Source organism: Sebastes umbrosus, chromosome 6 (assembly GCF_015220745.1).
Source record: "Sebastes umbrosus isolate fSebUmb1 chromosome 6, fSebUmb1.pri, whole genome shotgun sequence".
NCBI classification, from domain to species: Eukaryota; Metazoa; Chordata; class Actinopteri; order Perciformes; family Sebastidae; genus Sebastes; species Sebastes umbrosus.
In genome coordinates, this window is record NC_051274.1 from 11,299,144 (window position 1) to 11,421,713 (window position 122,570).

Genomic DNA, 122,570 nt, shown 5'->3' on the forward strand with positions numbered 1-122,570 from the left:
CTTAGTTTCATATATGATATCAGGTATCTTCACTCTAGCTTTAAAACTTAGCCTGGTATAACCTCTGGAATATCGATTGCTAGACTTCTGCACCTCCTCATGGCTCTGTTTTCAGGCTTTAAAAAATCGTTCCTATTGGCTGTTCATTCAACGGAAGCAGCTGTCAATCACTCGCGAACTCTGATCAAACGGTCAAACTAAGCAGCGCTGATCAAATATGAATCAATATTCTGTTACTGTAATGCTTATTTCTCGCCTGAGATGTTTTCAGAAACATCTTGTAGTGTACTGTTTAGCTGTAAAATGAGAAAGTTTGCTCCAGCTGGTGGGCGGGGCTTGGTATTTTTACTAGTTAGGAGCACCGGAGGACACAGAGGCACATGATTGTTTTCAGATTACCTGTCTCACGCACAACTGTCAGGACATAGTGACCGTTTTATAAAAATAACTTTTTAAAATCATATCTGGCTACAGCGGGTTTAAACTTGTCAGCTTTAGATGCAGTTTTGAAATAACAGAAACCGTTGATGGATGACACCAAATCATAAAGAAGCTAGTGGTTACTACACCCTGTTATGGCTCTGTGTAAACACTGGATTTTGGCAATGACATGCCCCCTCACAGAAACATCGCAAAGCATGAACACACACCCTCCTCTGGCACTATTTATAGCTCCGCGGGCCTGGAATGCTTTGATTTGTCTCAGCACCCATGACTGTTAAAGAAGGACTGCAGATGTGTTTCCCTGCCTCTCCCTACGATCTCTAATGACGCTGGTTAATGCTTCCCAAAACAACCGAACCAAACCGCCCAAATCACTTTAAGACCGACCGGATTAAACACGTTTTTTTTGTAACTGGTGCAACAAGTGATTAATTGTGATTGTTTGAGGTTGAAATACAGTCAGTTGTTATGAATGAAGTTGCAATGGGAAGAGTGAGTTTACTCCACTTTGTTTTGACTACCAAATATTGACTTTTGTGCATCCATATAGTGCTGATACTAGATTCAGAGAGATGTTGAAGTTAAGAAATACTGTAGGATGGAATCGGAAACCTGGACAAGACAGAAAATAGTGTCGACAAGAGGGGAAGGGGGGGGGTGATATTGTTTCATGGGATTTCATAATGCCGTGCTCAAAAGGGAAAAATCCATGAGCTAGTCGGCCACTTTTCCACTGGACTTAAGACACGTGAATTCTTTCTACAAACATTCAAGCATCGATCAGAATCCTGTTACATAACGAGGCGGTTTCATCCGCCGTGGATGTATGTAGTTTCCATGTTGATGGAACATTTTAGTTCATTCATACAATTCGGAAAAAGAAGGGAAATGTTTTCCAGGGATCTCAAGTTGTGGCAGGAAGGAAATACGATTCCTTATTGCACAATGACATGCCAGCACTGCAATCCTGTCAGGGGCTACAGCGCTGCTCGTCGAACGGCTAGTGATAATTATGAAAAACAACTTAATTTCATTATGCTACTTCAGCTTTAATACCCACAAATTCCTGAATTGTGGAATAGTTAACCTATAATATTATTAACCTATGATAATTCCTCTAAAGAGGGAGAGGGAGTAGATGAGCTTTTAAAGGAACAGTGTGTTATATTAATCAGTATGTTTTCTTTCGTGTATAATTACCTGAAAATATTTTTTTCAGGTAAATATACTTTTCAAAATAGTTTTCGTTGCCTTAGAATGAGCCGTTTATATCTACATACAGAGCGGGTCCTCTTCACGGAATCGGCTGCCATGTTTCTACAGTAGCCCAGAATGGACAAAACAAATACTGGCTCTAGATAGAGCCATTCACCATTCGTTTTTACGTTTTCACGTGGCCCACCGTAGTTTTCCTAGGCGCTTAGTACACGGAGGAAGTTTAGGTTGGTTGCAATCTGCAACCTCACTGCTAGATGCTGCCAAATCCTACACACTGCACCTTTAAGATTTTTTTTTGTGGAAAAAAAAAACAACGGCCGTTTTGAAGCCTCGAGTTCGACATTTTGGCCGTCGGCATTTTGTTTTTTTGCAACTAGAAGTGACATGAGAGGGTGGAGCTAAGTACAATTGAACGCTGAATAAGACATTATTAAGCGACCAAAAAGGTTATAATTTACTTTCACGAACTGAAAACACTGTGAAAGGGTTAAGTTTGTTAAAATGCGGACAACACTGTGGTAGCAACCTGTCAATCACAATGTAGCCACGCCCTATATCATAACCTGCTTTATCGGGACCATAATTTACTAAATGAACATCATGCTGTATTGAAGAAGACTTGAAACTAGCGATTGAGACCATAAACTCATGTTTACAATGTTTACTGAGGTAATAAATGCAGTGAGAAGTAGGGTCATTTTCTCATAGACTTCTATACAATCAGACTTCTTTTTGCAAACAGAGGAGTCGCCCCCTGCTGGCTATTAGAGAGAATGCAAGTTTAAGGCACTTCAGCATTGGCTTCACTTTTCAGACCCAGAGGTTGCTGCTTGATCAGACACAGTTTATTATTTAAAGGAACATTTTGACATTTTGGGAAATGCACTTAATAAGTTAGCCAGCTGCTGTCTGTAGTATGATACAATATTTAACACACAAACATGAGAGTGTTATCAGTCTTCTCATCTAACTCGAAAGTGAATGAGGGTATTTCCTTTAAAGCACATTATGTTTGAATGCCTTGTAAGTATGAAGACATATTTAACCACTTAAACTAATGGTTGTGACAGACTGCAAACTGTCCAGGATGTACCCTGCTGCTCAACCAGTGCATGCTGGGATAGGATCCAGCCCCCTCTGAATGGGGATAAGCGGTATAGAATATTAAAGAATGGATGGAGGCTTTATTCCAGATATTATCACGACTTTAAATGTTTAATCAGAGTTTAACGTAAAGGAGAAAAGTGCAATGTCCCTGGCATTGCTATAAGAAAGCTGATCAAAAGTCCATGCTTCACTTTGCCCCCTGAATTTCCTCGGAGAGATTTCCATGAGACACGATACAATTTACCATTTCCATATCAAAGTTCCACTGCTTGGATTTAAAAGCTTAATCACACATGTTACACTTGGAAAACTGAAACAGGGCAATTCTCTAACCCAGACAACTCTGCCTCAGTGAGCTGTTTTTACAGTGATGGAAAATACTGCATGAACTCGGAAAAAGTGGGCTCTCTGAGAAAAGAAAAAAGAGAGACGGAAGTGCAAACTCGGCCGTCTGGACACAGGCGGTTTTCCTTCTCTTAAGCGTGTGCCGTATTCATTTACTCATTCATAATTTGAGTTGCATAAGAGTTCCGTAACAGTGGAGGAATTTACATCTGGTAGACCAGGCTGCTGGATGGTTAGTTAACGAAGGCTACTGCGGTTTACAGACTCATCGCAGTCACCTTGTTCACCCAACAGTCTGACACAGGCTCCCTCACTCAGACTAATCCATGTCTCGATCCAAAACAGATCCTCTGATTACTCCCCCCTTTCTCAAGTACACACATTTTCCTATGGATGGCCTTGGGTCTGACATGACTGATGTAAGCACAGGATCAGTCACTGGGGCTATGCAGAGGACTTAGCACATGAAATATATAGTTAAGATGTTTTACTCTAAGCTGAGACATGATAAATGATGTTCACTGGATTTGTATCAAATCGCTGAATGGTTCTACCACATATACCATGTCAGGGACACAGGATGTCTTTCAGAGCTGAGAGAAAGTATATAAATATAATGACGTCATACTAAATGCTGGCTGACATTCATGTTGTTTGTATTCATTTCAATGGCCAGGATTATTTTTAATTGTTATAAACAACACTTAACAACTTTTTACAAACAGCAAACTTGAACACCAACACAGGCAATGACATGGAGTATGTTTTAAAGGTGCAGTGTGTAGGATTTGGCGGCCTCTATGGTGAGGTAGAAGAAATTTCTCCCATGTGCCAAGTGTGCAGGACAACTATGGTGGCCAACACACACACAATGGTGAGGGTTAGGATAGGTGGTTGGGCAACGAGTCTTGTGAGAGTTTTTGCAAGTTTTTACAATTTGTTGGTTACCTTCTAGACACGTATGTCGATATAAAGCTAACGGAAACACAGCTATTCTTATTTTTAGGTGATGATATACACTAAAGAATACATTTACCAAATCTGTTTTATAATCAAGAGCTATAACCAAATCACATTGTACAAATGGCCTAATAAGTGTCTTTGTACAGCAGCAGCACTTACAGTTATATTATGTACTCTAGCTATAGCTGGTTGGATTGAGCTCTCTCTCCAGGGGTTGTATGACATGTGATTAGTGCCTTGATGACTTTCAGTTACTTTGACTCAGTGGGACACTTGAAAGTCCACATTTCAAGGAATAGAATAATGGAGCTATACATGTGATAAAAAAACTAAGTAAAGCCTCTTTCACACCACAACTACTTGTCCATCCAGCCATTATCTGTAACTGCTTATCCTATTCAGGGTCGCGGAGAGGGCTGGAGCCGATCCCAGCTGACATTGGGCGAAGGCGGGGTACACCCTGGACAGGTCACCAGACTGTCACAGGGATGACACATAGAGACAGACAACCATTCACACTCACATTCACACCTACGGGACATTTAGAGTCAACAATTAACCTAACCTGCATGTCTTTGGACTGTGGGAGGAAGCCGGAGAACCCGGAGAAAACCCACGCTAACACGGGGAGAACATGCAAACTCCACACAGAAGGGCCCCAAGCTGGGTTTGAACCTGCGACCCTCTTGCTATGAGGCGACAGTGCTAACCCACCAATACTTGTATACTACACATATCGCCTATATCCCAGTCAGAAAGAGGGAAAATACAAATTTTAAATAATGTTTTTTGGTTTTGCTTGATTCTAGGAGGTGCTTCACCCCTATACCTCCCGCATCCATTTGTAGAATATGGATGGCATGTGTGAAGTATTATGCTATACTTTATATGAAAGTTAGACATTTTGGGAAATAGGCTTTCTTGCCAATAGTTAGATCTCCATGGTAAATATGAAGCTTCAGCCAGCAGCAGGTCAGCTAAGCTTGAGCACAGCCTGGCTCCGTCTGAAGGTTTGAAACGTCTGCCCTAACAGCACCTCTAAAGCTATAGCTGGAGATGTGGAAAGTTGATTCTGTAGATTGGATAAATTCAAAAGTGGGAAATGGTTTTTGCTAAATCCAATCACACATTTCTGTATGACAGCTATATTTTGGAATCTATTCTATAAGCACAGCACTAAAAGCCCCGGAGCAGGCATCAACTCACGGCAGTGAAACAGTAATGTATAGTTGAACTTGGCTACAGCTTCCTCTCTTGGGCAATATGGGAATTTGTTAATGTTAAAACAGCTTCAGCGAGCTGTTTCTTGACTTGAAGCATTCAGTATAGCCTTTCTGCGTGTTGTCGACTACCTGCAAACACCTCCATTTATTACTTTGTGATTGTAAAACAGTGGCAGTTTACCAAAAGCAATGATCTGCTGTATAAATGTTTGCTTTCCTGCTCGGATGAAGCACATAAAGATTATGTCGCTGGCAAGTTTTATGCTGCCGGATGATTGAAGGTGTCAGAACATTTAAACTCATTCCTCCCACACTTTTCATTCATTATCTAAATAAAAAAGGGAACCTCAACAGACCAGACAGGCCTTTTTTATTCCCTTCACCCAATTCTTGATGAACTGACAAAGCTATTAATACACTTGACAACAGCACATAAACTGAGACATGACTCAGACATGTATATTGGATTTACTCACGGATTGTTTGTGAACACTGGAGTGAGGTCGGGGTGAGATTTAAAGTATACATGACACGGTTCACCGAAATGTCACCATCACCACTGTTATACAAGATGTGATTTATAGAAAGAAGTTCAGTCTGAGACTTTTATGGTTTAAAGTTTGTAACACAAGCAGCTTATGAAGTTGGGAAATGAAAAGTCTGTATTTTTTGGTACACTGTTAAGAATTTCCCAGTAAAATAACAGTAAAGAACTGGCAGCAGAGTTGCCTTTATGTTACTGTAAAATTAACATTATTATACTGTCGCTGAAATATACAGCTTTGTACTGTTAATGAAAAATACAGTTTGAACTGTTTTTTTTATTAATTTCACAGTATTTTACAGTTAATTTACTGTTTAAAGATACATTATATAGCTGTTTTTCACCTTTCTTTTACATTATCTTACTGATTTGTTTTAATGCACTATTTAGGTTATATTTTTTACATACGTTTTAATAAACATTATTTTTTTGCCTAGATGAATAGACTTAGCAGGTTACAGACATAGGAAAAGTCACATTAAATACAATTAAAGGCACTTGTTAGGAAAAAGGCTATAATAGACTTGTTGACACTTTTCCCAAAATGTCTGTCTATAGCTGGCTACAAGCACAGAATGCAAACCATAACAACATGTGAGTGAAGATCAGAGCTAATTCACTGATTTTACAATCATGTACAATGTACAAGCCTCATATTGACAGATCAGGTCCCAGAATTAAAAAAAATACTGTATGAAACTGTTACTGATGATACTTTAGACAGTTGATCAGTTAAGAATGCATTATAGTTCATTTAAAAAACGGCCTATGAGCGTAATTTAACAGGTTTTCTTTTGTATTTTGTAAGCACTGCTTTTAGCAATAACAGGTTAATACTGTTGAAATCCTGCTGTAAATAAACAGCAATTGTTTACAGTGTAGGAAACTACATAAAAAGACAGTAAATATCAGAATTGTGTTTCACCTTGGATGCTCTTATGTAACTTTTTATTGCAATGGAGAATGTGTCCTCATGGCTACAGGGGTCAGTCTATGTAGTGGTCTTGTTCAGCCTTTTTTTCCTTCTTTTTTTCCAGAAGATGCTGCAGATTTCCATGAGGAAATGGAAATGGATAGTAGCTTATTCCTTCAATGGGAACAATGGAATTCTCTATATTCCATGTTCAAAACGTCAGCTAACCTTAAACTGACTCTAAACATTTTAAGGTTGTCTGATCTACATTTTCAAAAAATCTGAAGATATAGAGTGAACTGCTTAACAGAAAAGTCTAAACTGTGTTAAATAAATTTAATGTCCTGTAATCAAACTTTCTCTTTTTTCTCCCTCTCCCTCTCCCTCTCTCTCTCTCTCTCTCTTTCTCTCTCACTCTCTCCTACAGTGTCCTACAGTAATTTCTTCATCCCCACAATGAAGTTCTTGTGTGCTACTGTCTGAGAGAAGCCGCAGAAATGCCTTGGCAGCAGGAGCCGGAGACGTCATGGATTCCTGAGTGTGGGGCTTTGCAGGAAAGCCCTGAGTCTCCGACATGGACCGGCTCCAGGTTTCCATGGCAAAGGCGCACAAACAGGAGGAAACACTGAGGGAATCCCGTTATTTTACAGCATTGGAGCATTATAAACACCCAGAGCGAGGAAGGAAGCCGCTCTTGATACACAAGTAATCCTTGTAGAGCTCTAGGAAGAGAGAGGACTTCATAGCAGACCCGTCGCTGGAGCTGCCGCGGACGCACGCTTTTTGGAAAAGAAAAGGAGTTTTTACGCAGCTGCTGATGTGTCGCAGCTTGAAGTTTTTTGAACTTGTATAGGGAACAACAGAGAGTTTTTTTTTTTTTTTTTTTATTCAACATTTTTTAACTGAAGACTTCTGCTATGAATATTAGCAGAAATTAAAACATTTTTTTTTGTTTTTCGCTTTTTTTTCTTCTTCTTCTTCTCCAGATGTTTAGAGAGACTTGGAGGCTGGCACAGTACCACACCATGAGGTCGATGGATCAAGGTACTGCTGAAGTGTTGTGATTATCTGGTAATCAAACCATTTGATTTTATAATTGATGGGGTATAGTGTTAAGGCCTGGAGCTATGGTGTTTAATAATAATGATGATGATGAGGATGATGATGATGATGAGAGCCGTAATGTCATGTGTCAGTTTAACAGTTCACAGATGGTTGGGATGTTGATGTTTGGGGAAGCCATACAACAGCATAATTAATAATGAAATACTTGAAAAACTTGATTTTATCGGCGCAAAACAGAAGAGACACTAATAAAAAAGAAAGTTATTATAAGTTATGACATGCTATTAAACTTTAGAGTTACATTAGATGACATCATATGAGAGCAAAAAGAGCAAATTTATATATATTTTTTATATTAAATTCATATTAAATACTGTATATTGGGTGTGACTATAATTAAGATATGGACTCGGATTGATACAAAAAAAAATTACAATTTTCTGTAAATGACATTTCCCCCCCAATAACTTTCTGCTTGTGATCCAATATTTTCTTAGATTATATCCTGTCTGATATGTTTTTGCCTCTGGTTCATTTTGGTTGCATGCCCAAATGAACCCAATATTATAGAAACAAATATTATCTAAAAAAATGAAATTGTAAGTTAGAAAGTTTGCTATGAATGGTGTGAGTGTGTTTGTTTTGCTGACTGAGCATAATATATTATGGAGGAACGCCCTGGTTGGTATCTGCTGCGTCGTGCGTAAAATCAGGGGATTCCCTCAGGAGCGCGTTTTTTTCATGAACTGTAAAAGAGCGCATTGATTTCATGAATTCACTGAAGGAACATGATGTATATCTATCCATCCCATCTACCTGAGATGATGCCTTCATGGCCCCCTGTATTTACTGGCTACAATTGTTGGAACAGGTGATGGACGAGCACCCTGCTGTGTCACTGTCACGTGTCAGACACCCGGGGGCAGCACCAGGCTGCTCAGTCTGTCAAAAAAAAAAAACACTCATCTGTTTCAATGGAGCAGTCAAACCATCACTTCCAAGCTGCACTTTTGCTTTTTTCCCCACTCTTCTTCTTTTTTCTTTCGACGCATCAGCTCAGAGGAGAGCAGAGAAAAAGGAGAGGTGTGTTCAGATCAGATCAGATCAGATCAGAGACACACAGGGGTGAACTCGAGCGTTTGGGTGTGAAAATAGACCCGCCTTCCTCATCTGAAAATAACTGCGGCGGGGTTAGAAACAGGAAACTTGTGCGCTTCACCTTTTTGCAGGCTCACCGATGCATCATTTGACACTTGAACAGGTTCCCCAAACAAACCCTCCACAGCAGCAGCAGCAGCAGTGCCGTCAAACACCGAAACGAGGAGTCGTTCGTTAGGACAAACTGAGAACAGATGACCTCTTTTTACGACGAGAAAGATTTGGAGGAAGAGCTCAGTCGAGTCAACTGCCCCGATGAGGATTTGGAGTTTGAGTACTTGTTTGAATATGAACCACCTTGCAGCAGCGACTTCGCTGCGGGAGATCAAGGTTTGTCCGGAGGGCTGGAGTCGACTCCTCTTCCTCTCTCTTCCTCTTCCTCTCTCTCTCTCTCGGGTTATTATGAAGGCTCAGAATGAATGTGATGAATGACCATGTGAGGCTTATTCATGTGAATGAAAAATACAAACACGAAGTAAATCTGACAGGCTTCTTGATCAGGGGTTTATGACTTGTAGTAGTCATGTGAGAGAAAAATGCCATGATGAAAGATGTGTTTTTTTTGTTTTTCTTAAAATAAATCGGAATCTCTGAATGATGGTTTGAAATCATGGGAAATATCTTTGTTGTGATGATTTCTCATCTTCCCTCCCCTCCTGCAGATGACCCCAACCTCGCATCTCACAAAGTCCTCAGCCCTGAGTCTGAGCAGGCTTTCCCTCTGGTGCAGGCGTCCCCGTACGGCATCAAGTCCTGCAGCCCCTCCTACGGCAACCACAACACCGAGGTTCTCTCGGGCTATGAGAACCAGGAGGCCAGACACTACCTGGACAACAGTACCCGGCCTGCGGGCCTAGCCCTGAGCCCGCGGATCGAAATCACCCCCTCCCGTGAGCACTACAACCATGGTAGGGACTCCCTGCAGAACCACCACCTGAACATTAGCCCCAGACCCACCCTCACCGTGCCCGGCCATGACAGCCTTGCGTACCGCGAGCCACAGTGCCTGAGTCCCGCCAGCAGCAACTCCTCCACCAGCTGGCACTCGGAGAGTTACTCCCCCTGGGCGTCCCCCTGCGTGTCCCCCAGCAGTGGCCAGAACCCTGGAGACCTGTGCCCCAGATTGCAGAACATCCACACTGGCTCCCCCCGCACCTCCCCGGGCACCTCTCCTCATACCAGCCTAGCCGAGGACGGCTGCCTGGGAACCCGCTCGCCCTCCTCCAGACCCGGCTCACGCTCCACCTCCCCGCAGGGCAAACGCACCTACGACATGTACAGGAACCCGGGCCTGGTCCCCGGGCACCGCTCCCGCAGTCCCTCCCCCCTCAGCGTCCACGAAGATCACAACATAGCCGCCCACTATACACACAGCAGCCTCGCCGATGCCATGAATGGCTTTGGCGGCGGTCAGCCAGGCCTGGTGCCCACTAAAATAGTCAAGACGTCCAACCAGGTTTACACTCTGTACCCAGAGAACCACGTGGAAGGGAACTACTTGGTGTCCTGCGACCAGGACCTAAAAGCCAAACCGGCTGCAGAGCCTTTCTTTGTCATCCCCCCAATCTGGTCCAAGCCGCTGGTTTCCAGCATCTGCAGGTAAATTAGCAGGAAGGCCTTGAAGGACTTGTTGCTTATGGTACACCACCCAAGATACATATCCATCTCCTTTAAGCAGCATAACTTAAATGATTTATCTCCTTTTCTGTATCCTTCATGTTCTGTAGCATCCCTGTGGCTTCTCTCCCCCCGCTGGAATGGCCTATCCCTAGACGCACGGACCAGTATGAGCTCCACATCGAGGTGCAGCCCAAGCCACACCACAGAGCTCACTATGAGACAGAGGGAAGCAGGGGTGCAGTCAAAGCCCCCACAGGAGGACATCCTGTTGTGCAGGTATGGTCAAAAGCAGGATTAAAGAGGACCTGTTATGCTTTTTCCCCCTTTCTTTTATGTGTGTACTATATTTTTTTTGTGCATGTAAAAGGTCTGTAAATTTACAAAGCCCAAAGTGCACGCCAAAGGGAGTTACTCTCTCCCACAGAAACACTGCTCCTGAACTGCCTGAAATGCCTTGATTGAAGCCCCGCCTTTTCTTCCGTAACATGGTGATGTCACCAAGTAACACATTTACATTAGGGCTGTCAATCGATTAAAACAGTTAATCGCGAATAATCACACATCTTTTATCCGTTCAAAATGTACCTTAAAGGGAGATTTGTCAAGTATTTAATACTCTTATCAACATCAGAGTGGGCATATTGTGCTTGCTTTATGCAAATGTATGTATATATTTATTATCGGAATTCAATTAACAACACAAAAAAATTAACAAATATTGTCCAGAAACCCTCACAGGTCAAGAGACCCCTTTGAAAATGGCCATGACGGTTTTTCCTCGCCAAAATTTAGCGCAAGTTTGGAGCTTTATTTAGCCTCCTCATGACAAGCTAGTGTGATATGGTTGGTACCAATGGATTCCTTAGGTTTCATATGATACCAGTATCTTCATTCTAGCTTTGAAACTGAGCCCGGTTGAACCTCCAAAAGATTGATTGCATTAAAGAAATTAGTGGCGTCAAAACAATTTACGTTAACGCGTTGTTATCGCATTAACTTTGACAGCCCGAATTTGCATAAAACCTGCCTAGCGACTAGTTTGGCAAGCCCTCAAACACAGCTAGTTAAAGCGGAGCTTGAGCGAAGTCCGAAGAGTTTGGTTCAGTTGACCAATCATAACAAAATGGGCCAGCAGACCAATCAGAGCAGACTGGGCTTTTCGGGGGTGGGGCAGCACAGCCAGTATGAGGACAAATAAAACGTTTTTTTGAACATTAAAGCATGTAAACATGTTCCGGTAGAAACCCAAAAGTACAAGTATGCACCTGAATGAGCATGATAAGTCCTCTTTAAATGAACAAAGTACTTGATGTGTGTGTTGAAAGTGCTGGACGACCATATGAAGGCATGCTGTCCATTAAATTACAGTAGCCTTCCAGTTTGGGAGCCTCAGGCAGCCCTGATGGGAGGGCTGGCGTGTAATGGTATTTCCTACTCATTATGCACTCAGTGGTGGTGTTATTGCCCAGGGCCAGCTGTATTAAAATGACTCTATGTTGAGTTACTCTGGCTACTCTCATAGCACCTTTCCTACTTCTCACTTTCTGAAACAACCCCAGACGCATGACACACTGTAACCCCCCCTTAGCCTCGTGAAAACGCTCACAACTGAACTCAGGTCAGTGAGCAACGCAAGCTTTTTATTTTTTCTGCCTTCCAGCTTAAAATAGTTTGCCGTTGTGCACTCTCGCCCCCATGGTTTTAACCGCACAAACAGGCCTGTGTTCGTGTTTGTCCCCGACTTCCTCTTACACACTGGTGTGTTGACTGCGTGGGTCTCGTTATATTAGGAAGCTGACTTAAAGTGTTGAAACACTCTCTAGACACGTGTAAAAGCAAATGAACAGTGCCTGTGGTTCAGATAATTGTAGATGCAGGTTAAAAAAAGAAGTTTGCTAATAATTCTCTTACAGTCACAACATGGAATTCAAACGCAGCGTGTTGAAATGAGCCGTGACACAGTTGTGGCTCGCCATGCGGTCCGAGAATAGGTTCGACTTCCCTTTCTCTGTGTTACCGTGGCAACGTGTCAAAGCTGTTTTTGTTGCTTGATAGTAGGGACTTGTTGGAAATAAAGCTTCTTTTCCGTTTTCTGCCCATCCCCGAAGGCCTCACCCTGAGGTCAGTTCTGCCCGGTTTGCCAGGCCAATCAGATGGTCAGGCCTGGCTAGCCACGGCTGCACTCCTTCACCTCGTCTTTCCCTTCCTCCTCTCCTCCGTCGCTCCCTCTGTTTTCCCTTCTTCCTCCCTCCTTCTCCCTTTCCCTCTCTGAGCCCTGTACCCTCCACTTTACTTTTCCTACGCTGCTTTCTGTCATGACTCACTGCTCCTGCCACTGCCATGACAACGGGCCGACTGCTCACATGGCCTGTTGAGTGTTTGCAGTCGGCTTCCTCTGTTTCACTCCTTGTGTGTCAGCTGCCTGGATTATACGGAGCCAGCATGCTCACATTCATGTCGCCGTCGTTTCTGCTCACATTCAGCAGCTGCTGTGAAGTCTGTCAGTTAAATCCAGTCACATAATCATTTCTAGAATGTGACTGATGTACATATGCTGTACGTAGCTTTTATCACCACTATTAAAAGAAACAGTCTTAATTGGAAAAATACCTTCTGGTGTGGAAAAACATCTGATTTTAAATCTTAGGCAATAAGACTTACTGCAGTGACATTTTCTGTAGTTAGAATAGATCAGCAAACTTTTTCCTTTGAAGTGCCAAAACTTAAACTTAATCCTGCAGTAGGCTGAATATTTCTGGCATCATTGGGCAAAAGTTTCATAATAGCCTTTCAGCATATTGTAATTCAAGTGTTCTGAGAGATAACTAGACTTCTGCACCTCCTCATGGCTCTGTTTTCAGGCTTTAAAAAAATCTACGGGAGACTTCGGCCAATCACAGGTCATTTCAGAGAGAGAGCGTTCCTATTGGCTGTTCATTCAACGGAGGCAGCTGTCAATCACTCGCAAACTCCGATCAAACGGTCAAACTAGGCAGCGCTGATCAAATATGAATCAATATTCTGTTACTGTAATGCCTTTTTCTCACGTAAAATGTTTAGCTGTAAAATGAGAAAGTTTGCTCCGGCTGGTGGGCGGTGCTTGGTATGTCCTCAACTGATCTCAACATGGCTGCCGAGTCACAAACTTTCTCATTTGACAGCTAAACAGTACACTACAAGATGTTCCTGAAAACATTTTACACGAGAAATAGTCATTGCAGTAACAGAATATTGATTAATATTTGATCAGCATTGCGTAGTTTGAGCGCAGTTCCCGAGTGATTGACAGTTGTTTAGAGACAGCAAGGCTCCAGCTCGGCTCTGATTGGTTGTTTTCCTCCGGTCTGTGAAATCTTGCAGATGCCATTAGGAGCACCGGAGGACACAGGGGCATATGATTTTTTTCAGATTACCTATCTCATGTACTACTGTCAGGATATAGTGAGCATTTTATAAAAAATACTTTTATAATCATATTTGCTCTAATTCTACCCACTGCTGCTTTAATGGTGGGCCAAAAGCAAACACCTTTTCTATTTTATTGTATTGTTAAGATGCAAAATGGTACTAGCATAATTAATAATTATGTCAGCCAATATATTTAAAGATAATTTTTACTTCCCAAAAAAATAAAGCACCATAAACAGCTATTTATATTCTCATTTTTAAAAATGAATAGTGATTAAAAAAAATTCCGCTCAAAATATCTGGCGGGCCCCACTTTAGGCAGCTCTAGAATAGACAGTCTCTCAAAAAAAGTTACCTGTGCTGTCAGTGCCACCCCTCTGCAACCACTTCATGGTATATGATAAAGGTTATGCATTACACTGTTTGCACAAAAACAGCATTTAGATGCAAGTCGATGCTTTGTGGTTTTTGCAGGTTTCCTCAGGAGGCACCCTCAGGTTAAAAGTAACATCTCTCTAACTCTCTCTCTGCCTCTCTGTCTATTTCCAGTTTACAGCTTTACCTATCTGAATACTTCTATGCCAGATGTGTCAGTCAGGCTGGATGTTAATGACAGTTTGAGTCAGGACCTCTGCTAAATCCTTCATCCAGTTCTGAAAGAACTAGCACAAGGCTGTAGGATGTGAGCTCTCTGCCAGTTTCTGTTCAAGGCTGCTGAATGAAGACTCATGCTTTTACACGTGGGTCTGACACTGATTAGCCACCTCTTGGGGGGGGGGAGCAACATCTGGAAAGGCAGAGTTAGAACGAGCGACTATGGAGAAACACAACCAGTTTAAACATTTCCATAATACTGTATCTATGTTTTATCGCCAGTCAGCAGAAGCTTTAAAGCTGCAGTAGGCAGAATGTTTTTTGGCATTATTGGGCAAAACCTCCATAATAACCTTTCAGCATATTGTAATTCAAGACTTCTTCACCTCCTCTTGGCGCTGTTTTCAGGCTTTAAAAAAGGGAGACTTTGGCCAATCACAGGTTATTTCAGGGGGAGAGCGTTCCTATTGGCTGTCAATCACTCGCAAACTCCGATCAAACAGTCAAACTAGGCAGCGCTGATCAAATATGAATCAATAATGTTACTGTAATGCCTATTTCTCACAAAAAATGTTTTCAGAAACATCTTCTAGTGTACTGTTTAGCTGTAAAATGAGAAAGTGTGCTCCTGCTGGTGGGCGGGGCTTGGTATTTCCTCAACTGATCTCAACATGGCTGCCGGGTCACAAACTTTCTCATTTTACAACTAAACAGTAACTGCAAAATGTTTCTGAAATCATTTTATGCAAGAAATAGGCATTACACTAACAGAATATTGATTCATATTTGATCAGCGCTGCCTAGTTTGATCATATTTGCTCCAATTCTACCCACCGCTGCTTTAAGTGAAATAAAACAAAAGTGAATTTTTATGATTCCTTATGTCTGCAGTTACATGGCTACAGAGGCAAGGAGCCACTCGGCCTGCAAATCTTCATCGGTACAGCAGATGAGCGCATCCTCAAGCCCCACGCCTTTTATCAAGTCCACCGCATCACTGGCAAGACAGTTACGACCACCAGCTACGAGAAGGTCATCCACGGCACCAAAGTCCTCGAGATCCCGCTGGAGCCAAAGAACAACATGAAAGCAATGTGAGGATATAATAATGTGCAAATGTCCATTTGAACGCTTTTTAAATTTTTATTTTCCATTGTCAGTTTTGCTCATATATTCATCCCCTCTTACAGAATCGACTGTGCTGGGATCCTGAAGCTCAGGAACGCCGACATCGAGCTGAGGAAGGGCGAGACGGACGTCGGTCGGAAAAACACCCGCGTTCGCCTTGTGTTCCGTGTGCACATACCTCAGCCTGGAGGACAGCATGTCTCTCTCCAAGTGGCCTCGCATCCTATCGAGTGCTGTAAGCAGACACACATAAAACACTCTTATGATGCTATTTTCACCTGGTCTTAAAAAAATGTTTTGATTCAATGAAAGGTTTATAAATGATATGTATTATACATATGCTTCCTGTTGAGGTCCAACGGCTATCAGGTATCAAAACTTTATACAAAATAAACATTAAAAAAAGGGGAACCCACATTCAAATGAGTTTGGAGCTGGGCTGATAGTCCAGAGTCCTGCACACAAAGATGTCTTTATGCAACCAGGGCATCCATCCAATACTGTAGGTGGGCGCTGCATGTTTCAGTGTCTGTGTATCTGTTTGTATGTGCACAGTAGTAAAGTCTGTGTTTGGGTACATCAGTGCATGTGTACACAGCGTTATTAAAGCGCCTGGTGTAATCAAAACTCTAACAAGAAGGCCCTTTATCTAGATTGTACTAACACCCTGGTCAAGATAAAGCATTCATCATATCAGTGTGACACGGGCTGCGTGCAATATGCTCCTGTCATTGTAAAAAATCATGACGCAGAACATGAAATATCATTTTATAATCGTCGTTTCCCGTCTGTTTCCCGATCACAGAAAAGGGCAGAACAATAGTTATTACCTGTCTGCTGTAACATGAACAATTGCTGTCAGTGAAAACCAATCAAGCGTAAAGTTGCTCACAATGACACCTGTGGCACATCTGTGAGGCCCGTTGATAAGCAGACTGTGTCAGCGATGGTGTGTTTGAGGAGGCAGGGCCCCTGCTGGTGTCATCCGCTTTGTTTTATCCGCTCGTGGTGTAGTAGGGCGAACAAACCTGTTCAAAGGTCACGGGGCTGTTTGTCGACACCTCAGCTCGCCTCACTGAGTGTGGACTTTCAGCTGATCTAATGAGTGATAGTAAGGTACGACACAGGAAAGCAACACTGACATTAACTCCTTAACATATCTTCTATTCAAACCCTGTATCCATATTCCATCAATTGGGAACATTTGTGATGCCTTCTGCATCATTTTATGCACATTTCACAAAACTTCAGCCTGACATATTTAGCATCTTTGGACACTTTGGGATGTCCACTAGAATTAAAAATGAAGTCCTGTGAGGTTGTTCAATGTTTGACTCACTGGTAGACTCGGGCGGGGCACGGCAAACCACACGCAGCAGAAGGGCCCTCTTGGATGCCCCTATGGTAGAAGAGCCCTTTCAGTAGAGAAAACGTGATGAAGTGCCCTCTTGGGTGTCCTTCCAGAAGAGAAAACGTGATGAAGTGCCCTCTTGGGTGTCCTTCCAGAAGAGAAAACGTGATGAAGTGCCCTCTAGGGTGTCCTTCCAGAAGAGAAAACGTGATGAAGTGCCCTCTAGGGTGTCCTTCCAGAAGAGAAAACGTGATTAAGTGCTCTCTAAGGTGTCCTTCCAGTAGAGAAAAGTGATGAAGTGCCCTCTAGGGTGTCCTTCCAGTAGAGAAAACGTTATGAAGTGCCCTCTAGGGTGTCCTTCCAGAAGAGAAAACGTGATGAAGTGCCCTATAGTGTAGCTTTCCAGTAGAGAAAACATGATAAAGTGCCCTTCTAGTAGAGAAAATGTGATGAAGTGCCCTCGGTGCCCTTCCACAGTGGAGAGATTGCGATGAAGTGCCCTCTAGGATGGCCTTAGAATTGAGAAAACATGATGCAGTGCCATATAGGCTGCCCATCTGCCCACTGATGCCCCCCGGCGTGCAGGTGGTTCCCTTTTTTTTCACTAGTTTAACTGCACAGCATATGTTTGCAATGACTGAATTTCTTTGACAGTTCTTTAACATTTTAGGCGTCACGTACAGTAGTTAGTATTTATTGCAGGGCTTTGTTAACAGATTGCATCAGACTGTTCCTCTTATTTTGTCCCCTTCCTGTACAGCACTTAACTGTATGTAGACCGAGGCAACCTCTCCTGTTACTGTACCTCTCCTGAGTTGTGATGCGACAGATTTACATTGCTGCTGCTTATTAAAACTGAAAGCGGGGGCTGTGATTGTTGCCTGACTCAGCATCACCTCTTTATTGTAAAACACAGTCACTTCTTGGTAATACATTGTTTGTGCACTTGTGAGAAATCAATGCAGAGCTTTCAAATGAAGTGTCACATGTTTTTTCACTGTAGTTAAGGACTGCAAGTAATGATTATTCTCGTTATTGATTAATCTGCATATTAGTTTTTTTGATTATTCAATTTTCGTCTATGAAATGTCAAAAAACTGCCTGGAGGTGACGTCTTCAAATGTCTTTTTTTGTCTGACCAACAGTCTAAAGCACAAATATATTCAGTCTACAATGATATAAAATAGAGAAAAGCTGTAAATCGTCACATTGGAGAAATTTAGCAGAGGATTTGGGGCAATTTGTCTTTATTTTTGCTTGAAAAACGATTATCAATATAGTTGCTTATAGTTTCTCCATTAATCGACTAATCAATTTAATCCAGATAGACAGTAAATGTAACACACCGCCCCTCTGTGTGTCCCGGCAGCCCAGCGTTCAGCACATGAGCTTCCCATGGTGGAGAAGCAGGACATGGACAGCTGCTCAGTTCTGGGAGGCCAGCAGATGATCCTGACTGGGCAGAATTTCAGCTCCGATTCCAAGGTCATTTTCTTGGAGAAAACCCAGGGTGAGTGGCATCGAATCACATCATCCCCAGCATCACACACAGTCTGTGGGAAAGAGTCAATCTCTATTTTCAAACAAGATTTTTTTTATAGCCATACATTACCCGGAAACCTCTGACTGAATCTATGAAATCTTTACGGTCTGTGCATCTGTTAGTTCTGCTATTACACAACACTGTCTCACAGTAACACCACAACACAAGTGATAACAATGACTCATAAGTATCCATGTCTGTTTAACACGTTCATAGCTTTCACATTTCACCACCATCGTTATACCAAATGATAACACGGCAGCCTCACTTCCCTTTGCCCTTTTCTTCCTTCCTGACTTCCATAATGTCTCATCACTACTCAGATGGGCCTTTTGTTGTGTTATTAAAGGGGACATATCATACTCATTTCAAGGTTCATACTTGCATTTTGGGTTTCTAATAGAACATGTTTATATGCTTTAATGTTAAAAAAACACATACATTTTTCTCATACTGTCTGTCTGAATATACCTGTATTCACCCTCTGTCTGAAACGCTCTGTTTTAGCGCCTGTCTCTTTAAGAACCCCTCCTGAAAAAGCCCAGTCTGATCTGATTGGCTTGCGAGAAAAATATGTTGCACCTTTGCAAAGGTAGTTCTCAAACCGTGGGTGGTATATTCTAATGAGCCTACATGTGACATAGGAAGTAGGGGCGTAAATCACAAGTTTCATCACGATACAATATTATATTGATTCTTTGGACAACGAAATTATATTTGCTGATATCACAAAGCCTCCCAAGATACGATTCCGATTCACTTAAATTCAGGGGCCTGCGGTCGTTATGAGATGCCTATTTAACACAATTAGTTACATTTATATCAACTCACAAAAAGCGACTAAAATATGATTTAACAATTTTATCACTGGGCTCTGTAGGAAGGAGTTGTGCTTGGAAGGAAATGGTATCACAGACATTTCAAAATAAAGGTGTAAAGATGATATGTATGTAAAGAGTTGATGTGAGTTTTTCATGATATGTCCCCTTTAATAGTTCTGTGTCACGTGACATATCACATGTTTGTTAAAGCCCCTGGTTGACACTTAAAGGTGCAGTGTGTAGGATTTGGTGGCATCTGGTGGTGTGGTTGCAGATTGCAACCAACAGAGTACCCCTCCTCTCATTCCTCCCTTTCCAAGACTGCGGTTACGTGAGCCGTCGAGTGCAAAACCCGCGTGAAAGCTGTTTGCCTCGCTCAGTGGCCATCCTTACCATAGTAACACTACTTTAGGAGCAAACATGAGAACCAGTGTTTGGTTTGTCCGTTCTGGACTACTGTAGAAACATGGCGGAGCAACATGGCGGACTCCGTGAAGAGGACCCGCTCCCTATGTAGATATGAACGGCTCATTCTAAGCTAATGAAAACATAACAATTCTTGGTTTGAGGTGATAATACACTAATGAAAACATAAGCTGCGTTCCGATCCACAGTGTAAATAAACAGTAGTTCCCGCTCCCTTTTCAGGGAAGGTCAGTTAAGGGAACTTCCCTCGATAAAATTCCTCCATTCGGAACACCCTGCTATGTCACCAACACAGACATCACTTCCTCCGTAGATACCTGTTGCTGCTACTGTGGATATTTTACACTACTGAAATATAATATTGATCGGAACGCACCTATAGTCCTGAATATTATATTCCATTTCTGCCGATAGATCCCCAGAAATGTTACACACTGTTCCTTTAAGTGCATCTGGATGGAAGGAAAGAATTTATTTTTATGTCCGTTCGTGGCAGTGAAATACAGTTTTTTACTTTTTATTATGTAATGTTCGGTTCTGTCAAAGGTAGACAGTGATGTTAAAATACTTATGTCTGATATTGTGACTCACTGACTCCACTGCTGTCTGAGAGCTTGGCTGTTTAAATGCACAGGCTACCTCAAGTAAAACTAAAAAAGGACCCGCGTGCCCCGGCTGCTTTCTGTTTTTTTTCTCTTCTCCGGGGTTCCCTGCCGCTGTGTTACGACACACCACAGTAATGGATAGTAAGACAGAGACGGAAAAAGAAACCTTACGCAAAGGGATTGCCATTGTTTTGGAGAGTTTCTCTATGACACAAAGTTCTGGACCAGTGCAGCTGTGAGATCCCTCTGAATTAGAGACAGCTGCCTCTGGCCGGAGCTCCCCTGGCTCCTGTGCTTGGACGGGGAGGGTTGTACGGAGAGAAGGAAAGCTTCCCCCCGGCCAAGCCAAGCCTGCTCGGGCTCGCTCCCCAGCTCTCTCACTCCCCCTTTTCCACCTCCGCACACAATTATCTCCAGAGGGAGAACAAGAGCCGGGGTATCCCTGAGAGTAGAGTTGCAACAAAACGCAAACAAACACGAACGCCAAGAAAGCAGTAGTCATCACGTTTTGTAACACGCGGAGAGAGTTGATCATAAAAATAAAGTTTGGATGAGAAGTTGGCTAGATGGGTGGAATCCCCCTTTCTCCTGCTGACTCATTTAAGCCATGTGTTTTTAATTTGACAGAGGGTTTCCCACCTACAGTAACATTCAAACACAACTCCCTGCAGCACATGTCCTATCATTAAGGCACATGGAGTTTACATTTACCAGCACATTTAGCTTTCTGCTTTTTCACCCAAAGGGTAAATATAATTTGACGAAGTGTGACGTAACATCACATAATCGTTACAGACATGAAGCAGAGTGAAGCCTGCCGTTTCTCATCACATCCCTGCTAATGTTGTGTTTTCGTCGGTGCTGCGTTCAAGAGCACACAGGTGTGTCTCTCACGGCCACGTGTCTCTCTGATTGATGGATGACTGTGCGTGTGTTCTGGGTAAACCTGTCGATCATCTCTACTTTTTTTTAGGTGGTGTAAGAGGAAGTGGTTTTAAAAGTGATATCATCTCCACACACAAAGAAGCCTTTTCTGCCCACGTAAATATTAAATCACATGTTGCCAGACAGACGTTATGGTGGCTTCAGATCTACCATATATAATAGGGCTGTCAAAGTTAACGTGATAATAATGTATTAACGCAACTTGCGATTTTTAGGTTGTAGCGGGCTCAGTTTTAAAGCTAGAGTGAAGATACTGGCATCATATGAAACTAGAAAACCTAATGAATCCATTGGTACCATGTCATACTTATGTGTCATGAAGGAGGTTAAATAACGCTACAAACTTGTGCAAAATTTTGGCAAGGAAAAACTGTCGTGGCCATTTTCAAAGGGGTCCCTTGACCTCTGACCTCAAGATATGTGAATGAGTTATATGGGTACACACGAGTCTCCCCTTTACAGAAATGCCCACTTTATGATAATCCCATGCGATATTCGATTTAATTAAATGAAATTTAAAAAAAATACAAAGAATTTCACAATAAGCTGATTTCTCAATTGCTTGGGATTTTTCAAATTTACAGGCTAAAGACTTGCAGAATTACCACCGTCTCTGGTGCATCTTGAAACAATCAACCTTACTTACTTTACCGCAGAGTTAATTACCACATTGTTTAAGACTCAGAAGAGGTTTTAACTTTCTCTTTTTTCTTCTTTTTAGATGGGCAACAAATCTGGGAAATGGAAGCAACAGTGGACAAAGACAAGAGCCAGCCTGTATGTATTATACTTGACTGTTTGTTAAATACTCATATGATAACCTGTAGAACACCCTAATCAAATCAATTGTCCTTTAGTAGTTCAGTTCAAACAGTTTCAGTACATATCATAACAGAGCGCTGTCTTATAGAGTATGCTGTTTGTGGAGGTGCCGTCCTACCGAGACTCGTCCGTCTGCCATCCTGTCAAAGTCAACTTCTACGTCATTAACGGCAAGAGGAAGCGCAGCCAGCCTCAGCATTTCTCCTACACACCACTGGCATGTAAGAATGCTGCTCAGCCTCTTTGTGGTATTGAATGTACAGTCATTATAATGATTATTACGGGTCCACGGAAAGTCTTAGTAGACAATCATTTTTAAAGCACTTCCTCTCACAGCCATCTCTTTGTTTTTTCCAGCTCCATCCATCAAGACGGAGCCCTTAGATGAGTATGAAGCAGACCACATGGGGTTCGCCATGCCTCAGATCTTGGGTTTATCCCCTCATTCCTACTACCATAACCCACGCGGCGTCCTCCACCCGGACAACGGCCTGGTCTCCGGCATGGCCTCCTGCCAGCGTCTCAGCTCCAGCCTCCCGAGCCAAGACGTGCGTTTCCAGCAGCAGAGCTCGGCCATCGTGTATTCCCGCGGGGGCAAGAGCATGAGCGGCAGCCCCGGGCTTTACCAGCAGACTGGAGGGATGATTGCCGACCCCCACCGGTCGGTCCTGGTCCACACGGGCTCCCCGGCTCAGTCTGTAGGTCCCATTGGTGCGGGCCAGCACCCTTCCATCATCCAGTTCTCCCCCACCAACCACCACCTGCTCCGGGGAGGAGACCCTCAACCTCTCGTGGCTCCGCAGCCTGACGGAGGGATCATCTACTGCGACGGCTACTCCCCGCAGGCCGCCGCCGCCGCCCACTCGCCCGAGCCCCCCCAGGTTCAGGTGCCAGCGACCCACCCTCAGCACTACCCCACCGTGATCCAGCAGCAGCCCTACGCGCCGAAGGGGCAGCAGAAAGGCCGGGCACCGCCTGGCACGGGGCAGATGGAGGCTCCGGGTGACGGACAGAGGAGGGTGACGGTCAAGGAGGAGAACTTGGACCAGATCTACCTAGATGATGGTGAGTGTAAGTTCATGCTTTCATACTCTGTGTGAGTGAGATATTGTCTGTGTGTGGCTTTCACAGCTAAGTGTAATGAAGTGGAAAACAAGCAAATGATGGATACTGTATGTGTAATTCCCTTATTTTGAAAGAGATGGATGATAAGAGATTTTGACTTCTCCTAAGAACAATTCAAGGATATTTACAGTATGATCTACGTGCTATAGTATCCCTCCGAACAAAGCCAACCGAAAATGGCTCACACTGTTAAAACAATCCTTGCCAGGAGGTGTAGTTATGTTCCACTCAAGGTGGAAATAACAGGGATTATGAGTCATATGTTTATACTTACTCTTGTCAACCCCATTACCCTCTGACAGAATTAATGTCAGGCCACATCCAGCAGCAGGCGCGAGGTTGAACCTCTTCCTTACTTTGGAGTTAAAGGTTCTCCAAACTATATTATGTTTTAGTCTGTGTCAAACCAGGTGAAGTTTAAAGGCAGTTTAAGGTTGTCATCGTCCCGTCGCTCCATTCAGCAGTGTTCGTTCTGCTGGTGGCAGGGGTTCGTCTGGCACCGCCACACACCAGGAAATGAGCTTTTTTTTCTCTCTCTCCTTCTCTCTCGCATTAAAGACAGAGAGGGAGGGAGAAAAAAGTGTCACTCTCCTGACCGCCTCGACATGTTGACACTGTTATGAAGTGAAAAACAACTTCCATGGCAACCATTGTCAAACAGTGGAACGGGCTGCCTGGGAGAGCTGGGGAAAGCCTCTTTGTTTGTTATAGTTGGCCGGGGCTTCTCCTTGGCCTTACGCCCCTCGATTCTGTGGGGGAACCCACCAGAGGATTAGCTTTTTTTCCAACAGCGGGATTCTGCCAATCTGGCACAAGAAATTCCTATTTGCAGCTGCTCTCCAGAAATCCAGCCTGATCCCTGTAAGATAGCGGGAGGGTGGAGAGTAGTTCGCAGGAAAAGGGAAGGGGCTATGCGTGTGTGTGTGTTTCAATGGAAAAAATGAAACGAAGAAAAAAGAGCCAGCAATGGAATTTGTGTTTTTTGGATGGAACTTGCAGGGTTTCCCTCCGCAGTAAACAGCAACAGGGCTGTGAGCTTGTGAATTAACACAGAGTCAGAGGAACCGTCTAACTGTTTGATCCTCCCATCATCAAACAGTGATGACGGCCAGTCGGCGTCCCAAGGTGCCTCTGCATCTGTTCAGTTTCAGCTTTTTAAAGAAACAGTGTGTAACATTTAGGGGTATCTATTGGCAGAAATGGAATATAATATTAATAAGCATGTTTTCTTTAGTGTATAATCTCCTGAAACTAAGAATCGTTGTGTTTTCGTTAACTTCGAATGAGCCCTTCTTGTCTAAATATGGAGGCGGATCCTCTTCACGGAGTCCGCCATGTTGCACCACCATGTTGCTACAGTAGCCAATAACGGAAAAAAACAAACACTGTTAACTTTTCCTGCTTGGGCTGGAGTCGATAACGTTACTCGCTCCCGTTGCCGCTGCTCTCTCTCTCTTGCTTCACCGCTCACTTCCCTCGTACACACACACTTTACACACTGGCTCTTCTTCAAATGACCTACGCTACTCTTACAACTACTGGCTCTAGAGAGGGCCATTCGCGTTTTCGCGTCGGCCACCGTAGTTCTCCAACACGGCACACGGGAGAGGCTTCAGTTGGATGCAATCTACAACCTCACCGCTAGATGCCACCAGATTCTACATAGTGTTCCTTTAAAGAGCACATTACCATCTGGAAATCTTGTAAAAAACGAATTGCAGAGTTAGCAGTTGCTTCGTTTTAATCGCCTTCTTTTATCCTGAGACATCCCAGGCAATAATATTGTTTTTCATGCACTGGCCAATTTGAGATTTTGAGCTATTTTGCCTCCATAACATGTCTTCTTTCACACTCATGGAAAGAAAACATCCAAAATACATAATGAGGTGTTTATTTTACTACTTTGTCTATTTGCGTCTGTACATTTCTCCTAAATTCACCATACGTTAGCATTAGATAATGCCTCATTTGTATATTTCAACATAACATTTTAGAAAACTTGTAATAGAAAAAAAAAAATATTGTCTTAATGTAAGTAATCAACTGGGGAAGTTTCATGGTGATATCTATTAGTTGAAGATTTTTACCTTATTTACCTGTAGTGTTTGGAATTTTACAATACATATCTTTGAAGGCCCTTTTCTCTCACTCTGAGCCAGCAATCTCCACTTCAATAGCACGTACATACACCAAACTTTCCAGTTTCATTCCTATCTATATTTTGAAGGTTTTTACTGAGGGATTTTATATAATATTTTATTCCTAAAAACATGACGAAAATTGATTTTTTGACGGCTTTTTCTGATTGATGGAGTGATAAAGAGAGCCGTCCAAAATTCCCTCTATGAAAACCTTTGACTCCAATATGTCAACAAAATGAAACCAGAATTTTGAACCTGGCTTTATCTAATGTTCAGATTTCTGTTCTAGAAATGTATGAGAATTAGCACATATTTGATAATATAATGTCTCATTTGCATATTTAAACATGAAATTTCAGAAAACTTGTAATTCGAAAAATAACTGCCTCAATGTCTCAACTGGGGGAATTTCATGGTGATATCTATAAGTTTACCTTGGGTGTCTCCCCTTAAAACTGCAATATAATGATTCACACTTCTATAATACCACATCCCTAAATGTTCAAATCTTATTCGTAATGCATAATGCATAATGCAACAGTTGCAGTTGGATAGTCTGTCCCCTACTCATCCTCCTACAGCTGATAATCCACCCACATCATTGCAGCATCTTCTTATCAACGCTTTAATGAGGAAAATAAGGGGGACTTCCCGATATTCAAAAAAAAAAATATTCAGACAAAAGGTGAGAAGATTAGTGAGGTCAAAAAATCCCCTCCGTGTTTGACTGCAGAGGTGTTGAAGAACGATCCCGACCACGAAACAATCATTTAAGTTGGGACCATCAAACACATTTTCAAAGTGAGATTGTCAACATTACTCATCGAGACATGTGCTTCGGTCTGTAGTCATTTTTGAAAAAAAAGGGTGATGCCACATCCTGGTATTGTCACAGTGTTGTGGTCGCCAACTGTCACATTTGAACATGTCTGAACTGTGTCAGCTTTAGCGCAGAGTGTTAAATGAAAGTCAGGTATTTCATTCTGTGCCAAAACTTGGCTCATAAACTCCCCCGCAGAGGGCTTGCATTGTCAGCCCTCACACAGGTTCCCATGCCTCCTGTTGGTGCTCAGATAAGACAAATAAATACAAATATCGATCTGTTTAGCTGAAAAGAAAAGATACCTGTGGTCGTGAACGTCTGGCACATCTCACTGCGTGCCGCATAGTTTGTGAAAACCGTAAAAGAGCCACTGGCGTAGTCTACAAAGGCTGAGAGGGGCAGATTTAGTGGGTGTGGAATAAAGCCCAGAGGCAGTGGAGCAGGTGAAATTGTTCCAGCAGGTAGAGATCGGCGGCAGGAGAGATAAAGCACACAGCAACAGCCTGGTGGACACGCATTAGTCTCAGCTCACTTCCATCCCATTTGAAAGGCTTGATCAAATACACAGCTGCTATGTAGCTACAACCGTAGTGATGAGCGCATGACAACTGCTCTTATATAAGACACTTATATTGTTAAACTTACAGTGTAAAAGTCAGTTAGTTCATGTTTGTAGATTTTTGTCAACCTCTCAAAGGGATAGTTTGAGTGTTATGAAGTCGGGTTGTATGAGGTACTTATCCATAGTCAGTGTATTACCTACTGTAGATGATTGTCGGCACATCCCCAGTTTGGAGAAACAGAGTAAGGAGTACTGACACGGGGCCGGCAGCAAAACGTATACCTTAAGAAAGACCCATCTAAAATAATCAATATTAGTTTAAGTGTACACTATATTTTGAATATTTTCACCTGTTTACCTGACCATGAGACAGATATACAGTCTTTGTTTCCGACGGGGAACTGAAGCCATTATCTATGCTCTCACCAAAGCAACCAGACGCCGTTGAAAAAAACTGTAATTTTACCTTGCAGAACACAGGAGTGTGTTATTGTGTGACTTTGGTTAGTTCATACTCACCACAAAAGCACAACTGACCATCAAGGCAGTGGTAGACCAGCAACTCCCCTGTTCTTTGAGGTCAAATTAAACACAAAAGTTTATGAGCTATGAGTGAAACTCCATCTCTGTATTGCCACAAGATTGAAAGCAAGATGAATAAAACATGACCATTTACTTTAGTCTTTGTTGTTATTTGATAACCACTAATACATAAAACAATTTGTATAGGGGCAAGTAAAAATGGACTTCGTATAAAAAAACATTAATGCTAAAAGAACTTATTTGTAAGTTCATTTGAACCAATCTGGGTAAACCAAATAAAGTGGGTATCTTCAAGAGTTAGTTTTCTTTGTGCAAAATTCCTTCTTTGTGTTTCCAAATACAGCATGGCTGATCTGTGTTGGAGGGAAAATAACACAAAGTATGAGAAGAATTTTGTATTGAAAAGACATTTAAAATAAACCAGTTGTTTCAATTAACTCTGACTGCTGAAGCCTCATACTAGCTTCATTTGAACTTTGGAATACATTTATGCACAGAGACAAAAAAAAAAAATCTTCCATTGAAATTACTTTAGAAAGGGATGTCTTCACCGCCTCTGTAGAGAGAATGGACTATAACTCTTTCACTGTACACATTATTGTGTGAGCAGCATTGTTTGAAGACAGAGAAAATGTGAGCACTGACACACTGGATCTGTGGTTAGATTGGTGGTTAGCTGTCAGTCCACTCTCTCTACTTTCTCTTTTCTCTCTTTGGTTTCCCGCTTCGGGCTGTCATTACAATCCCTCATCAGCCATGAACGTACTGTACGCCCTTCTACACACACACAAACACATACACTGTATTAACATGCAAATACTTGCAGGCCCACATTCCACCTCGCAGCAGGCAGTGTGCTGCGACTGAGTCAGCTACTGTACTGGGTGTCTCTCTCTCTCTCTCTCTCCTCTCACAGTCGGTTGGTAAACAGTGCAGCTCATTGGTGCAGAACTCAGGAGCCAGACACTCACCTATTGAACAGACTAGCCCGAGTGTTCCCCGGGCCAGCCTCAAATAGCCGACCCGTGCCAACCCTTCATTAGATTCAGTAAAGCCCCACTGTATGTTGCCCCACTGCGGCGCTCCTGCTGCTTCTCTAAGCTTGTTTTATGCTCAGGAAAAAAAATCCTGTGGCACCATTGGGGAGATGAAAGTTTCTTTAAGGCATTAGGTGTCAGAGGGAATTCCACTACAGACTAAAATAAACAGGGACGCTGATGTTGTGACGACAGCAGAGCACCCAGTTTGGCTGCTCCGGCAGTTTTTGCAATCCTCAGATGCTGCTCCGGCTATAAAATGTGCTCAGTGTTGAGCTGCTGTAACGGGTTGTTTCTCTTTCACATCTGCGAATGATCAGATAGAAAGAGAGAAGAGACAAAGATTGGTTTGTTGGATAGAAGAGGATATCTGTCTCATCGCTTAATTAGATTTAATGACACTTCGCTGCAGTTGTGGGTGCTACTTCATCATTTCAAATATAAATAATATTTCATATAACTTTTTTTAGTTTTGTAGTGAGATGTTCTAACCTTCATAGTCTTCCATCTGCTTAGAGATGGTGCTGTGTGGGTGAGATGGTGTCTGATTTCATTTTATATGTGTTTTAATAGTTGCGACCTTTGCCTCGCTGGCTATGTAAATCAAGGCTTTAAATAGAGCTAACACACGCCAACTGAATTAAGATCCTCCACCTCTAAAATAAGGCAGTGTAAGGTAGCAACATTCAGTATTTTTGAACAGCTGTGGCGAATCATCTTAAAGGAACAGTGTGTAGCATTTAGGGTCATCTATTAGCAGAAATGGGATATAATATTCATAATTATGTTTTCATTAGTGTATAATCACCTGGAACTAAGAATTGTTGTGTTTTCGTTATAGCTTAGAATGAGTCCTTCATAACTACATAGGGATCGGGTCCTCTTCACGGAGTCCGCCATGTTGCTCATCATGTTTCTACAGTAGCCCAGAACGGACAAACCAAACACTGGCTCTAGAGAGAGCCTTTCGCGTTTTTATGTTACCTGAAGGCCACCGTAGTTCTCTGACACACTTGTGAAACTGCAGTAATGTGAGCCGCAGAGTACAAAACCGTCGTACCGCCAACCACCGTCTGACTTCCGTTGCTCCTACAGTAGTTCGTTATTATAGACTTGCCTCGGAGCGAGGCGAATAGCGTTACCATGGTTTTGCACACTTGGAAACCGTCCCTTTAATATCTTAATATTTTTCATCAGTGGTTCGACGTATTAGCCTTCTTGCCAATATTTAGAATAGACTGATACCACTTTCATATTTGTTCATTAAATATGAAGCTGCAGCTGATTAGCTTTGCTTAGCTAAGTTTAGTTAAGCGTAGCATAAAAGTGGAATCGGGGTAAACGGCTACCAGCACTTCTATAGCTCACAAATTAAAACTTTTAATTTTAATAAATACAAGCCAGGCTAGCCGTTTCTCCCCATTTCCAGCCTTGATGCTAAGCTAAGCTAATCGGCTTCTGGCTGTATTTCATATTTAACGTACAGAGAGTGGTATCAATCTTCTAACTCTCGGCACCAAAGCAAATAGGCGTAACAGGAACATCTTTTTAAAAAGTATTACGCAACAAAACTATGAAAAAATGTGTAACCCAATAACATTTTTTATAAACTGTTAAATGATATTCCGATTTTCACACGTGCATTTTTACCTTTAGTTGAATAACCCCAATCCCAAAGTGTAGCCTGTTACCATGGTTACAAAATCACAGACACGATATGCTCCGAAATGGCTTGGTTACAGGCAAAAAGCTTTTTTGGCCCACTTTGAAATACTTATATTACTCATCGACCCTAATGAGTTCCCCGAGGCACGGTGGAAGCTGTGGCACCAGCCTATAATGTCTCCGAGTGCCAGTGTACACACACAGTAGGCTTCCAGGCCTGGGCTCCCAGATAAACACCAGAGCTCCACGCAGACGGTGTGGCATATCTGTGACATGTCAGGCCTTCCTGCTCAATGCAGAAGCACCTGTTGAAAGTGTGACTGTGTTTAAACAGAGGTGAGCAGTCACAGGTAGCTAGACTTCCTCTTCACGTTACAGCTTGGGTTATTTTATTTGCACATACACAACAAAGTTTCAAATACTCACATGTTGGCAGATATAGAAGAATTTCATTCAATACCGAAATTCAATATTTTGTTTTATTTCCAGTGCATTACCCAGGTTCTATGCCCCCTTCCTGTACATCATGATTCTATTTATACAACCATGACACCGAATGTTTCCATCTCAACCTTCCTCTTCTGTTGATGTGTAAACACACACTTTTAATCTTCCGAGCAACAGGCAGACATCGCCCATAGGCTCTTGCATAGCTCTACCTCTAGTGGTTACTTGACATTAATGCAGCCTTTATCAACAAGAGAAGAGTTTCTGCACAGAAACGCCTCTCTGTCAACAGTATTTCAGGAATATCATCAATTTCACTCTTGAATGTTGGCAGTTTTAACACTATTTTTTTTTTTATGTTATTGTAAAATAACTTAAGTCCCTCTCTTTCTTTGCTTTACAGTGAATGAGATCATAAGAAAGGATCTGACCGGCGTCCAGGCCAGAGCGCAGACATAGAGGACGGACCCGAGCAGGAAATGACAACATACCCCTCCCCTTCCCCTTCCGACAGACACACACACACGTCTTCTACCTACCAGTGAGGTGACGCATATCCACCAACAATCATACCTTCTCTTCCTCATTTTCTTTAGCCGCAGAGAAAGAAATATCAGCTCCCGGCTGCTGTGTTTGCTTTGGATGCTTTCATGCAATAAACAGTTTCATTTGGCAAACAGGAGAATTAATTTGACGTCATAACGCCAACACCCAGCAGGTTTACAACAAACCAATGAGAAATGGGATACAGATACAGGCTGTAACAGGAAAATAGGGATACACCTAGTTTTTCAAAATAAAAGCCCTAGAAGGTAATGTGCCTTATTTTTAAAATTGTATTTTCTGGTTGAAGTTTGGATGCAGTTTGTTTTACAGAGGAATATAGAGATAAAACAAAATAAAGCATTAGCCATACTGTCCAGGCAATACACTCAACCGTTTGCCCTATAATAGGGAACGACAGTTATGTAGCACTTAGCATTTTCAAATTTGTAAAATTTATTTTTGAAGTAAACTGGTTGGTCGACAGCTTGATTTCATACCAAAAATTCAGCCCAAATATGATATATCAAATATGTCTTGTGGCCAAAAAGCTTGTCAATCTTCTTGCACATGTGTATTTTGTCTTGTGTGTAACTTCATATGCAGTTTTACATGAAAAGATTGTCCTGGGCTTAAATGCTGATCATCTCATTCAAAGTGCAGTTTTCTAATTGAAGTGAAGCGCACACTGCCTTAACCATATACAAATGAACTATTGTGACGCCTCCTAATATGCACTGTTTTCAATAACAGGGGGTCAATGTTATTACTTTTTTTACATAATATTTGAGTCATGTGAATAATGTACCATTTTATATTCGTAAAATATATATATTGCATTATATTCAGGTTATAATGCCAAAGTGGCTTCACAGGGGCCTGCCGTGCTACAGCGATAGCATGGCTCTACATTTTTAAATGATTTCTTTGCTCGACTTGTATTTTCAATCTTGCATTGAAAATTATTTTAAAATGAATCTTAAGTCTAGCTGATGCAAGCTGAAGTAAGAGATTTTGTACACTCAAATTCTTGCTTTTTTTTTAATCAAATATTTTTGTCTATTTTATTTGTATTGCTCTTAAAGTTGATTGTAATAACTTGTTTGATTTCTGTGGCTGCTTCCACAGTTTAAAACCAAATATTCCAAAGCTTATAATGTGTGTATTGTTCTGTGTATAGTTGAATTTTGAGTCTATCCATAATGACAATCGGTATACTGAAAGCTACGTGCCTGCCTATGCAGAAGCTTCATGCTTGCTGATGTAAAGAGCATTTTCCATTTTATTCATTATTCTTTACACACACTGTGAGCACAGTAGGGAAACACAGTGTGTATAACTCATGTACCAATACAGAGTATTACAAGTATTTTAAAACAATATTTTTGTAATATTTCACTGAGTGAATTGGAGTACATTGAAAGTGCCATTTGTATGATTGTAAAGAGAAAAGTGAAGAAAAGCGGTAAAAATCCATAATGGAGGTAAAATGTAAGACTGAATTCAATTTTTAATATTTGATATGGACCTATTTGATAGAAAATAAGATTTTATTTTGTGATATTAGTAGAGCTAATATTGAACTATTAATTATATTTCTCATTGAGCCAGTGCATTTGACATTTCTTGAATGTAATTAAATAATTTGTCCCCTTTTCTGTAAATATTAGATACAAAGTGTGATTGTCCATGTGTTACCATAAAGTTTGAGTAGACTAAAATAGAATTTGTTGTCTGTCAAGTATCTTTTACATGTCTCTTGTGCTTATAATATACACAATGTTATAGTTATCATCATATCTTTTATCTGTTTTATTACAATGTAAAACTTTGTCTGTTTCTGAAGTGAATTATGATACCTAAGACTTTTAAGTTTTCCCCTTAATAGGTTATATTTTTGTTTATGCATTTGTTATTATTATTTTACAATCTTTAAAGAAATCATTGGTAATGAAAATGTTATTAATACTGTCTTATTTTATTTTCTATGTTGATAGTTGTCATGTATTTGTTTCATTTGGTGTCTACTAGACTTTGTGCCTCCTTAAAAAGTCTCTGTTTCATGCTATTTTTGTATCCTTAAAAGTAGCAATAAATAATAACCATATACATCACTATTGTCCTGGTTTTGATGTGTCATTCCTCTGCAGTTACTCTCATGAATGATTGAATAAATGAATATTTAACATGTATTTGAGGTCCTGAGCCCAGAACATTTAAAGGGAACATGTCATGGGGGGGGGGGGGGGGGTCTGTGATTTTCGTAACCATGGTAACTGGCTACACTTTGGGATTGGGTTATTCAACTAAAGTTAAAAATGTACGTGTTAAAATCTGAATATCAGAATTATTTAGCAGTTTGTTAAAAAGTTATAGGTTGACACATTTTGCCTTAGTTTTGTTGTGTAATACTTTTTAAAAAATTTGCTTTTGTGTCGAGAGTTAGATGCGAAGATTGATACCACTTTGTATGCTAAATATGAAGCTACAGCCAGCAGCCGATTAGCGTAGCTTACTGTCAAGACCAGTGGGCTACCTTTCGGTCTGAAAAGTGAAGCCAATGCATTACACTTGCATTATTTCTAATAGCCAGCAGGGGGCGACTCCTCTGGTTGCAAAAAGAAGTCTATGAGAAAATTACTTCTTACTTGATTGAATTACCTCAGTCTCAATCCCTAGTTTCAAGTCTTCTTCAATACAGCATGATGTTCATTTAGTAAACTATGGTCCCATTTAGAGACAAATAAACCTTAAAGCAGGGTATGCTTTAGGGCGTGGCTACCTTGTGATTGACAGGTCGCTACCACAGCGTTGTCCGGATTGGGAGTTGTCCATGTTTTCATCTTACAACGTTAATTATAACTTTTTGGTCACATGAAGTGTTTGGTTGTACTTAGCTTCACCCTCAAATGTCACCGCTGGTTGCAAAAAGACAACATGGCGATAGCCAAATACCAAGATGGTGACGACCAAAATGCAGAACTCGATGCTTCAAAACTTCAGTCCACAAACCAATGGATGACGTCATGCTGACTACGTCCACTTCTTATATAGTGTATGGTGAGATAGGAAGGGGAGCCATATATGAATGGCTTCTTTAATCACATGTTTTCTGATCTAGGCAGCCCACAAACACTGACTGGGTTGTCTTATTTCACAGTTTGTGGGTTGGTAGGCACTCCAGATACCCACATGTATGTGCACAAGCACTGAGCAAAATAGTGAGTTTTTCATGATATGTCCCCTTTAAAGGTCCTATATTGTAAAAAGTGACATTTTTATTGCTTTTATATTATAAAGCAGGTTTAAGTTCTATATAAATACTGTGAAAGTATCGAAAGGCTTAATCCACAGAGAAATATTCATAGCACATACTCAGAAACTGAGCTTTTGAAACAAGCCGTCAGGATTTCTGTCCATTTGTGATGTCACAAATCTACAATATTTAGACCATTTCACAGTTTTAAATGTAAACATTCTAAATGTGTTCCAGTTTATTTCCTGTTGCAGTGAATGTGAATGACATCAGCTGACAGGACGTAAACATGGACCCAAGCTGTTGCCTAGCAACACAATTCTGTTGCAATTCCGTTGCAATTCAATTGAAATGTACTAAGACGGAGCGTTTCAGACAGAGGGTAAATGCAGTTATATTCAAGCAGACAGTATGAGGAAAATAAAGTTTTTTTTAAACATTAAAGCATGTAAACATTTTCTAGTAGAAACCCAAAATACAAGTATGAACCTGAAAATGAGCACGATATGGGACCTTTCAGGTTGTCAGATACTGTAGTACTGTCAGTGTGTGCAGTGAAGACAACTCAAAGGTGTCTTTTTACTCTCTATGCTCCCTATTATGAGAGGAAAATTGAAATTGAGTAGACCCACAGTAGACAGTGACTCATCAAGGTCTCCCCTCCTGTCCTGAGCAGACAGACTAATGGGAGACTTAACATGTTTGTTTATCATTTATATCATTTAACATGAAAAATAGTCTGAATGTTAAGTTTAACCCAGTAAAATGATGTGCTATTTACACATGTCCGTGTACAGTACACACACAGTTTCAAACCCCATCCCTCCCTTTAATAACAAATAACAACTAGAAGGGGACTGGCATGCCCGGAGGCTACAGTTGCCATGGATACAGCTTGTTTGGTGCTTGGTCCCCGTGTTGGGAGGAGGAGGGCTCTGTGAATGAACCTTGTGTTCAGGAAGTCTCTGGTTATGACATCACCACGGATAAAAAAAAAGCAGCACGTGGGCCTCTCTGCATGAGCCGTCTCATACAGCCCACTCGCACAGATATGCCACGATGACTCACGCGCCCTTTAGCACTGGATGGCGTAATGAGTTAGGACCGAATACAGATTTACTGTGTGAAATCGGACAAGAATGAAATACATGATGAGCTTGGCATTTCATTCAGCTCGCTTTTGTGTTATTAAGAAGAAAAAAAGAATGAGCTCATCCTGACACATAGGGCATCAAGCTTAACAGGCCAAAACATTAGTTTCAACCAAATTAAATCCTACACATGAATTCAGATTTTGAATATTGATGTCCAAAGTTGAACCCTATTACTCATTTTATCAACCTTTTATTCCACCACTCCGGTGTCTTGATATTGTGTTATAAGACGAATAAAATATATTTAATATAAAAGTGACCAGTTGAGCTGCAGAGGGACAGTATAACGGCCTGGTTGTGTGGAATAAAGATGACATTGTCCATTTGCAGACACTTCTGAAAAAATCCACATAATTTTCTCAGAAACATGAGTCAGTTTCCTGGGCTTCAGGTGTGTAAAATTCCCCTCTGAATGCTAAAGTAGGTAGTCTTATTGAATTATTAGGAGGAGCATGGATGGAGGAAAGTAAAATTAAAACATTATCCAAATAAAGGCAACGATTCAATCTTAGAGATGAACGGTGTTGTTGTTTATCTGCTGTCTTTCTGTCAATAAAAGAACCCCTTTCTTAATCATTTAGTGGTACAGTTTTTAACATAATCTCACTTTGAGCCATGAGAAACACGGCTTGGGAAATCAACTCAGAGGGGAAAATGCAGGATGCAGTCTGATGATCATTCCATATGACTTGTATATGAATGATGAAGAGCCACACATGCATGGAAACACTGTATGTACAAGTATACGACTGCCTGTTGATCATAGCCTGTATTATAGTGACAGCTAGTGTAGCAAGAGGAAACTAAAAGGAAGTGGTGAGCTGTGCTATCGCCCTGCAGGGGGAGACAACAACTCGTGATTCAGAAGCACTAGAAGCTGTTGAGCAGCAGCACTCCACTGGAATCAAGAGACAATAACTGAGGTACATTACAGAACAGGAGTGCTTCTTCTGTTGAGCAATGGGGAATACTTCAACACAGTGTATTTTTACCACTAAACTGGAGAGTCCAGTCGCTTCAGAATTGCAAATTGAATGCAATGAAACACATGTCAGCAGCTTACAAAAGCTTCTTTGACAAGACAGCTGTATGCTTTATTTAGCTTTTCTAAAGACGTTTTAGCATTTCAACAACTGCAGCGTTTTAGAAGTTGTAATGAAATTCAAAAATCTTAAAGGCAGATCTATTCAGTGCAACTTGTGAGGGCTTTTTTTTATCATGTTTTTATTGTTTCCTTAAGATAAATGACTACAACAACCTAAACGACAACAAATAAAGTAATAGGTACATATAATGACAGATAGTAACTGTAAATTGAAAAACAAATATTCAAATACAAGGGAGGAGAACAAAATGATAAAAAAAATAAATACATGTAAAAGGAAAAAAAGATAACAAAAGATATAATAAATTAAAAATACAGAATTTGAAAAATAAATAAATATAAATAAATTAAAATAAATAAATTAATAAAATAAATCAACACCAAAACACCAGATTCCCAGCTCCTACTTATATCCCAGTGGTCCCGCCTCCACTTTAATTCATCTTGTGAAGACATTGAAAAAAAAAAATGTGGGGACTAGTTTGAGGAAAGAGTTTGCTAATCTTACTGTATAAAAATGATGGTGCATTTTATTAGTAACATCATGACTTTAACCAACATTAGCCAACGTGTCTTAGTGTGGACCGGCATGGCTAGAGGTGTTGATAGAGGACTGCATATGTTGAACAGATTTGAAAGCCCTTTCAGGCAAATCTGTGATTGTGGGCTACAGTATGTGAGGGAACAAGTAAGTCAGGACAAGAAACTAGAATTAACAAGAAGTGCAAATGGTTTTATTTGCCCACATTTCAATGTCAATGAGAGACAAACCACTGAATGTGAACACATTTTACAATCAGCTCACCAAAGTAATGCAGCTCTCTTTGGCCTTCATATAAAGTGATGTGCAATATCAACATTAGCTATAGGTTGCTCAGTTTAATCCACAATATTACTTTGCTCTGTGTCGTTTAAAAACAGAATTTCTATTGAATAACACACATTAAACTAGGGCTTAATTTCTGATATCACCCATATGAATCCTGATAAGTTGGTTCTGATCAACGATAATAACATATTGGTGATTCATTCCCTTTTGCTGGAGGAATGCCACATCAGGATACAGCTATAACACACAGAAGAAACAGACAGAAACACAGTCATGATAATAATATTAATTGAAAATGCAGCAATAATACTGTATTTGAAAAGCATAATAATAACTGACTTGACTTGACAATCAGCTATGCTCCAGATCAACTCACAACATGTCACAATTGCAGCCTCAGTTCTACTCTATTAGTATTCAAATGTCAAATGGTAAAATGTCCTTATGCAGCGGAGCACACTTTCACTTACATTTTACAGTGACAAAACAAGAAGAGAGCTGTACAAACTGCTATAATGGTTTATTATTATTATTATTATTATAACCAGCTGGTGAAATCCCACTCCTGCTCTGAGGTGAACGGTGACCTCAGCTCTGAAGTGGCCTTGACGCTCATTAAATCAGAGGAAACAACCGGCTCCAGTGGTAAATACAGCTGCCGCCCACCACCAACAACACAACAACACACACTGCTCCATAGATCAGTTCTTTACTTCCCTCCACCGGCACCGGTGTCAGAGTTCCTGCGTTTACATAATGCTTCCTTCTCGCTGCGGTCCACTCCTCACAGGGGAATAATTGGGAGGATATTGATAGAAACGATCTCATCGGTTTGTTAAATTCGGTGAATATTGGAATTTATAAAGCTGCTGCATCGGCAGATTTTTTTTGCATTTACAGCTCTGCAGTGTGATGTTTTATTGTAGTAATAATAACACACACAGATTCATAAATCTACCTTCTATGGGAGCTTTTTGGTTTCTCTTTTGCTGCTCAGAGTTCCCCTAAACATAACTCATATTGCGACTTCACTATGTGTAATTTCCTGCGTTTCCCAGAATGACTTTCATCAACTACCAGCGGGGTGTGAGCTTGTTGCCTTTAATCAAAGGTGGGTGTATGTGTGGGTGCAGGCAAGGTAGTCGACTAGTTTGTGAACATTGTGCCACACGTTATGCGGTCATGCGGTTCCTAAAGAAACAGAAGCTCTTGCTCTTTCTAACCAAGCTAGCAGCGTGCCATTGGGGATGGCAAGGTTGGTCAGTCTGTTGATCGGTCCACCACTTTGAGACTTAAAATATCCCAAAAATTATATACATTTTATACAGATTTTGTGCATTTATACATTCATGAACTCCAGAGAATGAAGCCTGCAGACTTTGGTAATCCTGTAATTTAGCACCGCTGGCAGGTAAAGGTTTTCATTTATCTAGTGAAATATCTCAACATACTCGATGGATTGGCACAAATGTTCACACATGATGTATCCAAATGACTTTGGTGACTTTTCCGGCGCCATCATGAGTTTGACATTTGTCTCATTTCCCCCAGGCCCATGCATTTCACTCTCTGGACTTGCCATTCCCCGTCCATCCACCAGATGCCCTTTGACTTCTCCATCTGTCCCAGTCACCTGCTCACCTGTTTCCACTTTCCCTCATCAGCCCTGTCAGTACATATACCAGCCCACTTCCATTCACTCCTTGCCACATTGTCTATTGAACTTCCATCTTAGATTTCCAGCCTTATGTTCTGCCAGCCTGACTGTCAGTCTGACCTGTTGTTGGATAAGTTTCCCTGGCTTTGACTGTCGCATGAGAAGACATGAACTTTTACCTATCCTGCCTGTGTCTGGGTTGTGCATCTGGGTTCAAACCTGTTTCTTGACTGAGCCATTACACCTCAGCAATTTGGTGGGAACAGATATGTTTGTTAGGTTAGCCACGAATAAAAACATACTCAAATATACTGCAATTTGCTGTACTATCAAATGTCTCCTTTGCTGATTGTGCTCAAACTGGTCAAATTATATACTTTCATACTATTATGCTAATCTCAGGAATACAAATTGATGACTGTCTATTAAAAGAACAGACTAGATATATCTGAGTAGACCTCAAGTCCTTTCGGAGAAACAAAATTCTCCAAAAACATTTTAAAGACTTCCTTTCAAGGGAAACTTTTCCTTCCTCTTTCAGGAGTGAGGAGTTGTTAACAGTATCTACACTTCGAGCTGTGTGCTGACACCTTCTTTGAGACTGATGGGAGCTTCCAACAGAACTTGCACCTGACTCAATAATGGTAAGTGCAATTCATTTCAGGTAAATCAATATTACGGAGAGCTGCTTCAAATGTCCTGCCTGCACTCGGGAGATATTTGGGGGAAATAGTCTGTCTGTTAACCTACTGGGTCAAATAGCTCTATGGTAATTTTTGAGGCCATGGTTGTTGGTATTTTTGAATGTTACACAAGTTGTTTTGTCCAGAAGCACATATAGTACATTACAATTCAGTCCAACACTGTCAATGATTTTTGTTGTTTTCACAGTAATATTAGCCTACTATATTCTCAATAGTTTCTTAGTGTTTAAGCTGTGAAGCTACAATATGCTAATGTAAGTTTTCAGTGTATTCTGGGTAAATAATAGGTTACCGTAACAGAGTAATACTAGCGTTAACTGACAACCATCCTCCATCTTCAAATGAAACACTGTCCTTGAGTTGAGTGCAATATTTTGTTTTATTGTAAGTTTTAACATTATATTAGAGCCCCATTTTCCTTGCCATTTTCACTTGAGACTCAAGGAGGTTTATCGATAAGGCCTCAAGGCCTGGGTAGGAACTTAGCTTCAGTCTAGGTCAGGGGTCTGCAACCTGCAGCTCTGGAGCCATATGCGGCTCTTTAGCTCCTCTCCAGTGGCTCCCTGTGGATTTATAAAAAAGGAAATGAATAACTGTTTTTTGTTTACATTTTCATTTTTATTTATCATTGTTGTAGGTCTATGGTACGACAGTACGACGGGGCTATTAGGGCCATATTGAGGAAAAAAAATAAATCTGAGATTTCAAGGATAAAGTCATGTTACGAGAATAAAGTCATAGGTTTCCGAGAAAAAAAGTCGGAATATTATGAGAATAAAGTCATAAAATTATAAAGTAAAAATTTTACGTGTCATTTTTTTTTTTTTCTCGCAATATTATGACTTTTTTTCCCTCAATGTGTCCCTAATACTGCATGGTACATTTGCTCTTTGGCCCTCGCTGCATTAGACTTATATACTATATAGTTAGACTATAAGCTGTGTTACCTTCATCACAATGCTCAAATGTTTTGTGGCTCCACACAGATTTTAAATTTTTTTTTGTGCCTAAAATGTCTCTTTTGAAAGTAAAGGTTGCTGACCCCTGGTATAGTAGGACAGTTCATCATCTCCTGTCCTGTCCTGTCTGCTGTCATGGCGCCTAGCTGCCTTGCTATTTTTATGCAAACGAAAATTGCACTAACATAACGTTAATCTAGAAGAACTGCCCGTGACTTTGATGTTCTCTGTAATGTTACCAATAAATAGCTAACTGTTAAACCACAGCTAACATTACATAGCTAACGTCAGCATAGCATAGCTGCTCTGTTAGTTTGTCAGTAATTAGAAGCTAATTCAATTAACGTTAATAGCTTAAACAAATAACGTAACTTGATTTGCACTTTTGATTTGATAACTTTATAGACAGTATAGGCTGAAGGCCAACGTTAACTAAACGTTCTATGTTACTTAATGGAGCTTTGAGTTTAGCCTGAGTTTAGTTTGCATGTAAGGCTTAAAGCATGTTAGCAGGCAGTCTGTTTATTTTCATTTTAACCAGCTTGTCTGTTCTCTTTTGTCCACACGGTGCTGTGCCATTTTTGTCGGACAAAGACCATAGAGGGTTCCAACCAATGGCTCCGTATGTCCATTATATTGCTAACTACATTACTTTCCTCCCATCTGACAACTATACTGATTCTTTCAGTTAAACTTCTTTAGCAGGATTAATACTAGTTAATTTGTTTCACATAATCAATTCTTCCACATTTGATGTCTGGGCTTCATCTGCTACAAATAGATATCCGGCACTCAGGACATAAACCACTGAATAAAACTTGATCAATTCAATTAAAATGGATACATAAATTACACGACACGGATAAACCTTGTTATCGATACATGTAGGTATACAAACATCACACAGACAGGCGTACGCATGTTGATATATAAATGCGCTTATTACACAGTAAATGAAGGGATAAGATATCAAACACCAAGTCACCAAGTGTGGATGAGAGCAATGAAGCAGACATGCGGTGAGTGTGTCTGTGACCACAAAGGAATGTGGTGTATGTCACAAATCAAGAAAGTGTGGTGTCTTCATCGCTTCTCTGAGTTTCAGTGAGAAACCCAGCCTTTGACCTTTGACCCGTAACTAAGAGAAAAACACTTCACGTGGTCAGGACGGGTCATATATTGGGGTTTATCAACTCCATTTGTGCCCTAGGGGTCATATGTATGCAGTTTCTGGAAGAAGTTTAAGAATTAAGATATATATGGTCATTGTTTTCATTATCACATTTCATATTCTTCATCTTACACAGTCATCATTTGCTACATACTGTACCTTCATACACGTGTGTAATATTCACATAAAACGTGACACTGACATGCTATCCTCTGGTGGACAGGCAGGTTTATTACATGTTTTGGCGTGATAGCGGGTTGCGGATTGTTTCAATACCTCAAAATCAACTAAAATTCAATCCCAGGCATCCTTTTAGGTAACAGGGGAATCACTGTTGATTCTAATCAGACGTTTATTCAACATTAAAAATAACAAGTGCTTTCAATTTGGTTTCAGTGCCAGGCATCATTATATTCAATTCTTCTGCCTGACTATATGTCACTGTTGATTCAATCATATTTGCTATCTGGTTTGCCACTGCATTGTTTGTTGATTACAACTCAGTAGAAGCAGTATCATATTGAAGGTGAAGGCTTTAGCTCACAATATGGTTTATCTCAAGTCACTATCTACTAGTTGTTGTCATAGAGGGAGTGTTTCTGGTGGTCCAGCATGAAGTGCTGCCCGTAAAGATCTGACTTCATCTCCTCTCACATTTCACAAGCACTCAGCTGCAGGCGCGTCTCAGAGGAGCATGAAAGTGGCATTAGTGGTTTCATCTCAGAAATCAAACTATTTACCAACCAGTTTTCTGCCTCTTGGCTACACAAAATAAAAGTTTTATGACACAGCTCAATTCCTGCCTTATTAAAATGCAATCAGCCTTATGAATCCTTTTTGAAAAGTCTTTTAAAATCCTTTTGGGGTTTTCAGTTTTCTTCAAACAGACAAAAATCATGTTGAAAGTTATTTTGGGGAAATGGCTAGTAATGATGAATGCTATCTATAGTAATTGGCATGGTCCAATTTCAAAAAACAGTCCACAGAACATGTAAAGTGTATAAAGCTTGTAGCTGGTTGAGTTGAAAGTGTAGGCAGATCTGACCCATAATGCTTTATGATGGCCGATGGCACATGCACGAAATGAGTGTGATAATTCCTTATTAATTCAAGTGCTGTGGATTATTATTCTGTTGCCAGCTGGTTTCCAACCTTGGATCTCACCCAAGTGATTGTTTCGCAGTGGTTCCACACTGTATGATAATTAGGGGCCAGGCAGCTCAGCTGCCCAAGTGAGCATACATTTTCATGTGATTAAACCTGGCACAAATTATGAAGTCAATCACTCTGTTTTTCTCAAAAACTGTAAAACTATTAAACTTATTTCCTCCCACATTTTTTTCTCAATTGACACCAAACTTGCTACGCTGCATCTTCAGGCCAGATTTTTGAATTTTCAAAAATTGAGTCCACAGTGCATTAAAATGTTTTAGTGTAAACAATACTGTACACAGCTAAATAAAGCTCCAATGTTGATGAAAATACATGACAAATTTTTTAGATCATGTTAGGTAAAGTTCAGAATTTTATTTCAAAAACAGAATTTTTGACAGTATTTCCAATTCAATCCTAATGTGAACCGTTGCAGTCAATGGAAATCAAGCATTTTTAAACATCAATTTGTCACTTATGGAGCAATCACTCTTTATAAAAATAAATTACAGACCTCTCTGTGTTGTCTATGAAGTACTTATATTCTCAGAATTGTGTCTATAGAAAACTGAATTTTTGACACTAGTTTGACATCTGCCTTCACATGCACCCCTGGCGATTGCCTCAGTCATAGTGTGAAGTCATAGTGTGAAGTAGTGGTTTCCCCCAGGCAGTAAGCTCACCAAGATGGTGACCTGTTCCTCCGCTTCCTTTTTTCATCTTCCTCCTTCTTCTTCTTCTTCTTCCTCAAAATGCCCGGCATCAACCCACAGCTGGGCAGCAGCTATAACATATATTCTGTATTCGCTTGTTCCAGTGCTTAAACTGAGTGAAAAATTCAAACCCAAGGCACAATGAGTTATTTGGCTTCACAGTTATATCCATTAGAAATATTCTACATATCTTGTGCATCATTTTGTGCATATAATATAAAAATGTTCAGCCCCAGCCGACCACTAGAATGTAAAATAAGTGGGTTTGAACGCAGCTTGTCCACTTGATATTAGGTCAGAACGTGGTTAGCCAAGCTTAGCATAAAGACTGGAAGCAGGGGAAACAGCCAGGCTTGCCCTCTCTTGTCCACTGAAATGATATCCGGTTTGCCGTACCGTCTGCCTGATTCCATGTGAAAGCAGCATTAGTCTTGTTTTAATCAACTTTTCTGCCCTGAAGTTATCTGAATCTTAGAAACTGTAAATCCATCAGCAACTAAACTAGATGTGAAAAAGTCTCATTGACTGACAAAATAACTTGCATGACCTCCAAACTTGTGACGCTATAACAAACAGTTTGTTCATTAACTTTTGAACAGCACGGTCCTGAAACAAACTTTCAGTATGTATCATTTTAGTAATCTTGAATTAGTCATATTTAGGTCTTTCTCTCATTATGAAGCCATGTTGGCTGTTTTCTTAAAGTCCATATTGTCTTTTAGTAAAGACTGAAAAAAACAGGAGGGGGATCCATCTGCCGATTTGAGAGCAGACAGCAAAGGCCTCCTGTTCCTTCATCTCACTTATACGTTGAGTCCAAGACCTAATTTACATCCAGAAGAGACTGTGTGATAGCATCAATCTGAGTCCACATGGTGTGAATAACCTTATAGAAAGAGGAAGAAATAACACATTTTAATGACCGTCGAAGATCTGAGTTCACATTAGAGTTTAAATTTAGAATAATTGAATGGCTAAATAATGATGTGTGGTCACTGTTGAGTTAAAAGCTTGTATCTCAGGGAGATTTCTGCAGCACACACTGTTAAGAATTTCCCAGTAAAATAACAGTAAAGAGCTGGAAGCAGGGTTGCCATTATTCTACTGTAAAATTAACAGTATTATACTGTCGCTGAAATTTACAGCTTTGTACTGTTAATGAAAAATACAGTATATACTGTTTTTTTGATTAATTTCACAGTATTTTACAGTTAATTTACTGTTTAAGGATACATTATATAGCTGTTTTTCACCTTTCTTTTACATTATCTTACTGATTTGTTTCAATGCACTATTTAGGTTATATTTTTTACATACATTTTAATAAACATTATTTTTTACCTAGATGAATCGACTTAGCAGGTTACAGACATAGGAATAATCACACTAAATACAATTAAAGGCGCTTGTTAAGAAAAAGGCTATAATTAAGGCTATAAGGCCCAAAATGTCTGTCTATATGGCTACAAGCACAGAATGCAAACCATAACAACATGTGAGTGAAGAACAGAGCTAATTCACTGATTTTACAATCGTGTACAATGTGTGAGAAAAGAAAATCTACAGCTTATCTTATTGCATTTTACTTTTTATTTTCATATGAAGTTCAACACAGCGCCAACAAAAACCTGACACAGATAACAAACCAAATTTCAGAAGAAATAGCATTTCTGAAGACATCTGTCAATCTTACTAACCTTACTTTGTGGAACAGTTACAGAGAGTTGAGCTATATCATAGAGTTAAAACAAAACTCTCAAATAATATTTTGCCTTATATCATGTAACATGTGAATATACTGAATATATTGCTGAGCCTTAAGGCATATCAGTGGTACAAATTTAAAAAAAAAATTAACATTAAATACAAAATAATTTGTCTATATACTAATGAGCACCAACACCACCAGACATGTGACATCATGTCCAAGTATGAATATTCAGGCTCTAACAAGGCACATGGATAAGTGTGGAAGTCCAAGTATTGGGCGATAATGGGGGAGTGAGTTAGCGAATGACTTATGGCCCACTCAAAGACACCAGTTCTCTCAATCCAGCCTTGGTAGCCCGCTGACTGTGTGAGAGAGAGATATATGAGTTCCAACATAACTTTCATTGTAACTTCTCACATACAAAATCAGCGTGTGTAGCCCTCATTTCCTCTTATCATGTATGTAATGTAAACTCACCATTTTAAATGAAGTCCCACTCAAGTCCATGAGTCCCATCAGCAGAGTGGATACATGTGGATATACCGTTGTAGTCTTGTCTTGTAGCTCGTGAATTTGCCAGTTTTCTTTGAGAAGACTTTGCCCTGTCCATCCTTGGTGCCTCTCTCAGGGTTTATTCCTACGGTGCACCTGAAAAATGATAGTGTTTCTTCAGGTACTGTGTAAAGATCAAGTTGTGTGAATCACTTAGATTAATGCCACAATAAAAATACAGGTTTTACTGAAAGTATCTAACCTTGAGATTAATTTGAGCGTGCAGGTGTAGAAGGTGGAAAATAATGCAGCAAGCCCCATCAAGAAGGTGGGCTGGATCCCCTCACATATGAAGTGGCCCTCAAGGCTGACCATCCAGCGCCAATAGCTTCCTGCTGTTTCACCTGAAACTTAGAAAGAATTTTCCTCAGTCAACTTCATGGATTTTTAGTCAATGTTTGAAATGAATTGTGTTGAGTGGTGTGCATTACTGGTTGAGAAACCGTTTTTTGATCAATTATGAATATTCTGACCATCTGATCTATAGAACATGTGGTTTTCAGATATCATTCAAAAACACTAGTTAGCTAGTAAATAAACTTGCCTTCAATTTTGTATCTGCTCTGCTGAATTACCACCCAATAACCAACGTGCACTGAAGTCTTAATGTTACTTTAAATGTTGAAGGGACTTCCATAGACTGTAAAATGTATACACCGTCGTTATACATGAATTCACTGGCAAAATACATGTATCAGCACATTAACTTAGATATTAACTTGAATACATAGAAATTAAAATGAGCTCCTTGTGTTGTCCGATTAATGTGCAATCATCTGTGAAATTCTAGCTAGCTGTTGAATCCCTCTATCATGACATGCACATATTCTGTAACGCAAACTAACTGGAAACATCACTGATAAACTTTGCACAGATTTATTAATTAAATAAAATTACTACTCACCAATAATCAGTAAGATGGGAATGGATGAAGAAAAGAACGGATCCAGCCTCACATGTGCAGATCAGGTGAAATGCTCTTCCCAGAATTCAAAAAATACTGCATTAAACTGTTATTCATGATACTTTAGACAGTTGATCAGCAGTAAAGTGCTGTTTTTTAAGAATACATTATAGTTCAGTTAAAAAACGGCCTATGAGCGTAATTTAACAGATTTTCTTTTGTATTAACAGTAAAGCGCTGTTTTTAGCAATAACAGGTTAATACTGTTGAAATTCTGCTGTAAATTAACAGCAATTGTTTACAGTGCAGTCTTGTTTTTTTTTATTATTACATGGTTATTTTGGAAGATTATCATGAGCTCAACCGTTACAGAAATGGTGATAAGAATGATACTATATTAAAGCTGTGGTAAGCAGAATGGAACAAATATGATAAAAAATAAATAAATAAAATATACATAAAACGGTCACTATATCCTGACAGTAGTGCATGAGACAGGTAATCTGAAAAAAATCATCTGTGTCCTCTGGTGCTCCTAATGGCATCTGCAAGATTTCACAGACAGGAGGAAATCAACCAATCAGAGTCGAGCTGGAGCCTTGCCGTCTCTGAGCAGCTGTCAATCACTCGCGAACTCCGATCAAACGGTCAAACTAGACAGCGCTGAGCAAATATGAATCAATATTCTGTTACTGTAATGCTTATTTCTCACATAAAATGTTTTCAGAAACATCTTGTAGTGTACTGTTTAGCTTTAAAATTAGAAAGTTTGTGACCCGGCAGCCATGTTGAGATCAGTTGAGGAAATACCAAGCACCGCCCACCAGCCAGAGCAAACTTTCTCATTTTACCTGTGATTGGCCCAAGTCTCCCATCACGAGCTAGATTTTTCAAAGCCTGAAAACAGAGCCATGAGACACTTGAATTACAATATGCTGAAAGATTATTTTGGAATTTTAGCCCAATGATGCCAAAAACATTCTGCCTACTGTTGCTTTAACTATCATCTACCACCAGTTGCTACTTCCCATATTTTAACATTGCAATCATGGGTTGAAGAATTATTGTCAGAATACTGAAAAGAAAGAATACATTTAAATTAATAAACCCTTGGGTGTAATTGCCAACCATCCAACCAGAAGAAAGAACACATTGTAATACCAGTAACACATTGCTGATGATAACTATTATCACAGAAACGCATCAAAGAAACAAAGGAACCGATTAAATGGCACACAGCCGAGCAGATAGAGGAAGGCCTGCACAGATTGCACTGAGAGGGGAGCTGTTATTTTGCACAGCTACTGTATAATCAAAGCCATAGTGATCAACAGACCTGCTGAGTTATAAACTGACATCTCCCCTTAACACTGACAGCAGACGTTGACTCCTCACACTTGAAGTAGACTTTACAGAGAGGCGGAACAGAAGGAAAGAAAGAGAAAATACTTTTTGGCATATTTATGTGTTCTCTCTTTAATCCCTTTGAGATTCTGTGAAGCCTATAATCACAAAACAAAGATGCTGAAAATACAAGAGGAAAGCAGGAACCGGCAGCTTCACTGAATTAATGAACCCTGACTAATTGGGCATTCGGTTAATCTAAGCCCTTTGACAAACAGGCCACATTAAGTGTTCAGCCTAAAGGGAATGGTTAATCCTCACCATTGACCTCAGTATAATTAGAAATCAGATTTGAGGGGAATATTTGCAGAAAAGCGCAGACACATTTGCATTTAGTCTATCACATATTACTAAAATGACTTAATAGCAACCATAAATACTGTGATCTTCATCACAAAAGATTGATTCTACAAAAACAATATCCCTATTATTGTCATATAGATGGCAAAAGCAGTATTTTTCCCTTTCATCATAAGTACATATAAACTGTACATGCATCACATGACTTAACATGCCACATACAGTCTCCAACTCATCTTTCAACTCCGTCACATAGCAACAAAGCGGTATCCATAGAAACAGAATTAAATTTAAAACAAACAATATTTATATCTTATCTTTGGCGAAAATAATTCTTTAAATAGGAATGGACAATTCTGCAAAGCCTTGTGTTTGCCTTTGCTCTATTTGAGGAGCTGGCCTTGTGATGCTCTGTTTTAATTAAAAGGATTTTCCAACGAAGGTGTATTGACTGCTGTGCGTCTGTGACACATTGTGTTACAAGAGATATGTTCATTCTTGACCTTGGAAGCAGCAGTTGACTAAATAATCTGTCCACAAGGTAGCTGTACTGGAGCTGATGATCCTATCACACAATCTTACTCAGTTGTGAGGAACAACACTGACATATTATCACCTTTTAAGTTGATATGGCAAACTCGTTAGAAAGCAGCTGCTTATTTATACGCCCAGTAGAGTAGTTACACAGCAATATTAGCACTCATTTGGACTTGTGTGTCTGGCCACCTGGCGAATGTACATCCAGTATTCATAAATATCTGGCTCTTAAGCAGCTATTATTACAGTAATTTAAATCATGGTAACTGTATGATGTTATTATGATTATTATTATAAGAATCAGGGCTTTGAATCGATTCAAATAGTTAATCGCGATTAATCGAAAATGAATCACACATTTTTCTATATGTTCAAAATGTAACTTAAATTGAGATTTGTCGAGTATTTAATACTCTTATCAACATGGGAGTGGGAAAATATGCTTGCTTTATGCAAATGTATGTATATATTTATTATTGGAAATCCATTAACAACACAAAACAATGACAAATATTCTCCAGAAACCCTCACAGGTACTGCATTTAGCATAAAAAAATATGCTCAAATCATAACATTGCAAACTCAAGCCCAACAGGCAACAACAGCTGTTAGTGTGTTAAAGAAATTAATGGCGTTAAAAAATGAATTTGCACATTAAAAAAAAGGGTAATAATACAGGAAAAGTCTGTGTTGACTTGAGACATGTTTATGAACATTTAACTGAAACCACAATCTCTCCCAAAGTGCTTTGGTTGCCCCAAACGTGAGGATAACCCCGGACTCTGGTGTCAGTTCGAGGTTGGACTTCCACGGTGATCTACAGAAAACTACCACCACTGCAAGCGGTCTACTGTCAGCTTCAGGTGACTTTTGAACTTAATTTACATCTTGAGAACAATAATTTGTTATATCAATACAGGAAATGTCATGAAAGATCCGGTTTAATTGTTAATGAGTGTAACATTGTTTCGATATATCCAAATTCTATAATCCCAGGCATCCTTTGTGAAACAGTTTTGTTTCAAACCAACAAACCAAACCCCGGATTCTGGGCGACGGTTGGTGTGCACCCAGCATCGAGAAACAGACAGTTCAGTTCGCCATTGGAAATTATTCTAAATATAGCGTACACTTACAAGGTTATCGTTTTTTTTTTTGGTAAGCCTTTCTTTTAGGTGGCTAAAATAATTTTCTGCCGTCCCCATCCAAAGCACTGTATTGCTTTGCTCCTGTGTCGGTGCTTTCGTCTGTTTCTCGATGCTGGGGCAACGCTGACCGTCATCTACTGTAAGTAATACACCTACTATGGATAAGTAACTAATCCAACACCACTTCAAAACACCCAAACTATCCCTTTAAGGACTTGGGGACTTAAGGTTCATTCTTGAAAAGAAATGTTCTATAATGAAGTAGATTGACAAGGGGCAGCGCTCTGCCTGAGTCTTTCCCTCACACAGGCACATTAATCTCAAGAGCCTGAATAAATTACATTCCTTTAACCCGGTGGTTTTTAGCTCTGATATTGGATTCTGCATATAGCTGTTTTCTGTCCTACCTTTCTACTGTGATTAGATGGCTCGGATGAAGGTCAGCGGGGCTCACAGCCCTGGAAACCAGCGCTCTAATACAGTCACAAATTGGGGTGGCCCTCCGTGGATCATGCAAATGAAGAGTCATATTTACATAATTACATCAAAGTAAAGCCTCATAATGCAATCCATGTCATTCTGATAATACCGCTACTGAGCTCCGTATGCTGCTCTCGACTGATAGAGACAGAGAATGTCAAGTTTGAACAGCTGGGTCTTCAAAAGAACTTCGCAGCTATTTTTACGGATGCAATCTTTCTGCCATTCTGGTCAGTGACCTCCGCACCACTGTGACCCATCATGCCATTTTCAAGAGGACTTACAGTACATGTTGCTCATTTTCACAACTCCCCCAGTGATCAGATGACGGCGTTTCCACAGGGATGAGTCCCGCTGCTCTCTGCCAAGCCAAAGGTCATCAGCTGCTCACCGTCAGCAGGATGAGAGCCTTAAAAGCTGGCTGCACAGTTGGAGTCCTCACTTTCTCGCGCAAAGCAGTTTCTTCTGAGGAAAGTATTTTTTTTCCTGAGATATAATGAATGGCCATAGGCGGCCTCGGCAAGGATTGACAGGTGGATTAAGCTCTAAGATTTCTTTAGTTAACTGACATCATTATTTCAGTGTTCACATGATAATAATAAAGCATAAATAAGGATTTGTGGATTCAGATGTTATAGCCAAGTTTATAACAGTGAAGGAATTAGAAGTTATTACCATTGATTAGTCTTGATCTGGTGATGATTTCATCCTTGAACTCTCGTGTGACCTGTGTTGTAACATTTAATGCACCAGACGTCTCAGTCCAAAAATGGTAAAGGCATAGCAGAGAAAATTTAATTTCTGTAATCCAGTTATACACAATTACTGTTATACAGTTGTTCAGGCTGAGAGCAGGAGAAGAAGCAGAATAGAAGTAATGGAGAGAAAAGGGCTCACATCCAGTGGAAAAATGAAAACCAGCTAAAATGATTACTAATTGGTAAATTTACACAAAAAAACATTGAGTGAATGTATCCCCAGTGTCAGAGACCATAATTATACTGCGACTGTCCCTAGTAGTCACTAAATGTATGTTGATACAGTATAATGGTGTCCCCTCCACATCACCACTTTTCTTTTTCCATTTTTCCTATTACTTAACTGCAATTCTGTGTGACTTATGTGAAACAAACATCTAATATATAATTAAACAGAAAAACAGTGAATGTGGTTTTTACTATAAAAGCAACATTTCCTATTGAAAATTTGAGTGTGCAAAGTTATGCTGAAAGATGGTGCTTCAGTAGCCTACATTTTAGAGAACCTAAAAGTTTCCAATCAACTGTTGTCATTACTCAACTGTCATGGCCAAGGACCAGGATTTTTTAAATGTCCAAATTTGCGGCAAAATCAATTTATCCCAATAGAACTGGCTTGATCAAGGGATCCACTTGAGGCATGGATGAGGCAAAGAGAGAAAAAAATAGGTCGTGCCTAGATGGTTATCCTCAATTTGCGAAACTCTGGCGAGATGGTTGAGGACATTGACCTCAAATCGTTAAGGTTAGGATAGGTCGTCAAACCCTCGATTTGCGAAACTCTGGCGAGATGATTGAGGCTAGGCATTGACCTCGAATGGTTACTGTTAGTTTTTGCAATTTTTCGCAAATCGGTCACCATCAAGACACGACCATTAATGCAAATGTTCTGTGTAGGGTTCAACTTTGCTGAACTTGGACATGCAAATTCATGCCATTGACCCTATTGGTGAAGCTATCTAGTGTTGACCTTTGAGGGAACGGAGAGCCGGAGAGACCAAAACAGAGGAAGCCACCGTAGCTAATTAGCTGTTGCACCATTTACTTTTATTTAACCTCATTTTGTAAAGTAAAACTGTTCCATAACAAAGCAAAGGTTTGCAGACAGTTACTAGACAGGAGTCGATTGTACAGATACGTCTTTTGAATAAACTGAACTTGAGTTTGACTGACCTAACTGGTTTGCTAACTGACATGAGCAAGCTTGTCAGCTTGGAGAGCTTTATTTCCCCTTTTCAATAACTATTAGTATTAGTATTATTATTAATGGTTTGCAATAGGCTACTGGACAAATGCCAAGGGAAATTAAACAGAGCAGAATATAGAGAGAAGCTCCGGGAGCTGTTGGGACTGAACGGTTAGCTTGCCAGCTACAACTACTAGCTATTGGCTGATAGCGGTTGTTTGGTAACAGAGATGTTAATACATCCACCACGGTACAGGTTTACAGCATACAGCCCACGGGTGTATTATAAGATAATAAAAGTGATGAATTACAGCCAATATGTCCGTTATTACAGCCACATACAGCTAGCAGGAAGCCGGCAGAACCGGGTATGTCATATGAACGTGCAGGGCGGTGCAGTCCCGTGGGTCTGATGCACGTTTATTATGCTGAGGAAAATAACTCTTTTGCTTCTATATTCTGATCTGCACCAGCGACACACTTTCCTGAGGAGAAGGCTAACTAGACAAATGCCGAACACCTGTGTTAGCTGGATAGTCTTGTGAGAGCATTAAGTTGCTTGGGAGACATGGAAAATTATGTAAATCTTGTTGCACTTAAAGCTGGCTGCAGGCAGGAGTAGCTGAACATGATGATACACAGTAGGCCTATGTGCAACATTTAACATAACAAAGAAAGTTTAATTTCAGAATGGACAAGTGAAGAAAGGTTTAGCCGTCATTTTCAGTGGCAGCAGATGAGAAATTGACTGTGCCTTCCCAATTTATTAAGGATGAAGTGTAGGCTAACTCATGTGGGTTAGAAAATATAGCCTACATATGAAGTGGGACTGAGAGCAGTTTCAGTTTTGTTGTTGTCTTAAAAACCAGCCCCTAGAACTGTTGAAGACATTGTTCACTTTTAGCATCCCATACACACGCATTGGACCAAAAATTAAAAAATATAAATAGTTGAATGAATAGAGAACACATCTCATAAAGAAGCTGAATATTTCAAAGTTTGAATGAAGTAAAACTGAGAACATGAGTGTTCTTTGCTTACAAAAGCACACTAATAGACCTCTTTTCATGGCAGATATTTTGACACAGTCACAGCAGAAAAAGCCCAGGTGTAATTAATAACATTAATAATCCCATTAGTTCTGGTATGCTTTGTTAATGTTATTAGTTCCCCCAGAGCTTCTCCTGCTGTGACAAGTCAAAATGTCTACATGTCTATAATGATGGTATTCTACGCTCAAGTACCAGAGTTAATTTAATTTAATTCAAATCATCTTAATGTTATACTGTGTAAAGCTGATTCTAATTTTCACCCCATTCAATTTTAGACCCTTAAATAACTAATTCAAGTTTGACTTGGTAGTTGAAGTTACAATTTCTAATAGACCTTTTTTTCACAGCAGACATTTTGACATGTCAAAGCAGGAAAAGCACAGTTGTGATTAAGAACATTAATGCTGGCTGTATTTCATTCAGGCGAGCCAGTTCCAGGGTTTGGTATCGCACATGCTGGCTCACCAGAGAGGCCTCCAGGGACACTTAATGGAACACAGCCATCGTTAATGTAATAGTTCCACCTGTGCTTTTCCGGCTATAAGTCATCATGTTTTTTTTATGTTTTGCATTTAAAGTGGCCTGAGCTGAGGGCTTTGATTATGTAGAAAGAAGGATTACAGTATGTAACATTTTTGCCAAGTCAAAACATTTCCTCATGATTCAAACAAAATGTAAAAAGAAATCTTAGGAAACAATATCGACATAAACAGTAGATACAGATCTGAAATCTCAGTCATGTGTATCAGCCTGCTAATTGTATTGTGTGCTTTAACAGCAATCTAAGCGCTAAGATTAGCCTGCTAAGGGAATTAAGGGTGAAGTCATGCAGGTTAGGCTGAATATATGGTCTCTGGAGAGGAGGCAGAGAGGAAAGGAGACATTTTGTCCATGGCAACAACACAACTAATAACATAGAAATCATTATTCTGCAGCCGCAGCAGCATCATCTTGACAAAACCATATGCTAGGCTAAAACCTCATGCTATTTTTGGTATCAAGCCATGTGGACTCCTGATATGATGCTGTAGCGGCTGATATATGAATATGATATTACCATGCCAACTGTGTTTTCCACTTTGTTTTATGTGGAACAGTGATATAATTACATTCTGTCATCAACAGCTGTAGTGCTCCGAGACGCATTTATACTTATTCTTACTGTGTCATGTCGGCCAAAGGGCTTTACAAGAATGATGAATGCTGGACAATATGTTTAAATTGTGTATTATTCTTCTGGTAGAGAAGAGCACAAAACACACAGAATGGGGTTGTTGTATAATTACAGTCTCAGTTCATTAAACACTGAAGCACTAATTATTTCCTAACTCGTGCTTTTGTTCCGTTCTTGCTGAATGTTTTAGCCGTTTCTGCAGAGGAAATGTTTTTTCTTTTTCTTGATTCTGTCAACTCACAGCTTCCTGCTGCAATATATGAATATGTTCACCTGCTGATGATGGAGACACTTTTATAAAAATGTTTTGACAGAGTAGCTTAAAGGTGCTCTATTCGATATCCAGATCGTTAATACAACTATTTGCTATGTAAAGATATAGAGGAACAATGTCTACCTGAGCAGAGAATGAAGTCGCTGTGTGTTGTAATCCCAGCTTCTCCTCACTTTGTTGACTTTGCCTGGCCGGCCGTGCGTGCTTTTAGTGCTTGTTCGTGCTTGTTTGTGCATGTGAGTGTGCCCCACTGGCAAGCTCACGGCCGCCGCTTTGCGATGCTCTCATACGGCGGTCACAGCTGTCGTGTAGCACCCACCCTCCGGTAGCTCTGACAGCATTGTTGCCTTTGTTTTCACTGTTAGCGCTGTTAGCACTGTTAGCTAAAGCCAACGGCTCAGCTGTCGCCATGTTGAGAGCCGTGCGGAGGCTATAGAAATGCTTGCCAATCTCGCATTTAGCACCTTTAAACATTTGTAAACATATTTTAACTTCAGAGATTATTTCTCCATTTTGAGAATGGATTCAAGGTGAATGTGTTCAAATTTACTGATCTGAAGTATTTAAATTGTGAATCTATTATCCACAAGGGAGTAACGGTACAAAAAGTACTCCAAATTTGTAACTGCCTTCAACACAAGCAAAAATAAATGTCAGCAGTTGGAAGTTAGAGGGAGATTTTCAGCACACTCTTTCTGACAACTTCCTTTGTGCACAAGCACTACACTCAGGCTCTCTTATTCACAACCTGTAATTTCATCCCCTTACAGTGGCAGTGGCAAACCTAGATTGGATTTAGGTTAAAATTACCTTTAATATGAGGTATATATGACACAGAAGGTGGCAGGACACAATCAAGCTCAGCATGAGCTCTGCTGTCTGGTCTGAATGGCAGCAAAACTCTCATTCTGCTTTGCAGAAACACCCACAAAAAAACTAAGACCTGTACTGTCTCATTGCAGCTTGTCAAGTACATGATGGCTAAATTACTTTTACCTCAGAGTGGGAGGGGTAGATGGACGTGTAATCAGTGGACAATGTCACATGGTAAGGTGATATTTTGTAATAGCGTTTTTCTCTGTAAAGGTAATTAAATCTTTTTTTTATTTTGATTCATTTTTTTACTGTCATGAATCAGTGTGTGTGGTTAATATTTAAAAATCAAGTTGCGTGGCAAAAGGTAGCACTTAACTAGATATGCACCATCTGCTTGTTGTGATTTTGCTGCTGCTCTCTACAGCTTACCTCCTTTTGTAGCTTGCATTCGTGACTGAAAATGTCCTGATCCCTTCATTGATTTTTCCTTTGAAGACTCGATCAAAGAATCTCAGAAAGAGAGGAAACTGGTAAACTTCCTCTTTTCACCTTCAGAGGTCTGCTCACCTGGCTAACAAAACATTCCAGCGTTGGTGAGAGGAGACGAAGGTGCGCTGAGTCATACTGCGAAAGTAAAAGGCAGGGGCGCTGCTTCTAACTGTGGGAGTTTTCTGTACTATGAGGGTATTCTTCTAAATTCTTTGCAAAAATCAATTGGCAGATATCCTCTTTCATAGTTGGTGTGTAATGAAATGCGCCTCTTGAGCTTTCAAACCTAGTGCCTGAGTGTTTTATTGTAGGTTGGACTAATAATGATACAGTAGACTCTGTAATCCCAAAACAGGCCTCCTGTTCACAGCACAAGTGCAAACATGTTATGTTCTGGTGATAGAATGGGCTTGTGGATAATGCATCATTCATCCATAATCCATTAGTCGTGGGTCATGAGTGAAGATGTATTGATACTGAATTATTTTTTTAGAGAGAGATCTTTGGCACAGGACTTTTTTGGCAGAATGTGGTAAATATTTTAAGGTAGGAAAGAGAAACACAATATAATACATTGACATTTTCATTCTTTATTAAAACTCCCTGAAGAAAACTAATGAAGGATATGATTAATGCTTGAAGTGCAGAACAGAAGTAAGAAGAATTTTTCTGCATTTTATGCGTGAATGTACATTAGTCAGAACAGCTTGGGTCAAGGTACTGAAAATCCATTCAGCTATCCTTTTGACGTTTTGACCTTTGCTCACTACTGAAGGCGAGGAGATGCTTTAAATTAGAGCATCAGGAATTACTTTAAAGTGGATGTAATTAATGCTTTTATAATAACAATAGATGAAATCAATCCGTGTAATGTGAAAGGGGTCGTTCTAGTGATGAACCCCAAGAGAATTATCACCTGAATCTGCGGTTATAGCGTCTTTCAGCTCAACGTTTTGGTTTTCTGGCCCACAACTTCACTGCTTTGGTTCACTCTCACCGCTCCATAGCGTTGTTTTCAGCTGCGGCCGGCAACTGATTTCACTGAACAAAGCTCAGAACAGACGCTTTTAAAGGAACATTGTTAAACATTTAAGGGGGATATATTAGCAGAAATAGAATATAGTATTCATAACTATGTTTTCATTAGTGTATAAAACACCTGAAACTAAGAATTGTTGTGTTTTCGTTAGTTTAGAATGAGCCGTTCATATCTACACAGAGAGCGGGTCCTCTTTACAGAGTCCACCATGTTGCTCCGCCATGTTTCTACAGTAGCCCAGAATGGACAAACCAAACATTGGCTCTAGAGAGAGCTTTTCACGTTTTTGCGTTACCTGAAGTCCACCGTAGTTCTCCGACATGCTTGTGAAACTGCAATATCGTGAGCCACAGAGTGCAAAATCATGGTACTGCCAGCTGCCGTCTGACTTCCCTTGCTTCTAAAGTTTTGTTATTTTCTGGTAAAGACCTCTGGCGATACTACGCTTTTGCACTTGGCTGCTCACATTACTGCAGTCTTGGAAAAGGGTACTCAGTTGGTTGCAATCTGCAACCACACCACTACATGCCGCAATATCCTACACACAGTACCTTAAGGAGTTAGTAGAGCTAAAAAAAGAGTGAATATTGTACTTACATTCACCAGGATGCCGGAAATGTCTTAATGGAATACTTCACCTCCAAAAGTCTAAATAGGGAGGAAGTCGTGGTGGATGGGTGGGTCTAAAAACACAGTACTTTCACCCAGGAGACCACTGTTCAGGTCCCTTGTGAAACCAGAAGTCAATGTTGACTTATTTGTCACGTAACTTCCGTACTTAAGTAATGTCACTTCCGTAGTCATTTTAACCCAAACATTGACTTATTTGTTATGTATCTTCCATACTTAAGTAACGCCACTTCTGTTATTTTAACACAAACCACAATCTTTTCCTGAACCAAGTAGTTTTGTTGCCTAAACACCGTAGGGGCTTGTGCAGGCGCACTGATCGCTTGCATTGCTGGACATTTGTAGGAATCGCACAAAAAATAAAAGAACTTTTTCGTAAGATATCATACAAACTATTAGAAACGTTTGTCAAAGTGATGGTAAATGTGGAATATGGACAGTGAAATAACTGAATATAAAAGGAGCAATTTTCTATTTTGATAAGTGGGATTTTACCAACGGTATTTTAAATCGTGTAAATAACAACTGTGGTCTTACAGTAACTGCTGTGTGTATGTGAGTGGGGGAGGAGGTGCCATGAATTTTAACATTACAGATCTGTGCTTCTTAGTATAACACACAGCTTTACTACTGATCAAGCTAATTTAAAACCCTGCACTTGACTAGAACACTTGTATTTCTACCATCAACCTCTCCAGCCACTGTGATCTGGGTGCTTTTAAGCCTTTTGAGCCCACTCCACTGTGTGCTCACTGGAGTCTTTATAATGCTGCTTAATAAGCCATTACTTCACGAGGAAAATGTTCAAATGAGCACATATTTTAGGAAATATGCAAACTGGTTCACCCAACAGATGGACCACTTTACCTGCCAAAAAATGGGTTTGAAATAGATCCCTGCGCTACTTCTGGAAGATAGAATTTTTAGAGCATCCAGGTGGACGACTTAACATTTCATTATAAACAAGGGTGAAAATGTGTCATCACACAAATAATCAAAGAGTAAAGATTTTTTAAATGTTTTTTTTGTCCCTGATATTTAATATCAGGAAGATTCCATTTGGACCTTGAACCAAATAAATCTAATGTGTCTTGCATATTTTGTCTCAGAAACAGACGCATACCTTTGTACTCAACACACAACCATTAGTGGTAGACGTATTCCGTGTTTTTCACATGTGAATAGCATAATGAGTGCGTTGTTTGATCCAACACTGCAGCCTGACAGCTGTCAGAAATAGGCCGAGGTCACAGACACCTCCCACACGTTTCCACACTGTCATACATTGTGTTCCGACTCTTCCGCTCCGTGATAGCAGGTCTCGTTATACTGTTCACTCGTTCTCCTCTTATTTGATTCCAGCACATTCTGATGTTATCTTTGTCTTCGACTCACATTCTAAGGAGTTGCAATATTGACGCTTGCAATGCCAGATCAACTCAATTGTGTTTGCAAGGTAAAGTTCAGATTATGACTGATCTCAATCAAACAGAGGCAGCTGTGCCTCTTTGGCACCTGAAACTCATTTTGGTTTGGATTTTTACAGATGGTGCAAATCATGCATCAGTTTTTGAGCTATTTTCCAGACCATTGCATTCCTCTATTAGCAGACATTATATAGTGCGTAATACATAATATGTGAAGTATCTTTAAATCACCAGTGGTGCGAAATAAATAAGTAGCTACATTTACTCAAACAGGTTGTTCTACATTCACTGTTCGTACTCATACCTACAAAAAGTAATGCACTTAATTCGTATATAATCCACGTAATCGTGAGCTAGAACGTGCAGGGCTGCCTCGAAAGCCAAAGTTATACTTTCTGTGTCTGGAGTACTCTAGCTTTTTTTGTGGACAGAATTCCTTCACTAACACAAGGCTTTTATTCTGAAATATTTGCAGGACTGTGTGAAACTGCAGTGGCTTTTAATTGAGGATTATTAATTATTATTATTAACATAGCGTACACTTTTTTAGGTGAGCCTTTCTTTTAGGTGGCTAAAATACTTTTTTCTGCCATCCCCATCCACAGCACTGTATTGCTTTGCTCCGACGCCGGTACTCCTGTCTGATTCTCCAAGCTGGGGGCACACCGACTGTCTGTACTGTAAGTAATACACCTACAGATAAAAACCTCATACAACCCCACTTCAAAACACCCAAACTATCCCTTTAAGTAAGCATCTGAACCCTTCTTCCACCACTGGAAATCACACATCGAAGAAGCAAAGCCACTGTGCTTCTGCTCCAATGTAATCATTGCCGCGGGTTGCACATTACCTCGTTGCTGTTGTATCGACCTTTGTGCAGCTTCTGGCAGAGTATAACATACTTTTCCTGCCACAACAGGTCAAGCTAATGAGAAAATTAGATGATCAATCTCATTTCTCCCTCCTACACTCATTGAGTTTCTTAATTCATCCGAGCCAGGATAGGGCATGATGAACGTCATTCTGAGAACCCCAAGCAGTAATTCCTAGAACGTGTTTCCATTTGGTCAAAACTTTAGTAAAAAGAAGGGGATAATGAGAGTGATTCTCATTATCTACGAGGCCTTTTTCTAATTTTTGCTTTGGATTACTTTCTTTTTAATTGATGTCATCAGGACTGCTGCATTACCAGCATCAACTCTGCAGTGAGTAAGCGCTGCTAATAACAAAGAAAGCCATTTCAGCTACTCTGATGACAATGGTAGGGAACAAAAGCTGTTGAACCCATGTGATTATGTGAGGAGAGAGCTTGTTTGTCTATGTTTGCATGGAAATAAAGAACTTGTCCATTTTCATAGAAAGAGTGCCTCCCACAAAGTCTTCACCTCGTTCTCGGTGCATGGTTGAAACAGTCGAGGCAAACATGGATGGCAACACATGATGGCGTTTATTCCTCTCAAATGTATTATGAGAGCTCGATCATTTAAATGTTAAAATAATAGTCGGTCAACACAGACATTTGGAAGCATTTAAATGATTATCAGCAGATTATGTTAATGAGAACCAAATACATCTTAAATTCTAGAAACTTCAGAATGTCTCTATATTTATTATTCCAAGTCTATTCCTATAAACAGGAGAGTATGAGTCTTCCAGATCAATAAAACATGACATCACTCAGAGCAATGAGTCACGCTGTTGCCACAGCTTAAGACCTCAGTGGCCAAGCCAATTCACAAACTGTAAAGACATAAGCAGTCACTCCCGACCTTCTTCTTGACTGTCAGTGAAAAACACATTGTGTTCTTTTCACTGTGCAGCATAACTACTTTGCAAAAATAATTAGGATTCTGAGTGATTTTTAACTCAACAACAGTTTTAATTGCCCAGGACTCATCCGCACTGGAAGTGGGATGGTGATTAGATGTCTGTGGGAAACAAATAGAAAGTAAAGATGGCTCCGACTGAGCAGTAGCACAATGTTAATGCGCCGTTGCCAGGAAATGTGTTAAGAATTAAAGTGGAAATACAGCTGATGGAGAAAGTTGGCTTGCCAGGATGTGACCACAACATAAGCCACTTTCACCCATGCACTGCTGTAGCTTTATGTGCGAACTCAAATGTCCGAATCATTCAAACATTAAACAGTCTTTACACTGCCAGCTCCATAGTAGGCTACAAAGTCTGTGTAATGTGGGCAAGTTGATGATGTTTCATGCAGCTGCCGCAAAACCGGAAGAAAACATTTATGGGTGAAGAAGAGTAGTCATTTACGCAAAGACGCCAACGAAAATGTCTAACTGGAGAGACGGCGAGATTCAGGAACTTCGTCGTAATGGCCAACTCCAAAATTGTCAGACAAATTCAAGGATCGTCAAGAGAATTGGTTGTTTATGACCAAATTACAAACCGGCTATGTGACCACGTCATGGCCTGCCTCCTGCATGCTCTAACCAGGTGCCATCCTTCACCTAAACCACCTAAACTAAACAGTCTTTCCAGGAGATGAGAATGCATGTGACATGGACAATCTGCTATTGTGAGCTACATGTGTGAAAGTGCAAGAGAATCAGGTCCAGAGTTCATATGAGAAAACAACTATACTAAACAACACTAGAGACCATCTTGCAATGGGGTCACACCAGCCGCAACGCCAAATCGGGCATAAATTGTTTGGTCAATGGCCCCTTCCCCACTTCCTACCCCCCTTTTTAAGACGCCCTTATATGGACCACACCAATCTTCGAAATCAACCCTCATTTTGATCTCAACTACACACCTGTAAAGTTTTGTGACTGCATCTTGCACGGTTGCAACGTTATCGCGGTCACAATATCTGTATTTATCTATATCGATATATATCAATATCTATATCACAGACATATAAACACTTGGCAAAGTTCTCAAAACTGTCTGAGTTGTCCAGGAATATGTGGCTACTAGGTACTTTTTAGCATACTGCGTAAGGAAAAGAGCGGTGACCCAAAAATCGAGCTATGTTGCACACCATACATACTAATCAGTGAGGCAAAAATAAAGCCACATTGATTAAGAGTGGGCATGTTTGTTTTATTCAGATAATTAAATTATCTGTTATTATTAAGTTCAATTAAAAGGTTTCATGGTAAAGAGTCCAGTTTGTTTACCATTTATAAGTAGAGGAGCCTGACCAGTAATATCCACTAACACTGACACGTATCTGCATTCTTCATTTGTAACCTTGAACAAAGTAGTTTCAACACCGTCAGGGAGATGCACTGAATTTTTTTACTCCTCTGAGGTTTTGGAGGTAAAAGGTTTCTTTGAAAAGGGTATTTGATTATCAAGCCACGCAAATTCTCCACAAGCCGCAGGATCAAAGAACATTTGACGTCTTTAAACAGTAAGAAGCAGTGGAAAAATAACAATTCACCACTGAGGAAACTGTCAGAGAAAAAGATGCAGTGTCAGAGAGCACACCAATCCTCAGACCAAAATGTGTTAAAATTGTATCAGTAATTAGCAATCAACAATCAGCAGGTGAACACCTTTAGGTGCAATCACTGCTAGTGAAAAACAGCTTCTCGACACCATCCACTTTTTGCTTCTTAAAATTAAATTTGGCATTTTTGGATGATTTTCTGGTTGAGGTAGTACTTCTACCCAATTTGTAGGGAAACACAGCCTGCCTGAATCCTAATGTACTGTGATTAACAGTTATGAATTGCAAATACAGCAAGGGTGGATTTGTTACTGATTTGATTTCTGAATATATTTGGTCCCCTTGGTTGTGCCGTGCCGTTTAACTGCAGCTCAATTAACACCCATTAACTAGCCCACCCAAGTGTCAAGCCAAAATTAGAATATATTCAGACTTAGTCATGAACAACAACAAGTCATCTTTAATCTAAAATTAAAAATGCACAATCTTGCCACCAAAAGCTGTAACATGAAATTGAGCACATATTTTTAGCCTCCCAAGCAGCATGGCTTTATATGAAAGGCAATGTAATTCTGGTTCTGGTCGGTCCACCACTTTGGATGTTTTGGATTTGTCCAGACTGAAACAAGTCTCTCTCTCTCTAGTGCCATCAGGGACTGTGTGAAAATGAATAGTGGAGGATGTGGGGTCAGAAAAGGGGGACGGTTATGTATTTTGAATTTTTGCTCAAGGGAAGACATATTTTTAGGAGAGCAGGGGAGGTTGTTTCAACTTTTACTCATGCCCAAGTCCATCAGCACTGCCTGGGCCTGGTTCACTCATTCAGTTGGTGTAATTTCTCCACAACTACTGGGTTGATTATCACAATTCAGACATTCATATCCCCGCCTGCATGAAATGTAATAATATTGTTGTCATATATAATTTTTATTTGTCCAATACTTTAGTTTATGAACAAATACCTGTTGAACTAATGATATTCCCATCATCAGCTGTACCTTGTGTTTAGTGCTAATTAGCTGATATTTAAACTAAGACAGTGATAAACATTAAACCTTCTAAACGTCGGCATGTTACAGTACCATTATCATTGTGGGCATGTTGGCATGCTCACGTTAGCTTTTATTAACATTTAGCTCAAAGCACCACTGTGCCTAAGTACACCCTTCCAGAGCTGCAAGCATGCCTATAGACTCTTAATCTACATCCCAAGTCTCTTATTTGATATTTCCTCGCTCCTCCATCCTCACTTGAACCGGAAGTCATTCTGGTCCGCCGTCTTGAAGGCAGCCTCAAAGCTCTTATTTCTGCACATAGGAGCGAGGAGCCATAAGCGAGGCTACACAAGAGCAGCCTTCACGGAAGTCTTTTATCGACCGACACACCCTCTTATTGAATATCAGTTATTGATTGGACACTACAGCTGATCGGACTGATATGATACATGTCAACATCACTGGAGTTTCATACCAGAATGAAGACAGATCACTGATTAAAAGTTTTATATATATATATATATATGTATTTTATTTCTGACTCACCATCTAGTTAAAAACCTGTGTTAATTGTAGGTCTGAATAGGAAAAGGGACAACAAACAACTCTCTTCCTTTATTTTTCTTTTCATGATGGGTTATTTCTCCCATTAACCTTTATTATGGATACAATTAGCCTAAAGTCAGAGAGAGTAGGAAAGTCTGTCTGTCAGCAAGAAACACTTTTTACGTCATTTATTTTAATTTCAATTCAGTCACATGTGAGGCTGAGTGCGTTGGGTTTGACATGAGTTACATAATTTAAATATAATAAATAAAACATATTTCCTCGTTAACCCCTCTCCTCACGTGGTTTCCTTGTATCTCTCCATGCAGCCCCGGTGGGAGGGAAAGAAAAGGGAAACATGGATGCAATTAAGAGATTTGGAATACAACTTCGGTCTTGTTCATTTTAATCCAATTTTAGCAAAATCCCACCTTTCCTAGTCTTTGCACTTGTGTCAATATTATAAAGGATGCCTGGAATATAGTGGTGCTTGTTAGTCTTGATATCAGGAGACTGATCAGATATGTGGTTTGCCACAGCGGCCAGGCTGTGTGCTCATTGTGCTGTGTAAGCTCAGTCAAAACAAAATGGACATGCAGCCTGTTGGATGCAGCAGTGCATGTAGATGATAATCATTTAACTCTGTTTGTTTTGAGAAAGACAACATCTCTCATATCGCTCAATACAAAATCAGCGTTTTAGAGTTCAAAACTCCCATATAGCAGGGGCCTTATGATAAATTTGTAGGCTTTCTCTAGGTTTCTTTCGCTCTTTCTTCCCAGGAAAACGTTGTGATTGTGGTATTCTCATTCTTGGTCTGTGTCATTGTGTCACACCCAGAAAACAGCTTATAATAGCTAGATGCTTCCTTTCCTTTACAATATATCTCTTTATGAAAACACATACTCGGTGCTCGGTCCACAGTCGTCAAATAATAATCATTTTTAAACACTAGCGATACACAACAGACTGGGGAAGAAAATTGGACCTGCACCAAAAAAAATAATGCACAATAAGGTTTTTTCACTTCACCATTATGGGTCATAACAGCACTGAAGTAAGGATAATACGCTGAGATTGACTTGTCATGTGCGTTTACTTCTGCAGTTCCCATTCAGTTCAAGACAGGTAGATCAATAAAGGTATAATAGACCCAAAGCTGTTTGCTCAGTGGACAAAATGCAGACATGTCACGCATAACACATGTTTCGTTATGCACACATATCAAATTCATTTTATATTGATTTTAAATTGCATTTCCTCATTTTGGACTTTATGACCATCTTCTCCTCTGAATTTAAACAATATACCATCCTTCATATCATCTAAAGACAAGACATTACTTCAATGGGAACAAATGATAAGAAGCATTAGAGAAACCACATAAAGGCAGCATTTGCTCTGGCTGTGATAAACATTCTCTGTGTGAGCCATCCTTTCCTCCTTATCATCATACCTCATGATAGCATTTCCCACCACTTGTCTAAAATTGGACACCCTGGTGAGTCTGAGCCAGCCTACAGCGGCCCTCCCCTCGCCTCCCCTCCTCTCCTCCCTCCCTCCCCTCTCAGCCGGGTAACCCACCGGACAAATATAAACCTTTTGTGTGAATCCATAATCAAAAGACGGGGATTATTCTCGTTTAAAGGTGGAGGGGAAGCACGGCTCTCTAGATGGTGGTTGCCATGGATTTCTCTCCAAAGCTTGTGTTATAATGGCACACCCACTTCTGATGTCAGCGCTGGAGGAAGAGGGTGGGGGGGAGGAAGGCGAAAGAGGGAGAGACAAGGGCAAAGGGAAGGGAAGGAGGGGATAAGGGAAGGAGGGGAAGGGAGGGCAGCCTGTTGCTCATGTTCATCAAATAACCTCCCCGTACTCCACAAGCCCGGTGCCCAGAGCATTGATGGAGCAGAGTTAAAACGAGGCAGCAGCAGACGCTGAAAAACACATTTCATTATTTTTCCTTCATGTGCATTCTTCTCGGCACCTTCAGCAAACTGAGGAACTGATTCTGGAGCACAGTGAGTATGTTTTCATTTTTATTGTTGTACAATATTCATGTGCTCAAACTCGACGTTCGTTGTCCATTAAGAAACACTTTCTTAGTTGTAAGACATACTTTGAGAGTTTGTCACATTGCAGCACAGTGTTTGTTTTCACAGCTAGAAGTTGGAAATGGCAGGGCTGGCTGATATATTTGCAGCTGATATTTTAGGATAATTGTTTGCATACTGTACTTAGTGAGTGTTACTGTAGATCTCAGCCTATATGGTTTTGTTCTTTGCATGTATGCAGTACACTCTTCTTCAGTTGTTATTGTTTAATGTCTTAATACAGTAAAATTGTTGAAAGAGTCCACTTTCAATTACAAGTGCTCTTACTTTATTTTGGATCTTTCGACCCGTCCACAATATGTCTTTAACAGATGACAGTGATTTGCATACTGGAGACCCTGCGCTATACCATGGTAACAGGGCTGCAGCTACATTACAGCAGGTTATGATCAGCCAACATTTACTGTTGTAGCGAGACATTTTCTCTGCCGTGCTCTACATGTGTTTGCAGAGGCATTTGGAATTGCAACCACTTTTTTTTTTTGATCTAATTTTAAAATGAAAATTGATGCAAGAGAAACTTTCTGAATCCGAGAGCCACTTCAAGTCCTCCAAACAGTGAATCATAGTTGATGTTGTGTTTCCGCGAGCGATCGTTTCCAATACAGCACATGGTCTCACTTTGGAGATGATGTTAGGTTATGTCCCATAATGGGATTATGAGTCCACAACTCTTAGACTTTGGATCAGTGATATATGATGCCTAATAGATCATTTGTTCTCCCTCCTCCAGGTAATTGTGACTATAATGAGATGAACTAATGACTTTTTCCTGTTCCAACCGCTAATCGTCTGATTCTCCCACACAAAGAATGGCCCGCAAACTAATTATAATCTGCTATTCCCAGGTGTCTTTATGTGTAAGGTATCAAAGATATATATCCTGAAGTGTCATTAGAGTGGGTCGAAGATTCACGGTCCCGCCACCAGCCCTATTTCCCAGGAGCACCAGTGGATACACAGAGAGATCTTCAGTCAAGGCTCAGACTCAACGCCAATCAAGTGTTGGGTGTGCTTTGAAAGTGTAAGTAGGATACAGTTCTTTTCTCTTTCCGCAATCACAGTTTTTTGCTAAGACATTGGAGGTTGTGGATTTGCAACACAGCCTCACGGCAGTTCATGAAATACTCACAAAATGTAATCTATTTGATTTGTGCATATAGACACGAATTTCCATTTTTTTCATGACGCTCAGCACGACTTTCAACAACGTATTTTTTGTGCTTTTTCCTACGATTGTCCAGCAACACGTGATGCACGTGTCAATTTCTGCACCAGTCTTTTCAAAATAAAACTACTTAGGTTAGGTTTAGTTAGGTTTAGGAATAGATCGACTTGATAAGGCTTAGGCAGCAAAACTACTTAGTTAGGCTTTGGAAAAGATTGTGGTTTTGGTTAAAATAACTACGGAACTACTGCCGTAACTTAAGTACGGAAATTACGTGACAAATGAATCAACTTTGACTTCTAGTTTCGCACGGGACACGAACACCGGTCTCCTGGGCAAAAGTCCTGTGACATTCGTGTCTATGTACCTGAATGAATACATTCAATTTTGTGACTATTTCACGAACTGCTGTGCGACTGGGCTGGGATATGAGATTGCTTCTCTCATATCCTTTTTAAACTGAGCTATGGCTTTTTACCAATCCACACCAAATTCCAATTGTCACATGCACCTTTTTTTTCATATAACAAGGCCTGTCATATCCTGTGACAGGAAAGCTGTAATTTTCTACACATTTTAAGTACTGCCCATCAAGTATCTTATTTCTTCATATAGGCTCACTTCCCATCCATCAACCCAGCCCCGTGTGGTTGTTTGTCTGCTCCATTTATTCCATCTCATCAACTAAAGTACTTTTTCACTCCCGGCGTTATAGTGTTAAGAGTTTTCCATCACCTATCTTTGATCGGTCATTGCTTGTACCTTCTGTCACCCCGCAGGGACCCTGCAATGAGTCCCGGTGCAGAGATGCTTAGAAACACTCAGTCTAGAGTGACAGACAGTCAGTCCATCACCGATATGAGGTCGTGCCTGCCTGCACACGCCCGGCCTCAGCGCCGCTTTTATAAGCTGCCTGTGGAAAAAGCAATTGTTTACATGACTGCAGCTCAGCAGGAAACAGGGCATCAAAAGATGAAAAGTGAGAATTGGTTCATGCACATAGGCAATGCAGAGAACTTAATGTTATGCAATCTTTATGTAATCAAGTTAGTTGAGCAGCACTCACATATGGTGAGTGTACAATCATCAACTCAGGCAAGAAAAAAATGGTGGAAAAAAAACATATACAGTGAATGGTATAGGTGTAAAGTAGGGCTGTCAAAGGGAATGCGATAATACGCGTTAACGCAAATTTGTTTTAATGACACTAATTTCTTTAACACATTAATTCAACTTTCAGTTTTTAGGTTGTAGCGGGTTCAGATATATGTGGATGAATGAATATGTTGAAGTTAAATGAATATGCTGGCATCTTATGAAACTAAAAACCTAAGGAATCCATTGGTACCAACCATGTCATACTAGATTGTTGCAAAGGAGACTAAATAACGCTCCCAATTTACGCTAAATTTTGTCGAGGAAAAACTGTCATGGCCATTTTCAAAGGGGTCCCTTGACCTCTGACCTCAAGATATGTGAATGAAAATGGGTTCTATGGGTACCCACGAGTCTCCCCTTTACAGACATGCCCACTTCATGATAATCACATGCCGTTTTTGGCAAGTCATAGTCAAGTCAGCACACTGACACACTGACAGCTGTTGTTGCCTGTTGGTTTTGAGTTTGCCATGTTATGATTTGAGCATATTTTTTATGCTAAATACAGTAACTGTGAGGGTTTCTCGACAATATTTGTCATTGTTTTGTGTTGCTAATTGATTTCCAATAATAAATATATACATACTTTTGCATAAAGCAAACATATTTGCCCTCTCCCATGTTGATAAGAGTATTAAATACTTGCCAAATCTCCCTTTAATGTACATTTTGAACAGATAAAAAATGTGCAATTCATTTGTGATTAATTGCAGTAAATATTTTAATCGATAGACAGCCCTAGAAATAACCATATATAGTGAATATGAGTGTATAGGTGTAAAGTTGAGGTGATGGTGAGATGTTTTGTGTTGTGTGTCACAGTTTGTTAGGGCTAAGAGGATGAGGAATGCTAAGGCATAATGTGGAGCAGCGATGCAGAAATGTGGGGATTTGGTGGGTCGGCTCAGACCCTGTCTGGGGGGGATAGAGTGCTTTAGGAGGGAGGACAGACAGGCTGGAGACGGGCTGGGAAATAAACTGTAGACAGAAAATGACAGAGGTGTGATGCTTCTCATTTTCTCTTTGTTACGGAGACATTTTACCCAAAGAGGGAGATGGAAAAAAAACACTTGAATGGCATTTCAAAAGGTTACTGTCTTTTTAACATTTAAAATATGATCATGAAGCTATTTCAAAGACGGATAGACGCATGTGTGGGTTGCAGTTGAAATCATTAACACAACAGAAAATAGACAACCGTTAATACCAACATAGCTCATTATTGAATCCACAGCAACATACTTCTCTGTATACCTCAGAAACAGAATGGTGGACCACATCTTGAGTTAGGGAGACATATTATTGCCCTGGAGCTATAGCTTCTTCCAGGGTTTTCAGTATGCATTAATACCGCCCACCGACAACACAAAAGAGACATTTATGTTTACAACCATTCCTGCTGGAATTACTGTAAGGTAGAAATGCTTCTGGCGGGCCTGACTGTTTCAGTGTTTAACAAGATTCCAGAGGGAGACAGAGGGAGAGAGAAAGTTGGGTGGTTTCAAGTCCATTTCTAGAAAAACCACCCTCTTAAAGTCCATTAGAGAACAGTGAGCTGTTAAGGGAATAGGAGGAGAATTGGTTGTCGGCAAGAACAAAGAGACATTGTGTGATGTGAATGGTCATTTAGCCTGAGAGAGAGAGAGAATACAGGATGACATCTATCTTTCTGAAACATCTTGATAAAGAGCATTCTTTTACAATGATGCATTATTGCCAATAAGAGTGAATACGGTTGTTAGGTTATGCGCTAGAAAATAAGACAGAACTCTGAACAGCTGTAACCGGAAGGCTAACAGCTGTTAAATATGCTTCACTTTAATTGTACGTCTCTGAGGTTCAGATTTTCCATCAGAAATACTGATCACCCATTTAATTACCATGTGTTTGTGTTTCACAGACTGAGTCGAGTTGAATTGCAAATCCTCGATTCGGAGACAGATTGGAAAAATCTGTCCAATTCTGACTCTTTGCAAATCTCACAGCACTTCCACCAATATGCAGCCATAAATAGTAGTCGTTAATTAATGAGCTATTCATGTGTGCACGTGTTCATTTTAAATAGATTTTTTTTTATCAATCAGTTTCATCCATATTGAACAGGAATGTCGCACACGTTTCTCGGCAGACTGAACTTCAACTTCTAAAAGCCTCCAGAATTCTTTGAAGATTTGCTCAGCTTCGACCTCGCGGTGGTCGTTATCATTGTTAAGCTCATTTAAATCATCTCAAAGAACATTGGCAGTAGTTCAGCTCTCCGAAGTCTCTTTAGGAGGGCACTGTGGGTAATGCATGCTCAATGCAGTCAGGCAACAGAGACTCACAAGCCAGTGAGTCACCAGGCAATCTGGAGAACATGCCCTGTGGCTTAGCTGTGATAACGCTGGCACAGATAGAGGCCAGACCTCAGCCGATCTGGTGGGGAGAACAGCCTTCGCTGTCTTTGCGGTGTTTCATCTCTCCTTCCGAGATAGACTCCGTCCCCCTGAGGAGACATCTGAGGCACAACAGAGCGGAGAACAAGAGTTTAAAAAAAAAAAAAAGCTCCTGTGACTGTGGAGAGGCAAAAGAACAGTCGGTTTAAAGGCAAAGCGAGAAATCAAACGGCCTCAAGGGGTTAAGTGTGATTTAATCTAGCAGGAGAGTGGCGGAGGCCTGTGCACATCCACGCTGGTGATGCATTGTAGGCGTATCGATAACCTCCGCCGCATGGAGGGAGAATGTGAGAGTTTACCGATTTGTAGCAGCAAAAAGGAGAGATTTTACAGTGTTTTGAGAAATGATTTTCATTCTTATGTTTTGGTTTTGTTCAAGGGGACATATCATGCTCATTTTCAGGTTCATACTTGTATTTTGGGTTTCTGCTAGAATATGTTCACATGCTTTAAATAATTAAAAAACTGTATTTTTCTCATACTGTCTATGTAAATATACCTGTATTCATCCTCTGTCTGCTCTGATTGGCTTGCGAGAAAAATATGGTGCACCTTGGCAAAGGTAGTTCTCAAGCCATGGGGGGAAGATCATTTCTAATGAGCCTGCATGTGACATAGGAAGGGGAGCCAAATCTGAATGGCTTGTTGAATCCATAGTCTGTATATAAGAAGTGGACGTAGTCACCGTGACGTCACCCAAAGGTTTGTGGGATGCTGTTTTGAAGCCTTGAGTTTGACATTTTGGGCGTTGCCATGTTCGTTTTTGGCTGTCATCATCTTGTTTATGTGCAACCAGAAGTGACAACTGAACGCTGAATAAGACATTTTAGGCGCCCAAAATGTTACAATTAACTTTCATGAACAGAAAACACACGACGAAACACGTAAGACAAAAACGCAGACAACTCCCAGAGCGGACAACATTGTGGTAGAGACCTGTCAATCACAAGGTCACGCCCTAAAGCATCCCCTGCTTTATGGTCTATTTTTACTCTAAATGGAACCATAATTTACTAAATGAACATCATGCTGTATTGAAGAAGACTTGAAACTAGCGATTGAGACCATTAACTCATGTTTACAATGTTTACTGAGATAATAAATCAAGTGAGAAGTAGGCTCATTTTCTCATAGACTTCTATACAATCAGACGTCTTTTTGCAACCAGAGGAGTCGCCCCCTGCCTTTATATTAGAAAGAATGCAAGATTAAGGCACTTCGGCATTGGCTTCACTTTTCCGACCAAGGAGGTTGCCCACTGGTAAAGTCACACGTTTTTCTGATCTATAGGCAGTCCACAAAAAACGACTGGGTAGTCTTATTTCACAGTTTGTGGGTTGGTAGGCACTCCAGATACCCAAATATTTGTGCAAATGCACTGAAAAAGTGAGTTTTCCATGATATGTCCCCTTTAAACGGCACTAGTGTTGATTTGATAGACAATAATTGTACGGAAAATGTGCAGATGTAAAGGTCCATTAGAGACACATTTCAGTGGTCTCTGTGATTTTTCTTGATGTGATTACTTTTCTCACAAGATGAAACACCATCAAGAAGTAGTGTAGGTTAATAAAACCAGGCAGTGTCTAATTTCATGGGTGGAAGCTGGTGCTGACTATAATCAGTGGCTCACAGAGGCTGACAGTGCAGGTGCCTAATAACCATTCAGTGACACATTCACATCCCCGTTTTAGAAACCAAGGCCTCCTTCCTGACCCAGAATTGGTGGTGCAGCAAATCCAGACTCTGACATTTTAATTCCTGACTGGCTAACCTGCCTCCCCCTAAATTACTGTAATTGATTAAATTAGTTTGGACACAGGCCACAAGGTCCTCACTGCACTGGTGACATACAGTAAACATCTCCTCGTTCCTTTTCTCTCTCTATTTTTAGATGTATTGTACTTTCTCTTTCTCTGTTGATATTGTGCTTGAAGAACATTTCAATGCCGAGAGCAAACTGTGGACATATTGAAGTATATTCTTCAGTAGCTGCACAAAGCAGTTACATCAGTGAATTATCTAACAACAGCCAATATAACATCAGGCCATTATGTATAATTCCCAGGCTGCTGTGGGGAACAGATGTTCATGCACGCTGTTGGGAGTGAAATTGTTATCCCTCGCTGCCTAATGTATTTAGATCAGGGATCATGTTTAATGATGCATAACTGACATATTCATACTGCTAAGATAATGGCACAGATAGTTTTTGTGATACAATTTGGTTGGTGGTAAAGAAGCTTAATTTAATTTGCTCTCATGAGAGTGATATGTTTGACACATATTAGTGATCAATCATAAGAAACGCCTTTTCTATTGCCGCACAATTCCCTTGTCTTTGATTAGCATTGTTATCTCTTTTGTCAGCCTGTGGCCCTCTTTGTCAGGTTTGTCCAAGAGTAGGCCTAAAGGAGTAGTTCAATATTTTGGGAAGTACACTTCTTCGCTTTCCTGCCAAGAATGACATGAAAAGTTCAATACCTCTCTCATGTTCATGCGCTAATTGAAGCTAGAACCCAGAGTTGATTAGCGTAGCTTAGCAGAAAGACTGAAAGTAGGGGTCGACAGCTGGCCTGGTTCGCTCTGCAGTTCAAAAATCCATGAGCCAGAAGCTCTAAAGCTCAATAATGAACATGTTGTGTCTTGTTTGTTTAATCCATACAAAAGAAAAAAATCATTGTTTAACATATAGGCCTGAGGGGGAGTTACAAGCTGTAACTGTTTCTTGCCGACTAGTCTAGTCATCACAGTGAGGTTGCCAGGCAGGTTAGCTGTTCCCTCTGCTTCCAGTTTTTATGCTAAATGCTTCACGCTTTATGTAGTGGGCAACCTCCGGTTCTGAAAAGTGAAGCCAATGCGGAAGTGCCTTAAACTGGTACTATTTCTAATAGCCAGCAGGGGGCGACTCCTCTGGTTGCAAAAAGAAGTCTGATTGTATAGAAGTCTATGAAAAAATGAGCTTACTTCTCACTTGATTTATTTGCTCAGTAAACATTGTAAACATGAGTTTATGGTCTCAATCGCTAGTTTCAAGTCTTCTTCAATACAGCATGATGTTCATTTAGTAAATTATAGTCCCATTTAGAGTCAAATAGACCATAAAGCAGGGGATGCAGAGTTGTCCATGTTTTCATCTGACAGCTTTAACCCTTTCACAGTGTGTTTTCAGGTCATGAAAGTTAATATTAACATTTTGGTTGCCTAAAAATGTCTTTCGGTTGTACTTAGCTCCGCCTTCTCGTGTCACTTCTGGTTGCAAAAAATCGAGATGGCGACGGCCAAAATGCCGAACTCGAGGCTTCAAAACGGCAGTCCACAAACCAATGTGTGACGTCACGGTCACTACGTCCACTTCTTATATACAGTCTATGTTTTGTCCAAGATTAAAGGAGTAGTTAGATATTTTGGGAGGTATGCTTAATTTCTTTCCTGCCAAGACTGACATGAGAAGTTCAATACCTCTCTCATGGTCAAGAGTGGTATCAGTCTTCTCGTTAAAATCTCAGCAGAAAAGCAAATAAGCATATTCGGCAAAATGTCAGACTATTCCGTTCACTGTCCATACAAAGCAGTCAATTGAGCTACCTTGACTTAAGTAAAAATGATCAACTGAAATTTGGATTGATATAGTTTAGCCATTGAAAAACAATAGACTGGTTAACCATCATAACAACTGTAGGCAGTGATTTACAGTAAACAAACTAACTGTACCGTACCTGTTTAAATAAAGTTTTCGCTTTAGTACCACTAATATGTGGCTTATTGTTTCCCTGCCATATTTTAACAATATCAGAAAGTCTCTTAACAGGTGGAATATTTCAAGCAGATTTCATGTTTTCAGTACATTTCTTCAGCGAGCGGGTTGCTCTGCAGGCAGTCAGAAGTTGTTTACACAAGGCATGCCTTTGTGTAATGACAAGTTGCCATTAGAATTAAAATGCCAATTGTCTAAGTGCCTCCTGCTGCAATAATGCTGCGTTGTGGTATTACTCATTCTTGGGTAAAAGGGTTGACAATGTTTTTAGTGTTAAAGCATAACGGTGTCATTATTGCTACACTTTACTGTAACTCACACAGTCCCTCTGAGTTTAAGTCGGCTGACAGTAAGATATTAAAGAAACGCTCTTCAATAAATCAAAGCCATGAACTTCCTTTTAATCGATTTGTAAAATACAAAATGAAAATTTGTATTTGTTCCACTGAGTTATTACAAACAATAAGGTCCTTTCATGTAAGACTAATGTGTTTATTCTTTCCCTTCTGAAGGTGACAGTGTGATGGTGGCAGATTGAGCACAGGGATGTGAGTGGACCAGTAAAGATGACCCTGTTGTCGGGCGATGGCTCTGACTATGACTACAGTGCCCTGAGCTGTGCCTCCGATTCCTCTTTCAACGCGCCTCCCCTGCAAGAAGAGGAGGCTCAGAAAGGGGCCTTCTACAAGAGGGCGCAGCGTGCCCCTGAGGTCGGCTCCATCCATGACGACACCCTACTGTCCAGCGCCCGTAAGCTCTACGCCATCATCAATGTGGGCGGCCTGCGTTACCAGCTGCCCTGGACCACCTTAGAGGACTTCCCCCTGTCTCGCCTGGGCCAGCTGCACCTCTGCAGCAGCTTTGACGAGATCATGGGCATCTGCGACGACTACGACGTCACGCACAACGAGTTCTTCTTCGACCGCAGCCCCTGCGCCTTCCGCACCATCCTGACCTTCCTGCGGGCGGGCAAGCTGCGGTCCCTCAGGGAGATGTGCGCCCTCTCCTTCAGGGAGGAGCTGCTCTACTGGGGGGTCCCTGAGGAGAGCCTGGAGTGGTGCTGCCGCCGACGGCTGCTGCAGCGCGTGGAGGAGTTTGAGGCGATGGAGAGAGCGGAGGAGGAGGAGGAACTCCTGGAGGATCTGTTGGATTCAGACAGTGGACACAGGGAGCACCCAGCTGAGTCCAGGCTCAACCGGTGCATGGGCAAGCTGAGAGACATGGTGGAGAGGCCTCATTCAGGCCTGCCAGGGAAGATCTTTGCTTGTCTGTCGGTGCTGTTTGTCACCATCACTGCTGTCAACTTATCCATCAGCACCATGCCTGCCATGAGAGAGGAGGAGGAGGCTGTGAGTAATGACATTTAACATATCACAGGAAAAGTTACTGCATGCGTACAAAAACATGTTGATGCCAGAGCAGAAGTGTTTTCATGTCATTGAGGAAAAGTAAAAATGAAGATATGACCCAACACTATGGAGGACGGAACCTGCCAAAAAATAAATGAATAAATAAATAGTCATTAAATGTAACAAAAATAATATAAAAAGAAATGTAGCCATTAGTTTAATTTTCCCTATTTCTTTTATTAATTAATTAATTTTTTGTTTATTTTATATTTATTTTTAAATATATGTATTTATTCATGCATGCATTTGTCTCTGCACAATTTTTCCTTTGCATTTCTCCCCTTATTTATTTCCCTAAACTTACACGTATACTTTGCTTTACACATTTCTTTTTACATTACTTTATGCATTTCTACCTCATTATGCAAATGAGGGGGTTGTCACTCAACATGTGTCATCATGGGGTCAGGTTGCATTACTATATGTTTGTTAGTTAAACAGTGTCTGCTTCTGCTTATCAACTCCAGTCTTCATTCCCTGCTCCGTACAGCAGGTCATCGGCCTGTTGCTCCCCCTGCCGCTGCTGCCTCGTACCGGTACAGGTGTGCAGATCAACCATTTGAAGTTGAACTGTTTAGCCGGAAATGCGCCGCGCAGCAACAATGGCACCCTGACCATCGGCTACCGATCCGGATTCGAGCAGAGTCTGGGTGCCCTTGCCGCCGAGAGGCGCGACGCTTTTCCCGGCAGCATCGGCATGGAGGTTCCCACTCTGAGCGAGCTAAACCTCGGGGATGAGACTGACTGTGGGTCCGCGAAACAGTTCAGCTTCAGATGGTTGATCTGCACACCTGTACCTGTACGAGGCAGCAGCGGGAGGGGGCAGCAGCAGGTCGATGACCCGCTGTACGGAGCAGGCAATGAAGACACTGTTAGCCAGCTAGGTAGCATATAGTAATACACCCTGACCCCATGATGACACACTTTGAGTGATAGCCCCCTCATTGCATAATGAGGCAGAAATAACTAAGTTTGGGAAAATAAATAAGGGGTGAAATGCAAAGGAAATATCTTGCAAAAATAAATAAATATATAAACACGTAAATACATAAATAAATACACACATTTAAAAATAGATATACAATAAATCAAAAAATAAATGCAAAAATTAAGAAAAATCAATACATAATTAAATAAAAGGGAATATTAAACATAAGAGTAAGGAAATAAGGGAATTAATACAAAGATAAATAAATAAAGAAGCAAATTAAAACAGAAAAATCAATTTATGTCACATTTTGATCAATGAATTAATGGCTACATTTATTTTTAATGTTATTTTGCTACATTTAATGACATTTATTTATTTATTAAGTAATTTATTTATTTATACATTTATTTTTGATTTTTGGTAGGTTCCGTCCTCCATACAACACAACTCAATTGTCTGTTGGGAATTTGCATATAAAGAGACACGTATTGACATTTGAACCCCACACTGTGATGAGATTGCTTTGTCTGAGCTGTATTCAAAAGCCAAACTGAGGTAAACTGACGTGTTATTTTGAAAAGCAGTCATTAGAAAACTCTAATGATGGCATGTCTTGTCCGTCATGTCATTTAAAAAACATCTTCGCAGCGAGAACAGAGAGCCCGCTGAGAGAGAGCAGGTTGTTTTGCAAGATTAGAAAAAAATATATAATTGAAGACGTCTGCTTTCATCATTATGTCTGACTTCAATCACAGCCATAATTAGCACACTGGCCTCTTTAGTCAAATCAAAGGAAAATGGAATATTTGAGCCACACACATCATTTTCTTGAAGAGTAAACATGTTTTTAATCTCTTTTGTAGAAATGTCTACTCTGAATGGAAGTGAAGGATAACTGCCACCACTTTACTTTCCATTTCAAAAAAATGTTTTAGTGGTTTCCAAATGTTCTACTTTCACTTCTTGTACTCGGGAAATCCAGTACAGATACTGTTTGTGTGGCATGGTCAGTGGGTGGAGGGCAAAACCAAAATCTCAACGGTTTTTGTTTGAGAGTAACCGCTATCCACATGCCACATGCTGCTGACTCAACTCGGTATGTTTCATTTAGTCACCTGGCTTCTGGGACTCCAGTGCATTAAGCCATTAAATATTAACAGTCACTCAGCTAAACCAACCGGCAATCACATAAAAGGGATATTGAAAACAAAATGAAAGAAATACAACGACTGCACTGATGAAGCTACAGCATTATATTCAACCAGACACACTTGCTTTCACGCTTCAGTGTTCTCGGTGTGTTTCAATTAAGCTTTTTTAATTAAAAGTGCCAGTAATCGCGTTCTCACAGCTCCACCGCCTCTAATTCCTAGCAGCCAGACAACAAAGTGTTGCATTAAAAGTGTTCCTCGTCTCTCTGAGTGAGAACAGGTTTACTGGATAGAGTTTTCAGGTGCTTGTATGGGTCTACTCCAACCGTCTCCTCCTCAGTGGGAGTGTGTTTCATAATGTTATTTTGCCCTGATATGGACTGCATTCAAAGCTCTGCATAGCTCTGCTATGTGCTTTGAAATGCTTTGAACCTTCTCAGCCACGCATTGAATCAGCATCATTACTGTGTTACACAAAACAAAAAGCTTTCCAAAAAACATGCGTCATGAAAAAGGAAATTTTTTATGGCATACATTTAAACTAGCGCTGTCAATCGATTGAAATAGTTAATAGCAAATGAATCTTACATTTTTTATCTGTTCAAAATGTAACTTGAAGGGAGATTTGTCAGGTATTTGATACTCTCATCAAATATATGTATATATTTATTATTGAAATCAATTAACAACACAATATACTGACAAATATTGTCCAGAAACCAGGTACTGCATTTAGCATAAAAAATATGCTCAAATCATAACATGGCAAACTTAAGACTCATGTGATTATCATAAAGTGGGCATGTCTGTAAAGGGGAGACTCGTGGGTACCCACAGAACCTATTTTCATTCATATATCTTGAGGTTAGAGGTCAAGGGACCCCTTTGAAAATGGCCATGCCAGTTTTTCCTCGCCAAAATGTAGCGTAAGTTTGGAGCTTTATTTAGCCTCCCTCGTGATAAGGTTGTTGGAAACAATGGATTCCTTAGGTTTTCTAGTTTCACTCTAGCTTTAAAACTGAGTCTGCATTTTCCATTGGTACCAACCATGTCATACTAGCTTGTCATGAGGGAGGCTAAATAACGCTCCAAACTTGCGCTACATTTTTGCTGTTTGGGGCAAGTCACAGTCAGGTCAGCACACTGACACACCGACAGCTGTTGACACATTGTTGTTGCCTGTTGGGCTTGAGTTTGCCATGTTATGATTTGAGCATATTTTTCATGCTAAATGCAGGACCTGTGAGGGTTTCTGGACAATATTTGTCATTGTTTTGTGTTGTTAATTGATTTCTAATAATAAATATATACATATATTTACATGAAACAAGCATATTTGCTCACTCCCATGTTGATTAGAGTATTAAATACTTGACAAATCTCACTTTAAGGTACTTTTTGAACAGATCAAAAAATGTGAGATTTTCAAAGTAGCCTACTGTAAATATGGTAATATATCTAGAATAAATACATGGAAATAATACTAGTATTGGTAATACTACTAATTTAATGGTAACAAATTGACATATGTTGGTATATTAACCTATTACTGCTTAATAACAGTACATGGTTTGTATTTTTCTTTTACCATGAAGCAACTTCTCAACCGTTAGGTAGAGGCCTATATTAAAAAAACCATGGGGTCTGTTAAAAATAAAACATTGATTGTTGTTATAATTGCCCCAAGAACAAAAAAAGTTTTGAAAAAAATGTTTCTTTCTTAGGAAGGACATTAAAGAGTTAAATCAAAACAGACATTTCTAAACTTCTATCCAAAAAATTGAAGAAGGCACATTTTGTGTGTGAGCTCGCTCTGTGATGATTTCCTTGTTTTGTCGGTTGTAGAAACAGTTTGCACCTGTGTTAAATGCTGCAGCATCCCAAAGAAGTGCTTAGCTCCTGGGTTTCACATAGCAGTGGTTCCCTCTAGTGACTGCAGCTACCACTCACACATGCTGATGATGACTGATAATGCTCACTCCAGTGTCTTTCTTCACCAGGGCAAATGTTCCCGCATGTGCTACAACATCTTCATAGTGGAGACGGTGTGTGTGGCCTGGTTCTCATTGGAGTTCACCCTGCGCTTCATTCAAGACCGCAGCAAGCTGGCCTTCCTCCGGCAGCCCCTGAACATGATCGACGTGGTGGCCATCCTGCCGTACTACATCACCCTGGTGGTGGACAGCACCTCCAAAGGGGAGAAGCGCCTGGGCTCCGGCAACAGCTACTTGGACAAAGTGGGCCTGGTTCTGCGCATCCTGAGAGCCCTGCGCATCCTCTACGTGATGCGGCTGGCTCGCCATTCGCTGGGCCTGCAGACTCTGGGCCTGACGGCACGCCGCTGCACACGGGAGTTCGGGCTGCTCCTTCTCTTCCTGTGTGTGGCCATCGCCCTGTATTCCCCCTTGCTGTACTTGATTGAGAACGAGATGGCCGCCACGCAGGAGTTCACCAGCATCCCCGCAACCTACTGGTGGGCTGTCATCACCATGACGACGGTGGGCTACGGGGACATGGTGCCGAGAAGCATCCCGGGCCAGGTGGTGGCTCTGAGCAGCATCCTGAGCGGGATCCTCCTCATGGCCTTCCCCGTCACCTCCATCTTCCACACCTTCTCGAGGTCCTACGTGGAGCTGAAGCAGGAGCAGCAGAGGCTACTGCAAAGGAGGACACACTTCCTCCTGCGGAACCGCATGGCAGGCCTGGGCAGCAACCTCTCCTTAGAGAGCGACATGCTCTAAGGATGATGATATATATATAATGATAGAGACATGGACGACTGAGACTGTTGGACAGGGAAGGACCAAAAAAAAAGAGGGAGGCTACGAAAGAGACTGAAGGTGTGAAGAGGAGAGAGCACGACAAAAAAAGTACAGGAAGAAGAAGAAGAAATAGAGATGGAAGGCTGGAGAGAGAAGTCTCTGTAAACAAGATACAGAATAGAAAAGAGATTTATTTTCTTCCCAGAAATGCAGCCGTGCTGTGTAGCAGTCTACTTTTGGATAAACATGAAGACCACACAGGGAGGATTATTATAAGTATTAAATAAATGTTTTCCATCAAAAGATGAATTACCTCTGGATAAAATGCATTATACCATGGTCACAGAATATCAAATAGAAGTCCAATTTGCAGAACAAAAAAAACACAAAAAACATAAAGCATTCGAGCATAACAATGATCTAAGTAATGTGAAATATGTAGTTGACAAAATAAACAAGTGAAGACGTCCTTATGATCCAACAACATAGTGATGTTTGTCATCTCCGATATCTCCAGATGTTTTAATGGATTTGTTGATGTCGTGCTCCTCGGAGTTAATCAGCATCACTTAATGGAAGATGCTCTCTGCTTTTGTTAAGTCCCAAAGGGTAAGTGCTAAAACGTAATCTGTAGTCCCCTGATTACTTTCTACTACTCCCCCCCCCACCCCCACCCCCCCTCATCTGGCACTTCCTGCATCCACATAATAATTAATTATGATGTATTAATTGTCGTTCTTCTACTCTTTAAAAGGACAGTGTGTAGGATTTGGTGACATCTAGTGGTGTGGTTGCAGATTGCAACCAACTGAGTACCCCTCCGCTCACTCCTCCCTTTCCAAGACTGCGGTAACGTAAGCCGCCAAGTGCAAAATGGTAACTCGCTCAGAGGCCATCCTTACCATAATAACACTGCTTTAGGAGCAACGACGGTCAGACGGCAGCTGGCGGTACCACGGTTGTCCTTCAGGTAATGTAAAAAACACAAAGGGCTCTCGCTAGAGCCAGGGTTTGGTTTGTCCATTCTGGGCTACAGTAGAAACGTGACGGAGCAACATGGCGGACTCCGTGAAGAGGACCCTCTCCCTATGTAGATATGAAGGGCTCATTCTAAGCTAACGAAAAACGCAACAATTCTTAGTTTCAGGTGATTATACACTAATGAAAACCTAGTTATGAATACAGTATTCCATTTCTGCCAATAGATCCACCGAAATGCTACACACTGGCCTTTTAAGGGTTCCATATGCAATTTTTGTATACTTTTGGACATTGAAGATGCATTATTGTGCTTGTAAGTACTGCAGTTGCTGTCCAAAGCTGTTTATATTTATTTCTCCTCTTAAAGTGGATTTAAACAGAAAACTGTTTCATCGTTGCTTCTCTTTTTTTTTACTTTACACATTATAGTCCCAGAGGGAAAAACAGTCAAAGACTTATAGTCCACACTTGGTAGAAACCAATATTAGTGACAGTATATAGGTGTCATACCCCACAGGCAGAAAGAGAAAAACACAGCAATCAGTGGTGGAAACTAAGGAACTGCAATTTAAAATTTGACTACAATTAGACAACAATTAGATCAGTTATTACATTGGTTATCAAAAGAAGATCACATAGAATAGCGCAATGTGTGTAATTTGGTTAAAGAGATAGTTCAGAGATACAGTAGTTTTAGGCTATATTAAGCTATTTTGGCTCAATTGCTAAGTGTCTGGGTTCAAATAACATAGTCTTGATCCCATAGGCATCCAGGAAGGAATTCAGCGAAACTAAGCAAGTAAACTAGACTTAAACTTTATTACATTTGTCATATACATACAGGTATATACATGAAATTTAACCTCTGCATTTAACCCATCCATAGGAGCAGTGGGCTGACAGTAGGATAGAACTGCCAACCTTGCAGTTGAAGGATGACCACTCTACCCACTGAGCTATAGCCGCTTAGGGTGCCTTCTTTTTACGCTTCGTCTGAGGGGAAACCCCTGCTGTACAACATCAAGATCACAAAAACACATAACTCATAATCAGGAATGCCTTTACATCCGCCGACCTCTGGTAAGGTACCAGTTCTTAATTTTAAATAAAAATAATTAAAGAAACTGACAGAGACCATTCTGCTGCCCCATGAGTACTTCTACTCTTGAAACTTAAAGTACATTTTGTTCCTAGTACTTTAACTTAAAGGTGCTATTGATAACACTACCATTCAGCCACTAGATGTCGCATTCTCCCTCCCCCATTCCATTGCATTTACTTTACAACAAGTCGTTGCCAGGCACTTACCGTCATTTATCAGTTTTTTTCCCACACTAACTGACGACCCAGAGATACCAGGTGACCAAATGGGAACCAAATGTCAGATATTTTCCACAGAGATAAACAAAACATTAATTTTGCACCTGCCAAAATTTCTTAAATGATTTATTCATAATATATAATCCACAATAAATATATATATATATATATATATATATATATATATATTATTTCTTTTTTTTTTTTTTTTTCAGGAAAAGCCATGCTTTTATTTGGCACTGTAGATGTTATATATATATATATATATGTATATATATCTATATAGATATAGATATAGATATGGATATCTATATCTATAGATTTATATATTTGTCTACATGAAAATGTTATCAATAAGACGTTTAAGTAAATTCTGAATGCAGGTAAAAGATCTTCGACAACCACTTACAGCAACACTATACAGCACCAACCTGCAGTGTTTATACAGGTACAAGAATCCTATGTAAGAAACGAATGTTTGCAGAATTGCAAATAAAAAATCAACAGCAGCAAACATTAGGCTTTACACAATACTGTCTACTATGCAGCACTATGTTAGTGCTATGAGTGTTTTTCATATGCACAAACTAATGCTGACAAAAGTATGTATTGGCTCTAAATCCTGCAACTCACTGCAACTTGTGTTACAGGCATGCTACCTCATTTGACCAGTAGGTGGCATCATTGTGTCACAAAAGTACAAGGAAGCTTATCATAGATACATTTTTTATTTTTACCACGAAATGATAGAAAACATGTTTACTGTCTTTAATATCTTAATTCGCCTACATTATGGCTACAGTCACATTTGAAGTCAACACTGTTGATACAAGAATCAAAGACTTTCTATTTAAAACTGATGTGAGATCAGCTGTGAAACTGACTGAACTGTTAAGGCACAAACAAAATCCCAGCATGTAATCTAAAAAAAGATATAACTGAGCACACTGAGCAGCCACCTGCACCCTCAGGTGACACTTCACCATGAAACCCCATTCACCTAAATCAGGTCTCGATTTGTGTATAAAAACAATCTGACCAATCAGAGCTCTACAATCCGCTGGAGGCCCCGCCCCCTTGCTGCCTGTAACATCACGTCCCAGTGTTTTGGTCGGGATTTGGTGTTCCTGCACAGCAGCTAGAAGCAGACTGTCTACGGGGAAGCTATAGGTTTACTGTACATATGTTATAAGGCAAAAAGGGGTTCTTTCTTCTTTAATAATTCATTTTATATGTGAATGAAAGATGCATTCCCCGTCATGACCTCACCCTCCACTTGAATGGGATTCCTCATCGCCTCCCTGTCGCTCCGACTATCTCCGCTGCTCCTCTCTTCTAGGATCTGTGCGCTTTTTGGTTTCTCTTTTTTTTTAGCTCGTTAAATGGTTTGATGCGAAGTCCTCCGATCTGATCGACGACGACAAATCTCCAGTAGCCTGCACATCAGGGTGAGTAGCAAGAAACTTGTTATTGTAGTGACTTCAGCAATGACAGGCAGAGGCAGACAGACAGACAGGGGTTAATTAAACATTAATGAGGGGTTTGATCTCTACAGTGCTACAAGATTACTCTGTTGTTTGAACATTACTTTAGACTCTAATTTTACACCACTGTGACCTAAATCATCACTAATAATTTGCTATGTATTGACATTTTTTTTTCTTCAAATATAATTTTGCTTTGCTAATAATCAGTAGAAGGGTTAGGGTTACACTGTCATTTTATCACTTTGTGATTCACCCCAAATCACTGTTTTACTGGCAAGAGTCTGAGAGTTACAGTGACTCATCAGGGCTTCTTCTTTTTTTTTTTTTTTTTAAAGATACAAGCTGCAGCCTTTGATTTAGGCCACATATACTGCACTATACAGTCCCTGTTTCTGCAGCACTTTTGGGAGCATATAGATAGAGTGCACTGTGCATATCCTTGATTTTAAGAGAGAGAAATGGCTCCCTGGGTGGAAGCCCTTCACATTACAATCTGAAAGCTGGCAGCTGTAGTGGCTCTGCAGTGAGAGTTTTTATGGGCTACCTGCTGTACTGGTTTATGTGTGAGTGAGAGGATCAGAGCAGATGAATGAGACATCTTTTTTTTTAACAGGACTTGCTTGTGCTTGTTCACCCTGAATGCCACAGATTTTCCTTCCTCAGGATCCCACACACAGTCTAAAGACACGGCTGTCATATGCTCAGGATTAGTCTCTCCCACTCGACATGACTCAAAGGCCCAAATATTGACTCTATAATGTGGTGGCGACTAATAATAGAAAAGACTAGCATAGACCTCAGAGTAATTGTATAGTCTGTAATTGGTGTCCTTGAGCACATAGATACAGTACATGCTCGTCCAAATAGTTTGTGACTTAACATTGTGACATTGGCCTGTATGTACTGTACACATCAGCTGATCCAGGATCAGATCTGCTAACTAGACCAGATTTCCTCTCTGAGACGTCACTATATGACACATTTGCTATCATGACAGTTGAAACATAACACACACACACACACTCACAAATTATCAAACCTGCTCTGCCACTCTTGCAGTCTGTTGTCGCAGCCTTTTGATCTGCCTAAAACCCAAATATTGTGCATAAACCCGCAGTGGATTCCAGCTTGTTTGTCTCTGTAATCCTTTCTGAAATCTGAAACATTTCACCAGAGAGGCATCAACATATATATTTTATTGAAAATTTACATTTGATTGTCAGTAGTGCATTAGACTAATCCTCCGCAGATTTTGCGTGTGTTTGTATTATTTTTTTCCTGAAGGAATTAGGGTGTTTGGCAGCACGCAGGCAAAAACATATTATGTCCCGTGCATGGATATAATATCCTTAGATGTGTATCAGGCCAATGAAATGCAAACCGAATGAAGCCCTGTTATAAAGCCCGTATAAACAACCCATGGTGTGTGTGATGTCCAGTTTTGCTTTCTGTTTGGTTTTTATCATATATTCTGCTAAAATAACACATCTAACATGGTCACAAACACCCAATTTGACTGTTATCAGGCCATTAAATAGGCGTTATCAGTCGCTATAAGCACCATAGATGTGGGTCAGTAGGGGCCTACTACGTTGTAAAAGTTAAACTTAAAAGCAGCACGTTCTAACATGTTGTAAAACTGAATGAAACCTCCTTTTTTGAACACAAACAAAAAGGCTTCTTTAGGTTTAGGCAACAGAACTACAACTTCTTTAGGTTTATGCAAATGACCCAGTTTAGGCAATAAAACTACAACATATTTAGGTTTAGGCAATTCATCTAAAATTCTTTAGGTTTAGGCAACAAAACTACAACTTCTTTAGGTTTAGGCAATAAAACTACAACCTATTTATGTTTCGGCAATAAAACTACAACTTCTTTAGGTTTAGGCAACAAAACTACAACTTCCTTAGGTTTAGGCAAATAAAAACACTTAATTAAGTTTAGGGAAAAACATTGTGTTTTGAGTTAAAATAACTATGAACACAAAGACAACTACACGTTGTTGGTTTAACACGGCATGCAAACTCCGGTCTCTTTGGTGAAAACTGGGTGTTTTGTGTCATATCCTTCGCTGTCATGTTCTTTTATACCTTCTTTCGGTGTTCTACCATGTGAATAGATGATAAAACCTACTTATGGGTCTAGTAGGCCCCTATTGACCCACATCTATGGGGCTTATAGCGATTGATAACACCTATTTAATAGCCTGACAACATCACAAAGGTTCATGATGGATACTTCCACCTACTGTAAAGCCAAGACAAAACATTGCCAGTTTCACCACATGCATTCTGCACCGGGCAACGCAGCCAACCAGTGTGTGCGAAGTGTTTCTCAAAGTGGTACGAGATGCTCCATTGTGCCAGATTTCAGGCTCCACAGAGGGGACCTAATGCTCCTTGGAATCCCATGAATGCTCCCCAGTGAAAGCTGTACATGTTTATGTCAGCTCCAACGCCATTGGTGGAAAGTGGCTCTTGGGGCCGAAATTCCTGCTAATTGGCAAACGTGGACTGGCGGACCCTTTGTCCCCCCCTTATACTGGAGCGGTCTGTCTGTCAGGGTGATACACTGGGGCCCTGGCATCAATGAGCCGCTTGTTTCCTCCGCAGCTATCCGGCGCAGGAGGAGGAGTATCGCGGCTTTAAGACAAGTCGCTTCCACTTTCAGAAAATTGCCTTTTGTGCACCTATTCAGTAAGATGGAAGGGAACCATTTAGGGGTGGTCTATAGAGACTGTTTCTCAAGCATCTCTGGCCAAGCACTTTGATAGTGATGTGTGTATTCGCCTAGTCTGCTTCGAAGTGAACTGAGCATTAAAACAGACTCTGCTCTAGCTGGCGGTTTGCTGAGTTCATCATTTGATCTAGTGAGTGGCCCACTTTCCTTTAGGTCAGATGAGGATTAATTGGCATTGAGCGCTGAGGACATATTGTAATTGTGATACTATAAAGAGGAACTGGTTTATTGGCTGGAGGAATATTAAACTGCAGGGCAGAGGATGGCTGTAAACGAGCCCTAGTAGTAGTAGTAGTAGTGTGCCTCTTCTTTGTTAAAACAACACATTATTCCCCTTTGGCTTCGGAGTGCTTAACAAACAAAATACTTGTCTAATGCCAGCATCAACCCCTCTTCAGTTTGCCAATGAGATGTGCGATATAAACTCCGAAGGGAGAGATACACGAGAAGGGGGGGATTGAGATTTGTGATGGCTTCCCGCTGACAAAAGCCTTTGAATTTTTCATGTGGTAGCCACTAAACTTCTGTCGCTCTGGCCCAGATTTGGTGCTAATTAGTGCCCGGCCACTTTCAAGGGCGCACGGCTGAGCATGGGAATGCCAGTGCCACCTGTTCTCTCACTCTGTCTCACATCTCTGCCACTTCCTGTTGGGCTTTATCTGTCTGTCTCTCTCTGTTTAAGCTTTATGTGTCAGTGGCCTACTTTTGTGTCACTCGTTGTTGCCTTCTTTACAGTGTTTGTCGGCCATTAGCCTTAAGCGGCGGTTATCAAACTTTTTGGGGGCCAGGGACCCCTTAAAGGGGAGGAACCTTTCCATGAACCCCCTCATAATCGTAACACCCATTAAGCATAATGCTTAATCGCTTTCCTGCCAAGGGTGACATGAGAAGTTCAATACCTCTCTCATGCTCATGTGCTAATTATGAAGCTAGAGCCCAGAGTTGATTAGCTTAGCTTAGCATAAAGATTGGAAGTAGGGTTGGAGAGCTAGCCTGGTTCTCTCCACAGCTCAAAAATCCATGTACCGGCAGCTCTAATGCTCAATAATGAACATGTTTCATCTTGTTTGTTCAATCCGTAAAAGACTAGAAATCAAATTTGTGGATTTACGGGAGTTACATGCCGTAACTATTTCTTTTCCTACTAGTCTAGTCCAGGGGTTGTCAAACTTTTTGGGACCCCTTATAGAGGAGAACATTTTCCAAGGTCCCCCTCATAATCGCAACATTGATTAAGCATAATGCTTACTATCATTTGTACTCTTAGATGCCATTGAATCTATTTGTATTCTAAAACTTGTCCTAAATACTTCAGACCAGTTTGATAGTGATAAACAGAAACACATTTCAATTTGAATCATGTAAATACCACGTTTTGCCCTGAGATTTTCGGGTGCTTTGAAGCTAATCAGATGGTGTTTTTCCATTCAGCTAGTTTGGGCTTAGCATCACTTGTCAATACGGACTGACTTAAATATTTCTCCATGCTGGCCAGCTAGCTAGCTGGCTAATAAGCTAAGCTAAGCAGCAGCAGGAATGGTTCGTTGCACCCTGAGTGAAGTGACTGATTCATGTCAGATTGACGTGATGTGTCACAATCATATCAGAGTTTCTATTTTAGTTGTTCCAATACCGATACCGATACTGATACCGAAAACAGCAGCCTTCACTGTGCTGTCGCCCTGGATGTATCATGGCTGCCACTGGCAACTACTGTTTTAGAGCAGCGAAGATGAACTGATTGCAGGTAGTTTGTCATGTGATGATAGCAAACAACAGCTGTGCGGACCCCTGGAGGTCCCCGGACCCCACTTTGAAAATCACTGTCCTAAAGGTTTCACTTCCATGCTAATTCTACTACTAGATGTATGCACTGTTCATTGCGCCCAGTAAAGGCAGTTGAATGATAATGATGCAGAACTGAACATATCCCTCCGAGCTCTCTGCGCTCGCCGCTGGCCATTTGAATAAAGTATCTGATAGTAGTTTGATACAGGCAAACAGAGGAGGGCTTGTATCCTCCCAGGATCCCTTGCCTACTTCCTGTCCCTCCGCTCTGGGAACAAGCCAGGGTGACACACAGGCCACGCATCTCCACTCAATCCACCCACTGTTGCCGTCTCTGTGGAAAAAGCGACCGCTCTTGCACCCTCATTCCCATTGCTCCGTGCACGTTTCTTTCTTGCGACAGGAAAAGCGTCTTTGGCATTTAGAAGGATGCCTCTGTGTGTGGCTTTGTGTAGGCGCAGCTGTGCGAGCCTGGTCAGGATGATGAGATGCTGGGAAGAGCTCATGCTGCTCTCTCCCCCCCTTTTAAAGCGCGAGGCTCTCCATCCTGTGAGAATCACTGCAGTATATATTGACATGGGAGCTTTTATGCAGATTGTGTACTTGCAGAAGAGATGATTGACCACGTCAGCCCAACCTCTGCCCCGGTCTTATAATCAGACCAAAACTGAATAACAGGAACATATTTGTGTGGAATTTCCCATTTAAAAATGACATTAAAGGATAGTGGGTAAACAATATGACAGATCAGATCCTCTCACTATATTGCTTTGAAAAGCAGAACCAATGCCTGAATTTTATTATTACTGTCCTTACCATGGTCATCACTACACACACTTTTATTTTATGCCTCTGCGCCAGCGACAGCTGTGGCCTGAGGCATTATGTTTTTGGATTATCTATCTGTCTGTACGTACATAAGTCCGTCCGGTCCATTCTCGCAATATCTCAGGAATGCCTTCAGAGAATTTCTTCAAATTTGGCGCAAACATCCACTCGGACCCACGGATGAACTGATTACATTTTGGTGTTCAAAGGTCAAGGTCGCTGTGACCTCAAAAAACACGCTTTTGGTCATAACTCAAGAATTCAAATTATAAAATAGGTGTTGGTTTACTGGATACCAAACCTGTGACCTCAGTGATGCTGAATGACTGAACCCATGCTGGTTCTATGAATGTAATTACAATCTCCACAGGTTGTCCGGTAAGAACAGGAAAGATAGTGATGGGTCAATTAATCCAGTTCACACACACACATAGATGTAAACTGCAACTTGACTGATTGGCGGAGGCATACAACCGCGAGGCGTTAATTCTAGCTTTTCAAGCAAAAATGCAAAACATTACCTAGTTAGAGCTTCTCAGTTGCAATCAGTTTCTCCTTTTCTCTGAATTATGTGACAGTAAACAGTTTCAGACTGTTGGTTGCACACAACAAGCAATTTGACAATACACAAGTGTGGCATTTTTCACTATTTCCTGATGTTTATAGAACAAACAAGAAAATAATTGCTAGAATAATCCATAATGGAATCATTGCATGACTGGTGTATGTAAGTAGTTGAGATTTACAATTTTGCATCAATATTAAAGGTCCAATAAGAAGGGCTGTCAGTCAATTAAAATATTTAATCGGGATTAATCGCATGATTGTCCATAGTTAATCGCAAATTAATCGCACATTTTTTATCTGTTCAAAATGTACCTTAAAGGCAGATTTGTCAAGTATTTCATACTCTTATCAACATGGGAGTGGACAAATATGCTTGCTTTATGCAAAAGTATGTATATATTTATTATTGGAAATCAACTAACAACACAAAACAATGACAAATATTGTCCAGAAACCCTCACAGGTACTGCATTTAGTATTAAAAATATGCTCAAATCATAACATGGCAAACTGAAGCCCAACAGGCAACAACAGCTGTCAGTGTGTCAGTGTGCTGACTTGACTATGACTTGCCCAAAACTGCATGTGATTATCATAAAGTGGGCATGTCTGTAAAGGGGAGACTCGTGGGTAACCATAGAACCCATTTTCATAGCTGTTAATCGATATACCAAATACCAACATTTTCGTTCTTGACACGTAAATTCAAACTAAAAGATGTATTATTATTATTACAGTATTTTTCATCATCAGCATCTTTGCTCTACCTTTTTGTATCAGAACTCAGCTCAGGATCTGTTTCCTCTCACCTCTGACGTGAGTCTGGATCAGATACAGAACAGGGCCGTCTTCCTCTTCCTCAGCAGGGGCAGTTTAGTGAACCCACCCTCCTGTATTTTACGGAAAGCTCCAACCACACCACCAACTCTCTGCTCTCCGCTGATTGCCTCGCAGTCAGCGTCTCGTTCACCGCTTCGCCGCCCCGCTGAATCGCATTTGAATATTGAAAGCAGCGCCTTCTGAACAAAGGGGTGGTTTAAAAGAGATGGAGGAAATCACTATAGTGTCGGGGGGGTCTCGCCCTACAATCTGTTATGGAAATGTCGTGGCTGGGAGCAGTTATGTTTTGATGATGAAGCGTGACATGGGCACATTTTAAAATTTTAATGCCCAACCCTGGCGGGTGTTTTTTTTCCTGCTGCTCTTATTTGTTTATCTCCAAGGAAGCAGGGCTGGGATCTTTGTGTCTGGTTTTCAGTTTGAATTCAGCCAAAGCAGCCATAGAAATGTTGATACAGCGCGCTTTATTTATACTTCTGCAGCTGAGATGGTGCTGTTCCCTTGCTCTTAAAATGTTTCGCAGGTGTCTTTTTTTCCCCACGCTTGAATATTCTGTTTTGTCAGTGAAGCATGTTTTCCGAATATATATATTTAAAAAAAATAATAATAGAGATGTTCTTGCAGACACAGAAATGCTCGACACCCTCAGCATGCATTTGATTTTGTGTTGACAATAAGCACTGTGGTGGCAGTTTCTGTTAAAACAAGACACAAACCAACGTAACAACTTGTCTTTCAGTGAATTTAATAAAAAGGGATACATTAATAACTAAAACATCTGCAGATGGACTGCAGATGGACTCACGAGCACAGCCACCTGTTGTGGACTGTGGCAAGTGAGCCCCGAATACAAAGAGTAGTCAGTATTTATACATTTAAAGCATAACATGAAGATAAGTGCAAAGAAGAAAAGAAGAGAAGGATAGAAAGTGTATCAATGCGTCAGCACACAGCAGACAACAGAGCATCACAAGACATAATAAGTATTTCAGCAATCTGTTGTTTGCAGTTACAGAGAACTAAAATGTCAGGTCACTGTCCTATGGTGACGAAGTTGAACATGTGAGGCCCTGAGATTATCTAAAGGTACAGTGTTAAACTGCAGATATGAAAATTGCCATTACAGCACAATCTGGCCCAGAGCCCTTCCAAGGCAGGGTGAACAACCACAGTGTGTGACGCGACCTTGACTCGCATTCTTGTTCTCCCAACGTACGTGGCTGCTTTCCCTGACAGACGGTAAAAGGGGAATGTGTTGGGGTGGGTGGCATGTGTGGCTCGGGGGCAGACCGGGCATCTGACGGTGTCTCTACCTGCTCCCCGTACATTCCTGCTCTGGGCCTTGTGCGAGCAGGAGAGGAGTTGGGACTCGCCTTTTTCCTCCACTCTGCATTCCTCAGCCATGACTGGGTTCAGTCGCAACTGCTGCAACTAACCTGGGAATGTCACAATGTACACCTGGCTCACTTTCTCACATTTGAGCATGTTTAAATGGTTATTATGCCTCTATATACACTGTGATCCAGCATTTTCTGTTGTATTTGATTTGCAGAACTGCTCTTCTTTGTATTGTATAGATGTATGTATTTTATATACAGTATATAGTCCCCTTGGGTTGGGCCTTAGATTTCTGGGCTGCAGGGATTTCTCTTCTTGCCTGGCTGCACTGATGAGAAGTTAAACGGTGAAAGCCCTAGGTTACTGAAGCATGAGGCACTTGGGCGTCTCTGTGGACTTGAGCAGATCAAATGCTGCCTCTTTGAAATGTGATGAGAGGGGGTGAATTTAAAGGTTTGCTATCACAGAGCTTGAGTTCACTGTAGGCGACATAGCTGAAGCATTAAAGGGTAACTACTCCCATTTTCAAAATCCCAGCCCAGTCGCACAGCAGTTCGTGAAATAGTCTTATGTATTGATTTGTGTACATATACACAAATTCAAAAAAAAAATTCATGGTAGTCAGCACAAAATCAATTTGTGTGCAATCCACGTAATTGTGAACCAGGAAGTATAAAGAGAAGGTCGGAGGTCGGGGTGGATGGTTGGTTCAAAAAACACAGGATTTTCGCCCAGGAAACCGGCATTCGTGTCCCCTGTGAAAACAGAAGTCAAAGTTGATTCATTTGTGATGTAACTTCCGTACTTAAGTTACGCCACTTCTGGTGTTATTTAAGCCCAAACCCAGCCACACCAAGTTGATCTTTTCCTGATCCTAACTAAGTAGTTTTGTTGCCTAAGCCTAACCAAGTCGATTCGTGTCTATGTACATGAATCAAATAGATTAATTTTGGGACTATTTCACAAACTGCCGTTATTCTGTTGTAGTGTTCTTAGTTGTGAAACAGAAAAATGTTCCCATATACTCAGAACATTCCATTGAGTGCTCTTAAGGCCCAGACACACCAACCCAACAACGAAGAACTAGCGGCGGCGAAGGCCGACTGTTAAGTCGCCTCAAGTCGCTTTTGTCTTGGCCAAAAAGTTGCATTTGAACTCACCGCAAAAACTAGGCCGACAGAAGCTCACCAACGGCCCCAAACTGTCCGACGGCTGACCGTCAGGGCCTCTAGTGTCATCTATAACATCTCTCCCAATTCATTATCTATGAATGAGCGTAGTTCCCCTTTAAAACATAGGCCCATATGATATCGCAGAAGATTTAAAGCGCATGTTGATGGCTGTGTCTCTAGTATCTTTGTCATGCAGCATTACGAGCTAAAGAGCTTCTCTTGTTTCTGACTGTTTCCCCACCCCTTTGAGCTGACTACCAGTTCACTAATATTTGGGAAGCAAGAAAAGGATGTTTTTTCCTCCTCATGTGACATATGGCTGACACATCAGAGGAATTGAAACCCTTTATTTCCACCTTTTTCCTTTTGGAAATCTCCTGAAAGGATTGGAGAAATGATGGGGAAAGAGTGCAAGAGAGAGAGAGAGAGAGTAAGACTGGGAGAAGGGGGTAGCCAAAGCTCTTGAGGATTATCTTTTTCTTCTCCTCCATCTCACTCCCCCTCACCCTTCCCCACTTCTCGTTTGAACACATGACCGTAGCTCATCAGTCTCAGTTCTCCTAATGACCATATTTATACGAGAGCAGAGCCGAGAGAAAAGGATATAAAGCTGATGTCTGAATGAAGCAATACAGTAGTGAAGTATTCTGTCTATTCTTGGTATTTTAATGCGCCACCGAGGAACAGCTTCTCTCTATCAACACAATACAGTGAGCACCCGCGGGTCCCTGCGCGGCAGTCACGGTATACTGTGCATGCCACAGATGCCTCACATCTCGTAGTTTCTCGGAGGACAGATAGCTGCTGCTGCTGTTGCTGTTGGATGCGTGTCTGTATGCATCACAAGTGATAAGGGAACAGCTGAGAGACCTTGGGCTGTGAAACAGGGCATGTGTTTTAACATGAGGTCGGTTAATGGTCTGTTTGACATGAAGCTTTCCCCTCCTTTTATACAAACATGAAACTGTAGAATGTTTTAATCGTGCAACGGTAACTATTGGTTAATGTGCTGGCATGGGTTTGCTGTTTTGCAACAAACGTGATGAGCTAAGCGGAGGAAATTACAGTAATGTCCTCCGTCTGTCTCGTCTAAGCCGTGCCTGTTACACCCAGTCTAGGAAGGTTAGGCGAAGGTCTCGGTTAAATCGGGGGACTACTTTTTGTGCAAGTAAGTAGGCCCTTTTTTTTTAATTTCCTTGGTCTACACCATTTGAAGAGAACATAGTGACAAGGGTTTCAAGAATCTCAGAGGTGAGGGTTTCAACGCAGGACACAATTGAGAGGAAAATGTGTGAAATGATTCTGGTATGAGGACACAGAAAACCACACTATGTGTAAACTTGTACACTCCCAGGTGCAACTAGACTCTGTACTGTATGACTTGGCAGTCTGTTTGAGGTAAATTGTTGTATAGCCTAAGCTACTGTAAGCTAATTTATTGAGTTTACTTTTAGCGAAATGCTCAGAGTGAATTTGCGTTGTGTCTGGTAAACAGTTACGCAGTGCATATGTCTAGGGCTTTTATTGTGAAAGGTAAGAACGGGAGGAGTGTATCTGGTATGTGCTGCCTTTGTCAAGGATGAAAGGAGTAATAAGTTTGCAGTCTTGGTTCGGACTACAGAGCCTTCATATTGCTGTATGCTATAGTGTACATATTGAATATGTCCGTTCCACACAACGTGATTGGTTGATGCCTATATTTTGCGGTGCAAAAGCTAAAAAAAAATCGACCTTGTTCCAAAAACAAAAATGACGTTGCTTTTTCGCCACATAATATTCATGTTATGTGTGAAAGTACTCATGACAGAAACAACAGTTTGAAAAAATATGACGTATGAATTAATCGCATGAAAAAAATCTCACTAATCAGCATTTATTTATTCCGTATTTTGTTTATTCCTATTTGTTTAATACATACAAAAACCAAAATGTAAAAATGACTAAGGTTGTCGAAGTCACTGCTCCTGTCCAAGTCCAGCACATAACCCCCCGTAAAACCACGTTTTTACACTAAATAAACGAGATATAACATGTTTTAGAGGTGCTGGAAAGCAAATTTTGTTTCCTTCAGACAGAGCCAGGCCAGCTGTTTACCCCTGTTTCAAGTCTCTACGTTAAGCTAAGCTAACAGTTGTCATATTTAGCATGCAGACATGAAAGTGGTACCAATCTTCCCGTCTAACCTTGCAACAAGAAAGCAAATTACCATATTTCCCAAAAAGGCTAAATAGGCATTATCGGTCACTATACAGTAAGCCCCATAGATGTGAGTCAACAGGGGACTACTACACCCACTAGTAGGTTTTATCATCTATTCACATGGTAGATCACCAAAAGAAGGTATAAAAGAACACAACAGCAGACTGTAGTAATTATAACTGGAGCAGAAGCGGATGTCAGGCGTCGTACTATAGACGGCGTGAAACTCCATATGAGTCGGAGGTCGGGGGTAATGGATGGGACACAAATCACAGGATTTTCACCCATTTAGTTTCACTTTCACTTTTGAAACATAGTTATTTTAAGCCAAAACACGTTGTTTTTCTGAAACTTAACCAAATGGTTTAGTTGCCTAAACCTGAAGAAGCCTTTTTGTTTGTGTTCAAAACGTAATGTTTCATTCAGTTTAACGTGTTAGAACGTGTTGCTCTTAAGTTTCGCTTTCACTTTTACAAAGTAGTAGGCGTAGTCGGCCCCCACTGACCCACATCTATTGTGCTCATTGCAACAGATAACGCCTATTTAATGGCCTGAAAGCAGTCGAATCGGGTGATTCAGACATGTTTCAGTAGGTTTCTCCCTTCACTGCAAAAAACAAGACATCACCTCATCTAAAATGGCCCAGATATTTTCTAACTGAGCCTCAATCCCAAAATAATTTGGTGTATGTCATACTCAGATTAGGAACAGGGGATAACAGAAAATCCATGAACCTGCAGTTGGTGCCAGCGGTGTTTGTTGTTTGGAAGTGGACAAAAAAATTCCTCTGTAAGCATGGGGTTTAAGATAGTGGCCAGCTGCTCAACTCTACGAGCCCAGAGATGTCATATGATTTTAGAGGTCAGGTTAGCGGTGGCGTTTGGCAAACAAAAGGTGATCTGAGCGCACTGTAGGTCGCTTTTTTAGCACAAATACCAGTGGTGAGAAATGCACACAGTGAAAGGGATAAGGGCTCACAGCCTCTGATCCTATTATAGAAGCCAAAGCACTGCAGCCTCCTTAGAGTCTGGGGAAAATGGGTAAACATGAATATTTTTATGGGAATCTTCCTGTGGTACACCCGGAAATATCACAATGGAAAGAATTTCTTCAGGTGATCTCACTTTCTCTCTCTTTCTATGTCACTCTCTCTCTGTGTCTAACCCCCCTAACCCTCTCTTCGCTCTGTTTCGTTCCCCAAATGCTTTCAGGGAGTGACAGACATCCCACATAATTTAGAAAGACGGAGCCTCTCTGCTAATCTTGCCTTTCTCTTCATCAGATAGGCATGCAGTGTTCTGGCCCAGAAAGTCTGTGTGCAACTATCCTACATCTGTGCAGTTTGTTGGTTTGTGGAATGCTTGGAATCGCCTCCATGGCAACGGGCCGTGTGTGTATGTGTATGTGTGCGCGGAGCGGTAAATATTGACTTAACCACCTCCCCATCCCTGTGTCTGTCCGTGACAGGAGCACGGGGAAGGGGGTGGGGGGTTGGCGGATCGGTACACACACTTTATCCAGGACTCAGCAAAGTCCTGCCATCGGGGGCGTGTGTTTACCTTCAGACCTCCAAACACGGAGGAGCTTTCTGGCTCCCGAGTTGTTCACAGTTTGATCAAGCGTGTACTTACGATACAAAAGAGCTGCGATGCCATGAGCTGCTGTGTTACTTTGTTTTAAGGCGGACGTAGGCAGAATGTTTTTGGCATCATTGGGCAAAAATTCCATAATAACCTTTCAGCATATTGTAATTCAAGTGTTTTGAGAGAGAACTAGACTTCTGCACCTCCTCATGGCTCTGTTTTCAGACTTTAAAAAATCTAGCCCATGACGGAAGACTTTGACCAATCACGGGTCATGTCAGAGAGAGACCGTTCCTATTGGCTGTTCATTCAACGGAGGCAGCTGTCAATCACTTGTGATATCCGATCAAACGGTCATACTAGGCAGCGCTGATCAATTATGAATCAGTATTCTGTTATTATAATGCCTATTTCTCACATAAAAAGTTTTCAGAAACATTTTGTAGTGTACTGTTTAGCTGTAAAATTAGAAAGTTTGCTCCGGCTGGTGGGCGGTGCTTGGTATTTCCTCAACTGATCTCAACATGGCTGCCGGGTCACAAACTTTCTAATTTTACAGCTAAACGGTACACTACAAGATGTTTCTGAAAACTTTTTATGTGAGAAATAGGCATTGCAGTAACAGAATATTGATTCATATTTGATCAGCGCTGACTAGTTTGACCATTTTATCTGAGTTTTTGAGTGATTGACAGCTGCTCAGACACGGCAAGGCTCCAGCTCGGCTCTGATTGGTTGTTTTCCTCCTGTGAAATTTTGCAGATGCCATTAGGAGCACCGGAGGACACCGGAGGCACATGATTTTTTTTTCAGATTACCTGTCTCATGCACTACTGTCAGGATATAGTGACCGTTTAATAGAAATATTTGTTTTAATAATAATTGCTCCAATCTTGCCCACAGCTTCTTTAACTCTTTTTAATGATCAACCGAATGGGGAAGTAAACAGGGAAGCGTGGATGGATAGTCCCTGAAACCTGTGCGGGGGTAGCACCGGTGAGCAAACACATCCGAGGAGCCATTTCCTCTATTCATGTTTGTTTAAGGAGAAGAGAAACAACATGACATTCAACTATGACCAATATTCGTTCAGAACCAGGAACCAGCCCACCTGTTATGGTATGGAGTGAGTGTTGGGTTATCAAACTGTGTGACTTGTGACGGGCTTGTAAACTGTTGTAGGTGGAATTTTTTTTTTTTTTGCTGCAGCAGTTGGATTTGTTGAGACAGGATAAAGAGAAGTGCTTTGAGGCCCAGCAGCAGCAGCAGTAGTTGTGGTTGGACCGGTCTATCCTGTCTTGTCATTGCGCCGGCCGTGTTGTTTGCAGGCCCCAGATGGAATGTCATCGCAGCGTTTGACGAATACGATTAGGGAATAGATGTTGATAATCTGGACAGAACAAACGGGACTGGATTATGCTACGATTGGTAGTTGGTGACGCAGGAGCCAAAGCCCCCCCACACACACTCCCTCCGTAGTAATTACATAGAGAGCATCGAGATGAAGGAATACATCCGCCAGGCATCTGACATCAGGATCAGTCACTCACACAGACTGTATACATTCCCTATAGACACACACATACACTTCCTATACCCTGGACTCCATCAGTTGTTCCCTCCTCACTTCAACAAGACACATGCTTAAATACCATGAAGATTGGGATTGATTTTTTTTTTCTACTGTACCATTGTCAAATGGAAAAACCTCTTTGGAATGAGTCAAGTGTGAGTTTGTCCATCCATCCCCTTGAGTTCATGCTCTCCGGCACATGAGAACAGATTACACGCGAACACACACACGCACACACACCAAATGCAATAAAAACAGGATGAGATCTCCCTGCAGTCTGGCACCTGTTGTTCACTCAGCTCGCTTGAAGAGGACTTGCAGAGGAGGCCCATGGTGACTACATGTTAATGTGTCTCTCCTTACACTGTGCGGAACATGCCCCGCACAATGGCCACATTCAGGATCATATCTAGCTTTTTATGATCCAAAATGTACTTACAAAATGTACCTTGTCAGTGTGTCTGAGCCTGGAATGTAATCACCACCATCACTGTTTGTCTGCTGAAATACACAGTTTATAAACATACACAAATACAGTTAGGAGCATGGTAGAGTTATAGCATATATACACACCGATCAGCCATAACATTAGGACAGCATGGGCATCCTGACCGGTTCAGCGGCTACGCAGCTCCATACGCAACAAACTGCGATGCACTGTGTATTCTGACCACCACGGTATGGCTGCTTGTACCCGCCAAGTGGGAAGTTGGCAAGTACAAGTGGTACTGTACAAGGCGGATCTCGAGATATACGAAATCAGTCATACATACATACACAGACAGACAGACAGAATACTTCTTTTATAGTTAGATGATACTGCTACAAAGCCACCTATTGGCCTATTTTTCCATTGGGTTTTGGATTATTACAGAAAATAAGTTTGGCAAACAAAAGTTTATATACTTGATAATTACACGTTTTGTTTAGCGAGATAATCTTCACAAATGTACACCACTGTTGTGATTTTTGAAGCGTGAATGCAATCGCCTAGACCGGCTTGGTCTAGAGATGTTCTGTACTAAAATTTGGTGACGATTGCTCAAAATGTGTAGGAGGAGTAGCAAAAAATCTGAATTGGCCAAAATTCTAAATGGTGGAAAATTTGTCTTAACGGCCCAATGGCCGTGGATTATATGAATAGATTCGTCTGAGTCCCACAAAATCCAGGGAAAGGAAGGAAAGAATTTTGTCTCTGAGACTTACGGTTCAAAAGTTACAGGCCAAAATGTAAAGTTCATTGTTATAGCGCCACCGTCTGGCCAAAGTGCACCACAGTCGACACTGCATTCCCTTGAGCCCTGTTCTATACACCCTCCAAGCGAATAACAGACAGACAGACAGAGATTCCTCGCTTTATAGTTAGATGGCTGCACGTTCTTATGTATGTATTGCATCTTACTCGGGTGGCGTCAGAGAAAAAAATGCGGAGGGCTTTAGACTAATCCCATATCGCCTGCCCTCAGTGATCCATCATCACATGTGAACAGGGTCAAATGAAAGAACTGCTGGAACACTTGTTGTTCCTACAGTGTTAAGACAACAGTTTCATTGTTGTAATTACAGTGTTACAGAAAAAGCTTAATGGCGACCTTTAACCTGCTGCCTGAGGCATTTAAAGACCGGCCTTTTAGTGAAGGTAGATTGTCAGAACATGTATTAGACCACAGGCCAATAGCAGCGAGCACTGTGAGGTAGAAGTGAGGGGTCTACTGTAGCTGTCATCGCAACGCACATGTCCTGACACGCCGCTTCACATAGTAGAGTCTCACCGTCACCCTCAGTATTACTTTGGGTTTGCTTCAGCTTCATAGTGGGAAATCTCTCATTAAGCCTGCATACAGAACATCTGAAGCAAGACTGTTCCATTTTGATGTTCATGACTATTTGATCCCTCCCGAAAGATGAAAAGAGACCAGTACACTTCATTACAAAGCCTGTGTTGTTGGGGGAAATGGACCAGTGTCATGATCCGGCCCTGACAAAGACTCCATCAGTGAAGCCTGTTAATGGATGAATGGCACCAGCTCCTTCTTTCTTTTATTTCAATGAGATCCTAATTGTTTTCTTTTCATATCAAATGAAAAAGCAAGCAAAACAGGGATATGCAACATCCAGTTGGGGGAAAACAACCCCGGCAGCAAAATTAAAAGACTATTCCCATTTACCAAAAGCCCAGGAGACTTGAAGGATTTGGAATTCATTGTCAGATCTTATGCATAATTAAGCAAATCCCCCACCCACCCAGCCGCACCCCGCCTCCGCCTAGCCAGAGGGCTTTTCATGCAGCCCTGCCTCCCACCCCAGACAGTGGGTGCTTGTTACAGTACCTCAGCCCTATTAGGCCAGAATCAGGCTCCCATTACCATTAGCCACTGATGATACACGCGCAAACATGAGTCCTGCAAAACATGACATTGTTTGGCTTGATGACTTCCTTCATTTCCATATGTCCTGCCGGCTGCTTGAGCTAAAACACGCTAAGATCTGGCAGCCCGCGAGTTACGGGCCACTTCTGTCTCTTGCTTGTGCCGCCTGCTGTGAGCCGACAAAAGACGGCTTTGTTGCAAACTGAGTGTGAAGAAAAAGGGCAGAGACTCTCTTAATGCTCCACTCGGTGTGTATTTGGTTCGGTCTTCCCTTTCTGGGGGTTTACAGTGTTATTTGTCTGGGTACGCAGTCTGGGTCAGAGTATTAGGATGCTGTTTGCCAAAAGGACCAAATTTTATTCAACCTTGGAGTAGCTTAAATGGGTCTTTCTTATTTGTTCACCACATCAGATGCGATGTTACATGCACAGCTGTTGTCCTACAAGCATATTCAGCATAAGTCACCATTATTTAGCAATGGTCTGTCCACATAATCTGTTGTTTAAAGCAGCAGTAGGCTAATTGGAGCAAATCATGTGCCTCTGTGTCCTCCGGTGTCCTCCGGTGCTTCTTACGGCATCTGCAAGATTTCACAGGAGGAAAACAACCAATCAGAGCCGAGCTGGAGCCTTGCCGTCTCTGAGCAGCTGTCAATCACTTGCAAACTCCGGTCAAACGGTCAAACTAGGCAGCGCTGATCAAATATAAATCAATATTCTGTTACTGTAATGCCTATTTCTCACATAAAATGTTTTCAGAAACATCTTGTAGTGTACTGTTAAATGAGAAAGTTTGTGACCCGGCCGCCATGTTGAGATCAGTTGTGCAAATACAAAGCATTGCCCACCAGCTGGAGCAAACTTTGTCATTTTACAGCTAAACAGTACACTACAAGATGTGAGAAATAGGCATATTTTGATCAGCGCGGCCCAGTTGGACCGTTATTTGACCGAAGGTTATTGTGGAATTTTTACCCAATGATGCCAAAAATATTCTGCCTACTGCCGTTTTAAGTTAAAGCATCATCTGTGCGGAACGGGGGAAAGCTTTTACGCGGTTGACGACTGGAGATGAGAGGGGCGGCGTCACCGCAGCATTCTGCCTCCGATGGCTTATTAACTATGCAACCAGTCTGCTCGGGGAGAACACAGATCAGCACAAAGAGCACCCGTCATCTTTGTGTCTGCTCTCTTGTGTCTGTGTCTGTGTCTGTGTGTGTCAACCTGCACGCTATGTTACACTTGTCGGGACGCGACCCCCTTTATGCAGACATGCCCTGGGGATGGAGGGGGGGGAAGGGGATATCGACTGTCCGGCTCCATTGACCCCTCTTCACTTCCTCGCCCGCCTCCCTCATCTTCCACTCATGATGCCAACCCAAAAAGAATCCCCGTGTTATGTTCCCCTCCCCTTCCTTGTTCCTCTTCTGCTGCCGCTTTCTGTCGGTTTTAATATTTGTTTCTGAGCTGCATCGCTGCTCTTCTGGATGAGCTCACTGTACATCCATAGGACTCTAAAACCTAAACTGACTGAAAGCCCTTGTCTCCTCTCTTGCCTCTGCTTCCCGTCTCCCAGCAGATTGCTAGTCTGACATAAGGGGGGCAATGAGGACGCATCCGACAAGAACCAGTGACAGTTTCACTAATATCCCTTGCGTGGATAACTGTGCTCTTCTTTGTGCCACGCAGTTTCCACCATATGTCACTGCATCCATTGCTCTGACTGCGAGCGTGCCCGCTAGTGTATCGCAGCTCATCTCTTGTTTAGGATTAGTCTGTTTGCCTGTGAATGAGAGTTGGCTGACTCCGATGTCAGATCCAACAGATGCACGGCCTCCTAAATAGCAACAGTCAGGCAGGGGGATGTCAGCAGAAGGCTGAGCAGCCTGACACTACCCATATGCACTCCGACCCTCCTCTGCTTATCAGAAGGGCTCCCCAGCCACCCCACCTTAGTGTTTTTTTTACAAATTAGCATTTCCTAGTGGACCCCCGTGGCTATATCTATCCATAATAGCACAGGCTTGAGTCTCTAAATTATCCTTGGCTTAGTGTAATGATTTTCCCGGCACTAAGCTGTTATTAGAGCCACTTCATCAGCCCGAGTAGGCGGGGAAGCTTCAGTAATGAAGAGTCCAAATCCAGTCCAAAACTGCCCTCTTGACCTTTGGTCTGTTCTCATCAGGCCTTGGTAGAATTTTTTTCAATCACTGAAAACTCACTGATTAAATCTATTTACTACTACTTCACTGGTTGAACAGTCAGCAACACGAACAAATAAAAGCTGTGATCAAGTAATGTGCTGTTAAGTGTTATGATCCACAGAAATGGATCCGTGGCTGCACAGTAGAGTTGCAACTAATGATTCATTATCAATTCATGTGTTGATTATTTTTACCATTAAAGCTGCACTAATCAATGATTTTAAATTAACAATGGATCAAATGAGCTATAGTGTGAACAGGGTCACTCACTTGCAGTGATGAAACCACAGAGAGTTATCACCTCACATTTCACCCAAGTTACAAAGCATTTTAGCATCTTTCAGGCTATTGTTTTGGTTCACTCTCAAGTCTCCCATTAGCCTTATTTCCAATCGCAGCAATCAGCAAACAAGCTCTGGTTCACCTAATGTTCAGTGCCTCCCCAGCACCAAACAGCACACTGACTAAGTTATCAGCGAGCAGGTGAACATACCGAAACATACAGCAGCTGAAGAGACAGATATCTTTGGATTTGGTTGAGACCAAAACAGAGCTTAAAAAAAGACGTTCTGTTCTGTGTCTGCTGAACGTTTGTCAGAACCCATGATGAAGACCAACCAACAAGCCAACCAACAGTCCAAAATCCAAAAAGATTCAATTTACAATGATATCCAACTGCAAATCCTCACATTCAAGGCTAGAACCATTGAATGTTTGGCGTCTTTTAGCCACATCGTGACTCTAGCGATGGCAATGTTGATTAGTTGGACGGTCGGTCCATCGCCACCGCCAATGACTTTGATGATTCCTTCACTTTTCATCTAAAATTACATTTGTCCAATACGTTTGTTTATGATTAAATACTTGAAAACTAAAGACATTCCCATCAGCCTCAGCTGTACTTTGTGTTTTAGTGCTAATTAGCAAATGTTAACACATTAAACTAAGATGGTAAACTTGGTAAACAGTACACCTGCTAAACACCAGCATGTTAACATCATGTTAACATGCGGGTGTTAGCAACAGTGTGCGCCGCTAGTGTGGCTGCAAATTACTTAAATGAATAATTGGTTATCATCAATTGTTGGTGATCAATCTTCTGTTGATCCGTTAAGTAGCCTAATTCAGCACTACTACAAAGATGAAGAGCTAATTCTTGTCAGTTCACCTTTAAGTGGATAGTTTGGGTGTTTTGAAATGGGGTTGTATGAGGTACTTATCCATAGTCGGTGTATTACCTACAGTAGATGACAGTCGGCACGCCCCAATTTGGAGAAGCAGACAGGAGTTACCGCACAGAGGCAAAGCAATGTACTGCTGTGGACGGGGCCGGCAGCAAAACATATTTTTGCCACCTCAAAGAAAGTCTATCCTAAAAATCAATAATCAATATCCTCACCGTGATACAGCTATATAGTTTGTTTCCGACTGGGAACTGAGGCCGTTATCTATGCTCTTGCCAAAGCAACCAGACTCCATTGAAAAAAAACTGTAGTTTTACCTTGCAGACCACGAAAGTTGCTGGTCCACCGCTGCTTCCATCAGTTATTTAGTTTATAGACCAGCAACTCCCGTGTTCTGTGATGTAAAATTACTGTTGATTTTTTTCAATATCCCCGTTGGAAAAGGCTGTTTTACAACAAGATAAACCGTCAAAAATATACTACTGTAGGTAATACACTGACTATGGATAAGTACCTCATACAACTCCCCTTCAAAACACCTGAACTACCCCTTTAATGTCTAAAGTGGTGTGGATGTGAATAGGGATTGTTGGGAGACAGCCAGCTCTACTAAATACGTAAACAGACTCATCTTTAAATGATCAGTTTGAATAAAGCTATGACACCACAAAACGCTGATGTCTCTGTATATGCGTCTGTGTCTGACACATGTGCATGCCGGCATGCGCGACATGTCTGCAGTGTGTATGCGCTCAGCTGGTGGCAGCGGGGTGAAGTGGATCTCATGCCTGTGTTGAAACCGAGGAGTGGCAGCTGCTCCAACGTCCGTTGGGAAGTTGTGGTTCATGTGGTCTCCATGACACTGTGTCTCAGTGGATTTAGAGCCGTGGTCTCTGTCCCGTCTCTGGTTTCTGCATCTGGCCTTGTGGCAATCGGAGGAATTTTTCCAGAGAATGTATTCTTAGAAAATGAAAGCAAGTCTATCTGATGCGAAATTAATATGTCATTTATCTTTTACAGTGAATGCAATTTCAATTAAGTTCTTTTTTAAACCAGTGGTCTCATAGACTTTTTTTTTTTTTTTATCTCTGTCCTCGAATGCACTACAGGTTCTTGGCCATGGGGGGATCCAAGAGTAAGCCCAAGGATGTTGGCCAGCGAACCCGCAGCCTCGAAGGCAACCTCAGCTCTGGCGGAGGGGCCGGCGGCCACCACCTCAGCTCCAATCAGCAGTCCATAACGCCCAATCGCAGTCCCGCTATGGATGGAGGTGTGGGTGGCAACCAGGGTATGACCAATAACGCAGAGCTGGCCCTGTTTGGAGGTGTGGACAATAACGCTGTCACCTCTCCCAACAGACTCACACTAGCAGGTGAGAACCTCAGCTTGTAGATTGTGTGGTTTGTTTATTTTATTTATTTATTTTATTAGTTTATTTGACAGGGACGATACATGTAAGCGTTGTTACATTTAGTAAGTAATAGTTGGGAATCTAAGACAACACCTAAATATTTGAACTAGGTCTGTCAAAGGTAACACGATAATAACGCATTAATACAAATTAGTTTTAACACCATTCATTTCTTTAACCCATTTACACAATCGATCTTTCGGAGGGTGTAGTGGGCTCAGTTTTAAAGCTAGAGTGAAGATCCTGGTATCCTATGAAACTAGAAAATCTAAGGAATCCATTGGCATCATTGTTGTCATACTACCTCGTCATGAATAACGCTCCAAACTTGCGCTAAATTTTGACGAGGAAAAACTGTCTTGGCCATTTTCAAAGGGGTCCCTTGACCTCTGACCTCAAGATATGTGAATGAAAATGGGTTCTATGGGTACCCACGAGTCTCCCCTTTACAGACATGCCCACTTTATGATAATCACATGCAGTTTGGGGCAAAGTAATTCTAAATACAGTACCTGTGAGGGTTTTTTGACAATATGTGTTGTTAATTGACTTTCAATAAAAAATATGTACATACATTTGCATAAAGCAGCATATTTTTCCACTCCCGTGTTGATAAGAGTGTTAAATACTTGACAAATCTCCCTTTAAGGTACATTTTGAACAGATAAATTAATCGCGATTAACTATGGAAAATTCGATTGACAGCCCAAATTTGAACTCATTCTCTTTCTCAACTTCCCTCTGATCAATAGTTAGTGTAAAATCATCACATTTTTCGTCTTATTGAGAAAAAGTTTTTGCATAGTTAAGCAGTTATTTTAAAGCCACTGTGAGACACAGACCATTTACCTATTCAGTAGCTCTGCAGCCTGTGGGTTGCTTGAACTATATGCCCTGTATGTACAATATGTTTTTGGTAACAGTCAAACTTTCTCTCCTAATAGGAGGCGTGACGACCTTCGTGGCATTGTATGACTATGAGTCTAGGACGGCCTCAGACCTCTCTTTCAAGAAGGGGGAACGCCTCCAGATAGTCAACAACACGTAAGGAATTATCAATCTCTGTCACAAGTACACTCAAGTAAACTCCAGAATAGTCCTTTTTTTTTCATACACTGTGACTGATGAGCAATAACTGCACATAGACACATCCACAGCCTGCCTGTCAGCTGTCAGACTGACTGCTTTGCACCCCGAAATGCATGCCGCTTGTCGTCTCTCTCTAAAACCCACTGTAACCATAGGAACGGGCTTCCCTCGGCAGAGCTTGCTTTTTGTGTCAGCTGCACAATTTTTTGCTTCATTCACAAAAGACCTGACTCCGTCTCGCTGCTCAGCCCACCTCGGTGAGGACGTGGCTATTTTTGTTGCTTTTTTCCTGAGAAGCAGACGCAGTGCGAGACCCAGTTACCGAACGCAAATCTAACCTGTTTACGGGGAGTCGTGCTTGTTTTAAAAATAGGGGCTTGCTCCGTGAATCAATAGCGGTGCAGTGAACCAAATACTGTAGCGCTGCACCCCCAGTGCTGCTCGCCCACTAACAAACTGCTGACCTAGAAGGCAGGAGCTGAGGACAATAGTGGATTAACGCTGCATCTGGCCCCTTAAGCCAAAGACCTGGATCATTATTGGGTCAAGTACACCCAGAATCCATTAACAACCTCTAAGATTAGTTAACGGGTTATCACAGTCAAACAAGGTGTCGGTCATGATATAACAGTGACCTGATAGGATTATTTTATGATAATGTTTTTCACCCTCATCATTGTGCCTCCCTCGTCTGCAAGTTATGTAATGATTTAAATATTTTAGATTCATAGCTTTATGCACCATATTGGTCTGTTCTGTGTACGCTGCTATTCTTCCACTGCTCATGACGTGCTCTCTTTTGTATTTCTTTAACCCCTTTCTTTTCCTCCATCTCCCTTTCATCTCTCTTTTCCATTTCATCACAAACCATCACATTTGTTTTTTTACAGAAGGAAGGTGAACTGCAGGTTTGTGAAGCTTCTCTAGCATTGTATTTGCTGTTTGTCTGCCTGTGTGTTTGTATCACCTGAAGCATAATATACAGTACTTTTTGCACTGTAGTACCACTTCACTAGAACGGCACAAACCCAGTGCTCGAAGTGGACCGGTACTCACCGGTACGCCGTTGCTGTTGATTCCAGGCTTTAGACATCCTATAATATATTATAGAGCGATGCTGCAAATAACACAGGAAAGCACTTAAAGTATTAACACCATATACACACTACCGTAACCCTATAATGTTCCAGGTGGAATATTATTGGAGTTTAGATGCATAGCCCAAGTATAAAAAATCACACTACTGACACAATATAACATGCTTAAAGAAAATAATGAATAAATAGGAATAAGTCGCAAGAGATTGCTGATACCGGCCGATACGCACGCCAACATGGGAATAAGGGGAGTACCGGCACTTGTGTTTTTTCCACTTCAAGCACTGCACAAGCCACATAACTCTGCTCATGCAGCCCCATGAACCCTCAGTATAGTAGTCAAGGGGAAGTTGGTGCGAAGCCTTGCAGCACTATAATCAATTCAGGTCAACTGGAGGCAATTAATCAGACTGTAATTTTACTTGTGTAAATCTAGTGCTGCAAAGCTGCTCACTCCCTGATTAAGAGTAACATAAGATCACCATCCCTCCCTGTTGTCACACCCACATGGATGCATGTTTGTTTATAATTACATAACCTCCAGATAGTAGAGATACCTGCAGGGCTTGCATTTATCAAGCTTCTCCGGGAGCCAAGAGCTCAATTACTGTGGGAACCTAAAAAACTTTTGAGTGGTTATACAGAAAAAACAAAATGATCACCATCAATCTATTTATATCCTGAGACACTTGATAAACACCAGCCCTTAAAGAAGTCAGACTTGTTTGTGTGTTTGGATGTGTTGATGAGCCTCGGTGAAGCTGTGTGTTGTCGTTTGATCTGTGCAGAGAAGGCGACTGGTGGCTGGCGCGCTCCCTGACCACTGGAGAGAGCGGTTATATCCCCAGCAATTATGTGGCTCCATCTGACTCCATCCAGGCAGAAGAGTAAACCTTTTATTTATTTTTTTCTTGCTCCGTCTCTTGTATCTGTCTTTCATCAAGCACATGAAAGATTTAACACATGCACGAATGTTTGATTCTTAAGAATTTTCTTGCTTTTTATTTCAATGTGAATTTTTAAATCAGAGGAATAGTGCAACGCTTATTTGCCTTCTTGTTGAGAGTTAAATGAGACGATTGATATCACTCTTGTGTCTGTACGTTAAATGAAGCTACAGTCAGCAGCTGGTTAGCTTAGCTAAGTACGGAGACTGGAAACTGGGGGAAACGGCTACCCTGGCCTCTATCCAAAGTAGGGATGGGGGGGGGGAATCAATACAGCATAATATCACGATATTTTGCGTGCCAATATTGTATTGATACACAGATGTCAAGTCTCGATCTTTTATTATGTAAACTATCTCTTCAGAATACCTGCCGGTATTGTGAAGACACTGGTATCATCTGAAACTACAAAACCTAAGGAATCTATTGGTACCAGCTATGTCATGTTATCTTGTCGGAAAGAACGCTAATTAACACTCCAAAGTTGCGCTACATTTTGGCAAGGAAAAACTGGCATGGCCATTTTCAAAGGGGTCCCTTGACCTCTGACCTCAAGATATGTAAAGGAAAACTCTGAGATTGACAAACTGCTTGATTTACGGTACAAACATGAGAGTGGTATCAAGCTTTGCATCTAAGTCTCGGCAAGAAAGCACATAACCATTATTTCCCAAAATGTGGAAGTATTCCTTTAAATGACTGTGGTGCGTTTCCTGTTTTCTACTCCTGGGGGGACGCGCACTCCTCACCTTTACATGCTAACCTGCATGCTTATACAATCAAGCCACACAAACTTCTTTTAAACTTTTATAACAACTCAATTTCTCACTTTTCCTCCTACGCCTCCAGTCATCTCAGACTGACTCTAGAGTCCAGGTAAGCAGCTGTTGCACTGTAGGCATTAGTATGCATCTGGAATGCAAAGACAGAGTTTCACTGCTTTTTTCTGAAACCACGAGCAACAACTCACCTTCACTTCGTCATTCCTTCCCTTCCTTCCACATTCATCTTCATCCCCTCACCAACCTGCACCTTGTGTGTCCCATGTGTTTTTTTATCTCAACCTCACCAGGTGGTACTTTGGCAAAATCACTCGCCGCGACTCCGAGAGGCTGCTGCTAAGTTTAGAGAACAGGAGGGGTACTTTCCTGGTGCGAGAGAGTGAGACCACCAAAGGTAAGAGTGTGGAGCCTTATACAAAGAAGCAAACTCATCATTAAAAGGATAGTGTGTAGGATTTGGTGGCATCTAGCGGTGTGGTTGCAGATTGCAACCAACTGAGTACCCCTCAGCTCACTCCTTCCTTTCCAAGACTGCGGTAACGTGAGCCGCCGAGTGCAAAACTGTGGTAACGCCATTCTCCTCGCTCAGAGGCTATCCGTACAATAATAACACTACAGCGGAAGTCAGACAGCGGCTGGTGGTACCACGGTTTTGCACACTGCGGCACACCTTTAATTCTACCTCTCTAGATCATAAGGCTGGGTATCAAACAGCTTCCCAGCCTCAAGTATCAAAAACTATCCAAAGTTTTCTCCAAATGCTTTAAAATCAAAAAGGGGCTTTTGTTGAAGAAATTGTTTATATTCCCTAAACGAAGAAAAATTTCCATTGCCTGATACAAAATCAGATTTTCAAAGTTTGATATTTTACTGAAACTCCAATATTGTATTGCACCCGTAGCAAAACATTTCTTATGATACCCAGCCCTTTTAAACAATAGAACTATGCCAAAGGGGCTCCAGGGAGTGGTATGACTATGGCATCCTCTAACAACAGCCCAGGGGTTTAGCACACAGTACAGGAAAGTAAGATTGTAAAGGTTAGAACTGTCAGCACCTGTGGAAGTAGACCTAATTATTCAGTCTATGGTATGCAATCCCAACCAGAGAACATTTTGTCCTGGAAATTTGTGAAAAACATACTTGCTGCAACTTATACCATCGATTACCGGTGTCTTTTCTTGTTCTTTCTTCGTGTTCTTTTTTTGTGAACTTGTGAAATGTTCAAATCTCAACGTGAAGCTCACAGTGTTGTAGTACTTGAGATCGGTCTTGTTCTCAAGAACACTTTTTGAAGGTCTCGTCTCGGAATCGACCGCATTTATACTCGGTCTCAGACAAAGAGGACTCAGGATTTTATTTCAAGACCGGTCAACACCACAACTGTGGGGATATCAGTAAACTGCTAGAGTGAAAGTTGGAAACCTAAGGAATTCACTGGCACCAACCATGTCATACTATCTTGTCGTGAAGGAGGTTGAAAAACGCTCCAAACGTTTGCTAAGTTTTGGCGAGGAAAAAATGGCATGGCCATTTTCAAAGGGGTCCTTTGACCTCTGACCTCAAGATATGTGAATGAAAATGGGTTCTATGGGTACGCACGAGTCTCCCATTTACAGACATGCCCACTTTATGATAATCACATGCAATTTGGGGCAAGCCATAGTCAAATCAGCACACTGACACACTGACAGCTGTTGTTGCCTGTTGGGCTGCAGTTTGCCATGTTATGATTTGAGCATATGTTTATGCTAAATGCAGTACCTGTGAGGGTTTCTGGACAATATTTTTCATTGTTTTGTGTTGTTAATTGATTTCCAATAATTTATATATACATACATTTGCATAAAGTGAGCATATTTGCCCACTCCCATGTTGATAAGAGCATTAAATACTATATAATATACAATACCTTTTGATTATTTTATCAAGACATTTCTCACACTACATACACACATATAGAGTATACAGTATATGACAATAAGGGAGGTGAATGAAGAGGAATCTTTATTAGTTTTCTGTAGGTGTTTTCACGGGAATGTGGAGCTTTCGGATTAATTTGAGGAGTGCCTATGGTTTGCATGCTCCACATTTTATCTTAAGTGTGTCATGCAGTGTGGGACTCACACTGGTCTGATCTTGAGTCGGTCTCGCCCTGACTTGGTTTTGGTCTTGACTTGGTCTCAACCCCTCAAAGTCTTGGTCTTGTCTCGGTCTCGATACACTCTGGTCTTGGTCATTCCTTGGTCTCGGTTTAGGTAGTCTGGACTACAACACTGGAAGCTCCTGACATGTCTTACCAAATTGCACCAAGGAGAAGAGAGCAAATTCTGTCTAGCATTTAGACGTGACACCCTGCTGTTCACCGTGTGCCCCGCTGCGTCGTGTCAGTCGCATGGCGGTGAGGGTGCAGAAGAGAGACGAATCGGGCAGATGGGAAAAGGTTGGATGAGACGCCTGTGGGACTCAGTCTGGAGATAGTTCTGATAAGCAGCTGCTGCTGCTGCTGCTGCTGCTGCTGCAACACAGTCCCCACGGGTTCAGCTAGCTCTGTGTGTGATTCGTGTACACACGTACACTACAGGATTCCCGTAGTTTCCTATTATTGGATATCTGTGTACTGTAAGCTCTGCACAGAACGGGGAAAGGGGACAAGGTGGGGAGGGATGAGTGAGTGGGGAGGTACTGGGTGGGTGAGCCCGACAGAATTAGGTCAGTGTGGAGCTGAGGACTGTACAACCACGGGCCATATCACCCAGTTCAAACATGCAGAGAGCTCTGTGACTCACAGTGTTTTTTCATCTGGCTGACGCTGCCCTCTGGTGGCGTACTGAACACATTATCACCAAAACTCATTTGATTTGCTTTTATATTTCTGTGATTTTTCTGATAAATTCAAATCTAGGGCTGTCAATCGATTCAAATAGTTAATCAAGCTTGTTCTCAAATGAATCACACATTTTTTATCTGTTCAAAATGTACCTTAAAGGGAGATTTGTCAAGTATTTAATACTCTTATCAACATGGGAGTGGGCAAATATAACTGCAGCCCAACAGGCAACAACAGCTGTCAGTGTGTCAGTGTGCTGACTTGACTATGACTTGCCCCAAAACTGCATGTGATTATCATAAAGTGGGCATGTCTGTAAAGGGGAGACTCGTGGGTACCCATAGAACCCATTTTCATTCTCTGATCTTGAGGTCAGAGGTCAAGGGACTCCTTTGAAAATGGCCATTACAGTTTTTCCTCGCCAAAATTTAGCCCAAGTTTGAGGCGTTACTTAACTTCCTTTGCAACAAGCTGGTATGAGATGGATTGGATGAATGGATTCCTTAGGTTTTTTAGTTTTATATGATGTATCTTCACTCTAGCTTTAAAACTAAGTCAGCTACATCCTAAAAAAATCGCAAGTTGGGTTAATGCGTTATTATCACGTTAACTTTGACAGCCCTAATTTTTGCTTTTTATATTTTATATTTTTCCTATTTGCTCTACTTCTTTCCAGGTGCCTACTGTCTGTCTGTATTGGACTATGACAACACCAAAGGGCTGAATGTGAAGCACTACAAGATCAGGAAGCTGGACAGCGGAGGCTTCTACATCACATCACGTACACAGTTCCAAAACCTTCAGCAGCTCGTCAACCATTATCGCAGTGAGTTCATAATGTCATATTGGTTTATTAAGTCAGACACTGCCTCTGCTTCTTGTACCCTCAGAAGATTATTCTGTTAACCACGTCTTCTCTTGTGTCCCCCAGAGCATGCTGATGGGCTGTGTCACAGTCTATCAGACATCTGTCCTGTACTGAAGCCTCAGACTCAGGGCTTATCCAAGGATGCCTGGGAGATCCCGAGAGAGTCCCTCCGTCTGGACCTGAAGCTCGGACAGGGCTGCTTCGGAGAGGTCTGGATGGGTAAGCCATGCATAGATCTGTTTCTTGAACAAACCCAGTATCTCAGAAAGTACTTCTGCTGGTTTCCTGTCTTTCTGTGGAGATATTTGCTCACCAAAAAAGCTAGTTTCAAGGCACATTTTCAGTAAACTATTAACAAACTGTATGGAGACCAAAGTGCCTATAGAAGTTGTATTTTTACATATTGCTTTCAAATCTTAACCCAAAAGGTGCAGTGGATCTCATACATTTCTCTTTAATGCTTTTGTGCCCGCAACTGAAATTTCTGATTTCCTTTGGTGGAAGTTCTCAGAGCTTGCCTAAGCACAAATGTGAAGAAGTTTTCAAAATTGTTCAAACCATTTGGCTGAAAAATAAGTTGTACATTTTTCTTATCATACTAGTACTATTATTTGGGCACATGAGACTACTGTTTTTTGCAATAGACATGCAATAGACATTATATTTTAGGAAAAAACAGTAGTCCCATGTTAGAAAATACTAGATTTAGTATGATAAGAAATTGCTGAATAAGACATTTTTAGGCGACCAAAATGTTACAATTAACTTTCATGAACTGAAAACACATTGTGAAAGGGTTAAAGCGGACAACTCCCAGAGTGGACAATGCCGTGGTAGCGACCTGTCAATCACAAGGTAGCCACTTCCTAAAACATACCCTGTGTAGAATGCAGGTTTAAGGCACTTCAGTATTGGCTTCACTTTTCAGACCCAGAGGTTGCCCACTGGGTACAGATACCACTGGTTGGAAATCACTGGTATAGGCATTGGTCTGCAGTGTTCATTTAGTTTCACATGACTCTATGCTGGTAGCTTATAATTGTTTGCCTTGTAACAATCAATACCGATGTGTCTCCTTTATCAGGAACATGGAACGGTACAACACGGGTTGCAATAAAGACTCTGAAGACTGGCACGATGTCCCCTGAGGCCTTCCTCATGGAGGCTCAGGTCATGAAGAAACTGAGACATGAAAAGCTGGTTCAGCTCTACGCTGTTGTGTCCGAGGAGCCCATCTACATCGTCACGGAGTACATGGGACAAGGTCAGCATGGACTTTCACATATAAACATATTTACAGTAGAACTCAGGAAACAAATAATGATCTTCATTATGCTTTTTTTTTGTTTATGACAGGAGCCAATCAAAACCAAGTCAAGCTATGATGCGTTTACAGCCTGCAAAAACAAATCTATTTTTAAAATGTTATATTTTCTCAAAATGAAACTTAAAGGGACAGTTCACCCCAAAATCAAAAATACATAATTTTCTTCTTACTTGTACCCCACTACACCCGCCAACCGTATCAGCGCGCAGAAGGAAGCGTGAATCTACTCATGGACGAGAGGCTCGGGACAGCGCGAGATGTAAACATTAAAAGCGTCCTCGCTAGCTCAGTAGTGCTAGGTGAGCAGTATCTGTATCTGCTTCCTTCTGCCCGGTGATACGGTCGGCGGGTGTAGTTCGGTAGAACGAAAACAGTTCCTACATGAAACTGCTCACAACAAGGTCTGTGGATTATCTTGAGTAACCGGGACATGATTTCTGCAAAGAGACGTTGCTGCTGAGTTTTTCAAATGTATTTTTTTGGCGCTTTGAGTACCACAAGCCGGGCACCATCTCTACAGCCAGTATCGCCAACACTTGGCATCTCACACCAAAACAATCTAGATTGATAAATAGCACTACATCTAAGTGTAAAAATATGTATTTTTGATTTTGGGGGGAACTGTCCCTTTAATTTTAATATATAAACTTCATTATGTACAGTATGTACACTGGATGAACACTGAATAAAAGCTGAAATGACTACAACAGCTCCAGCAGTGTTATACTCCCCTTACCTGCATGTGTCCCTGCCAACAGGTAGTTTACTGGATTTCCTGAAAGGTGACATGGGTAAGATTCTCCGCCTCCCCCAGCTGGTGGACATGGCCTCACAGGTCAGCATAAATAATCTGCTGCCACATCACTTTTCAAAGTAGTGTCTCTGGTGTTTTCCTTTAGTGTAGATGATCACAGAGCTTTGTCTATATCTCAGATTGCATCAGGGATGGCTTACGTGGAGAGGATGAACTACGTGCACAGAGACCTGAGAGCTGCTAACATCCTGGTGGGAGATAACCTGGTTTGCAAAGTGGCTGATTTTGGTCTGGCTCGCCTCATTGAGGATAATGAATATACTGCCAGGCAAGGTAAGACCACAGGAGGGTGTTGGTAGCTGCTAGCTCTTTTTTCTACACTGTTTGTTTATATAACACAGTGGTTCCCCAACTGTTTAGCTTGTGACCCCTTAAAATGAATCTATTTGTGACCCCACATCACAGCCAGAGTGATATTTCCCTTGTTATGTTTGATTTGGAATTTGAATTACATTTTTTTTAATTATCATAATTTTATGTAACAGTAGTAAATATATTTTTCTTTCTAATCACTTTAATCATCTCATGACCCCCCAGATTTGGGTTCCCACACTCAAGTTGTAAGGTGTCTAAAGGGATAGTTCATGTGTTTTCACGTGGGGTTGTATGAGGTACTGTACATGTCCATAGTCAGTGTATAGATGACATTCGGCACGCCCCCAGTTTGGAGAAACAGACAGGAGTTACCGCACTGAAGCAAAGCAATGTACTGCTGTGGACGGGGCCGGCAGAAAAACGTACCAACCTATGAACCAATCACCTAAAAAAAAGCCCACCTTATCAGTTTAAGTGTACGCTATATTAAGAATATTTTCACCGCTTTACCTTGCCGTCAGAAAGCCCTTTCCGACAGGGAACTGAAACCGTTGTCTATGCTCTTGCCAAAGCCACCAGACTCCATTGAAAAAAAAAACTATAATTTGACCTTTCAGAACGAGGGAGTTGTTGGTCTACCGCTGCCTTGTTAGTTTGTTTGTGTTATGGTGTGACTTTGGTGAATCCGAACTAACCAAAGTCACACAATAACACAAACAAACTAACCAATTGAGGCAGCGGTAAACCAGAAACTCACGTGTTTTGCGAGGTCAAATTACTGTATTTTTCAATGAAGTCTGGTTGCTTTGGCAAGAGCATAGATAATGGCTTCAGTTCCCTGTCGGAAACATAGACTGTATAGCTGTCTCACAGAAAGGTAAAGTGGTGAAAATATTCTAAATATAGCGTACACTTAAACTGATATTGATTTTTTGGGCTAAAATACGTTTTGCCTCCGGTTACATCCACAGCAGTACATTGATTTGCTCCTCTGACGGTACTCCTGTCTGCTTCTCAAAGCTTGGGGCGTGCCGACCGCCATCTACTGTAGGTAATACGCTGACTATAGAAACTGTAAATACATTATACAAGTCAACTTCAAAACACCCAAACTATCCCTTTAAGGAAACTTTATGATATATGCAGCAGGTATGATGTGCTTTTGTTTCAGTCTGTGCTACAATGATCTCATTTTAACTTGCTGATGAACCTGTCCTCTTGCAGGAGCCAAGTTTCCCATCAAGTGGACGGCTCCTGAAGCTGCTCTGTACGGTCGCTTCACCATTAAATCTGATGTGTGGTCATTCGGGGTCCTGCTGACCGAGCTGGCCACCAAAGGCCGAGTGCCCTATCCAGGCAAGGACCATTTTCTTTAGTCTGAGAGACTTACCTGTTTATTTCAGATTGAGTGCTTTTATCACCTAGACTTGGTTACTGCTCCACCAGTCCAATACCATAAAGATTTATGACTCATAAGCAATCATATGATTCAAATTGTGATTACTAACATCATGCCTTTTGCCCTCCCAGGCATGGTGAACCGGGAAGTGTTGGACCAGGTGGAGCGCGGCTACAGGATGCCGATCCCGGCAGAGTGCCCCGAATCCCTGCACGAGCTGATGCTGACCTGCTGGAGAAAAGAGGCCGAGGAGAGGCCCACCTTTGAGTACCTGCAGGGCTTCCTGGAGGACTACTTTACCTCCACGGAGCCTCAGTACCAGCCGGGAGAGAACCTGTAACCGGGCTGGACGCGAAAAACATGCATGCGTCATGCATGTGCAAAACTGAGCATGTGCATCTACTTCAGAGTGCATGGACAAGTATGTGTGAGGGTGTGTATGTACAGTATAACGGGGCCGTCTGCATTCTGGCTACAAAGTGACATCGAGGAGCGTCAGTGGGACATCAAACCAATCAGCAACATTCAGCTCCTGCTTCTTCCCAAAGTCATTGTCATGCTCCGAGGGACTGTTTTCAAAGTAAAAGACGAAACTGTGGTATTATTTGCGTTTGAGTTTATTACCCTGCACACCCAAGCAGGTTTTCCTACCTTCCATGTGTTTGTAAGGCGCCCCGATAATATACATTCCCCATGCACTCTTCCTGTGTTAACTGTAACTCTACACTGCAATTGACACCAGACTATGACATAAAAGACTGCGGAGGGGTCAAACACGGGAGTCCAGAGAATGAACGTTGCCCTGCTGAAAGCATCACTTCAGGATGTCTATTTTTACTACATTTTCTTTGGGATACAATTTGAAAACACACATGCTCAGTCTGTCTTCCATTTTTGTCACTCGACAAGCAACTATTTTGGGACGTACAATAATTTGCCAGGATGTTTGGGGTTTTATTTTGTAATTAGACCTGGATCAACTGGAATATATTCAGGTGAATGATCTTTTATTTTATAATCATGCTTCCGCTGCGCACCATTTCGGCTAGTTGAGATTTAGTACCAGACTAACACCCTTATTGATTCTCATAAGAGTGTTTATTCTCCCTCGCCAATTGGACAAATTGGTTAATCGCTGTGACCACCATACAGCTCAACTCAAAGAAGAGAAGAGGCGGAGACTGTCTCTCTATTTTCTAATTGTGACTTTTCTTACAAACAAATGGCTACTGATCACTAATGGTCATCTCAGGATGGAGAAGACTACGAGAATTGTGCTGCAAGGATTATTGTGCCATTGGAAAACAACATTTTGTACTGTTCTTCTACTGTGTAAAAGTGTATTTTACTACTTTTCTTACAACGAGTTGTGTAAGCAGCTGTTAAAGGATAATCCACTGTTTTGAGATCCTGCACCTGTGTGTGTATACAGTACCAACCGGCTCACCAGCGTGGTGTCGAGGTGCTGATTTGTTTTCAAGTATTCAAATTAAAACCAGGTGAATCTTCTCATCTCCTCTTCAGTTCTGACCTTCATTAATATGAAGATTTCTATCTTTAATCAGCCTCTGTGTTTTTCCTAATTAGTGCATTGTTGTGCACGATCATACACTGGAGATATTATTATGTTTCTGTGATAAATGAGTATGGTTATGCCTTCCTCCAGCCTGTAGGGGGCAGACCTGAAAGCCTTCCCATATAAACAAGCATGTATAGCAAATAAATCGGCATCTTGAACCTTAATTGTAAATATCCTTAATGCTAATATTTTTTTTGTGTGTATATATCATCTTTATAATTTATTCCTTTTAAAATAACCCAATTGTTTATTTGGCTTCATCATTCAAACTTTAATGTGTATGGTACTTTTATGGGTTAAATAACATCTGACAATATAAATATATATATTATAGAAACTCTTTTACATTACAAGTATGTTTTTTTTTGCGCACGTATTTCTGTGAAACCTATAATTTTTAAAATGACTGACAGAATTGGTGAGGAGAACTAATCCCCTGACTTCTGTCTCGCCAGATACTGATCATCTACCAGCATCACTCCTTCCCATAATACAATCAAAACCACAAATGTTTACATCGAGATAATCTTCCAATCATTTTGGTGCTGCTTCAGAGGCTGGTAAATGAGCAGGTAATCAAATGTCATTCTTGTTTTTCTGGGTACACCTGACCAACGTAGCGTGTGTGTGTCCTTCCATCCTAAAGCATTATGATTAGATAACTCCATACAGAAGACGATTTGACTGCCATGAATAGAAGGAGTTTGATATCTGTGTAGCGTACTATGTCCTGTGGACATATGCCACAACGAATGCATCGACCTGCATGGGTGTAGTCAGGTTGTCTGGCATCCTCCCCTTCTCTTCCTGACCCGTCTCAGCTTCTGAGCAAAAAGTGCACGAAAAAGATTGTTTGTATGCAGCCTTGCTTACAAGCCAAGGACATTTCCTGTTGGGTTCTGTGGGTCTTCTCTCTGGCTATGCAGATATTTTTTTTAATCTGTGATATTCCTATATATATATATATATATATATACTCTTTTCTACTGTATCCAATGGGAGTTTTCAGATAAATAGCTCTTTGTTAAATCCTACTGAGTATTGTTCAAATTTGAATAAAATTTGTATATTGCCAACTGTATCCTATCGTGTTTATCAGCTGAATGAATTCAGTCTTTATGATCAGGGAGAACTCACTGAGTTTGTATTTGAAGTGAGTCAATAAGTCTGTGATCAAAGGTCGTAACCAATAATTGACCTGCTTTTTACTTTTTTACTTTCGCTCTGCAGATCTGTCAGCTACCTTGAATTTTTAGCTTCCCGCATACAGCTGCAGTATCGTGAATATTGTGAACTAAAGCCACAATAATCTTTGTGGAAGATGACCTTGCAATTATCACAGTATAACTAAATCCAAGTAGGAATACTAGTGCTATAGAGGATTTAAAAAAAAGAGGGTTTAAAAAAAATTAAATGTGACACAGTAGGACAACGAGATCAAATCCATGAATAAATAAAGTTTAAATAAATTTTAAAGTTCGCGTGCAGATATTGGTATCATATAAAACAAGAACACCTAAGGAATCCATTGGTACCAACCATGTCATACTAGCTGAAGGAGGCTAAATAACGCTCCAAACTTATGCTAAATTTTGGCGAGGAAAAACTTGCATGGCCATTTTCAAGGGGTCTCTTGACCTCTGACCTCAAGATATGTGAATGAAAATGGGTTCTATGGGTACCAACGAGTCTCCCCTTTACAGACATGCCCACTTTATGATAATCACATGCAGTTTATGTCAAGTCATAGTCAAGTCAGCACACTGACACACTGACAGCTGTTATGATTTGAGCATATTTTTTATGCTAAATGCAGTACCTGTGAGGGTTTCTGGACAATATTTGTCATTGTTTTGTGTTAACTGAGTACATACATTTGCATAAAGCATATTTGCCCACTCCCAGGTTGATAAGAGTATTAAATACTTGACAAATCTCCCTTTAAGGAACATTTTGGACGGGTAAAAAAATGTGCGAATAATTATATTAACTATGGACAATCATGCGATTAATCACGATTAAGTATCTTAATCAACTGACAGCCCTAGTACTTGTGTTTGCAAATTAGTATACTGTAGTGTAATGCAGTGCTGGAAGAAGTATTACAATATTTTACATAAGCAAAATTAGAATTACCACAAAGTACAGAGCTATTATCAGCTTAAAAAGATCAAAAGTAAAAGAACCCATTATGCAGGCCCCTGTCATATATTATAATATTATATTTGGTTATTATTACTGATGCATTAACATGTAAACAGCATTTTTAAGTAGTACTTCAAAACTTCCTATTGTTGTGTTTGGGATACTCTTTAACAGCTCAAAAAACTTCTTCTTTTACACATACAGCCAGGGTCTGAAATTAAGTTTTTTCCTCA

At 41.0% G+C, this 122,570-nt stretch overlaps 3 protein-coding genes and 1 long non-coding RNA gene across 10 annotated transcripts; 3 read left to right on the forward strand and 1 right to left on the reverse strand.

Annotated features, from left to right (window-relative positions):
• The first annotated feature begins 7,423 nt into the window (after nucleotides 1-7,423).
• nfatc2a (nuclear factor of activated T cells 2a) lies at nucleotides 7,424-33,243 on the forward strand. Of its 3 annotated transcripts, none has more exons than XM_037771857.1 (10): nucleotides 7,424-7,801; nucleotides 9,643-10,579; nucleotides 10,708-10,876; nucleotides 15,494-15,696; nucleotides 15,793-15,965; nucleotides 18,451-18,591; nucleotides 22,143-22,198; nucleotides 22,332-22,464; nucleotides 22,601-23,314; nucleotides 30,990-33,243. In XM_037771857.1, the coding sequence occupies exons 1-10, from the start codon at nucleotides 7,744-7,746 to the stop codon at nucleotides 31,043-31,045; spliced, it is 2,640 nt and encodes an 879-aa protein (XP_037627785.1). In that variant the 5' UTR covers nucleotides 7,424-7,743; the 3' UTR covers nucleotides 31,046-33,243. The 3 variants fall into 3 exon arrangements, with proteins under 3 accessions (XP_037627785.1, XP_037627783.1, XP_037627784.1); XM_037771855.1 differs by lacking the exon at nucleotides 7,424-7,801 and adding an exon at nucleotides 8,826-9,310; XM_037771856.1 differs by lacking the exon at nucleotides 7,424-7,801 and adding an exon at nucleotides 8,827-9,310 and having other exon boundaries at nucleotides 22,601-23,308.
• LOC119489473 lies at nucleotides 15,592-28,576 on the reverse strand. The gene is made up of 3 exons (XR_005207182.1): nucleotides 28,409-28,576; nucleotides 15,791-15,963; nucleotides 15,592-15,667 (listed from the first exon to the last, which is right to left on the reverse strand). It is a non-coding gene; the product is annotated as an uncharacterized LOC119489473 (long non-coding RNA).
• Nucleotides 33,244-39,184: 5,941 nt separating the features above from the next.
• On the forward strand, nucleotides 39,185-82,029 carry kcng1 (potassium voltage-gated channel, subfamily G, member 1). Of its 2 annotated transcripts, XM_037771900.1 has the most exons (6): nucleotides 39,185-39,409; nucleotides 39,672-39,774; nucleotides 50,006-50,100; nucleotides 67,638-67,813; nucleotides 75,820-76,656; nucleotides 80,799-82,029. In XM_037771900.1, the coding sequence occupies exons 5-6, from the start codon at nucleotides 75,874-75,876 to the stop codon at nucleotides 81,537-81,539; spliced, it is 1,524 nt and encodes a 507-aa protein (XP_037627828.1). In that variant the 5' UTR covers nucleotides 39,185-39,409; nucleotides 39,672-39,774; nucleotides 50,006-50,100; nucleotides 67,638-67,813; nucleotides 75,820-75,873; the 3' UTR covers nucleotides 81,540-82,029. The 2 variants fall into 2 exon arrangements, with proteins under 2 accessions (XP_037627828.1, XP_037627827.1); XM_037771899.1 differs by lacking the exons at nucleotides 39,185-39,409; nucleotides 39,672-39,774; nucleotides 50,006-50,100 and adding an exon at nucleotides 66,447-66,696.
• Nucleotides 82,030-84,967: 2,938 nt separating this feature from the next.
• src (v-src avian sarcoma (Schmidt-Ruppin A-2) viral oncogene homolog) lies at nucleotides 84,968-121,268 on the forward strand. Of its 4 annotated transcripts, none has more exons than XM_037771876.1 (14): nucleotides 84,968-85,309; nucleotides 106,844-107,106; nucleotides 108,090-108,189; nucleotides 109,125-109,142; nucleotides 110,120-110,218; nucleotides 111,128-111,154; nucleotides 111,351-111,454; nucleotides 114,567-114,716; nucleotides 114,822-114,977; nucleotides 115,843-116,022; nucleotides 116,844-116,920; nucleotides 117,019-117,172; nucleotides 118,439-118,570; nucleotides 118,745-121,268. In XM_037771876.1, the coding sequence occupies exons 2-14, from the start codon at nucleotides 106,854-106,856 to the stop codon at nucleotides 118,951-118,953; spliced, it is 1,659 nt and encodes a 552-aa protein (XP_037627804.1). In that variant the 5' UTR covers nucleotides 84,968-85,309; nucleotides 106,844-106,853; the 3' UTR covers nucleotides 118,954-121,268. The 4 variants fall into 4 exon arrangements, with proteins under 4 accessions (XP_037627804.1, XP_037627805.1, XP_037627807.1 ...); XM_037771877.1 differs by having other exon boundaries at nucleotides 109,128-109,142; XM_037771879.1 differs by lacking the exon at nucleotides 111,128-111,154.
• The last annotated feature ends 1,302 nt before the right edge of the window (nucleotides 121,269-122,570 follow it).

Coding starts and splice junctions, on each gene's coding strand:
- nfatc2a (XM_037771855.1), top strand. CDS start 9,175: ATGACCTCTTTTTACGACGAGAAAGATTTGGAGGAAGAGCTCAGTCGA. Junction 15,966..18,450: donor CTCGCATCCTATCGAGTGCT/GTAAGCAGACAC, acceptor GTGTCCCGGCAG/CCCAGCGTTCAGCACATGAG. Junction 22,199..22,331: donor ACAAAGACAAGAGCCAGCCT/GTATGTATTATA, acceptor GCTGTCTTATAG/AGTATGCTGTTTGTGGAGGT.
- kcng1 (XM_037771900.1), top strand. CDS start 75,874: ATGACCCTGTTGTCGGGCGATGGCTCTGACTATGACTACAGTGCCCTG. Junction 76,657..80,798: donor TGAGAGAGGAGGAGGAGGCT/GTGAGTAATGAC, acceptor TTTCTTCACCAG/GGCAAATGTTCCCGCATGTG.
- src (XM_037771876.1), top strand. CDS start 106,854: ATGGGGGGATCCAAGAGTAAGCCCAAGGATGTTGGCCAGCGAACCCGC. Junction 114,717..114,821: donor GCTCGTCAACCATTATCGCA/GTGAGTTCATAA, acceptor TGTGTCCCCCAG/AGCATGCTGATGGGCTGTGT. Junction 118,571..118,744: donor AGGCCGAGTGCCCTATCCAG/GCAAGGACCATT, acceptor TTGCCCTCCCAG/GCATGGTGAACCGGGAAGTG.